This window comes from Patagioenas fasciata, chromosome 3, assembly GCF_037038585.1.
Source record: "Patagioenas fasciata isolate bPatFas1 chromosome 3, bPatFas1.hap1, whole genome shotgun sequence".
Taxonomy (NCBI): Eukaryota; Metazoa; Chordata; class Aves; order Columbiformes; family Columbidae; genus Patagioenas; species Patagioenas fasciata.
In genome coordinates, this window is record NC_092522.1 from 19,939,968 (window position 1) to 20,081,609 (window position 141,642).

The 141,642-nt window shown below is 42.4% G+C and overlaps 1 protein-coding gene, 2 long non-coding RNA genes and 2 pseudogenes across 3 annotated transcripts; 2 read left to right on the forward strand and 3 right to left on the reverse strand.

Annotated features, from left to right (window-relative positions):
* Window positions 1-6,973: 6,973 nt before the first annotated feature.
* On the reverse strand, window positions 6,974-39,080 carry LOC136099552 (CAP-Gly domain-containing linker protein 4-like; annotated as a pseudogene).
* Window positions 39,081-39,517: 437 nt separating this feature from the next.
* On the forward strand, window positions 39,518-41,773 carry LOC139827518 (uncharacterized). The gene is made up of 3 exons (XR_011738167.1): window positions 39,518-39,607; window positions 40,159-40,312; window positions 41,553-41,773. It is a non-coding gene; the product is annotated as an uncharacterized lncRNA (long non-coding RNA).
* Window positions 40,882-43,612, reverse strand: LOC139827517 (uncharacterized). Its single transcript, XR_011738166.1, has 3 exons — window positions 43,530-43,612; window positions 43,032-43,218; window positions 40,882-41,106 (listed from the first exon to the last, which is right to left on the reverse strand). It is a non-coding gene; the product is annotated as an uncharacterized lncRNA (long non-coding RNA).
* A 4,839-nt stretch (window positions 43,613-48,451) lies between these two features.
* LOC136099569 (photoreceptor cilium actin regulator-like) lies at window positions 48,452-59,039 on the forward strand (annotated as a pseudogene).
* Window positions 59,040-68,580: 9,541 nt separating this feature from the next.
* LOC136099674 (TOG array regulator of axonemal microtubules protein 2-like) lies at window positions 68,581-108,398 on the reverse strand. Its single transcript, XM_071807263.1, has 18 exons — window positions 108,359-108,398; window positions 107,692-107,927; window positions 106,009-106,169; window positions 104,697-104,743; window positions 95,885-96,075; window positions 94,797-94,935; window positions 93,702-93,857; window positions 85,344-85,485; window positions 83,621-83,726; window positions 81,610-81,845; window positions 80,278-80,436; window positions 79,102-79,219; window positions 77,889-78,172; window positions 76,444-76,534; window positions 76,225-76,401; window positions 74,817-75,033; window positions 71,244-71,330; window positions 68,581-68,993 (listed from the first exon to the last, which is right to left on the reverse strand). Exons 1-18 carry the CDS (start codon window positions 108,396-108,398, stop codon window positions 68,746-68,748), a joined length of 2,835 nt encoding a protein of 944 aa, XP_071663364.1. The 3' UTR covers window positions 68,581-68,745.
* Between the last annotated feature and the right edge of the window lie 33,244 nt (window positions 108,399-141,642).

The following is a 141,642-nucleotide window of genomic DNA, read 5'->3' on the forward strand; positions in this document are numbered from 1 at the left end:
CGGCTGCTGTTGCATCAACTCATACGCATGGTTGTTGTCATGCCCTTCCTGTGAGCTTTTCTCAGTTGTTCATTCTCTGCTTAAGTGTAAAGCTGCAGCTCACCGAGTGTTTCATGTCTGGGGTTTCCTTGCCAAACCTGTGGTTGCTGTGGAACACCTGGAGGTCTCCGGCAGCTGCCAGAGGTTGTAGTGGGTTTGGGGAGAGCATCCTCCATCCAAACTGAAAAAGGATACAAGAGCACTGAATGGTGACGCGATGGCACGTGCCCAAGTTGTGTCCCAGCTACAGTCCGGTCTTCGAAAGTCCTTGAATGCATAGTGGTGATGGCGGCAGGGCAATACACTGGTCATACCACATTCCTTGAAAGAGAGAGGAGAGGAAGCACAGAAGATGGGTGTAGATGCTATGAGGTGTATTCTGGGTTGGGAGTGGGGAGGGTGTTGTTTGGCTGGGGTTTTTTTGTTTTGTTTCCTTTTTTTTTTTTCCTTTGCTTAAGAACTAAAACGGAGTAAAGCCCTTTAAAATTCCTTCTGGCCTACGAAAGTAGGAATGTCCTTCATCAGGAACTTGTGCATGTCAAGCAGAACCAAGGTGAAGTTTTAAAGGACCATAATCATGAGAGGAACTTTCACCATGCCCTGAAAATGGACAGCCACCCACGTACCTCAGAGGTTTACAAGAGCCTTTGATGTACCCTGTACAAACGACAACATAAAAGCAGAAGACTACATCGTGCCACAACCTGGATGCCAGATACCGTCTGTATTTGCGAGGTTTAGCCCTTGTTCTTTAACAAAAAGTGTATGATACTGGTTTAAAGATAAGCACTGCATTGACTCATTTTGTACACCTCGTGCATGAAAAATATTCCAGTTAAGTGTATTGTCAAAACATAGGTGTAGGAAATAATTCATGTGTAAAGTTGTGAATTAGTAACTTCAACTTAGGGTTGCAAGGAGCTGTTTTAGCATGAATGCTGTCTGAAAAAGGGATGCCTGTTTCCAAGGAAATAGGTGTAACGGAGCACCAGCAAAGGAATGTGGATGTGTTCTTCAGTCTGAGACTCTTCGTTTCAGTGAAGTGACTGAATCTGGCCCTGGATCCAAACATGGAGGTAAGCTCCTGTCCTCATAAGGGAACAAACCAGAATCCATATATGCTGCTCCTAGCCTTTGACACATGCAGACCGACAGCAGAGGGCTAGGTTTGGGCCACCATCCTTCTAAAAAAATAATAAATAAGAAGGGGGAGGTAGTGTGCTATCCTAACCTGCCCTTCTGCCACCTCTGATACACAGAACAAAAAACCTTTTTTAGATGAATGCCAAAGCTGAGTGTGAGGGTCGGGTAATAGGGCTCTGTTCTTGTGTTGGGAAGCTTGAGTCAGGAGCTGCTCCAGATTTCATGTTCATCTGCTAGTAATCCAATGCTGCTGCGTGAGCTTGGTGGGGATCACAAGGGTTACACGCCTCGGCTGCTCTCCTGCTGCGTGCAGGCTGCTTTAGCTTGCATTAAGAGAATATTTGTGATCTGCGAGATTATGAGGCTCGCAGCTCCCATCGTGGAATAGCCACTGGGGAGGGATTCAGTCCAGCGTTGGACTGTGTTCCTGTCACACGGGCCGCTCATTCAAGCTCAATGGGGTAGTTTTCCAGAGTCTCAGGAAGGCTGATTAATTCACCAGGTAAGCACTATCAGAACAGTTTCTTACACTGGTCTGTTACTCACATATAATAGCAATTTTCATTTAAATATTTTAGTTTTCTCATTTTCAAAAGGGCTGAATCTCGTCATCATTGTTTTATTTAGCTCTTCTCTGCATAGGAGCACTCTGAATGTTTGCTGTCCTGCCTTTTGCATGTTACTGAGTGCAGGATCTGACCTGTACACTGATGAATGTTCTTAAATAATACACAAGAAGTTGCAAAGTTAGTGATGTTTGACTAGTGGAAATTATTAATTCTTAGATCTGGGGCAGAAGCTCTGATGTGGCACAAAGGCAGATAGGCTGCCAGGTGATGATGTCAAAAGTAGCATTTCAAAAAGAAGCGTTAAAAGAGCGAGCAGCAAGATATGATTGTAAGTTTGTGGGAGTGAAGGGGGTAAAAGGCCCCTGCCGTGCTAGGCAGTTATTTTATCCCAACTGAAATACTATTAGAAGAATGAGAGTTGCAAACAAAGGAGGAGCTAAACACATTACTGCTTCTTACCTATGGAATACGTGAGGAGATAATTCTGGCCGAGGGAAATGGTGAATTACTGCGGAAATTCTCCAGTCTGTTGAGTATGGTGCATTGAGATAAATCCTGTTCCTGCACTAGCAGGTGGTTTTCAGTAATCTTCCTGCCAGTGTCTCCAGTGTACAATGCTTTGTTGTGGGGTTTTTGTGTTGTTGGCTTCTTTTGAATCCTCCCCATTAACTCTTGGAATTGAGAGGAATTCAGAAATCCAGTTTGCGCATATTGTTAATATGAAAAAAAACCAATTCTGAGCTCTTCCAGAGGAAGCATTCAGGCTGGTAGCCCTGTGTGCTGTCCAAGTACAGTACTCCAGTTTGCAAAAATCATTTTGTAAATATTGATGCTAATCAAATCTTGCCACTCAAAAACAAGGCTTGGAGCATTTGCCTGTCCTCTTTCTTAGAAAACAACTAATGCCATCAATGACAAATGATTTCCATGAATTAATTGCCTGTACTAAAGGCTGCTCTGCTACCTGTGTGCAGCTGCACCACAGAGTTTCCTGGTCGTTCTGCAGTGGCATTGCTTAACTTTAAGCACCTGTCCTGTTGCCAAGGCATTGCCAGGATTTCAGTGACAGTGCAAGATTTTACTGGTATGGCTGGGATGCTGTGAGGAAAGCTTTTCTTAATGGTACCCAGTTCTTCCATCACTCAAGTAACAATTCACACTCAGGCTCAATCCATTACTACAGCATCCCAAAGGGTAAGGCCAACAGACTGCAGTTCAGAGGTTCTAGACTTGGCGTGCGTGTAAAGAGCTGAGTAACTTACTCAACACAGTTGTAAGGAGACTGGCTTACATTCTGTACAAGGAGGTACTTGATAGAATTTATCATTTCTTTTGCAACATCTAGAAGTGTTCAGTGTCCATGTTTCTTGTGTTCCAACTTCTAGCAGTTTCATTCTAGCACATTTTCTATAGCTGTACACCATTAGCAACAGCATTTTGTCCAGTCATAAACCAGGAATTTTGAATTTGTGTCCTGTTCAGTTCTCAGAGCTGCAGGGAACAGAGGGGCTTAGTCACCATGAGCTATCAAGACCAAAGCAGCCCAGCATGTGTTAATGCCAAATTCCCTCACAGTGACGTAGGAGGGAAAAAAAAAAATATCAAGTTATTTTAACCCTCTTACTTGTTTTTGTCTATGACTTTTTAAAAAAAAAATATAATTCATTGAGACAATATAAACAGTTTTAACGAACTTGTTTTTAAGACTTAATCTTTTCCATTGGCAATGATTACGTTCTTGTCTTACGTGTCTTCCTCACTCTGCAGGGGAGCAGCAGGAAGCAGTATGAGCTACAGGATGTAAAGCACGACTGGGAGAATCCTGTGCTGCCACTCTTACTCTGAAAATGGCTGATTTCCACCTGGATTTTAACTGTTTCCTGTAAATGTTAGGTAGGTGTCTGATTCTGTAAGCTGCTGAAGGTAAATGAGGTTGGGATGCCTGTTTGTCTGCCTTTCCACCTCTCCATCTTCCTTTTCGCTGCTGAATCTTGTTTCTCCATCCTGTGCCTGGAAATGGAGGCAAGAAGTTTGGGTGGTTCTGCTTCCTCGAGTGGTGGCAGGAGAGTGGCTTTGCTCTAGCGAGGAAGGAGGTTTTGATACCACGGGTTGAAGGCAGGGGGCTGCGTTAATGTGGCTGAGCCCCTCTCAGTGCTGTGGGTCCCTTGGTGTCCCCCCGTCTGTGCCCAAAGGCCACAGGTTCGGCACCAGAGCAGCCACAGCAGCGCTGGGGGCAGCTGCTCACGCTGCCTGATGTAAGAGGTGTGAAATGGGCTCTGAAGGACTTAACTTTGCGTGTCTGCTCCTGTTACTGAGCCCGTCTGCTGGCTGACAAGAACCTTGAGATAGGAATAACATAAAACAGCCTTTCACTGCAGCAAAGACATCAGCGTTTGTCTGTCCCAAAGCTAAACCCATCACAGGAAAATGTCCGAATTGTCTGCATCTGGCTTCTTTTAGTAACAAAGCTTCATTATAGGAGTGTCTGTCTCATGTACAGCAGTTTATGCAACATTGTTTATAAAGGAAGGGCCTGTGGGCTTCAGGGATACTATAAAGAAAAATACTAATATATGGTCATTGAGTATTTTGTATTGAATAGTGTATTTGTATTGTAAACAAGTGTAGTGAACCACAAGGCATGAAGACAAATAAAATGGCTTTCTCTGTGTTGCGCTGTGTAATGATTGGGTCAACGTCACATCATTTTTGTAATAACCAAGGGATGGCTCTGGAGATCAGTTTTCACTTGGTAAAGCTACAGAAGGACAGAGAAAGGAGTTGTGGTGTTAAACTGAGAGTCACCTTCCTGGTTGGCAGCAGCAAGTTTGACTTGTTTGCATTGCAAATGTCGCATCTCCCAGTTTCTTCCAGAGAAAGGTGCCAAATCACCAAGGTTGGCCTTTACCTGTAGGAGACTGGCCAGTATAAAGAGAACAAAGTATATGGTTGAAGAGAGAATCTAGGTGTTTGCATTCTTTAACACTTATATCCCAAGACAGCATTTTTCTTTGAGTCTGTATGTGGACTTTGAGTAGGTCTAATTACAAGCTGCATTTTAATACAGTGGAGTGTCCTACAGTCCTGTGACAAACATGGGAAGAGGTTGCTCCTGCCCTGAAATGTTCTTTTCCCCTCTCTGTACCACTCCCGTGCTGCAGGTAGCTGCTTTCTCAAGAAATGCTCCTTAAAATGAGGACTGACTTACCTATAAACCGTATTCTCTTGCACTGGCTTGGCCATATGCTCATTCTCCTGCAAGACTGATCTGTGGTTTAGTTAACAAGACTCTTTCCTGAGCAAGTATCTGGCAGGCACTCCTCCTCTTCCTCCGTTTCCCCCCTTCCCTGAGAAGGGAGCTCTCCTTTGCCCTCCCAGGAGCACCTCCAGTCCCTGGGCCCCCACCACATCCTGGTTCAGATCTGGCACTGGCTGGAAACCTGTGCTCTGATGTACCTTTTTTTTCCAGAGTTTTCTGTCTGCAGCAAGGCAGGAGAAAGGATGCAGGTGGGTGCTCTGCTGGGTGGCTTTCATGGACATGGTTTCAGTTTCCACCTGGTGTTGGACAAGGCTTCTGCAAAACTAGAACTCTAAAAGCTGTGACTTAAATACTGGACTTGCCTCCTCTGCAACACTCACAGGTAACAAAGCTAACTTCTCAGAGAAATTAGGTAATGTTTTGAAAATCTGCAGAGCCAATTTTGGATCCTTGTGCCTCAGATCTTCCTAGATAGCAGCACTTCAAAACACAGGCTTCCTGCCCAGAAAACCATTACTGTCAACATCTGGAAAACTATCCCTGAATCCAACAGGATTGAACTCTAGAAATGAGTTCTCCATCCCAGGACACTTCAAGAAAGTGATTGTCCTATTGTCACACCTGTGACCTTTCCAGCCAGTGTCCAACAAATTTTGAAAGATGTCATTGCTGAGAGCACTGAGGAAGTACCTTTTCTGAAACTGGACCCCAGAAATGTGCTGTGGCACAAGGACAAGCCTCGAAGTCTGCACAGGCAGCACAGAATTGCTGGAGACCATCTCTTTATTTATTTATAAAACAGATAATATCTATTTATATGGCTTAAGGCGACTTTGAGGATCATTTGTCTTCTTTTCTAACCAGTCCTGGGCTGTGATTGCACAGACCTCAGGACAGCACCTAATTTCAAACTTCACTGCCAGTTATTTTCAGAATCTTGTTTTATGACACAAAGTGTCCTTCTGCAAGAACTGGAGAAAAGGATTATGGCAACTTACCTTGGATTTAAGGAAGCACAAATCCCTTCACATCACCAACTTGAAGACAGCCATCAGTAATCCCTTCTGGAACGGAGGGCATGATTTATTTCTGTTTCAGGCCACATAAATTTACAGAGCTTCTTGCTTTGGTACAGAAGATTCTCAGCTCTGTACTGATAACAGTCCTGACTTGCTCCTGTAACCTACAGTGCTAACCTACAGGCAGAGCTTTCAGGAGAAGGGTGCAGCAAGCTGAAGCTGAAGGGAGAGCACGCTGCCCCAGAACTCAGGTGGCACCTGTGCCCTCTTGGCTGCCCCTCAGACAGGACTGAATGAAGTCCTGCAGGCTTTGCTACCCGGGCCCCAGAGACTCCCACTTCCAGCTGACCTGGGTACAGCTACAGACCTGCAGAAGGTGCAGCCTGACACCCTTGGAGGAAAAAAGAGTTACCAGTGAATCAGAGCGCTCTTGGATATAACTTATTTCCATGTGGTTCTTCCTCTGTGCAAGATACACAACATAGAAATGGTGTGACTACAACCAACTGCCTGAGCTTGCTGCCTAACCCTCACGTGCCTTCTGTGGAACTCCCACCGCCCGTCAGGAAAAGCAGGTACAGCCATTCCATCGTGTCAGGCAGGAAAAACAGCAGCTCTGATAACAGGTGTTTCATCACAGAAACTGAACTGCCCACCTGGGAGCATGGTGCCGGGACAAACCAGCAAAACATGCACAAATGCTTTGTTTGACAGCTGGCGGTTTGGTACCAAACAGCAAGAAGATATAAAAACTACTGGTTTATATACCACAGTTGTTGTTCCACCCTTTATCTCATTTGCCTAATTTGTACCTAAGAACAGAAGTGAGAGGATGTACATCCTGTAACAACCTAATGGAAATTATTTTTGCCAAACTATTCACCAGGGTTTTATTTTACTAACACCAGCAAGAAACAGATATTGGACAAAGTTCAGTAGATGACTGAACATCTACAGCTTCAAATACAAAGCACTGATTTTTTTTTTTTTACATTCAAAATTTACAGCTTTTTTTATTCAGTTAAAAATTCACATAAGTTAGAATACAATACGCATTATTTTAAATACAGCTCAGGAAAAATAGCTACAGCACTATTTAAAAGAAGGTAACAGCAGCAGAATATTGTCTAAAAATAGGTTATTATGATGTAATTTAAAGTGTCACTTCTTCAAGTAGGTAAGAGCGAGCAGATCATTTAAGAATAAAATTACTGTTCTGGAACACTAAACCATCCTGATAATGTTTACATATGCTGAGCAATTAAAATACAATATATGTTTAAAACATGGACAAAATGTTAGCTGTTTTAAAAAGCTGATACGCAAATAATGTCACATCAAGGTGCGTTAACAATGCTGTACCTAAAACCATCTTTAATTTCTCATAAGACTCTTAAAATAAATTTAGACTGCAAACTGTTCCAAAGGAAACAAAAAAGAAATGTATTGCAAACAAATCAAATCATGGTAATAGCTTACTTGAAAACCCTGCATATAATCCATACCACTGGCAGGAATTACCATGCTGTATTTATACAGTCTTAATATTAATGATGAGGCTATTATGTATAGTTCCACTCTGGGTTTATTTGCATTTAAAAACTGTGATACTCATAGCCTGCAGCACACCAAACAAAAAGTCTTTAAAAATGAGGGAAAGCTCTCCAGGAGAGCGCAAAGTGCATTATTTTAAAGAGTGCTTCTTATATGTAGCTCTTTCTACAAATGCATCCAGCAAAAAGTGCTTTTTACTATAAAGACTGACATGCAGCATTATTTGTGCTTTTTTAAGGGCTTTGTATTTAATTGCTGCTGTACACTAGGATAGCCACAAATACTTCTATTTATCAGCCCTTTTGTGTTCCGGAGAGGAGAACAGGAGGGGCGAGAAGAGGAGGGATCTGAATGATAACATGTAAAAATACTTCACAACTGCTTGAAAAAATTGATCTTTTTTTTTTTGCTTTCTTATTGCTAGCAGCTGACATTGGAACTGACAAAGTGCCTGGTGACCACACTAATGTCACTCATTAACCGCCTCCTCTGTCAAAAGCGGGCAATGTGCAAAGCAGTATCAGTTCGTTACTACACGGAGGAAAATACCACATGAATCACAAAGCAGCTTCAGAGAATGTTGGTGATACTCACATTCTCTAACTGGAACATTATTCGAATAATTCAGCATCTCAATCCCAAGATGCTTTTGCAATAATCTTCCCAGTCAGAAGCTGAAGAGTGGTTTTACTTCTTAATGCGACTGAACTTTGTCTCTATATATATATTTTTATTTATGTTAAAATTTATCTTAGATATACTTATATAGAATTAATAATTTAAAAATAAGTTTGCATTCTAGATGGGGTCTTCTGTGCTTTAAATACTTATTTCCTATTGTATGAGGACATTTTGGCTCAGCAAATATCATCTACAAGTTTTGCCCCATTAATCCCACGATACGTTACTCGGCTGGGTCGAACCAAGACCCCATGGTTCAGCTTACAGGTGAAATAGCGCTTGTCCCCCACAGAACCGTCATTCTTTCCCTTGGCACTTCTGAGTTCGAGCCCCAGCCATATCCCTGGTGCAAAGTCTGTAGGACCAATGTACCTGATTGTCCCCATTTCATTGGAGCTGGTCAGAAGAACCTGAGAGCCTTCGTGCAGCTTCACCGGTCCCTCCATGGTAGCTGTAGTGGTGTTACTCCAGCTGCGCCGCAACACGGAGCTCTTAGATCTAGTTAGGAAAAAAAAGGAGGAGAAGAAAAAAAAACAAAAAAGATATTTCTTTCTATAAAGTATCCAGGCAAATCTATAATTTTGTGAAGTGCAAGGGCAAAAAAACTCAAATTCCATTCTAAAATAATTGGTTTGATCTCATGTTACTAGCAAAACATGTAATAACATCGCCAGGCTAGAGCACACAGCAGTCTGAAATGCTTGGAAAATCGATGTCCTCTCACCTGCTGCCAGGCTGTACAGTATTTACTGCAGGTGATAGTATTGGTAAATTCAGCAGTACAAAACATTGTATTTGGGGCTTCAAAGAGTTTAGCCAAAACTACTTTTAGTGTGCAAGGATCAGTCACAATCACCATGACAAAGTGGAGGCCTTTACAAAGAGCTCCTGAACTTCACCCAGCTGTGTGAGAACACAAGAATTTGGAGCATATGCAGTGAACTGGAAAACAGTTTCAATGCCAACCTGAATCCAAGGACTGTACTCCTGTACACAGAAACAGAGTCTACTACTGGTCCATTTTGGAAGAAAAAAAAAAAGGAACATGTAAAGATCTAAATATTATACACAAAGGTTTTATTTTGAAGAAGACACGGTAAAGCTAACAGCCAGCTCACCCAAACATTTTTAATTCAAAACACTCACCTAACAAAGGAGTTTCTTCTGTTTATCTCCTTTTGTGAAGACGCAGAAGTGGTGCTTAGACTGCGTCTAAAACCTAAGTGGAAAGGTTAAAAAGCAGTGTAGTACATTTTTATAATATCTTTATGAACTCATATTCTTTGTGGGTTTTTTTATATTCCTTCTTCTACATTTGATACACATTCTCTCCTCCAATTTGGAACTTAAGTGATGAAACTTCTCATGAAATTAAGTGCCCGTTACATTTTCAAATGTTCAGAGAGCACAGAAATGAAATTAAACAAATGGGACAAGGGTAATTTGCAGCAGTCTTTTCACAAAAAGCTGAGGTAAGGAAAAATAAAAATACTTCAAGTTTCTCACAGGAGTTTCAGTAACTGCATATAGATCCCTCCCCACACTTCATCAATCTCAGTTTAGATTAAGGAGAGTTTCAATTTATGGTTAACTCTGATTAGAATGCAATACGGTGATAAGGGAAGAGTGGCAACAGTCTTAACTCTGACAATTATTTCTGCCAGTTCAGGGTTAATAACAACGGCAGTACTCCACAGTTCCTTTCACTGGCTACATTCTTAGGAAGGGAGCAGCCAGACTATTGGCTGGCATTTGAGTTCCTTGAAAACCCGTTGTGCTTTTGGAGAAGGGGGCTTTGTGCTGTGGGTTCTGGTTGTAGGACGGTCACCTGCCCAACCCAAGTCACTGCATCTTACGCTCCTACCTGGAAAAGTGTGATTTAGTTTACTCGATGAGGTCTCTGTGAGTGAATCCAAAGAACCTGTTAGTCTGAAAAGCAAGAACATAATGAAGAATTCATTGCAACTCAACTCTGAACTGCTGGAGTCCTTTTTGTCAAAGTTCTCATTCCTTCTCTTCTCCATCCAACTCCAGGAGACACTAAACTTTCAGTTGTAATCAGGCTGCTATGTAAGAGGTGCCTGGAGCAAACTCATTTCTTCGAGTTACTTGCCTTTTATTCAGCAAGAAAGCATGTATAATTTTGAGGCAAGGTCTTTAAGTTTGGTGGAGGATATTCAGGGATAGAAAAGCAAGAACATGTCTGGCAGAATGATGAGATACAAATGCAGGAGGAAAAAGCATGGTATTCCTCAAATGTTCTTCCTGAAACCTCACAAAGAGACTACGAAGTGGTGGATGCTTAGTGCAGTTATCTGGAATGAGAACAGCATTTCCATTCATGTCCAAGGCAACCTCCTTTTATAACCAAATTCAGCTTAATGCATCAGGATTGGGTTATGGAACTAAGATTTAATGAACACAGAATGTATCAGAAATGGAGGCCCTGGATTGAAAATACCTGAACAGGTTGCAAGAGAAATAGGGAGCTGCATTTCTAATCTGCTTTAAAAAAGCTGATCTAAAACCTACTAGTTTTTTAATGGATGCTATAAACTTTCATCAACAGAAGAAAACATTTGTTTCTTCCATTTCTGCTACAAAATGTTTCTCACTGGAAACGTATTAAGAAAGCGTTTGGCGACACAAACATTACAACAGCGTCAGTGCTTACCTCTGCACACGAGATGGTGGTGCAAATATACCATATCTGGGAAGACAACTGAAGTACTGAACGCCTCCAACAGAACCATCGTTCTTCCCGTGAGGCTTGTCCAACTCAATTCCGCACCAGAATCCTACATTTCAAAACAGTAAAACCACAGTATTTCGAACAAAACACCACGGGCTTTTCTTCATCTAGATAGCTGGTGCTGTTGGCATTTATCCACATCAAGGAAAATGGTTTCTAGTTAGAAATTAAGAGTTGTAATATATATATTTATTATTATTATCATCTATGTAACTATGCAAAAACGCATATCATAACCTAAAGAGAATTATCTCTGCATTTTTGTTTGCTTTCAAGAAAATTATTGACATTTGATTTAATGCAGAAAAGGTAAACCCCTTGATATACGTACTAAAGGCAAACAGAATGTTGCTGAATGTAACAGTGGCCATTTGACAAAAAAGGAGACGAGAACAAAGAGCAGCAGTGGTTCAGGTTTTCCTCTCCAATCCTCTGACCACACGGTTTATGCCTCATCTGAGATCATCAACAGTAAAATTAAAGTTTTGATATTAATTCATTCCTTCTCTCCATCTAGCAAGTTTTAATTAACACAAATTGCAAGGCTGGTTGTATGATTTTGGGAGAAGGGTGTAAGAACCAGACCTGGCCAGCAATTCATCTCGTACAGAACACTGAGCAGGCATCAAGATGGTAATAAGCTTGATCATTCATAACCTGTGATAAATGTGAGCTAATTATGTAAAGGTGCTAAATTTCATACTCCATTAGCAGTCCTTATGCTATCCATCCCCAAAAGACTCAAAATTTAATTCAAGTCACTTGGTACTAAGGCACTGGATAAAATGGTAATTGTAATTAGCAGCCCAAGAAACGCAGGGCTGACAGCTTATCAATTAGAAGGGCTCAGAATGTCAGGTGTTGTTCCCTTCCTGTTTTCCAAATGAAATAAAGACCTGCATTGCAGTAAAAAGAAATTAAATTTAGGTAACTTCCAGAGCTTTGATCCACATTAAAATTGAAATACTTAAAAATGCATCTGTTACATTTGCTATAAATTTCTGGTTTTGCAAATGGTGAAGACTTGTGATCTTTCCATCCTCACTTCTTACAATACCATGTTTTTCTAGAAAAAAAAAATAATAATTTCTTAACTTGGAGGGAGAGGGAGGAGACTCACATTGTCCAACAGCTTTCTGATTTTACGCTTATTACAGTAAATTTGGAAAAGCAATCCTTTTCTCATTGTTTACTTTTTAAGTAACAACACGAAGGTAAGAATGATCACATGGAAGTGTAGAATCAGTTAACTGCAATATCTTAAGCAAAGACTTGCCTACAAAGAAACTGGGGAAAGGGGCAAGAATGAAAAAAGTATGTAGTTTGTACCACAATCTCACATTCTGTCATTCTAACTTTTTCTTCTTTTGTTTTAAATATTGATGCCACAAAGTGTCAAGACAGAGTATTGCCGCTCACGTATCAATCAAATGACCCTCATTTAAACTAGGCACTTACACCAATACCAACTGGTTTTGCATTACTCTTGCAAGATTTTAGATAAGGACTTAAAGAACATGGACTTCAGTTGCAAAAAATTAGTATTCATAAATCAGTTTCCATAATTCAGAATAATGCAATTCCATCTGAAAACACCTGCTTTCACTGCAGTGTGGTTTTTAGCAAGGGTAAGGGAGGGAGGAACTGAAAGGGAGAAGGATGAGAGAATGGCAGTTTGGGGCTTTTTGAGATGCTCGTAACTGCTCATCTGTCTGACCTAAACACTTCTTAGTTAAGATTTAAACGTTCACAATTACCCTCTTAAAGATGCTAAAATGATAAGGATGAGACATGTATAAGACATGGTATGAGCACCAGTATTGCAAGAGAGGAGCTGTCTCAAAAAGACTTACTACAATAAGTACGGAGTAAAGGCATGTGTTTTCAATAAACTATATACCACTTCGGAGCCTAAACTGAGGATTTTCAGAAAGCTTTGTAACAATACCTACAATTTCAACATCAAAATATTTCTCCTGATTAAGATAAGTTAGTGGACAAGTAAAAAGTCATATTTAAAACCATTATTTTTCCTGGCAGTTACATTAAGTTAAAAAAAAAAAATCAATTAAATTTAGGAAAAAGGAAGGAAGAACTTTGAAACAACACAGTAAATTTAGATATTTGTTTTGGAGGGAGTGAGGAAAAAGATGGAGTTCTCTTAATGTTCACGTGCTCACATATAGGTTATTCCATATTGATTCTACAACATACGCGAAGACTATTGCAAATACCTGGTGCAAATTTTGTCATCCCACAAAATCTAACAATGCCTGTTCTCTGTCCAACCACCAGCACTCTGTCTCCAACCTGAATTTCTCCTTCATCAAAACGATTTTTTCTTGTAGCAAGAGAACTATACAACCCTGTTCAACAGAAGAACAAGATCTGCAATTAGTGACATTATATCTTTAAAATTTTAAAAATACTTACATAGTGAGCCAAAGGATTAGTAAACAGTATCTATCTTTAATGTAGTGTACCTTTAACCCATGGCAACATACCGCAAATTTTGCTTAGACAAGGAATTGCTTTGCTTCCTCATGAACTGTGGACTACAGCCTTTTCTCTGCAGTTGAAAGGCACAGTGACCAGCTATAAAAACATTTTTTCCTCTTGAATGTGTGCTAAAACCTTTTTTTGAGTTGCCCAACTCAAGTTTATGGTTAAACTACCTCCCAGGTGTCTTTCCTGAACTATCTCAGATTCTGAAACAGCAGAAGTAGTTCTACATAAGTATTCACTACAGCAGTAAACTCCCACCTGTCAAAATACACCTCAGTAAAACAGACCATACCAGCACTAATTTTAGATGAGGCAGAAGAGACTCTAGTCACTGCTTTTTTATTGCTGCTAGTTGCATTTCACTTCTTGGAGTAATTCTGTTTGCCTTCCAAGGAGGTAGTAGAAGAGGAAGAGCTGCTGTACCCAGGAAAACCTAAAAGACAGAAGTGGAAATAGTCCTTCAGAGATCATTTTTGGAAAAGGACAGATGAAGCAGAAGGGAAAGCTTCTGTATGAAGGACGTTATCTGTTCTCTGTGGTGGGCAGAATACAGACTAAAGAGCCAAAACTAGAAGTTGTTAAGCAGCACTTACACAAACACCTGTCAGGAATGAGACAGGTGCACCTCACCCAGCCTCAGGAATACGGTGATAGCTGAGTGCTGGAAGAGGTCTCCAAAAGCCCATTCTTTTTCACTCTGCAAAAGTTCTAAATAGTCCCAAGCAAATTTATTAAAATATGGGAGCCTTACTAATAAGAGATCACACCACCACACTTTCAGCATCCAGCCTATTAAAGATTTGATGAGAAGTAGAAGGAAGGTGATATTATGTGAGTGAATTATTGTCTGGATTAAAGCCTACTATATTCCATTACATACTGTATTAATATTAAAAACTGTACTCTAAAGTAAGAATGGGAAATAAATCACTTTTATCTGCATTTGCAAACCCTGATGTCTAAACTGTCTGATAAGATTTATGTTCAGCTTTCCTCCTTCCTTTTCAAGGCTCTCCCCAGTTCCTCCCTTTCCTACCCTCAGGAAGGCATGCCTAGGCCTCAGTTTCTCAATGTGAAAAATTTAGATAGTATTGGATAAAAGTTACTCCTGGGGAGATCTTGATGGGACACAAGAGGGAAATTTTTCACTATGAGAACAATCAGCCTTTGCAATAATTTCCCCAGGCAAGCAGTGGATTCCCCAACACCAGACACTTCTAAGTTGCCGCTGGACAGGGTGCTGAGCCATCTTTTCTAGACAGTATTTTTGCCAAGAAAGCTGGGACCAGATGACCCTTGTGGTCCCTTCCAACCTGGTAGTCTATGATTCTATGGCTTATAGAGGTTTTCAGCATTCTGAGAGGCTTAATACTTTAGGTTTCACAAAGCAAAAGAGTTAACATGTTCAATTTTTTAATCCTTCAGTTTGGCAAAACAGTAAAGAACTGCAGAACAGTAAATTCAGTGGGTCAAAGCAAAAGCTTAGGTACTTGGAGATATCAATCTAAAGACTGAGATATTGGCTGCAGTTGTCCTACAATGAAGAAAATGCAAATTACTAAATGATTGGTGACTAAACAGGCAACCTTCAAGTCAAAGGTATTATATAAATATTCACCTGCGTTTGTGAACACATACTGCAAGTCCATATTTAAAAGTCAGTCCAGTAATGGATTCACTGGAGGTCAGACCATCACCAAGCACTTTTACATGAGTGTAACAAAAGCTGCTGAAACTAAACCAGCCATTGAGATGCTTCATTTTGTAGGAAATCATGGGGCAGGAGAAGGAAGAACAAAAGGGACTTCAGCAGGTCTTACAATCTACTTCTCTTCATCAGGCAAAACACCTGTTTGTTAGCTCACTCCTGAGAAGCGAGTGTTTGACCTGTTCTTAAAAATCTCCCATCAGGGCGATCTCAGGACTTGTCAGCAATATATTTCACCACATCATTATCTACACTGTTCAAGGGATTTTTTTTCCCCCCTAATATAAAGGCCTAAATTACCACAGTTTTAGCTCAAGATTTCTTACTCTTGTTACACATGTTGTTAATCACACAATCACAATTCCAACAGTCTCTACTCCTAAGTCATGTTTTATATCTCCAGTTACTGTGGTGGCTTCTCTGAATTCTCTCCAGATGACTCGCATCTCTTTGAAATGTGGTATTTAAAGCTAGATCTGTGTCCTAGCTGAGGCCTTACCTGTGCCAAGTGAAGCATCCAGGTCACTTTGCATTACCTCATGGCTGACAGCCCATCGCAGTGTGCTTCCCCTTTTGCAACGGGACAGCATAGATGACTCTCGTTTACCCTGTAATCCTCAGTATCTCCAGGTCCTTTTATGCAGAATTATTACTGGGCATATCATTTCCAGGGTGTATTTATAGAGTTGACTGTTTCAGCCTTGCTCCAGAACTTTGTAGTTGGCCTTACTCCTCTCCATCTTTTTCCCTCCCCACCATCCCCCCAAGAGTTTTTCCAATTTGTCAAGGGTTTCTGGGGAGTTTGTTTAAAAACAAACAAACAAACACCACACAACAGAGTCAGCACAAACTCCAGGAAAACCCCAAGCTGAACTACTTTCTAAGTTGGATTTTTCTAAAGGTTCTGCACCTGCTTTATAGCAGTATCAGCTAAACCACTAAATCACAAAATGAGGCTTCACATCACTTACAGCCTGTGAAGCCTTTGGAGTCCTATTAATTGCAGATATCATATATCCATCAAACACAGACACTATCCTGCCAATTATTTTCATCGCATGACCAGAACCTGAAGACCAAGCCATTAAGTGCCCTCCATGAACAAAATGTTGGAAACCTCTGTCTACACAAGTTTTCTAGCTCACCTCTGAAAAAGTACCTGATTGGACAGTACTTAAATACCTTACACTAGCCTCTTGCCCAAGTCTCTTCCTTACAACTGCTCACTGACAGAGGATATAAAAAGATGCTTTTCTTCAAAGAAGGTATACTGAAATTCACACTTCAAGTTATTCAAAGAAATATTGCTTTTACCAACATTCATAGTATGATTCTAAAGAGAAAACCTCAAAGGAAACCGGATTGTTACAATTCGTTAAAGACAGCCCTGAAAGCGACGTCCCTCTATGTTTTAATTTGGCAAACAACATACTGATGCAATAGAAGTCACTATCCCATTCTGAAACTAGATAATTGCAGAGAATGATTTGTATGTAAAAGGAACTTTTGAAAATGCTAGAGTTTCATTTTTCATATTTGAAGTTCGTTATTATGAGGCTTCCATGATACAATGCCAAGACTGTTAAGTACTGTTAGATGACAACACTTTATAATACAAGTGTGAACATACAGATACAGGAGAGAAAAAAAATTCCAACAGAAGATGTGCACGACTCTTCATTAAAATCTAGGCAGTAACGACACAGGGCAAAAGGTCTCCTCCCCTCAGAAACCCTAGAAGGTAACTCTGCAGATCCTCTGGAAAATCATTCACTAAGAGACACCTTTCAGCTCTAAGGGCTTGTCAACATTCTTGGCCACACATATGGATCAAAGCTGTTATCAAACCAACACAGAACGCCAGCCAAACACCCACACAAATTACTCTTGCTCCTGGGAAAATAAATGTGTACAGCGTGCTTGGGACTTGAATACAGACAGGCAGGGAAACTCTTTCCTATAGATAAAGGACTTTTTCAGAGGTATGGCAGTAATAATACTTCCTCTGGTCTACTCAAAATTTTTCTCAAGATGTTAAAAAAGTTTTAAAAATTTCATTACCGTCTTTTGCAGGTACAGCTTTGCCCCTTTTAGGAGTCATAAAGTTGGTTTCAGAAGCACTGTCTTTTTTTGGCATATTTAATCCTATAAAAAATAATATATACAATTAAATATATACATCCTAACAATGAAAAATAATTTTACAGGTAAGTCATACACAACAAACATTTGACAGATCTGCAGATGAGCGGATGCATGGATAAAACAGATAGAACCGTACAATTTCTTAGACTCTTGATAAATGGGTAAGACAAGACTGCAAAATTGTTCTGATGGATAAGCACAAATGTTTAAACCCCTTAACACATTAAACCAGTGCAAACTATCTTGACCAACAATAAACAAATTATCTGAAAATTATTAATGTTTATATTGAAGGAGCTTTACTTAAATTTTTGAAACATTTATATTTATTATATATGCAACATACACTTTCATAGTACTTAAGGTATACTATTCACTAGGATTAATTTCGCAATTTCTGCATTAAAGATTATGCATAAAAGTTTAGAGATCAAATCTTCAGGCTGTCTACAAATACTGAAGTATGGCAATAGCATCTCTTAGAGCAGAAATGTTGTGATATGCATGTGAACTAGTATTGCCACAAAGTTATAATTTGTGAACAGTCATTTTGCATTTCTGACAGTTTCCTACCCTAACTCAATGAAGAACAAGCTTATCTATGATGAATCCTCTCCCATCATGAAAGAAAAATCGTATCTTTTTTATGTAACTATTTCTCTCAGCTTAATTCAGCTACAGGGAGTGAAGTAGTTCACAAATCTATTATATTTTCAAAAATTGTATAGTTTAGCCATTAAGGCATCAGAGCTAAAAACTAGTGTTTGTGACAGATAACATATTTCTCAATTTGATCACAATAATCCTTTTTCTAAAAACATGAAAAAGACCTATTATCATCAATTTGATGGATTGTTCAAATCCAGTAGAAACAAATCGAATTTGAAAATCATATACAGTATTATATTTTACTTTGTAGATATGATTATAAGCTGAAAAAAGCGTATTATTTTTTCTTGGATCATTGCAAACCAGTGTATCGCAGGGATGAAGTTTAAGAGAAATAAATGTAATATGGAGATGGATGTAAACGCTGCAAAACAAAGTTCTGCCTCTGCAGCCTTATCCTCCCACTCCAGCCTGTGGATCAGCCAGGCACATTAAATGCTAATGGAAATTTCAACACAAGAACATCTTATAAACAGCAGCTTCCAGATGACTGTTAGTGGGTGTAACTCTGCTGGGCAGATGATGCATAACTCACTGATTTTTTACCTAAAGCAAGCATCAAATGTTTAAAATTTACAAAGACACAAACGCACCTTTGTGACAGAAACTGCCCGGAACACGCTGTCTGTGACAAAGGAAACAGTGCTGCTTTCCATTTTAGATTAGTGAGTTACAATCAGTTCACAATAAACTGAATCAACCATTGAAAAATACTAAATAGAAAAGTCAGCTCAGATCCGCTCCTCATTTTTCTGAGAAGCTTTTTATGCAGGATATCCATTCATAAATAGCTTAAATCTTGTGCTAAATGTAAATACACATAATTAGGGCTTGCTTCCCCCTCAATCTATGTAGGGAAGAGTTACACAAGTCATCCAAAATGCTGCCAAAACCCATCTTTTCTACCAGCCTGGCACATTCTCTCTGTGCCCTGCATATCACTGGTAAAGAGCAGAGTGTTTTAGGGTGCTTGAGTAAATTCCATGAGAATGTGTGCATATCTTCCATCCCTTAGCATGTCACCTAAACAGGGTTTGGAAGGGAAAAGAAATGCTAATGTAATATGCTTAATGGCATCATCATGTAACCAGCCAGACATGGGGCCAGGCTATGCATGGTGGGCACTGTACAGAGCAGGAAAGAGCCTGAACTCCAAACACCTGGGAACCTAAACAGGTGAGAAAAGATGCAGCATTCTTCCTTCACAAGAAGAGAATTCAGAAGGATTGAATAATTTGAATAACTACTAAAAGACTAAACCAGAGACTGAGCCTAGAACTCCAATGAGTAGACCAAAGCCTTATTACAAGGACATCTTTCTCTTCTAATTCCCCTCTGGTCTTACTCAGATAAATTAATTAGCAGATAAAATGCAATCCGTTAAATAGTTCCCTGACCATTTTGCCAGAAAATAAACTACATTTCTTCAATTTCTATACATAAAATTGTCATAGATTAGTTTCTAGATTTTCACTGATTTCAGTGAGAAGTTTCAAATGACCCAGGATGATCTTAATAAATGAAATCACATTAAGTTTAGACATTTAACTAATATCACAGTCAATCAAAAATTAACTTTAAAGGCTTGAGAATAAACGTTGAACTTTTTTTTAACAGACTATAAAGTCTAGTCTATAAAGACTAGAACTTCTTATAGTACATCAGACCACTATAATCACTAAGCGACTACACACCATCTCCTTCCAGTGCCGGTTTAAAGGCTAGTGAATGAGAACACATAGCTAATGAATATCAACTTCTCATCCCAAGTGATGAACTAAAAACAAACAAGTATTTGAATATCAAAATTTATAAGATTGGTGGTAATTCTTGAACATTAGTATCCTTCTATCCTGTCTCAACACACAAGTAAATACCCACCAGAGTTCACTTTGGAAGTTATGTGCGTCACGTCTATTTTCTTGGATTTGACCAAAGGTGAAGACCGCGTGGAAGAACTTCGTAAAGAGCTTTTTTTGCGATCGGAAGCTTTGCTTATTTTAGAAAGAGGTGCAAAGATACCTGGAGAGAAAATCGGATGTGCCAAAAAAAAAATCAGGAGTAAAAATAATGTAACAAAACTTTCCAGCTACTATCTCTTACACCATTAAGTTTGGGTTTTGTTCAGCTTGTTATGCTGCTGAAGCACTTGCAGGGTAGGAAGAACTACCTCAAAGGAACAGTGAAACCAAGAGACTTATCAAGAAACTTGAACAGAGTAATTCAGGAAGGCAGTAAAACTATCGATTAGAATCTCCTTTTTGTCCTAATAGTAACATTCAGTCTCCACTGTTACAAAATGCAAGACTTTGTATATCTGTGAAATACCAATTGAAATACCTCAAACTGGAAGTTAGAAAACAGCTACAAGTGTGAGCCTCTTAAATTAAAAGGAAGACAAAACAGGTAAAGAAACATGGGCCATTACTGTTACAACACAAACAAATAGCGTCAACAATACAGATGGGAAAACAAGAAAGACTATTACCTTACACTTTCAAAGAAGTAACAGGAAATTTTGACTAGTTGGTTGTTTGAGTCGTTTTGCAAATAGTTGCAGCTAAAAAACTACACGCAGCTAAAAGAATCAATAAAACAAACAAAGCAAGCACTACAAAGAAGAAAAGAAACACAATCCATTATCTGTATTTATTCTCTCATATCTTCCAATACTTTTTTTAAATTCAGGTTTCAAAATAATTTAAAGAAAAATATTGAAGGTCATACCACGTTTCGGTGCACACTTGAAGTATTGGACTTTTCCAACGCTTCCATTGTTCTTTCCTTCTGGTTCATCCAGCTCCACGCCAGCCCACTGGCCACTGGCAAATTCTGTTGTGCCACAAAATCTTAATGTACCAACCTAAAGCAAAAGCATCAACATAGAATGACTTTGCTAAAAACTTATTGTCCACGAGGACATAGTCTAGACTACAAAGAAGAAAGCAAGTCACCACCAAGCTTTCAACCAGAACAGAGAAACGCAAACATAACAATCTCCCTTGATTATTGACATTCCTATCTTTGGATGCCAGCCACTGCATGTTCCAAAACGCATTAGTTTTTCTGCATATATTTTTGTATCAAACAAATGCAGAGGTTATTGACAGATCTCATAACAGGCAACAATGAGACACCACTACTGTACAATACAGCTCCAAGTCAGTAAGATACAGCAGTATATGTCTAACTAGAAGTTTTACTTCCAGTGCCTTCCACGACAATAGTTCCAGAATCACAACTGGGTGTCTTGCTGAACTGGACATTCCATGGAAATACTAGATTAAAAACTCCATAAATATATATTTGTGTGTATAAATATAAACACATATGTATTCTTATATATATTGCAAAGGTTAAAGGGTAAACTTCAGAGCATACTTAATTTTTTTCTTTGGAAAACATTCAAAAATCTTTTATTCCATCTGTATGATGGAAAAAAATTTAAAAAGGCAGGAAATGTTCTAACATTTTTTGCTGTTGCAATATATACTATATAGACTCTGAACAGATAAGTATATCAAGAATATCAAGACAGACCAGTCCTGCCAGTGGGCCTCAGTCTCCACAAATATGCATTATAAGCTCACACACTTCATCCAAACGGAGGAGGAATAACTAACAGAGGTGCATTTAGCACAGATTTAAATTCATTTTTATATTTGATTTTTAAATTAGTTTTAGTAATAAAAACCTTTGATCTTTCAGTTGCTCAGTTTTCATTTACCTCATGTGACCTTAATACTATTAGTTCACTTTTACCATGACTGCACTGTCCAATCCACCCTCAGATATTACAAAGACAGAAACCCTTTATTTTCTTTACTACAAAAACTTCCAGTTACTCTTTCTTAATGTTCTGTAAAGAAATAAACGTGATCCGGACCCTATTCTTCTTTTACTCTGAAGGTCTCTTTTAAACTTGATTGTTATAGGCAAGTACATCACACTAATCTAGACCTAGATGTTTTCAGGCCCAAGTACAAGCACAGATCAAATTCAGCCAGAGGAAGCCTGGCCAAGCGGCCCAACAGATTCCTCTACTCTCCAGGCACCAGCCAAAGGGCACGTACTGGGCAGAGGAACAAGAGCAGCAGGCATCTGAAACAGGAGATGGAGTTGGCAAAGCTGACGCTCCAATTTTGCACAAGCCCTAGGACTTGTGCAAGCAAGGAGCAAAGGATATCTCGCACAGGAGAAACGGGCCAGGAACAGGAGGAAGTTTTCTCCCAGCTGTTAGTTTCCCTGCACTTGCATTTTCATTGAATGTCGGTTTGATAAGATATAATCTAGCAACAGCAGGAGCCTGTGAAGCTGAAGGGACCTCAAATGACATACACAAACACGTGCTTACACAGCTTCCTACCCTGTAAGACAACTAGAATGACAGGCACAGTAGGAATCGAGAGAGGAATCCATTTTCCCTCTGGCATCTGCTGTGCATGGCTTTCAAGCTTCATTACAGCTGATACGTTAGGAGACTGCAGAAGCAGGAATGAGCACAGGAATCCGTAAATATTGCTCGTAAAAATACTGCCATCCCAGCGCCCTCATCCCCGCTCCTGTATTCCGGAAATGAGAACTGATCCAAGAGGACATCAAGAATCGGGCACCATTTTCATCATCCTGTTCACACTTTTGCTCTACCCTGCATTTGCGAGTATAAAAGGGGAGGGGAAGACAGGGCTGAGATCCACATATTCATTTGGACAAATGGAGAAAGGGAGTGGGAAACAATGTGGGAGTAATGCAGAACCACTCCTCACATACAAAGACAGGAAGAGAGGAAAGCAGAGGTGGAAAAGGAAGACCAAAAAGCACAATCATAGTTTTGGTTCCCTTAAAAAAACTGGAAAGCCCTGCTGGCCTTTGCCAACAGAAAAACAGCCTCCAACAACTTCTTAAAACCACTGTAATAGTATATTCAATTAAAAAAAAAAAAAAAAAGTAACAACCAACCAAACCCAGGAAGCTTTATCTATACACAGTAAGCACATTACAGTACAAACAGTACCATGGGCTTTACTTGGAGAAAAAAAATACAGAAGAGGACTAATTTCTTCCCTTTTGTGCTATAAAGCCTCCATTAACTCGCAATTACATTATCTCCTCTTGCTTTCAGTGTGCAATGACTTTCTGTAAAAGAAACTTCCATGAACTTCTACTGCCTTTAAAGAATAAGCGCCTTCCTGTATGTACTTCAGTTAGAATGCATTCTGCATAGTTACTGATTCCTTTACTTTTCCTTACCCAGTTTCAAGAACACACCAAATGACAATACAGAACGGAAGCTGCTTCGTGCTCTCGGTGTGGTTCACTGTAGAACACTTCAGTTGTGACAATTACAAATCTGAAGTTAGGCTAGAAAACTTATTAAAGCTACTCAAACAAATTTTGCTCACAAATGCCTTCCGTATTTACCAGAAAAATATTTGAAATCTTCAAAAGAGTTCTGGCATTCCTAATTCATTTCAGAGCCCTTGCCATCAGAACAAATAAAAGGTGTGACTACTAACTGCAATATCAATGTTGCATTTTGCAAATACATTTTTTAAAATGTGTCTAGCAAAGTAGCTTCTTAAAAGCTATTCACATTGGAGCTGTACCAGAATTAGCTACATTCTTACACTTGCACAGAATCACGTATTATAACAACGCTGTTGGCACAGCATTGCTTCAAAGATTTTAGCTGCATTGCACCAGTGAAATTGGGTTACTACAGCAGAAGCAGAATCAAAGTTTTCTTTTACTGCCTTCTGGAAACTATCAGGGGTAATTCACAAATGCATACTCAGAACTGAAAGCTGGGTAACACACAAAGTAATCTGTAAATTTTACCATCATTTTGATGTGACACCAAAAATGTTAATAAAATCTGAGCCACATTGATGTACTACAGGAGAACTGTTAAAAAAATGTTTACAGATACAAAATGCAGTCTGTGCCCTTCAAAACAGCTTTTCATAGTAGTGACTGTAACAAATAACTGTTCAGCTTATTACTATCTGTAACTAGATGCTTACTGCCATACAGAGTTCATACCTTCCATAAAGTATTTTACACCCTCAAATTTGAGGTATGTCTCCAAAGGGGTAAATAAATTGACTGTCTAGAAATCGTGAAGGTAGTATCAGGCTGGTTATCATACCTTCTGTCCTGCAATAACAACACGATCTCCCAGTTTCAGGCCAAGCGATAAAAGCATGGCCTTGCCAGTGACGTGATCGTAGTTTGGAATCATGGCTTTTGAAATGTCACATGAGAGAGGCACTGCATCCAGCAATATCTGCTTGATTTCTTTTGCATGTTCTTTGCCTATTACTGGTTCAGTTAGTATTGCTACTGGATCAGGCACCACATCCGCTGGAATCTGCCCTTTGTCATTCTGTAGAAACATAACATAGCATAGGATTTTGTTTTGTGACAAGATAGACCTGGTTAGCAAAACTATAGTAGCTTATGAAGTTCATTAGATATTTGATAATATAAACAGTTATAAAAACATCCACATTTTCACAGAAGGATACCAAAACAGCCTTAGATATACAAACTAGCATTTACAGTGACTTATTTTCAAAAGTGCTAAGTTACCGAAATTTTACTTCAAAGAACATTATTGCTACTCAGAACACATGAAAAGCACACCTGTATGTATACATGTAACTTAACATAGATTTAGAAAAGTAAACAAGAATTCTAGTCTGTAATACCAATACTGTAATGCCAATACTTCCCAAAGAATTTAGTTTTACTCAGTGTATAGCTTATTCCTTGATGAGGCTTATTCCAAGTGTAAGAATTTAATTAATACATATTGCATGCACAGACTATGCAAAGTTGATATCTCATATAAATACTTGAATAAAGCTGTTCAGATTTAGACATAGACTATTGTGTCAGAGATGAATGAAGGAGAGAGTCCTTTGCAAACACTTCCCATTCCCAGCAGGCAGTGACTGTGACTCCCCTGTGTCCCAGGTGAGACTGGCCCTTGGCCAGAGCTGCTGGAGTACCAGCTCACCTGGAGACAACTCGAACTCCAGGCCACAGCCAGACTGCAAGTGCAGTGTTGGGCTGCCAGGCTGCTATGATGGCAAGTTCTGCCCGCAATCTCTTCAGCGAAGGCATTAGTAACAGATCTTCACCTATCTGCCAATTTTCACAGTCTGTGGAAACATAATTATCTTGGTCTTCCAAATTTGTCTCAGCTGAGCCCCTGGATTCAGAAATTACCAGAAACCCAATGAGGGAATGACATAGAGTAAGACTCTGTTTGCTTTGCTCCCTTAAAAAACAGACTGAAAGCTCAACCTTCCCTGAGCCCCTATAAATCTCCCTGTCTCATCCTTAGAAAACTATCATCCTTACTCAGCATTTACACTGCTGTCCTCATATGAGCAAGCTCTACACACTGTCTCTGGTCAGAGCTTTATCATGGGATTGAAGAATCAAATACCTATCATTTTCTAAAAATCTACAGTCATTCCATAAGTAAAAGTTCAGCCCCATTCAAGTCACAGTACCTTAAAACCACGATATAGCCAGGTTAAGGTTGAGCTGGCAGCTTGTTTTGAGTTTTTAGTCATCACATGAGCGATTGTTTCAGTCACACCAGTCCTACAAATCTTTGTGTTACCACAGGGCACGGGACCGAGCACAGGCAAGGCAGCAAAAGTGGGCACCATGGCACCAGACTGGTTTTCTCAAGGGCAGCTTCACCAGCTCAGGCTTGTGCAACTACAAACCAGCACTCCCTGGGACAACAGCCTTTCAAACATACAGCTGCCATGGAATTTGAAACATGTACATGCACTCAATAGTAACGAAACAAAGGAGAAAAACAGCATTTTTAAATTATCTAGATTGAATTATCATGAAGAACTACTGTATGAACAATGATGTTCCAGAAGATTTCATACCATCAGTGATACATAAAATAATGGCTTTTGAATAGCTTTAAAACAACCATGATTTCTCATTTAAAAAAAAAAAAAAAGAAGAAAACGGAGAACTGAAATAATGCCTATGCTAAAAAAAAACAAAACACCAAAAAACAACAACAACAAAAACCCACAACACTAAAAGCCAAGATCTGTGGCTACACACACAGCAGCATTTTATACTATGACTCACGCCAATTATTTGGTTAGTAAGTGAAGCAGTTAATGTTTCTTCATTACCAGTTACTTATGCTAAGACTAAGTCCACTGCTAAGCGATACACTGCGTTTCTGGAAGTCACAGAGTGCACTGCTGTATTTCTGAAAGATCCACCACTGCCGTGACAACCGTTGCAAGACACAAAGGAGTATTAACAAATGAAAGTCCAAGCAACAAACAGAAGAACACCTTGACAGCTATTTGAACTACTGAACTAGACCATGACACAAAGCCAAACTTCAACACAAGAGTATGAGAAAGCATACAAAGTTACAAATAATTTTTCTGAGGCACTATCACTCCATGTAACATACTTTCAGCTAACCAAAACCCCACACAGACTGTTCAGTCTATCCACTTATTCACTTTTTGGTGAATCTACAGCCTAACTCCTTACCCTAAAGGCAGGATTTGCTCCATGTTCCAGCAAGCACTTGACAGCTCCTGTACACAGGTTAAATGCAGCAATATGCAAAGCTGTTCCAAAATCAAAATCACTACAGGTGGCATCCACATCTGCAATTAAACATCACATGTGAGGTATGTAAGTGTTATGTGAACATTTCACTCTACAGATTGTTTGAGAGGACATTAATTTATTACAGTTTATGCTAACATGTATACAGATACCATTAGTTATGTACCAAATGCATATAGGAAGTGATTCTACATAGAATATCAACTTTAACTGCATCTGTTTATTCACACCATGAATCAATCTGGAAGATGAGCATTTCCTTTCATTCATTTTATAATACTGATGACTTAACTGCAAAAATGTTGCTATCAAGATACCCAATCTACTGTGCCAACATTAACAAGTTAGTAAATTTAGGTTTGCATGTAAATTAGTGTTTCAGAAAATATTTCTATTTTATTGTTTCTAGGTATCAAATTTTAAAATGAGAGGCATCTTCATCCAGTTGTTTTCCTTTGTGAGCAGGTAGTGGGGCAAGCAAAAGCTTACTACACCTCTGCTTTACATTGATTTAGTTACTAATGGCCAAGAACAAAGTAAGAGCTAGCAATTTTTATAATTTGTTTTCAAAGAATTGCATTCTGAAAGGTCTTGCACTGATAGTTTGGAAAATAGAGCACTGTATTTGTCTAGAAGATATTTAGCATACTACTTATTTCCATCAATTGTTTCCAATGTATCTTTCAATCTGCTATGAAGTTATTACTGTTCTATAAGATTGAAGTTTTAATGCCTATTTAGTCTTTGGCTCCTCTCCTAAACTATGCAAGAGATGCCAATTTGAGTCAATTATGTATATGACCATTTATTAAAAATGCCAACTGATTTAATACACAACCCAAAAGCCAACAAGTCTTAGACATCATGTTCCAATTTGAAATACTGGTGAGGAACATAAAACTTTCTACCTCAGGGTTGTACAGTCTCCTGGTATTTTCCAGTTACAGTCTCTATCACAAATAGCACTAGCCTTTCTCACAGTGTGATAAAGTATATCCCAACTGTATCAACATCCTTATATAGTTATACTAAATTAATATTTTGAGGGCAAATAAAGCATCAACATATATAGAAGGCAGATAAATACATCTGTGTATATATATGTCAACCTTATACACTAGAAAAGATTGATTCTGAATTTTATAACGATCAAAGGTAAATTTTTAACAGTTTTACAGTTGCACCAGTATGAACACAAACTTAGCTATTTTAAATTTAATTGGCACATGCACAAAAAAGACTGCATTGACATCACAGCTACGTATGCAAATGTACCTTTTACAGATCAAATGTCAAATAACTATTGCCAGTTTAAAACTCAGTAGAAGCTGTGCAGTTGTAAACAACCACTGGAAACTTCCATGTTTGATAAGGCTATCAAAGCATTTTCTGCACACATAGGAGGAACCAGTTTGCAGAGATGCTGATCAGTAACATCAGCTGAGTCAGCAACAGCTGTACATACTCCTATTTTTAAAAGTAACTGATATATAGGTTTATGGGTTTGTTTTTTTCAAATTAGACTACTATGACTTCCTCAGACTTGCAAGCTTCACACTTGGAGTTTGTAAACCCTGTTTTCTTACACCTTTGTTCTATGTCTAAGTTGGCATAGTCCATGTGACAAAAAGAAACACATATATATCAAATGTTATCCAGTAACTATGCCCAAACTATCTATGGAATATTAATATGCAGCAATAGTCTGTCATTAGCAACCCATGCAGGTTACAGTCACTCCATAATGGTACCACACAACATTTCTAATTCTTAAGCTTTTAACAATTTTTCTATTTAAAACCTTTAAAAATCTAAGATCAAATTAGCTCTCTATTCTAACCATCGAGGAGTAAATCTGTATAAAGAATTTAACTGCAGAATGTCATAAAGGACATAGTTTAGCGGTAAATGAAAAGGAAACATCTGTGGTACCAGCTGTTTCACAATGGGTGCCTCAGAGTCAGTACAGCACTGTCTTGAGGAGCTATTTATACATCAACCATTTTTTCTCCAGTTCAGCATGAATCCACCCAAGGCACTTTTGCCTTCTCTGTACATGCTCCCTTCTCTGAAAACTGCCTGATGTAGTATGGAGCTAAGATTATTCTTTCTGTTAATTCAGACCATCCATTGTTTCCATGTCACAGCTAGGGCAAATCATTTTATGCATTTTCTGAGACTTAAAAAAAAAAAAAAAAAAAAAATCATCTGCTGATCCAAGAGTTACCAACAAGCAAAGCATTTAACCAGAGTAGTTTCCTTGGAAATCTGAGCAAATCCCCATCCCTTCTGTAGGCACTGCACAGGAGACGAGAACACCAAATACAAGTGAGGTCTGAAAGAAGAATTAATCTGCTGATGCAAATTATGGAGACCAGACTATTGAAATGTGATGTTGTTTCGTCTTTTGTTACCAACCTGCACATTACCTCCTAAGCACATCACACCAATAACAGCTCTGTTTAACAATTATTTCCATGATGACTCGCAACACGGTAAGCAACCCTTGTGTACTCCAAAAACCTACCACCTTTTCAGAATTTTGAGACAGTCTTTAGCTTCAACTAGTAAAAAAGGGAATTAATCATTTTGCAAAATAGCACAATCAGAAGGATATTCATTGGAACAAAGAAACATTTGTACAATTTTAGTATTAAAATTGCTTACTGGTTTTGATATTTGACAAAAGTAGGAACTAATGGTTCTGGTTCAGAACCATTTCTGTATTTCCATTTGCATTAGTGTAAATAGGACTCCAATTACCAATCCTTTATATTATCATTCTAAAAGTTACCATTTATTTATGCCAAACACTAAAGTCAAACTGTTTCTTACACATGACCTTCTAGATAGCCAAGATGTGGGAAAAATGAGCATGTCAAAGTTGCTTCGGTCACTAGTTTGCCACGTATCATTGCCAAATTCCCACTTCTCCTTTACCCTTCTCCCAGCATTTCAAACATACTCCTCAATGTTTAAGGCATCTTAAAAACCCTAAGAATTCACCAGAATACTTACATCATCGTTTTTCTGCATACATTCTTGTAGTCCTCAACAGCTTAGAATTAACCTGTTTGCTTTCCATTCTATTAGATATTTCTCTATCATCTTTTACAAAGCTCAAGTTTATCAACTTCAAAAAACAGCAATGGAATCAGTGCATTAAACCACAACAAAAAATAATGGTAGGAGAAAATGAACCAATGAAGCTGACTAAAAGAACAAGAAATATTTATATAATATAATGGGTAAACAAACCCCACTCTTAAAGACCACTATCCACCAGCTTAGGCTCAACACAGTAACAAAATACAGACAACTACCTGAAAGAAAAAGGAACAATGCCTACCTTTTGGCTTTGCATTTTTCAAAATAACTCTAATAAGTTCTGGAACATCAAAGTAGGCAGCATAATGCAAGGCATTCATATTTGTCCAGCGGCTGCGTAAACTGCTATCAGCACCCAAATCAATAAGCTGCGTCGCAAATTTTACAGCGGTTTCAACATCACCTACAAAGCAAATTTCATAAAATGTGCATCAGGGATTTATTTAAATGGCATCAAAAATATGCACATGCTTACGTGTAACCATAATGTACATTAAACCCCTAAGGCTCATAGCAGAACACTTACTAGTAGATGTCTTTCTTCTTAAGATTAGGACATAGGAAAGCTTTGCCTTTTATCATGAAGGGCTGAAATGTCTACTATAGTATATAGCAACACTACCTGTTTATCTCTAACGTAAATAACATGTCACCCATCAAAAACAGGGATTTTAGTATCTGATAGAAGAAAAAAAAAATTACACTTCACAATACTGAAGTTTATGTTAACAGACCTGCTGCCCCCAGAAAAGCAAACCTCTGTCAGACCTCACTCAGAAACTTAGTTCAAATTCAGAGAACTGGGTTTCGGTCAACAAAAGAGTAGCACAACATAGAAAAGCTAATCGATGTGTTCAAACAGAATTAAATACACTCTTATTCCAGTACTTACGATCATAATAATGCAAATGAAGTTTATTGTTTTCTTCTGACATGATCAGGGTGAAACAAAAAAAAAAAAAGGAAAGCCAGTCACCTAAATGTTCTGGTTTCACTGACGTAAGAAAACTGTCGATAGCTTAGTTCACAGTTTGCACCTCAGTCTGAAGCAGCCTTTGCTGCATTAAATATATGTTTCTGTTGATAACATTGTTTGCAATACCTATACCACTAACTCAACTTACTCCCAACTGCCACAGCCATAACCACACCACAGTTCTGTATCTTCCTTTCTGATGGCCACTAGAAGGGATAAAACCAATCACTAAAAAAAAATCTACTGCAAGGAAAAATTCAGTAATAGTTGATGGGATTAGCCTTTGTCAGGGTTTTTACATATATAATGATGTTTCTTTACTCACCAATACCATGAGCCCCTGATTTGCAAGTGTAATGCAAAAGAGTCATGTCGGTCAGTCCATCTCTGTCATTCACATTGCAACCCCTTTTAATGATCTGAGAAACAAGTGGAAAACAAACACATTTTAGCTCCAGCATATCACTGACATCAGTATTATTTAGTAAGTTATTTCACATATATGGACTCCTGGATTCATTTCAACAGCTAATAAAAAAGAAGCCTGTCAGAATAGAGTCTAACTGCAGAACTGAGCAACATGCACAAATGTAATAAATAGTATTATGTGGATATCATTAACCTTCATTGTTTACAGAATTTAAAGTTTCTTTATATTATTACTTCTAACATACATTTCACATGCTGAAAAGTTAACTGCTTAACTGAACAATAGGAAAACAACATCATTTATCAAGTCTTTCTGCTTGCTCTTTGGTCTCTCAAAAATTCCTGCCTCCCTCCGCTCCTCCCCCCTACCCCCCCCCCCCCCCCCCCAAAAAGCCCCCAGTTATACTATGGCAGGAAGAATCTTTGCCATACTTCCCACCTGGCTAGAAAAGCCTGCAATCCAGAAGAAAAATAGGAAAGTAGGAAGGAATTACTAGAAACAAGACGTCTTCTCAAAGCAGCCTACTGCAGGTTGCAAAAAGATTTCAGATCCTACCTCATTTTGTGCCTTGGAAACATTGCCTTTAAGGTCAGGCCTCACTGTAAGGTCAGACATTGGAGTTTATGATTGCTGCTAAGCATGAAACTGAAACACCAAGGTGAAGGGTGTCTAAATAACTGCTTTGAGAAGAAACATTGTTTCTATATTCCGTGATTCTGTGATTCTACCACCAATCCATATGCACTGATTTTTCACCCAGCATCTTTCCCTTTTCCAAACGAACGCTGACAACATGTGCAATACAAGGCACTGATCAGTAAGTACTTGTTACATGGCAGAAATTGTATCTGCATTTATGATTAGTTCTGCTTCTCCCTGAACTGTTTGTATTTGTTGTCACCATAATACTTTAACACTGAAAGCATTCAAGGATCTCCATTTATACCTCACCTCATTCCCAATAATATCAATGTTCTGCTGGACCTGTGGAACCCATTGCCTTAAGATAGCAAACAGTTCAGAAACTGATGTTTTGGGGTTGAAAAGTATTTCTTGGCATGCTGCATCATTGGGATCAAAGAAGGAAAACTCTGTTAAAAAAAAAAAAAAAAGGAATCATTATGTACAATCATAAGTTTTAACATGCTTCTAACGTTTCAAACCCAGGGGCAAAGAAGAGCAGAGAGAGTCACTTTACTACAAGTCACAGTGGAAAAATCAGAATATTGAATTAATTTAGAAAACTGTGTTTAGCATCTGGTCTATTTTTTCTTTAATACTAACATTTATCTTGTACTTCTGAAAAAGCTGTGAATCAGCCACCAATACAATGGTACTGCAAGACTGATTTTAAGTTTAGGCAAGGACCAAGAGAGATGTACAATGATTATGCTAATATTCTTCCTTCAAGCTAGCAAAGGACTGCTGGTTCTAATCTGTTGCCTAGCACAGACAAGCCTCTTGATCTCTCAGTGATTATGTGTACATGATTTCTCCATATGCTGCAAAACATGTATTTTCCCCCTTCTTCCATCACAATTTACATAAAGCATACCAAAATATAAACATGTGCACAAATCAGGAAAGCATTCCATGGCCTCCAGTATTTTCAGGTATTTCATGAATCTATCAATCCCAGTTGGTGGCAGCTGCAGGTAACAAACACCTTCAAAAATTAAGCCAAACCAAGAATGGAAAAAAGATGTATTTTTAAGATTTTAAGCCTCACGTTGCTGAAGGCAACCCAAAGTATAGGTGTAAAAAACACCTTATTATTAAAGTATAGTATTTCATGTTACTTACAGGTGTATGTGTGTGCATGTATATACACATACTGTATTTTACATTTGTGGAATTTCTTCAAACTCTGGAAAATTGTATGAAAGAATCTGGATAGCAATGGCTATTAGGAGAGGGAATGGAAGCAGAACCTACTGTCATCAGCAAATTACTGAATCATGGAAAACAATGAACTTCTGGCTCCACTGCAGCTATCAGGGAGTTGCCTTTTAAAAAGGTTTCAAATAAATGTACAATGTCAGCTTGCATCAATCGCAGATAAAAGGCTCTCAGAACAGACATACAGGTTAAGTAAAACAGAGCATCAACCATCTGGGTGTATGACATGATATAAACTACCTCTAGATGAGTCATCATTACCTTCCCTCAAAAAGAGCATATCATACTTCTAGCTTGGATTAACAGATAAAAGCACATATGGTGCTCACTTCCTGGCTGTCTTGAGTTTGCATTGCCTTGATCCAACGAGGATGAAAAAGGACAACTTCACTGATATTTAGCATGAATTTTTACCTGTACCTAGCACACCAAAATAAAAAAAAGCAAACCCCTTATCTCCCAGCACTACACAAAACGTGTTTCTTACCTACATCCCATGCATTGACACAGATCTATTGATGTATTTACTGATATGTAACTTCTGCATAAACCACAGTTGATCTCATTCTGACAGCTATGAAGTAAACAGACAACTAGCCAACAAAATCAACGATCTTCCCCAACATGCGTGATTTTTTAGTCTACCAGGAAGCTTTCTAGCTATGAACCTGAAGTAAATTATATATCAGAAAGCAACTCTTAATAGACTGTTACAACCAGCATGCTAGGGTAAAAACCTGAGAATATATTAAGTATTAATAACAATCATCCTAAGTGCTTAACAGGTGATCAGCTGTAGTGTTTGCAAACCAAGAAATGCTACAGAAAATCTGTTAAAACAATAAGTTCCACAAAAGGACAGTGGCATCTAGAATACTTTAAAACACTGCCTTCTTGACCTGTATCTTTCCCATGCATTGATTACAGTGCTCAACTATATTAAGGAAAAATAAATGCACTTAATGTAACGACCAAGAATCTTTGTCTGTTGTGGTTTAACCTTCTTTACCCAGATTCCATAATATTACTGTTACACAGGTTACAGTAACCTCCTATAAAAAGAAATTTTTTTTATTCAGTAAGTAGGCATAGACTGAGCAGGTCTGATAGCAAGTGATATTGTGGTGGTATTAGGAGACATCACAACACATAATGGCTAAAGAAGGATGAATGGAGAATTTTTCTAAGGGATAAGAAAACAGAATGGAATAAATCACAGCAGTACTTACAGTAGAATAGGAAAGACAAGTTATGAGAACACGGCTGAACCATGTAAAAACACATGTTCATGTACTAAAATATATCCTGCGGAACTGTTAAATTTCCAACCTGTGCTAACTCATCAAATGGGTCTCAAGAACACTGAGTCTGTCAAAGACAGAACATTACATTATGTGTATTTATTTTTCCTGAATACAGTTGATTGTTGTAATCAATGCATGGGAAAAACAGAGGTGGAGACTAATTTTGAAGCTATATAGATGCTATTAACATCTTCTGCAACATTCAAAGACATTAAAATTGTAGCTATCTATGAAGATCCTTACGGTGATATTTAATGTTTTAATTTTTAATTAAATTTTATAATAATTTATACATATTTTAAATTTTATAATAATTTATACATGTGAAGACAATTCAACATTATTTCAAAAGCTGATCACTGATACTTGCTATCGTTATCTGTAAACACTCATTTCACAGTCCTTACCACCACAAACACCTACACTTCCAAGAGAAATATTCCCCTATAGTGTATTGCTTGCACACTGAAACTACGAAAGTCTAACTCTAGAGATTTTAAATGTGATGTAGACGCTTAACTACATTTAAATACTGCAATTTAACATTTAACACAATATCCAGCTCCACATCAAAATGTAAAAAACCTACGAACATCTGACCACACACAGAGAAGAAACAGTATGAAGGAAAAGATAGTATATTTTAAATGTGTGCAATCAAAACAACAGAAAAAGCACAGGTCTTCATATTTAATTTCCTTTAAAAAAGAATAGAGAATTCATTTAACAAGCAGTAAACTTTTTCTGAAAATAAGGAATAAATTAAGAGTTGAGAGTTTTTCTTAAAATTCATTATTCAAATATGTTGTCTGATGATCACATTCATTTTCTCTTAAAAGCACATACCACAGTCTGAAGGCATTGGTGCAGCAGCAACAGAAAAAGTAACAGAAGTTTCAGAATTTGGGAATAAGAACCGTTCTCTTTCAAAGAGGGAATCTCCTTCCAAGGAGGGTTCTGGGAGATCCTCTATGGTCATCTTCTAGAAAGCCACTTTAGGAGGAAAAAAAATAAATAACCTCATTAGAAATACTTTGGAACAGTCCTATCGGAGTAAGATACAATGTGCAATGAGACTAAAATATTTTCTTTTTGCAAACATAAAATAATACTATTGTATTCTTACAAACAAAGGAAGTTGATTAGTAAATTTAGCAGAGTATGGTGTTAAGGATAGCCAGCTTCTAGTTCTGACTTGGTCACTAAACTTGCATGTTATTAATGGAAAACATTATATTTCTCCCCAGTTTACCACTTGAGCAGTCATGAAAATAGTAATGCTATAATTAGCAAGGACACAGTGATGATAAATAGATTGTTACATTTTATAGCTTTATGAAAACGTGAAGCTCAAGTACCCTTCCTCATACTCTGCATGTATATTCCTTTCCTTCACCATGAGGAAGCACAAGCTACCAGCTACCGCCTTCTACTCTTTTAAAGTTCTCACCACTTTAATCTTCCCACACAAAGCTGCAGACAATTCATCACCGAGTGATTCACTCCTGGACTCTCAATTCCATATCAGCTCCTTTCCCAGCTTCTCCCTTCTATGTTTTAAAATAGCACACTTACCACAGTGTTGTAACCTCCACCCTGATGTTGTTTCCAGACAACTTTTCCTGCCTTAGCGCAATCTAGGAGACAGAAGAAAGATTAAATGGCTGTACAAAGTCATACTGACATTTTCCTAACAACCAGGTCAAGTCACATTCTAGTTATGGTTCACTTACTAAGGCCAGATTAGAGCTGGTTACCACTTGCAAGACATCTAGTCAGGCAAATTCAGTAACAAATAATAAAAACATTATTCTTAATAGAAACAGGCGTTATTGTCCTATCAGAGACTATAGCTTACAATTGAAAAACTGGAATTCTGCATCTTGAATTTTCATGGTTAAATACTCAGGGTAAAAGCAATGCTTCTACTAGACAACCTACATTTTTATTCTGGAGATTGCTATATAGCGCTCTCTACTCAGGAATTTGTTTAGCCAGTTCGCTTGACAGAAATAATTCATGGAGCTTTAAGGTATATTTGGTTTTATTATCTTTAACCTATACACATGAGTAAACACACAAAAGAAAAAGTAGTCTGTAGTAGACTTATAAGCAGACTCATTTTGGGGGTTATATCCTACACACAAGCAGCTAAGCGAATAGATTTACTCTAACATTTCCCCAAATAAGTTTATCACACTATTTGGGAATGATTTTAACAGCGGATTACAGATGCTAAACTTCAAGTAAATAAATGAAAGCCTTCTCTTCTTGGACACCATGAACAGTTCACCCTATCCTCAACTTGGAAAAGAGATCCAGATGAAAACTGCTCATTTTTCTCCAACTAGTTTATTTCTTCAGTCTTATGCAACTGTATAAATGCATGTGCTGGCACACCACTAAGATCAAGAAAGAGGCCATTGGGAAGGGCAGGACTATTTCTTCCCACAGCATTATCAAATTGCTTCAGCTTAAGCATTCTTAGATTCAACAAGGCCAAAAGTATTACTAATTATTTCAATTATTATTTTCATCCAGTAAGGAGAAATTAGAGTTTACATTTTGAATGGCTTTATAGTCATCATAAATACGACAGCAACAACTTTCTCATATGAGGGACTAGAAAGTCCCTTAAGCTCCAAGTCACTAAATCTCTTTGGCAGGGCAAGAGAAATACATTTGCTGCCTTCTGGTATTTGTTCAGAGGCTATGGCAAAACAAAACAGAGCAAAGCTTTGTAAAATGCATGAATCCACAACAGTTTTGCACAGGTAGCACATCAGACACTCTCACGAAATGCACAAAGGAACAAGTAATGTGCATGAATGTAGAAGAGATGACAGCTGAACCTGTTAAGTCAGAAAAAGACAGGAAAGCAATTGTAAGCTTTTTAAACAGTGCTGCCAGTGCAACAGTGAGGAAACAAAAGAAACACCATGAAAAGTAGCCAGATCTGATTAAGCCAATGGTAACAGGAAGAGGTGAGATTTGTAAAGTACAATAACAAAAGCTGCAACAACTAGAAATCAACACAGACATTTGAAAATTAATACAAAAAAACTTTGTTTATTGCACACAGAAAAGCAGATTGAACAGAAGAGAATACGTGCATTTGCAAGTATCCAGGGCACCTCTTACTCTAAGGGGCCAGAGGGGAGAATACAACCTGTCATATGAGTGAAAAGAATTCAGCACGCAAGCTACCAAAGCAAAGCAGGCAGGGAAACAAGCCCTGTCATCGGGCTGGTGACATGAAGACCCAAATGCTACAATGCATGTGCCCACCCAACACTGTAAAGAGTGACTTCCCAGGTTCACACCAGTGGCAACACCTCCTGGCCCAAGCATGCACATCCCTCCACCAAAGGATTTTAATTTGGATCCAGAAATAATATTACCATGTCATGACACAGTACTGAACCGTGAAATGTCAAGGCAACATGCTGTGCACCCATGACAACCTCCAGAGCCTGCTAGCTCAGGCACAAGAACATCACAACCAGTTAATGTCACACACGCATACCTAGAAAGGCAAAAGGAAAGTAAAAGGTTGAAAACTATTCCAAAGGAAGGGAAAAAAAACATCATCCTCGAAGTAATGTCTGTTCTGAGCATAAAAAAAACTGCCTGAGGTACTAATAATATCCAAGGTATGTGGACTCCGGTGGGATGTCCTGGTGAAACAGAATGGAAGGTCTTCCAGAAGAGCAGTGATTTCCCTGCATTAGTAGGAGAAGTTTAGACAAACAGCATGAAATGGTTAGAGATACTAAATGAAAGGACAGAAATCTCCTGTTTGCAGTACTGCCAAACTACCACTGAAAGCAGTTTAGCACAGCACAGGGTACCATGCTTACCGTTTGACAGCCATACGTTCTTCTAACTGAACTCAATCTGAAAATGAAAAATATAAATATCATTGGAAAAAATAAAACAGAACTTGAAGAAGTCATCAAATATGCATGCACTTATGCTGGCAAGATTGAAGAGTAACTACAGGATTCCTGACATCCACACATTACAGAGAGCTACCACTGCATATATATATTTAAAAAAAAAATAGTTGTATAATACAGGATCCAACTTGTTCCTGTGCTCCAGATTCTGCAATATGTGTTACAGCACAAAGTTTTCCTGCAAGTGCTATAAATGCTAAAGCACTTCAAGGTATTAAATACAATTGCACTGGGGCTCTGACAGCAGAAGTTGTCATGAACGTGATGTTATTTTTGACAATAAGCACATATAATGGACTACTTATTGTGTACTTATATGCGTTCAAGAACTAAAGCTAAGTTCAGAAAGCAAGACTCCTGCACATACACTATCTGCTGGCTCTATAAAATTTACAGCAGAACGGCAGACACATTACGTGTGTACACGTACACCCCAGATTGGCTCTTCAGCTGGCGTGCGGGGCCTCTTGCAACACGGCGCTTGGTCTGGAGAAGCTGCCAGCTTCACAGAGCTTCAGAGCGGGCCGCGCTGTTTCTGCCCCTCCGAGCTTCCCTCGGTAGCTCCCGCAGCAAACGCCGGTCCGGCCCGGCCACGGGCTGGTTATCAGAGCGAACCCTGGGAGCGGAGGTTCCGGCCGCGGCCGCCGACTCGCGGGCCGGAACACCCGGTGATAACCTCACCGAGCCACCAGGCCACCGCACCGCCAAGCCCCGCTCCCGCCCTGCCCCATGCAACCCGGCCCACCGGGCGGCCCCGGGAGCCGCGCGTGTGCCCGCAGCGGCGGGGGCCAGGGCCGGGCTCGGCCCGCCCGCTGCGGCGGCCCCCGCACCACCACCCTGCCCCCACTCCGCACGGAAGCAGGCCGGGAGAGCACCGGGAGGCCGCCGGCTCCCGTCCCGCTCCCCCGCAGAAGGTGCGGAGCCGCGGTCGCCCCCCCAAGCCCTACCTGCTCCTGGCGGGGAGGGGCGCGGCCAGAACCTCCCGCGCCCGCCCGGAGCTGAGGGAACCGAGCGAGGGCCCATCCTCGCGCCCGCCCCTGCGCGGCCTCCGTCCCGCCCCTCTCCGCTCATTCGCCTATCGGCTGCCAGCACCGCCCTCCTCGCCCCGCCCCTCCCCGCCCACCTGCCTATCGGTTGCCAGGACCGCCCGCCTCGCCCCGCCCCGCCCCGCCGCGGGGACTGTCCCCGTGGTGCCGGCGGGCAGCGCGGGCCGGGTCCGGCGGATGCTCGGCCCGAATCGTGGGTGTTCGGGTAATTCCGGAGCGGCGACAGAACAGCGGGAGGGAAAACTGGAAAAACTAGGATAGGAGTGGTGGCTGGGAGAAGAGGGAGAGCAAAGGGAGACGGCGGCTTCTTAACTGATGGTTTCGGGTGCCCGGTATTCGTGGGTGCTTAACACCGTAACGTGTTCCTGCCCGCACAGCTGCGTGAAAGTGACTGGCCGAAGGTCACACGTAATCGCTGCTAGATTTAAGCACCGAACTCAGAATTTTTCATTTCCCAGTGCATTTCACTAACCAGCTGGAGGAACGAAAGTAGCAGCTTCCAAGAAGGCATTTCAGAGGGTGCTTATCCGTTCCGCTAAACCTAATAAGGATCTAAATCCAAAGATCGGTAATCTCTAAGAAACCCGTGCGGTGGTAAACCCATTTTCTTATGGCTTGAGCCCAGGCTACTTGAGGGGAATTTGACCTGGATAAAAACTCAGACAAGTTTTGCTATGTTTTTATGCTCAATGTGGGTCATAATGAGTAAATACAACTAATTTTTAGAACCAGTTTTTTGTTGCTGTTTTTTTCCAGTGATAATATTAATTGTGGAAGGTAGGCAGGGCAAATAATGGGAAGGACAAGTGGAAATTACCTCAAGTGAAGTACTGGAAAAGTCAAGAGCTGTAAGTGCTCTCAGATCACAGAGACTTGAAAACTGAAGGCAGTGGAACATGGAGCTGTGATGGTAAACATGAGACCAGATGGCTAGAGAAAAGCTGAGAGAATTCTTCCATTTCTTAGAAATGTTTCATACTTAGAAAAGGCAAAGAAAAATTGTAATCCAGGAAAATGCAGGCCCGCAATTTTCACCTCCAGGGTACTTTAGAAAGAGTTTGAAGCACAAAGACATGGATGTCAGCGAGATCAAATGTGAGCTTACTATTGGCAGTTGGTATCTGCTTTTTTCAAGATTCTTGATGTTCTGGGAAAGGGAAATATTTTATGGCTGATGCTGAATAATGGACTGTAGTGAAGTGCCTGAAATGGAAACTATTAGCAATTCTGGAGAATTTCAATTGAATTGCAAGTGCAGAGGGAAACAGTGTTGAGTAAGTTAAATGGAAAGTACTGGACTGGGGGAATTTACCAATGACATCCTGGGATATTATTCTTGGAACTTACCTTTTTCATATTTTCCTTTAGAGATTTTGACAGAAGAAACAGCAAACAGATGAGACAAAAAAAAATTGCTATTAAAAAGCAATGAACTAAGAAGTTTGATGTATGGGATCTTCTTATGGAAGTGACGGGAGAAGAGGAAGATGCAATTGTAGTCAACAGTTACACAATGCAAATCATTACCAATACGATGCAATGGCATAAAAAGCAAACACTTATCTTAGGATGCATAGCTGGAGGCTCATGGCAGGGAAGTATTCATGCCAGCAGGTTCTGCCATACCCTTGGGAACCTGCATGCAGTTCTGACCACCCTTTTTCAGCAGGAGGCAGCTAATCTAGCACGTCCAGAGATTATTTGCTAGCACAGTCAAGGAAAAGAAAAATCTGGTTTAGGAGGTTACCAGAACATGGCTTGTTTAATGCAGCAGAATGAAAGCTGAGGCAGGGTAGGGTTGCTATTTGCCATAAACTATGGAAAATGCTCTGTGAATTCAAAGGTAATGTTGAATGTGAGGATAAAACAGTGTGTGAATACTTTCATGCTAGAAAATGAAAACAAGCACCTAAGAAAGCATCTTGGGTTCTAGAATATCCTTCTGTTTGGAGAATTAAAGGCAAAAAACCCAAACATTTTAGCTTATAGAGTGAATCTTGTGACTTAGTTCTGCAACCGCAAAGGGTACTGGACACCATTGCCTCAGAAAATTCCTGCCTGTCCTGACTTCCACCCCTGGGCCCTGCAATGGAAATTTTTAAAAAATATGTTTAAACCTCATTCTGTACCTTTCACAATATCTTTTTCAGCACCTCCTACGTGCCAGGATATGAGTCTAAATACAAGCCTGTTCAGCCTATCCTGTCTGACTCATTCAGTGCTGCCATGGGCAGCAGAGTTGCTGAGCACCTGGAGAGCTCAGAACAATGGACTGCAGCAGCTCTGGCAACTTCAGAGGGAAGACGTGGAAACAATGCTTGTGAACAATAAGCTTATTTTAACTAAAATATTATTTCACTTCTTGGACATTACTAACCAGTTCCTTCATCTTCACAAGTATGTGTCAGAGCAAAGGGATAATTTAAGTGGCTTTGGAAGACACTGCAGCTTTGAGTAGAGAGAGTGAGGATTAGGGCAGCAGAGAGGTTCTGAAAGGGAGCACACTTATATACTACATTCAATGTGGCTTTGGGACAGCAAGCATGTTCAAAAGACCATGGATACTGCAGGAGCTACCCTCAGAGCTGGACGTGGAACAAGGAAGCTGTGCATCCACCCACAATCAGGATATTTCTCTCCTACAAAAAAGGCCACTGGTTACTGTCAGTTTTTCCAGCCCTGCCCATTATTTCCCAAGGAACATGCCACCCTTCTTCCCTCTGAGCTTTAGCCAGTGCCCTGCTGTGTACATTGCCCTTTCCAGTTTCTGCCAGGTGTGCCAGCTTCTCAGATCACATCAACTGCTTCTGGATCCACAGCAAGAGCCACTCGGTTCCTCTCTCATTAGTGCCCCAGCACTGAAAGATCATCCTCTCTCCAGAGTAAACACCTGCTCTGCACACATGCATCAGGACTCACAGCTGCCACGCTGCATCTGCCTGTGGGTTTGATGTGGTTTCACGCAGCAGTCAGTGCACAGCATGGTTGGAGAAAGCTCTGCGGGAGGAGCCAGGAGGAATGCTGTGATTATCTTTGTTCTCAGGGAAACCCCAAGTGATTTAGGTGAGGGAATCCACTGGGAACTAGAAGAGGCACAGGGCTAAATATCTGTTCCCTTTTCTATAGCATCCTGGGATATTTTTCAGGAATATGAGTCACCTGGACCTCATTTCTAGATCTCAAGTCCACGTACCACCTTCCACTAGAAATGACACTGCCTACCTGTTGAGTTGCCAGTCCCTCACCTTGTAGAAACTCACTTTCCTTGAAATTGCAAGCACAAACCTGCTTCCACTTGTGGGAACTGATCCAACCACTGCCTGGGCTAATGAGACTGTCCCCTTTCAATTTTCTAGATTTGCATAACTCTGGAAATCTGTACTTAAAGCTTTATGCTTTTTCACACAATTCTTACTCCTAACTCTTACCTTTTGGCAGTTGCTGTCTTAACCATTGAAAGCAGCAGTGAATGTATTAGTTACAACAGATAGCAAGCTTTTAAATATCCATGGCATTCTTAGCAAAGAGAAACTATGACCAAGTGACCAGAATACATATTCCAAAAATAATAGACAAATGTAAATATATCTCACAAAACTATTGCTGACCTCAGGTGGCATTAAACTCACAATTTTTCTCTACTCCTTTGGATCATCTTGGGTGTATCAACAGCTCTGAGCAAGCAAACACCCAGAACTCTTTAATTTTTTATATATATTTCTTCTTCTGTTAGTTCCTTTGTAAAGTATTTTTGCTGGAGCACAAAACCGGTTTCCCCTGCCTGTTTTCAACAACTTGTTTCTTCTTGTCCTGCTGCTGTTAAAAAAAAAAAAAAAAAAAGGTTCTGCTTTTGCAAAAGAGGTTTTTGAAAACATTGAGTTCATATTTATTGTGTCATGCAATCAGTCTGAAGCAACCTGCTTAGAAGTTAGACATAAAAGAAGAGAAGGCATAAGTTGAGCCTCAGACAGCCAGTTGTGAAAAGTTTATCCTTGACCCAGAGTCAATATGAATTTTGTCTTTCACTTGCACCATCACCACTAATAAAGGCTCTGTATAGACTCACTGGGTTCATTTAATTATTTGCAACCAGATTTCCTTCAAACCCTGATACTCCTATTCCTTACCATTGTCAACAGGTTTCCACAGGGGAAACACTATGAAGCTTTGTAAGTGTTTCTGTCAGTGGTTACAGAAAAGAGAGAATCTACTCTATCTCCCAGGACAGCATCAGCTCTGCAGGAGAAGCTGAAATAAAAAGCAGCAATTTCTTATTTACTTAGTGATATCTAGGCCAACAATATGAACAGCTCCCTTGTTATATTCAATTTGCTGATATAAAAGAAGAAAAAGCAGGTTTCTTTCAGAGCAAAATAGCTCTTTAAAGTTGCTGTTATCACTCAAGCGCTTCATAATTCCTCAGCGAGCAGAGTGCACTTTCCTCAGAAATCATCCACAAATACAAACCTTAAATTTTTAAGATCCAGTATGAGCATTTATGCACATTTCTCTTTTAAATCTTGCAACTTCTCTGTTGTGGTTTAGCTCAGCAGGCAGCTAAACTTCTCACACAGCTGTTTGCTCACCCCCGACCTCAGGAGATGGGGAAGAGAATTGGAAAAAAAAATAAAAAGGTATACCTTGTGGGTGAAGACAAAGTTTAATAGGACAGAAAGAGAAAATAATAATAGTAACAACAACAATAATAATAATGATAATGATGATGATGATGATGATAATAATAATAATGATGATGATGATGATGCAAGTGATTCACAATGCAATTGCTCACCACCCACCAACTGATACTCAGCCAGTTACTGAGCAGCCAGTCTCCTGGCCAGCTTCCCCCAGAATCTATACTGAGCATGACATCACATGGTATGGAATATCCCTCTGGTCAGCCTGGGTCAGCTGTCCTGGCTGTGTCCCCTCCCAGCTCCTTGTGCACCTGGCACTGCCTGAGAAGCTGAAAAGTCCTTGACTACTGAGTGACAACTAAAACATCAGTGTGTTATCAACATTATTCTCATTCTAAATCCAAAACACAGCACTATACCAGCTACTAGGAAGAAAATCAACTCTATCCCAGCTGAAACCAGGGCACTCTCACAAGCAGTCCCTCATTATTATTTACCTTATTTCCATATTTTTTAAACTTATGTTACTGGTTTTACACTGTCATTTCATACAGTTTTAGTCAACTGACTCTTCCTTCATAAGGCTCTAAAATCCATCCCGTGGTTACAGCATTGGCAACACCTCTGAGGGCTGAGTATCACACATCTTCGCCTAGATTCAGGCCTTTTTCTTGCCTTTTCTAAGGCACTTACAGTGCCACTTTCAGACTAGTCTTTGGTTTTTATAATCTATTGTACCAACTATGTCTGATGGGGTTTAAATATTTAAGTTCTTCCCTTCAGGAGCAGTGCATGACCAGGCAGCCCCATCAAAATGACAATACTGCCAATTTTAACAGTAGGAAGAAAGTATATGAAAGGAAGAGGAAAGGCAATTTATACACAATCCACATGCAAGGAAAAGCCTCCTTTTATCCTTAATTATCTTATATTTGGTGCTTTCATAGGGTCCCTTCCTCAAACACAGTTTTGTGTTCATCTGGTGCACTTGTAAAAATCACTTGAGTTAGCAAGTTTACAGGTAACACCACTTGGGCATCCACTTGAACATGACCAGCTGTTGCCTTTTCAGCCTGTGTTCTGCAAGTGGTAGCATTGTAAACCAAAATACATTACTATAGTAACTGCACTTGGAATGACATCAACATACAGCTATCCTAAATCACAGATTATAGATTCATCTAATCCCCTTACACTCAAAAATATTTCCCTGTCGTTCACTTCATTGATATTCTCTTTTACCACTGTTTTTTACCTAATTTATCCATTTTGTCTTTATTTTTGTTGCATGACCATGAGCCAAAGCATTTTCCTTAGCATTTTCCACGAAGTAGAGGATTTGGTTTTTCTAAAGCACCTCAGACATTCCAAACAATATATAAATACTTAGTAACAGAAGTATTGATGGGGGAAATACAGTTTCATAAGTGGTTGGAAGCAGTTCCTGCGCTGTCACATAAGCTAAAAAATTGGACAGAACATTAAATAATCATGTTGCATATACATGTGAACTGCAATTACAGTTAGGATAACACAGGTGCCTATTAAAAACATGTTTTCCATGACCATGATTCTCTAGTTAATAGTAAATATATAATAAACTTACTACTGTTTTAATATTAATATTTAAAATAATAAAAGACTATATAATAAATAAGCATAAACCAGGATTTTGCATTTTTTAACCATGCATGTATTTCCTGGAAGATATTAACACATGGCCTGACAATAACAAAAAAAAAAAAAAAGTGACATGAATGGATAATCAAAGGAAAAAAGTAAAGAAAAATGACTTCCCAAATACAACAAATAACTCACATGGAGTTAATTGTCAAAATTCCCAGTGCTAACAATGGAACTCTTGGAGCTGCTTTTCAAAGGAATGTCTTATGATATTTTATAGCCAAAGATGTCTCTTAACTTCCACTGTAACCAAAATAGGTGCACTAAGGCTCGCTGCTTGGTCTACTGTGTTTTCCTTGACTTACGAAGGAGGGCTACAGCATCCTGACTGTTTGGATCACTAGGATGAAGCAGCTGCCTAAATCTGCTCCATTTCTCCACTTTGAACATACTAGATATGTGCTTAAAAGGGAATGGAAAAAGAGCTGGGACCATTGTGTAGAAACCACATCACAGTGAGACCCAGAAGCAGCCAGAGAGTGAGCTACATGACTTGCAAGAAGCAGAGCCAAGAAGTAATTACCTGATACCTTCCAGAAAAGCTTTGAAGGAAATTACTATGCCACCATGTATATTAAGTACAATTTCTGTGTTCCAGAAAATTATTTTAGAGAAAGCACGTCGTTTTAAAAATTTTGCTGGGAATCACTGACATGCCCTGTCCCTGGTAAAACACTGTCCTGGTTTTGTTAAAACCAAGTTTCTCTTTTAGTGAATTTGCCTGTCAGCTAAAGCCTTCATATTAGCTGCATTTTCCTGGAGAACCAGATATATGTTTTGGTAAACATAGCAATGGAATGCAAAGTTATTGATAAGCATGGATGGACATCTCGTGAGAGGGGCAACGAGAAACAGGTGACCAAGAAACTGACCAACTGAGTATAACATCCCATTCACGTGAATACTTCATATAAAAGTGGGAGATCAAGAGGATCTCGTCCCTTTTTCCTTATGGCTGACATTAGGAGAGGACCTTGTGGGCCGTCCCTGCAAACTGAGGCCCAGTGACAGACTGAATCCAGCTCCGGTTGGCTGCAGAGTCCAATCCAGGACTTTGGGTGCTGGCTCTGCAGTTGCTGGGACTTTCAAGATTGGTTTTGTGTATTTTGTATTATTTTCTCTATTCTTATTAGTAGCATTAGTAAAACATTTTTAACTTTTCCAACTCTCTTCTCTCTGTCCTTCTTTCCCTCCTGATCGTCTGTCCCTAGTGGGAAGGGGGGAGAGGGGGGGGCTAAAGAGGGAAGAGGAAGGGAGAGGGGGTTAGCAATACATCTACCACGGTTTTATAGTCATCCCACAATCAAAACCCTCAACAAACACAATAATTTTATTGCCCCCATTGAACATAAAAAGAGATTTCAACAACAAGGCTACAGAGAATAACAACTTTCCATGCAGCTATTGCAGTCCAGCACCAAGGAATGAATCATGTAAGCTGTTCGTTAAAGTCTAAGAATGTTTTATAGCCTTGGTAGCATGCAAAGATTTTTAGGATTCAGACATGTTACCCTCAACCATGCAGTTAGAAATCTAGAGAGAAGCTGCAGGTGTCTACCCAGCATTAGATTTGGCCACTGCTGTCTGTGACCTTGTGACACTGAGAAATGGCCACCTTTGGCAGAAAAGCTGTATCTGGAAATTAGAAGACTAATCCACTTAGGCCAGTCTGAGTAATGAAAAGGGAAACTGGCGTGGGGGGGATTGCTATTTTCACCCTCATCCACATACCACCCTTCATAAATCAATACTTGGAAAAGATAAATATCTTCTGCTTCATTCAATTCCTACTTTGGCTTCTTAAATTTCTCTTTCAGAAAGGATTATTCTGTTCTGATCTCAGAAGTGAACCAAACAACAGTTTTGTGGTTTGGTTGGTTGGTTGGTGTTTTTTTTTCAGAAATGGGTCTGTGTTTTTAATTTTTTAGCTTTTTTCTTATAGTTTTAACCCATAAAGTTTTGCAGTTCAGAGAACTAAGCCCTAAGTGATGAAAAGAAATAAAAGTAAGCAAATCACTTTTGTGACTGCAAAGAAAACATTCAGATTTTATCCCAAGACACTCAGAGGAAGGAAAATATGAATTTGGATTTAATTTTTCTTTCATCTAAAATTTTACAGTTTAGATCCATTAGAGGCAAATACCATCTCGACAACATATGCAAAACTTATTCTATAAATACTGTTATCGTGCAGTTCACCTTTTCAGGTTGTGAAACTATCTAGAAGAGGAAAAAAACCACTTTCCAAGAATTATCAACTGAGGGGAAGAAAAAAAATCAAAATCTTGTTTGGAAGTCTTAGAAGGAAGAGTAAACAGCTTGTCACTGGCAAGCAGGGGAAAAAATTGAAGCCCCTCAAGGCAGAAGTCTAACAGGTGTCTCTAACCCCTTGGATTTCGTGTCTTGTACTCTCCCATAGAAGTATACTTGGTCAAGGTCACCTTTCTCTTAGTTCAGGAGTATCATTTATGCACCTGTTCAAATAGTTTCCCTTCAAAAAGGCCTCTAAACTACAGTATCTTCCTTTGAATCTCTGCATTCAGCGTGTGTTATGCTTTTGCAACAAGGGAAATAAAGGAGGGACAGTTACCAAGTCCCTTTGCCTCCCAATATAGTGCAGAAAAAAAACTGCCTTAATAAATACAACACGGGTGCTGACTGGCTGGTGCCTGCTTACCCTAATGAACTTAAACTCTTATTTGTAGTGGACATCTGTCAAGACAGAAGTGAGGCACACAAGTCCTCTTAATCCATTAGCTCTAAATCCAGCAGAGCTTTCACACTTCTTTTTTTGAATTGAAGAAGAAAACCTGAGTGGGAACATAAAATGAGGCAGTGCACAACTCAAGAGAAGATCCTGGGCAGTGAGCACGTGAGATTTTGAGGCAAACAGCAATGAAAACCAACAACAAAACTGGAATTGTGATGGAAAAGCTGTGAGAAGAATGCCAGTCTGCAGTTCAGGATGAAACAGTAAGTTTGAATTTTTGTTGTATTTTTCCTATTTCATTTGGATTTTTAATCAAAGATAAAGCCAAAGACAGAGAAAGGATGGGCTGCACACCCTCTCACAATGAGATTGAGAATACAATTGCAAGAAGTGGTCTTAAGGCTTTCAATAAACCCAAAAGTGTTTTGCGTATTGATCCGGGAGATAAAGGAATCCCACTGCTTGTTAAAGGTTCATCTTGCTACAATATTGATGAATTCCACCAGTATAGGATCCAGGGGAAAGAATACCTGAGAGAAAAGGAGGATGAATTATCGGACCAGGACAACAAAGATGATTTGCAGTTATCTTCCAAGGCCCATTCAGATCCTCAAGTTTCCAGGGAAGACAAGGAAATTGAGAGGACAGCCACAGATGCTGAAGTTGTTATGTCCAAACTGATTGAGTCTCAAAAAAGTATCACTGAGGCCATACAGATCAGAAAGCAAAGCTCCTGTGAATCAGAAGCGTCACCTTTCATTTGGGATGACAAGGATGAAAGCAATGCAAAGCAAATTCCCAAGAAAGGAAAGAAGCAAAAAATCACAAGCTGGCAAAACAAGGTCGATCTAGCAAAAGTAAAGAAAAGTCCATTTCGTCACCGTGCGAGACAGAGAAAAAAGTAGATTTCCCAGAACTGCTTGTTAAGGCTCATCAGAGTGCATACACCTACTTAAATCCCAACCTCTTGAAATATGAAACTATACTTCATATGGCCAACCAGGCTACCCAAACTCAACTCTTCCTACAGCAGATGGTAAGCTTTCTTGTGCTTCGTTTTGATGAAATCAACCAGCTCTTGGAAGAAATTGCCAGTGATGGTGAAAGTCTCCTCAAAGACATAGGTGGGAATCTGGCATGGCCAGCAGAAAAAGGTGATTTGAAGGAGCACCCTGATCTTCTGCAACAACTACTGCAGTACACAGTCAATAAAATGCAGTTAGTGAGTGGGACACTGGCCTCTCTCACGTCTGACGCCCTGCAGGAAACATGCAGCTACCTGCAGTCTGCTGCAAGCAACCTGGAAGGAAAACTGAAAGCAAAGCAAAGCTTTGATGAGCGCCTGCTGAGGATGGTGAGGCTGCTTGAAGCCTCAGCAGTGAGATCCTCTCAGTCCCAGGGTGATGACAGGACTCTCTGCTCTGAGGACAGTGGCATTTGCGTGGACAACGAATCCCTCAAAGACTTCAGTGCTCTCAGCCAGCATGGAGGACAAGCAAGCTGTGATTCCTATGCACAGGGACATCCATCCCAAAAGTATGCCAGAACAGTGCGTGATGGGACAATGTCGCCAGGCACAGCCACATCCCATGACTGTGCACTTGAAAGGCATTTTAAAGATATATTTTACTCATCTGTGCGGAGTAAAGAAGCAACTTCTTGTCAGGGTAGAGTACCAGAAGGCATTTCTACCACGCCCCAATATGCAAACTTGAGAAAAAGTCATTCCTATAACTCCTTCCAGTCTGACTCTATTCAGGAAGATGAACATTTCAAAATATGTGAATCAACAGATTTTCCTTATGATGATGATGAAGATGATGAGGGAAGCACCCTGGGCGAGGATGATGACAACACAAGTTTATCAGATATGGGGAAGGATGCCCTGCCGAGGAGGCCCCTGTCTTCACCTGCAGTCACTGATAACACGCAAAGACAGTCCATCAAGAGGACAGAGAATGCAGAGAGAGAGGAAATTATTCTGAAGATGAAATATGCCATCAGTGAAAAACTCAAGTTTGTCCCAGCTAAATCCAGACATAAAGAATGGACAGAGGATGAGAGTGGAAGAGCGGTTTTAACAACAAGGCCCAGTACAGCAATGGGCAGACAGAAAACCTTCAGGAAACAACGACGGTCCAGGTCAGAGGAGTCCCTCAGAAGCCAGGCAGAGGACCTGACCCTCCTAGAGCTGCAGAGAACTCAGAAAGAGCTCAGCAAAAGGCTTGAAATGTTTTATGAGAAGAAGGATACACATAGCAACCCAGAGCCTTGGAAATCAAGAGCAGCACCCTATTTACAGGATGAACAAGTTACAGCCAGGTCCTCTAGCAAATTGAAGGCCTGCCTCAGAAAATTTGGACTTCCAGTTATTCCACCCACCATTCCTTTCCAGAGAGGCCTGGCACCTTTAAATCCTAAGCATCGTATTTCACCAGTAGAAGACACGGACCCTTCAGACGCCAATGGAGTTTCTTCTAGCTTTCCAAACGCCTTTCCTCCTGCACTAACTGCAGAATTAAGCAAGAAGGACACAAAGGAAGAAGCTGACGAAGACCTTGAGAACCTGCCACCACCACCACCTGAAATGTTAATGGACACGTGTTTCGATTTATCTGAGCCTGAAGAAACTGCAAAAATAGAAGGAAACTCTTCAGAAGATGCCAAAAAGCCTGCCAAAACAGAATTTCATGCTGCTAAGAGAGCACAAGTTTCCCCAAAAATGAAAGCCTCTGTCCAGTCCATTGACTTACTGCCAAGTGAAAACATCAGTGGCCCCAGTGCGATCACTAATAAAGGTCTAAGGAATACAGGAGCAGGGGACGAGAAACTGCAGAGGTACTCTCTGGAGCTGAACCCTACCAGTGTGCACATACCTAGCCAGGAGGAGATACTGGAAACCCAGAGGAAAGAGGCTGCAGGTTTGTACAAGCAAACCCATAAAATCATTCCTCTTCAAAATCCCAGTGGGGTTTCAAAACCACACATCAACAGCTCAGAGAGCAAAGAGCCCAATTCACCTGCGACTTTGGTGCAGTACCAGAAGCAAGGTTCTCCTGATTTGCTCAGGAGAAATGAAAAAGGCTCAGCATTTGCCAGGAGGGTCTCCCCAACGAGAACTCCTCCTCCTCCTTCTCCACCAATGGAGAAACGGCTTTTTAGCCCCCCAACACACCACAGACGCTCTCTGCAGGCTTGTAGCAACCCGCAACCAAGCTCACCCACCACGCAAAGGAAACCGAGTCCCCCCGCAAGTCCCAGGGTGCCCAGCCCACCCTCACAGAAGAAGCTGCCTTCTCCACCACCCCAGCGAAAACCGCTCAGCCCTCCCACGGGACACAAGCAAAGCTCGCCAACACCATACCGGATGCTGGGCTCCCCAGCCTACCGCCGAGATGCAAGTCCCCCACCGTTCTCCACCGCTCCTTCCCCACCAACCTCCCCATCCCGCTCCTACAAGGGGCCAAGACCTGGGCTGGATGCTGGAGATGAGCACCAGCTCTCCTCCTCCAAGAGAGGCAGCAATGTTCATTCGATATTTTGCCCAGCCACCTCTTCCTTATTTGAAGCCAGACCTCCACAGGAACCCACCAAACCCTCTGTGGAAGCGACCAGTCAGCCTGAAGCTTCATCACTTTCCCAAAAGACCAGCCTGCTTTTCCGGCAGCCTGGAGACCGGACCAGAAAGCTATCCCTGAGCGCTGCCAATCCTCAGCCGTTTGTGAGGAGAAGTTTCTCTGACCGCCGACCAGGGGTCCTGTTTCGTCTTCCAGCTGCCGTGACATCTGGCAGTGAACCCGCGCTTAACCACGCAAGGTAAGAAACTTCCCACTCTAGGCCAAGGAAGCGGAAGGGTAGCACTGCATTGGCTTTCTGAGCTCCTGATGAGAATTTAATGTCGTTGAGAGATTTCCCAGAAAAGTGCTCTCTTCATGTGCAGAACAGACAGCTGGGCAAAGATACCATGGCAGTTGCACTAGGTGATTGTTGTAGATCACTTCCAACTGAAATATTCTGTTCTATTTTCTCACCCCAGATTTCAGTCTGCCAGTATGAATACAGGGAGGAGTTAAGCTTCCATGGGTTGCTCAAGCCTTACACTTACATATCTGCTGTGACAGGTACCCCAGGGAAAATTCAGTGTTGGTTTCATGGCACAGAACTTCTCTTATTTGCATGGGGGCTAAAGATAGCCACATTCAATTCTTAAAAGCTCTGAAGTAACCATCAGGTTACACACATCTTTAAATAACCATTAGGAGGTAGGCTTGGACCAAGAGGAAGGGTATCATTCCTAACTTCAGCTTCTAAGCCAGTAAACTGTTCACCTGATATCTCTATTAAAATGTTTCAAATCAGCTGGCAAGAATGACAGATAATGTGAGCTTCTGAGCTTCTCATGTAGGCTTTCAGAACTAGGTGCCAATTTCAAGTCTAATGAGTCCACAGCCCAAGCCCAGTTTTCAAAGTGGAGAAACCTCCCATGGCTACTGAAGATTAATTGCTCTGAAAAAGTCAGTTTAAAGAAATTGAAGCATCAACACACCAGTTCCATGTTTGCAAGCATTGGTGGCCATTTTTAAAAAAATCTGGGCTTACCTTTAAATTCTCTCTACCACTTAAAAAAAAAAAAAACACAAACAAAAACAAACAAACAAAAAAACCCACACAAAACAAAACAAAACAAAAACAAAAACAAAACAACAACTCAGAGCCAGCTAGGAAACAGAAATGGTATTTGGGAATACTCAAAGATCAGTGTAACAGCCCGGAAGTAAAAAGGGTTGTTATTCTAGTTTCTTAGCATCTTAGGATGTTTAAGTCCATTAAGCTCTAAGCTACGCAAGAGGATTAAGACCCTTCTCAGGCAGCCTTTCCTCATGTGAGGAATATTGTTACTCTTGCCAGAGAACAGCTGAAATCATGTGAATCATCCCCATGAGCAGAGATTGCAAGACCAACACTAGCAGGAGACAAAACTGCACTTGTAAGTGCACAAGCACTCCGCACATTGTAAATACTGGGACAGTCCTGGATACTGAATGAGTAAAGGGACAGTCATAGGCACTGAAGTAAGGTGTCCAGGAATTCCCTCCCTAGAGACAGAAAAAGGATCAAGTTTCCCACAGGGACAGTAGAGAAAAGTGCTGAACAAAACATGTGAAGAACACGGAGAAATGCAGACCGGTTTGCATTCCCAGTTCTAATATTGCAATATATTCTGACATTTGAAAGTTTCCTAAAAGTCCTATATGTTGTTGCTGTGTTTTCTGTTGTTGTTGTGTACTATGTGAAGTCAGCTTTGCCTACTCCAGTGCCTGCTAGCAGATATAAATGTTTTCAGAAGAGGCTTTATATCAAACCTTGCAAGACAAAAGCCCTGGCAGTTTTATGGATCAATGTGAAAAACAGTCTTTTATAAATTGTTAGCTAATTTATACTTAAATGGGGTGTATTATCTTTCTATTGTAGTCTGTCAGAGCATAGAGAGTAATATAAAAAAAAACCAAAACAAACCACTGTAAATAAAATCTTCCCTTTCATGAAAAAAATTATATATGCTAGTGTTATGATATACAGCATTTTGGAAGAACGACATATATCCTGAGCCAAATTCAACTTACCATTTATACAAATGGACATCAAAAGTAGTCCTGCTGAGTTAGTCCAAATTTATATCAATATAAGCAAAAGGGAAAATTGGCCCATTAATTGCCACATACAGTGATTTAAAATGCAATACACTACCGTGTGTTTTCTTACATTTAAAATAAGCTGCCTGGAGGAAGCTTTTACAGACCTTACATCAAATGGCCTTATTTGAATATCACAGCAAATACACTGATGGGCAGAGAACTGTTTTAGGAACCAGCATAAGGCAGAAGCTCCAAGAGCTCCTCCCATCACTGCTGCTCATCTCCAGTCACTGGGGACCAGCACGGTTGCCACAGCTGTGAGCGCCACATCCCCATGCACAGATGCCGACCCCTGCTCTTGCAGCAGATGCCATAAGAGACAAACCACCATACCCTGGTCCGTCTTTCTCCTTCAAGTTCATTAAGCATACAAGGCTTCCTCTGCCTTGCCATTCATTCAGCTGACGGAGGGAAATTTCGAAACGTGTCCCCAAACCAGATGTTGTGCTCCTAAACCTCCTCGTTCTGGCCATGTTTGCATCTGGTCTCAAGTTCACAAGCTATTCCCAACCAGCTGTCAGTCTCCTTTCCTTCATTCCTTCCCTTGCTCTACCTCTCCTCTACAAATATAACAATGCCTATTTTTTTGTCTGTGTGGGGGTTTTGTGTGTTATTAGCAGCTCCAAGCACTAGTCACAGGAGGGAGGAGAGGCAGAGGCAAACCTGCAATAGCATCACTCTTTTACAGGTAAAACATTTTGAAAATCAGTGAGTTAGCCAGTTTCTACTATGCTCCCAAACTCAAGGATAGAGTCCTCCAATTTTTCCATGCCCAATTAAAACATCAATTTGCTGAGAAACAGATTGTTTAAGAGAGGAGCTTGTACAAGCAACATGTTTCTCATTAGGCAGCTGAGCATCCTCTCCCACCCACTCAATTTTAGAAGAAACACCAAAAAAGGGGGGTGACTTCCATCTCACTTGCTAACTGGTGTTGCCAGGCATTAAATGTCAGTGCTATACGCAGACTTGCATGTCTCCTGTACACTCGCTGATCCCCTAGAAGGCAAAAAGCATTTCTTTCCCAAGATTGTCTCCTGCCCATCCTGTTCTCTAAGGAGTATCAGGACTTAAGACATCATTAGCCCTAAGGCGGGAGCTAGAGCTTTTGTGTCCAGTCTTAGGGCACTTGATGAGAGTTTCAGGTTTCAGTGCTCAAGTCAGTACAACTGGTTCCCACATGGACAGCCAGTACATGGACAGAATGAGCTGACTTTGCTGGTTTCTAAGCTTGGTCGTTTGACAGCGATCAGCAGCTATTGGCATCTTATCAAGGCATAACATGTACAATCGCTCTGCTCACAGAAATCTTGCTGATCTGTAATAGGATTTCTGTGTGTGCAGTTAAACAAAATAATATTTTATTAAGATTCCTAATCTCCCAAGAGGTAGAACAAAGATAAAAGATTACATGCCTTTAAGATATTGTTCGAGGAGGGCTTGAGGATGGATTGTGTTGACTGAATCAGACCGAAAGCAAGTAGCCCAAGTGAGACCTTCTGCAACTGGGTGATATTTGGGTCTGGATTATTTTCATGACTGGTCACATATCAGAAATCTCTTCCTCAGTTCAAATAATTAAACTCCTAGCAGTCAGAATAGGAACACGACAGCTTGTCTGTAGTTGAAAGCTAATACAGTTTAACAGTTTATATACTTAAAACACAATAATGATTCCCAGATAACTCATGTTGAGCTTAAACCACTTTAATTAGTTACAGCAACACAGGGCACATTTCAGCATGAAGGCCCAAGGCGTGAGACATACATGACTAGCTCCACTGCTATAATAGATCTTGATTCATAAAGTCCCTGTGACCCTAAAGATTGCCAGTGTGACTTCAGGAACATCATTTACACTTTCCGTGTCTCAGTTCTCCTGACTGCAGCATCCCACAGTCATGTTGGCATACTCAGAAATCACTGTAACCTCACTCAACAGATGTGTAACAGAGGTAAGACCTTTCCTCCAGCAGGGTCTGGAACAAGACTTTTTGTGCAAGTCTGTGTCCACCTGCAAGTAAACCCAGATTCATACTGATCCCCGGTTCGACATATGAAACGTTTGCTTCCCAGTAGACTTTTGGGAGTGAACAGTACAGTGCATATACACAGGAGACAGGGAATTACATAGTATTGTGCAGCATCTGTGCTTTGAGGGTTAATGTGGTCTAATCAGTGCTGTTTTAAAAAGTCACAATTCATTAGCCTCTTAACTTAAGCATCTTTCCTTCTGCAGCTTGGAGGAGAGCCCTAGGAAAGCAGGCGACTCTTGGAACAGCCCTTGCGTACCCGAAATCAAAGAGTCCAACAGATCCGCGTCCCACCCCGAGCTCTACATCGTGGGCCAGGGGCTGCAGAGGGACTGACAGCAGAAGCACCTGCAAAGAATCAAAGCCAGAGGCCCCAGGGGGCCTTAACCAAACCTCCAAAGCCTGGCTCCATTGTTTTTTTTAGGAAACAATATGACGGCATCACATGGAAAAACCCAGACTGGTCCCAACAATCTAGTGAAATATCAGTAGAGGGGTAGGCAGCTGCTTCTTCTTTGGATTGCATTTCGTGGCGCAACTCGAAGATTTACACTGAGCAAAAGAAATACTTCGCAGTTGGTCAAGTCTGAGGCAATTTGATTTGATAAAGACAGGACCCAGAGAGAAGTCCTTTGTTTCGCTGTTTGGCTAAAGGAGTTCAAAAACTTTCAGAAATTATCAATATTTGACAATTTATTTATTCAGGAGGCACCAAAGTTTCAGTTATGTAAAAAGTGTCTGTTGTGACATTTCCAGGGGGGAGGTAAAATCCTGAACCAATTGATTTTTCTTGCAAAAACATCAATGGCTTCAGCAAAACCACATCTTTACACTGGGTATTTGTCAACATGCAGAAAGAGAATAAGACCAATACAAGTTAAAACAAAATAACCTCTTTTAAAGGAGTAAAATTAGGGACCTTATTCCCTCAAAAAAGGCTTTGATCTTCTAAATCACCCTTGATCATCATATAATCTCATCACCTCTAGTTTCCAGGGTACAAGGCTTAATCCTGATTAGAGTAGTTTTGTAATAGCCCAATCAAACATTATGAATCCTGAGGCACCTAAGGACATGTATTTTTTTTCTTTTTTTTAAAGAGAAGAGAATGCTAGCATAGAGAACCCTGCTCTCCCTGAAACAGATTTATATTCTTTCTGATTTATGCCGTTTGAGGGGATTTATTGTCATTTCACTGAAGAGTCTAGACAGATGTTTGTTAATAAAAACACAAGTTCTTTACAGTCGATTAATCCCAGGCTTTTACAGTGGAATACAGTTTCAGAATTTACTGGATCTTGCTCACCTCATTTATCATCACAATTAAGATGCAAATTTGAATTAATGTAATTTTAATTACTTTAATTTGATGTGATTTTATATGCAACTTCAGCACAGAATGAGATCCAGGAAAAAAAAAAAAGCCATTTGTGGTCCTATTTTGATAGGAATAGTTTAAATTTTTCTTATGGTTTTCATGATAGTGGCATCTGGGCACTCCGCCTTCACACAGGATTTTTAACCTTTCCTGCCACCTTCATGGTGGGAGAACTGAGACTCATGTTGTGCTGTACAAAGGACCGCTTTGGATACTGAACTCCTGAGGTTTTAGTCTGGTGCCTTAATCACAACGATCCTTCTTCAATTATTTCAGTGCCATCTTCTGACACCTTAATTGTCATATTTAAGGTGAGGTATTGAACAGAAAGAAGCAACTCCCGGTAAGCAGATGCTGTGGATCGTCAGGCCTTTGTGAGCTTGAGGTGGTACAGCAGCCTTACCCAGAGTGTACAGCCAGGAGATGTCAACACATCCACCTTGCAGTCACACAGGCAGATGCACCGTCCCCTGTTGAACTGGGAAATCACTGCGGGTACTGCAAAGATCAACAGCAGGGCAAACTGCAGGCTGGCCTTCCCCCTCATCAGAAGTGTAGCTCCCTCCCAGATACACAGAGATACAAATACATTCACGTGCACTTTGAGTTTGTCTGTTCTGCTGGCAGGAACTACCCAGAATGGAACCAAATCAGGAACATGACAGCAGAAAGTCAGCGCTTTGCATGCCTAAATGTGGCTTTGAAGATGAAAATGTGACAGAGTGGGAGGACAACTTCTGCTCAGCTGCTACAATCATTTTGTCTCTTTATGGTTTCATGCTGAAATGTCCCGGCACCCATGATGGGTGATGAGAGAAAGTATTCATTTATATACCCCAGGCACCAAAATCTGTGGTACAAGAGCTACAGCGGCACATGGAGCAACACTTCAATTCAGCAATCAGGCTGGAAACCTCCTCACACATGTGCCAGCTAGACGTGGAGTCAGCCAAAGCATCTTCCCCCAAAAACCAGGCTCCCCTGAAAACCTGGCACACAAACTGTCATCCGACCACAGCATCTCTCCCAGCTTTGACTAAGCCCATGGTCGTCAGGAGGCTCATTGCAAACACAACCCCACTTGAACACTGCAGCTGCTGAAGGGTTCGGATGCTGCTCTAAGGACGCTGCAGAAAACAGAGAATTATATTCAAGAAACAGAGCTTCTCCAGGAGCGATCTACAACTTTATAATATGAATTTGTGACTACATACAGCTAACAGATTCTCTTCAGTACAGTTAATGTACAGGACTATTGCAAATAAAGTGTTTACCTTCAATTTGTATCGCAAGCATGAGATTAAGAGTAACTATAGTATGGAGGAAATTATAGTTTGGGTGGTCACTTTAAAAAAAAATGTTTATACAGTTTTTTTGGACAACACTTTCATTTTTCATTAATGTAATTTTTCTGGAATACAATTGTTTTATAAGACCATACTCAAATTTAAGATTTATTTTTTACTGATGTAAATAAATCAGAGTTTTTATATGCAAGGTATGAATTGAGCTCTCTTACATTCTGTATGCAAACAGCTTAAATCTTACCCCAATGTTATACTACTGATTTCTTCCTTAGTACGCTAACTAGTGCCCTGTGCTATAAAAAGTCTATTTGCTTCCTCCTCACCACAGTGCAAGCCTGTTTTATGTTTTACTTGTACATCAATTAAGGTTGCATTTCCACTACACAAACGTGCCTTCTTTAGGCTACAAGATCAAGCCTGTACACTGACAGAGCAGAGCAGAGATCAGCTGTGCTTCCACCCTTCCCCTGCCCTGATTTAAGCTTGAGCTACCTGGCAATTTTGTACTCTGTTTAGTAGAGTTCCTGCATGCAACCACGGCTAGTTTGAGCAGAGGGTAGTGGTTTTCCCCTAAGGATTAAAACCAGAGTGCACCTGCTGCAGTGGAGTCTCATTGCAGAGGGGCTGAGCACAGAGTGAAGCAGTATCAGTTTTCCAGCCAGGGCTTCACTGCTGCAAGAACAGTGGCCAACAGCTCTGTGTGGCACTTTATCTGCAGACCTTTAAAAAGCTGGCAGGTGCCCTTGCTTCCAGTGACGCTGCTCACATCTCAGACCTTGCAGGGACTTGTCATTCCATACCCTCAGTATCTGAAGACCACAAGAACATGAAAGCACTACTTATACTCCAGTTACTTCTTTGACAAGAACTACTCCAGATATTAGCAATCTGGTTGACAGCACTACGCAGGTTATCAATAAAACCAGCGTGTCACAGTGTTTGCGTTGCCACACCTCTGAACACCCAAAGCATTTCATAATCATTTATGAAGTTTCGTCATTAAGAGGAATATTCTGAGAAGTTGTTCCCTTTGCTCTATGTAGGAGGGAAAGAAATCTCAGCACAGAGATAGAGTAACCTGTTCTTACTGTCATGTCTCATCAGTAAGGAGCTGCCAACATCTCCTGAAGAGAAATCCTTCTAGATTAGCAGATCATTAATCCATCCACAGCAGATACACTCGGTGCCATCATGACTGCAGTGTGTATAGATGCTTGTTGCAGTTATGAACTTCAAACTCAGATTTTGATCTTCCTGGGCAAGATACTGCAGGTTTCATAATGCTTGCAGTATTGATTAGGGACTCATTTCCATGTTGTCCTCAGACAAATATAAACTCACTACTGTATATTGGATCAACTGAAAGTTTGGAGCAAAGATCCCAACTTTCCATTTCTTGCCCATTTTGGATGAATAATGAAAATGTAAATGTCAAAAAAAAGATGTGCAGATACAGACAGTAGGCACTCAGCTGGACAAGGTGGTCAAGACCCAGGACCACGTTATCCCTCTGATCTCATTTTGGTTCATCTCACATCTGCCTGCCCTGCATATACCCTGTTCCACCACTGCAAGCACAAAATTATCTGCAGCCTTCACCATCCCTAATTGCTCTCCACTTTACTGACATACTGAATTTCAAAATCTGGCCGCTTACCTGTCCTCATCCTTTCTTTAGTAATATTCCACTCTGTGACTGCATTAAGTAATCCTGTGAGGATTTCTGGAGTTAGACTGTATAGAGTACAGCCTTTATCAAGGTTCTTTTAAAGGAGAAAGGGGTTATAAGCCTGTCTTACTCTGTATGAATCCCTCTTGCTTTAATAAAGTTTTCCTTGAGGCATAGATGAATTGATTATATAGCAATTAAGAAGAAACTGAAAGCTTTCAGTGTTAAAGGCTGCTCTTCATTTATTATTACTATTACTAAACCACTGGGTCTTCAGCATATGAATGAATGAAAGCTGAGGCCTAGGGCTGCCAACACAGCAATGTCCTTCACAGTATCACAGTATGTTTGGGATTGGAAGGGACCTCAGAAGATCATCCAGTCCAATCCCCCTGCCGGAGCAGGAACACCCAGATGAGGTCACACAGGAACATGTCCAGGTGGGTTTTGAATGTCTCCAGAGAAGGAGACTCCACAACCTCCCTGGGCAGCCTGTTCCAGTGCTCTGGCACCCTCACTGAGAAGAAGTTTCTCCTCAAATTGAAGTGGAACCTCTTGTGTTCCAGCTCGATCCCATTACCCCTTGTCCTATCATTGTTTGCCACTGAGAAGAGCCTGGCTCCATCCTCACGGCACTCACCTTTTATATACTTATAGACATTAATAAGGTCCCCCCTTAGCCTCCTTTTCTCCAAACTAAAGAGACTCCCCAGGGCAGTGACTGTAAAGCTGGGAACAAAACTTTCCAGGCATTCCAGTAGACACAGAAAGATATATAGCAAGGCTGACATGGCGCTACAGGTAAAACCTAAACCAACAAATTCACTGGCTGCTTGGCTTTTGAGTGTGACTCTAAGAAGTCAGCCTAATGGGGCAATTTGCACCTTGCAGCCTTCCTGCCTCTTGAACCCAATATCAGTGTAAGAGTCTTATATTCAAACTCTAAATTAAACCTGTCGGTATAATACAATTTTTTTTTTTTTTGTTAATATTTTTAATGTTTTCCTCCACTTCGAAGTGTTGTGTCTTTTCTTGTAAATAGAGTTACCATAGACATTGAGGGCACAAGGTAATGCATCTCTCTGGAGTTTTTTAATACTGATGTTTTTTAATCAATAACCTGATATCCAATGCAGATCCTTTCATCCTCATATTTCAGAGAAAACACATGCATATACGTACATGCGTTAATGGCATACCAGTAGGCTTCCATAGCACGCTTTTTCATGTGGATAAACCAGGCAATGGGGAGCATGAGGGCTGCTCGGCTGGCGCTCAGCGCTCTGCAGACAGACACAGGGCTCCTGGTAAGCAGTTACCTAATTCTGAATCTGAGACAAATATAATGTCGATCCACGTATCACATTAACAACAGCTGGTAACAGGATATCTCTAAGGTGCAAAATGAAGAAATAATCTAGAAAGCACCATGGACAGTTGAAATAAAATTACAATGCTACATTCTTCATGTTGAAAACCTCAGGACTTCAGAACTACTTATCCTACCAATAGCCAAGAGTGGGAGAAAGCACGTACTGCACCTCTGAGCTCTGCCAGCCCAGGCGAGGCAACAATTTCCCCATCCAGCCCTGCAGATTTCTCTTGACAGCCAAAGAGCTAGGAAAAGCTTTTCCACAGGGAAATAAAAGAAAAAAAAGCTGCTGGAAACACACAACAAGCGCAGTAGGCATTTAGATGCCCAGTGTATTCCCAACACAACGGCTCAGCAGCCTGTCTGCTCCAGCCACACAGTGAAGTTTGTCGTAACTGCCACAGAGGCTGTTTACAAACCAGCAAAAATAGAAAGGCACTTCTTTAAATAAACAGTGTACTAGTAACTTTAGGAGTCCTTCGATGGGTTTGATTTAGACTCCTTGCAGTGAAAAGGAGACTAGAACTTGTGCGAGCGTCTCTGTTCTTCAGATGATGCTTCCCAGGAGACTGACATGCTCCAGAAGTTCAAGGCAACAGCTCTGGGGCTGAGCATCTCCCACCACCCATTTTGGGATGGCAGGCCAGCCCAGCAAAGAGGTAAGCAGAAAGCTAGCACAGGGCCCAATGGATCCAGTTATCTTGAGGTTTCTATCTCAATTGTTTTTTCCTCCTAAATTTGCATAATACTGAGCCAAGACCTGAGCTATATCTAAATTTAATTTTGTAAGCCAAGCACTTAGCAGTACTCTGAAGCACCATCAGGAGGACCATGCATCATCCACGTTTGTTTATTACCATGTTTGAAGACTAAGAAATGTTTCTGATGTGAAAGAGCAGTGACTTCAAGGAGAGGGAAAAATACTACCCTTCCAACAGCAAGTTTCACTGTCTTTACTACGGTGTTTTAAAAAGATCTGAGAAAATATTAGAGCAGAGAGGGGGGTAAACAGGCAGTCTGTTTCCATGATTTTGTCTCCAAGGAAAACAAAAAAGACATATTCGCTTTGCTGGTAATGGCAACCCTGTAAGCTCACGGACTGTTCTTCCCTCCATCATGCTACCCTGCCTGGGCTTTACTAGGCCAGGATTAGATGATAGCTAAGCAAACACACACAGCCACATAAAATAGATTTTTTTCCTCCAAAAATCCTAATTCATACCTCACACATGCATTTTCTTTTGTAACATCAGAAACTGGCAACCATGCAGAATATGCTGACAGAATGTTATGGTTTGCACTGGGCTGTGAAGTGTTTTTTCCTAAGGCACAGGAATAATGGCAGCTACACGTTAAAATGTAAGTTTAGCAGATTCAAATGATTATGAAACAAAACTGTTAAACAATTTCTTAAGAGGCAGCAATGTCAATGATCACGCAGTTCATCAGGAGTCAGAGCCAAACCTAGAAGCGCTTGTTCCAGCTACACAGGAATTCATTACGCTGGGAAGCACTGGCCCATGGCAATGAGTTGTCACATAGCTCTGGGCTGAACGGCACCCAGGCTGGAGTATAAATAGATTTGTGAAACCCTTCTCACCTGTTGTTGGCCTTATGGTCAGGTCATCCTCTACAAACAAGTTACAAACAACACTACTGCTGTTCTGGGTAAATGCACATATATCTGCCGTCTGAAAAGCAGGGCATGTTTTCCCCATGAAATACGTTTCCTCTTCTTACATATAAAATTGTGATTGAAGGCAGCTATAAGCCAGAAATTACTCGGATTGCAAATGTGCAAAGCTTTGGGATTTGGGCCAAGTATTCTTCAGGTCTGTTGTGAGCAAAGGATATATCTAGTTAGAAAACTTTATTCTATATAGGACCTTTTGGGTACATTGTCTCCCAAACGTGTAAATAAATGATGCCATTGCAATGCCAAATAATGAAAAGTAGCAGCGGATGACACAAAGAAGCCATGGCAAAAGACAAAGAGGAGGAGAGGGCCACTAAGGAAAGGATACAGTGGGACAGATTTATGCATTGTTGGAAATGCACTAAGGAAGATCTTAGGCCAGCTTTTACTGGGACAAGTGCAATCTGTAATTTTGAAAACAAACAAACAAACAAACAAAAACTATAGCTTCCTACAGGCATGAAACATGAACTACTGTCACCCCTGGGCAGGACCAAAAGAGGGGCACGCCGTTACCATTACCGTCAAATGGAGCATTAATGGCAGGATCACAGGGAGGTCCAGCCTGCAGGGCCACCCACCAGCACCACTGGGCTGAGTTAGCTGGAGGGTGGCCGTTCCCTGAGGAAACAGGAGCATGTTTTGTTTTCACTGAGTGATACTGAAAATAAAAAGCTGCCAGAATAATACAGCAATCAAAGCAATAGAGATCCTGGTACTGGCACAATTATGCACATGTGAAAGTCATCTTATTAGAATAGCCAACTTCCCTTCTTGAAATAACACATACTACTACTTGTATGTTTGCACTGACAGAAATGTGTCAACACTGAGCAGTTTTATAGTCTGATCTATTATATACGCTGACAGCATGCACAGACGAGGACTATTGTGAAAAGGAAGTGTCTCTACGTATAGATGTGTGCGTACAGATGTGTGTGCATCTGCAGAGGAAGCCCCAGCAGCAGCAGTTGAATCAGAGGGCATGTGACATTTGAGGCCGTGCCCGAGAGCCGGGGCACAGCTGCAGTGCCGGCCGCAGGGCACCGACGACGTCCCTTCCAGGAGCCAGCAGCAGGGAGTGACAGACCTGCACATCCTGCAGCCTTCACCCCAGTCTCCAAAGGGGGCCGAGGTTGTACGTGCTGCTCTCAAATGCAGCAGAGGTGAAACCTGTTAAACCACCATGAAAATAGCACAGCCTTTATTTATCCAGGGCACAGCTATTAGCACAGAGCATGGCTTTTACAGCTCCTTTACCACTGCCAACTGCATTCAAAGCTGTTGGGGGGCTTTTAAGGAAACACAGGGGCAGTTTGTTGGCCAGAGTTACTGTTTTTTTCAGCTAAAGATATCAAGGCAGAGTGGAGGCTTAATGGTTCGGGTCAACTCTAATTTTAACTAGAGTGGTTTTCTCACCTCTGTCTGTATCAAAGGCAGTATCACAGTATCAGGATTCAGTGTCAGCTGTCAGAGATTTGGTAGCAATGCAACCACTTTTATTCCCATCGTCACTATTTACCAAGGACTAAAATAGCCACCTCAGTGCAAATCCCCTCCCTCTGCTTGAGAGAGGGATTGCAGCACCTGGTTCCCAAGCTCACCTTTAACCTTGGCAAGAGCAAACTCTACCAGAATCACCTTATTATGATCCATGCCCCAGCTGCACCTCAGCAAAAGCAGCTCCCTTCAGGTGCATTCTTTAATTCTTTGGTCCACCTCTCACAGCAGCACCATGAAGCAGAATCAACATTCTTTACAACAGGAGCCTTCAGCCTCTGCACCATGCTTTGGGTCCAGCCTTCCTTCCTTGTCCTCCCAGTTTGCCATTCATTTTTCCATATCCTTCCCAAAGTCTTCTTGGCACTGCCAAGTTCATGCACGTACATTCTGCTGCAGGGGTTTGTGGTTGCACTTCCACAGGCAGATTCAGGGTCCAGCTAACCCATTTGCATGGCACATGCACTCCGAAGAGCGGGTAAGTCATGCCATCAGGTGTGTGCTTTGACTCTCAGTGAGAAGAAAGTGCCCATTTGAGGAAAAGATGAATTTTGCAGGCTGGATTCAGTGTATGTAGCACCAGTCTCTCTGCTCATGCAGCTTCAGAGTTCTAATGCCCCCTTGCACAGGGAGATGGCAAAAGACCACTCCCTACTCTGCAGGGGAATGTAAACTTTCTTCACTCCTTTATGGTAGACACCATATTTACCTTTTCTCCCCTGCCTTCCCTTATGACAACTCTACCTTCATCAAGCAGGAAGAACCATCTGTGACAGCCAGGGTCTGTCCTGGGCCTCTAGAAGGATGTAGGGTAAGAGTAAGCCCATGTACAAAGTTGCCATTCATCTATTTTCCTATCCTAACTTCTATGGTTTAGCAACTGCACTGCACATTAAATGAGTTAAACTGGGCCTGCAAGTGCAGCTTGCAGTTTCCTCTCTGGTGAGACTTCTGTAATAAAATTATAATAAAAATAAGTTTGAGAAGTTAAATATTTAAATTCTTATCAGTGCTGGAAGAAGGTTCAACACTGATTTGCCTTTTGTTTGTGCCATCCAAAAACCTTAGTAGCTTCTTAATGGCTTCTGAGATGTGCCCCTGTGCAAACCTGTGGCAGGAGAGCTCGTCTGAGCTGAATTAACCTTCACCCATTAAACCCTCTGCTTGTCACCAGAGACATTGTCAGCTAGATTTGATCTCACTGTTGTAGGACTGCCCCTCTTACAGGGAAACTGCCTCAGCTGGAGAGTTAAAAAAATAAAACACCTGGACAGAATAGGTACTGGCAGGCAATGCTTTATTCTCACCAGCTGTGAGGAGCAGTATGCATGAAAGCACCACTCAAGGCCAACAGAGAGTTAAGAAACCAGTTACAGGGGTTACATTTCAAACCAACTTTGCAAGTGCTACAGCTAAATGCATGAAAACACGCTCTAGAGACCTCATATCATGTGCACAAAAGCTTTTTTCCCCCCCAAGTGCAGAAGGTTCCCCCCACATTCCCAAAGGCCCAAGCATAGCCAAAGAGAAAGTAAAACTAAAGGACTGTTATTCAGCCCAGCAAAAGCAGCCTGTGCAGGGAGCACTTACGGGGCTCCGGAGGGAGAGACCTGCAGAGGAGGAAAACAGCAAGAATAACTTTTGAGGTAGAGGAAGCAAAACCAGGAGGCCCTCGAGAGATGCCAGTTGCTTAATTAAAACAAAACAAAACAAAAAAGGCAGAAAAGCAACCTGTTGAAATAGATCTCAGGCAGTAGCAAACTGCAGGTGCTTAAGGAAGTGACATAGTTCCAGATCTGCAATTTAAACAAGGGGCAATGGGTACCAACTAGAACACAAGAGGTTCCACTTATATATGAGATCTGCAAGGACTGTGGCTTCCGCTGCAGGATCTCCAGAAACACTGGTGTTTCAGAGCCAGGTCCCTGGCTTAGATCGCATACCAAGACTTCATAGAGATGAGTTCCTGAGTACTCCCTGCTACCAAAAGTTGGGAGTTCAAAAAAAAAAAACAAACAAACAGCAGCACAAAACATTTTAGAAGAGTCTACTAAATAATTTTGCCACTTTAATACTGTACTAAAAAGAGATTCCTTAAGAGGTGCCACAGTGCAACCATTTTATCTGGCAAGTTAGAGTCCTGCATAGCTTCAGACATACCGAACAATGCAGCACATAAACATAAGACCATAAAATTCCTGGAATGGTCAGATCTCCCTGGATTATTCTTTGACCTCCCAGCTTCCTACAAGGTCCTTGTATCTGTCAAGAACCTGTCAAGGCGCTTTTAAACTTCCATGGGCCCAGTGTGTCTCATGCTGTTATTTTCCTGTTTTTTCTTCTCCCCAAAACTTCTATTCTTCTTTCTTTCAAAACCCTGCCAGTATATGGAAGATTATGTGAACACAGATAAGGCTGCTTTGTTTTCATATCTGACTACACAGATGCACCAACATCTGCTGCTTTCAGCCCTTCCACTCTTCTCTCATCACTCCTCCCTCTTGTGCTTCCAAATCTGTGTATGGTGAAGGACTGGCACATCTCCTCCTCACTGTTTCCTGAATCTCAGGTTCAGAAGTGCTTTACTGGTCTGCATAGAAGGCAAATTCTTCACATCTCAAAAGACGGAAAGACATTTAGAAAATCTATATAGTTTTAAAAAAATATACCTTGTCCCACAATGCCTGCACACAGCTTACCTTTGCCCAGGACACCCTCAGCCCACTCACTGCCCAGCCAGCACCCCATGTGCAAGGTGTCACAGCCCCCTGCCACAAACCGCTCTCCTGCCCCTCCCCAGGGGTACCTCAGGGTGCTGGGTGGCAGTCAGATGGCACCCGTCACCTCACCACATCAGTCCATTGCATGTGGTGCACAGGGGACCACAGACAGGACGCATCCCCTGAAACGGGAAGAAAATTTCAGTGCATCTGGTGAGGTTTCTGCTGTCATTGGACTGGGGCTGTGAGCCTGACCTAGACATCTCAGGCCATTGCACCAGCAGCTACCAGAGACTTGTAAAGGGGCTGCCCGGCAGTTCGGCATCCGCTGCATACACTGGCATATACAGTGAGCTGCACATCCTCCCATAACCCCACTGCGTACCTTCTGGGCAAGCAGGTCCTGGCTTCTCATTCTATGCTTCTGAAATCAAACCATCTCTTCCTACAGTTCTAATGCTTCCAAAGCCCATCTCTTACTTTGTAAGTAAAAATATATGTATGTGCACATCTCTTAATTTCTATGTATATAAATATAGTATTTTCCTTTTTACAGTTACAAATTGCATTTACACACAGGTTTTATTTTTTTGGTATCTGTGCAAACTTCTTAGGGAACATGAGGTCAAGACATAAAACTTTAGAAAAATTCTTTTTTAAAATATTTTTTATTTTTAAAGAATTCTTAAATTTTTTTTATTAAGTTTTTTAAGATTTTTAAGTTTTTTTTAAAGTTTTTTTAAGGTTTTTTTTTTTTTTTTTTTTTTTTTTTTTTTTTTTAAACCAACATCAAAATATATTAAGTAAATGTGTAACTATAAACTCTATCAGGTAAATCCTCTTCTTCAAACACACGGAATAAAACGAATGCCACCACCACATCCACCTTTGCCTCCAGCTGTCCCACTCCACACCCCTCCTTCTGTTTCCTGGAGCACATCAAGCCTTCACATTCAGGTTCAAAAGATCCCAGAGGTTTCTTGTCACATACTGAGGCTGGTTGGTGGCATACTTCTTCAGGCTGGGGCCCATCACTTCGTCAAGGCTCTTTGCAAGCTTGGTGAGCACAGCCCTGACACTGCCGCTTCGGACAGGCAGGGCCTTGTTTCCCAAAAGGAACCAGAGCGCAGGCAGGACATAGCGGTGGACGAATTGAGGTTTCCGGGGATAAACAGTGGCCACAAGCACTGCCAGGTGAGAGAGACAAACAGATTAACAGCCGTAATGTAAACAAGTACGTTCCTTGTACCTACAAGTACCTACAAGTTTTGGTTCTTGGAAGGCTTTTCTGGCTAATATCAACAAGCACAAAGGGCCCAATGGTCCAGAAACAGGCAACAGTGGCTGATCATCCACTGAACAGCATAACCAACCTCTGAGGACCTTAATTTCTCCAAATCAGAGGCTTTGTATCCATGATAGACTTATCAAAGTGAATAATACACATTTTGTAAATAATTTCACTATCTGCTTCTGCATTACAAATGCCAAAAATGGCAAATCGCTGTTTATTTCCGTTAAGAAGTTGTCTAAACCAGCTGCTGAAGATTTTGAAATGCAGCTCAGAGAGGTAATTGAAAGATTTCTAACAAAAGGATGATTACTTTTTTTGTGACCTTTGACAAAGAATGACAGAAGTCCCGTGTGGCTGTTCCTTTTGCTTAGTGGCACACAGCAAACAGCAGTATGACACCACACTTCAAAACTTCAGCCCAGAAAAGATGTGTGTTGCTTGACAGTTTTCTTACAAACATCAGTGACTAACTGAGGTCTGTGACAGAAGGGTCCAAACTGAGGTTTTTTCCCCTCATACTTAGTGGCTTCTAATGAACAGCTGTTTCAAACTTCAGAATGTCTTAGATAATTACCCAAACCCCATTGCCATGGCATTTGAGCATCTCACGAGTTTAATGGCAATTGCCCTCACAACATTCCCTAAAATAGGGGAACAGAGAAAAATCTTACACAGGCGCCTGATATTTAACGCATTCTGCACATTCTCTCTGACGTCTGTTCTCAGCTCATTTTCTGAACTGAGCTCTATTAAATACAAACAAAAATTTACTATCAATAAGCTCCTTGCATGGCAGATTTTGCTGAGAGATCAAAATCTGAAATGGTCTGAAGAGAGCTTTGTTATCTTCTGTTCAGTAGAAACGTTATGCAGTAACTATTTATTATTTTGTAGTGGAAGGACCTTCATTTCCTCTATGCTGTTAATCTAGCATCAGTCATCAACATTTAAACGGCTCCTGACAGTACCTAAAACCAACTCTAGTAAGCAGGAAAAGGGTACCTATTTTAAAATAGGAGTTAATTTATGTTTAAATGCTATTAAACACAGTGGTCACTATGGAGCTTCAGAACAAAAAGAGCTGTCTGTTCCCACTGAATCCCAGAGAGAACATCTGCGCTTTCTAAAGTAGTTCCAATTTATGTTCAAATGCTGTATTTGAAAAAGAGATTAAAATAACTGTAAAAGTAAATTTTATGTTTACAGAGATTTACTTTATCCAAATTATCTTTAAAGGCCCTTTTATATTTGTTATGGCTAAACATGCCCTTTTGAGATTCATAATGAAGAAGCAAAGTGTATTAAACCTTGGATTAAAAGATGCTGGCATAACTAGAAGTGGATTTAGTCCTAATTAAAGCAAGGCTATAAATACTCTTCTCTAGTATATATTGAGATTATAATTTTTTCCATTCATTGGCTATTGCTGGACAGAGCAAGCTACTATTATAAATCAATTATCAGCTGTACTTCCAGTGTGTTGCACACTGCTGATACAGTAGACTGTTTGTACATCCTGAAATGAGTCCATATGATATCTGCAATACAGGCAGGGAGCCTCAGTGGGTTGGGCTGAACTGCCTCCTTCTGCCCCTAAATCCTGCCTTGCACAAAGTCCTTGCCTGTAATATGTGTGTTGAGTTTTCACCTACACTGTGACCCCCCAGGCTCTGCAGGACTCCGCCTCAAAAGTTTCCAACAGGACAACAAGAATCCTATGATGACAAAACAAACCGATCCTCAGAAATACCAGTTGCCACAATTTTTTTTCTAAAGGATGTTGGTTCGCTGTAGAACAGGGACCTCTTAGAGACCTCCATGACCTTTACTGTACTGTACTTCAAAGAGAGAAGTCAGCCAGGGTATTTTTAGGCCTTCTCTTTCCTGGAGGCGGGTCCTGAGATGCCTCAGTGAGAGCTCAGCGCTGGAGCCCAAGCGCTGTTCTTCTCTCACACACTGCAAGCCTCTGCAGAGGCCAGGCAAACCCCTGCCAAATACACCAAGTACAAGTATTTTGCAGGAGGAACAAGCTCAGGACCTTCTGGTGTTTGATAAGCGACTGCACTGTCTATTCTGAGGTATTCCCTCTAAATATTCCCTCTGAAGACTTCAAGAAGTGGAGATTAGTTGAAGAAGGCAATACCTGTGAGACGTTCAATGACATCCAGCAGAGCTTTGCCGCTGAGGTAACGCGCTCGGTGGGCAAAGATTTGCAGCAGCAATGTGTTATCTGAAAGAGAAACATGTATTTCTGCTCACTCTTCCGAGGTTATAAGAAAAAAAAAATAGTTAAAAAGGGAAGGAGGGGAAAAGGCAGAGGTAACTGCATTTTGTAAAATGAAGGAAATTTATGCCAGTTTCTGAGTCCTTTACTTCTTTCCTTCAGCTTACTTGGGAGGATTTTAAATTCAAAAAGAAAAGTTCTCATTTCACATTTGTAAATCCAGAGTTAACTGCTGTACAATGAGCTGTGTTAAAGCTTCCACATCAGGGCCCTCAAAATTTAAATCACCTGTAAGCAATGAAAATGTTTTGCATCCTGGAGCTTTGCAGAAGTGACCTCCTCCCTTGTCTAAGGAAAAGGATGAGAAGGCTCAAGAGTCCACGCATCCATTCACACTTTAAGGATAAGCTGGTGTTAAATCTTTAAACTACCTGTTGGGATCTATGGACAACACTCCAAGTTACTCTTACAAGAGATAATTGCTGCTCATTGCCAACACCATCCACTCTCAGGTGCTCTTATACTATCTCTGAAATCAGATCTCGGTAGAGAGACTGAAAAACAACCTGATTTCCCAATACTTGACTGCCATATATATTTTAACATCTCCTGTGCTGCCTGTTTTGGATTTGAGGTCTTGTTTTAATTAATAAACTGCTGCCTGAATTGGTCTGCAAGCCTCCAGTCTCACTGCTTTGATAAGCCAAGCAAAGCTTTTCTTGGAGGTAGAATGTTTGTGGGATGCACTACGATACCTCGCAGTGTCACCGGGAGTGGCACCAATAGGTAGAGTAAGCAACCTGCTTCTTTGTGAACCACTACAGAGTCAAATCCCAAAGGGGTTTTAAGTAGTACTGTGCTATTAAGTGCTCCGTTTTGCCTGAGATATAAAAAAGGTAGTCCCTAACAATCTCCTTGTGAGTGTGCAGTAATGAATCCGTTCTGCTACGCTAATTAAGCTTCTGCTTTGGTAATTACACTCTTCTCATTCATCTTTTCAAACAGACACTTCACTTTTTGTCCCACCCTCTTGCAGTATTGTCAGATGCTGTTTCACATTTGCTCTTCCTCCCCAGGGAGTTACCTTACAGCTGCTGCTTTGAAAAAAGATCTGGAGGTCTTGTGGAAGCACAAAATGTTAATTTGTCATTAATATTGGTATCTACATAGATTTTCAGGGGAACACTTGGGTTTGGGATGGGTGAGGGGGAGCTGCTTGTTTTCTTGTTTTTGTAGGAAGATAAGTATGTTAGCAGTATTCAACTTTCACTTTGAGAGTTTCAAATGCTCGGTACATTTTGAAACATTAAAGCTCAAGTAAATAACAAATTCACCCAGCAGTTACTTTTGCTGCCTTGAGAGACCTAAAGACAGAGGAGCTTTTAATAGCTACTAGAGAAAACAAGGCAACAGGCAGTCTGGTTCTTACTAACCCAGCTTTAATTCCCTGTACTACGTATCAGCTAAACCTGCTGGCCACAGGACAGGCAGCCCCGCAGTTGCTGTATTGAGCAGAGGAATCTGCTTCTCCGCACTCTCATTTTCACTGCGTTCCCCTCTTTGCTATGTTGACAACTACAGGGAAATTCCCCCTCCCCTCTCTCAGAGTGATGGTTCCTCTGGGAACCATCTGGGGCTGCTGGTCTGACTCCATGCCCTGGTGTCAGGCAGTGGCCATCTGAAGGGCATTTCTTTCATGACAGAGAACAGGGCAGGACAGATGTCAGAGGAGACAGCAAGATGTCTTGGTCCCATTGCAGTTGAGCTTGATTTGCTGATTCACCTCCACCTACAAGGTGGCTCCCTTGAGTGGGATTATGGTCCCAGGTCACAGCTAATGAATGTGTGTGGTCTTCAGCTGGGGACATCCAAACCAATGCCAGGGTTAAGGTAAACAAACTATTCAGGCACTATTGGGAAGCAAATTAGTTTGGTTTTAGGTAGAATTTTTGTCTAACAGATGGGGGGGGGTGTTTTATGTTCTTTATTTGTTTGTATGTCATTTGGGGTTTTTTTGTTTCACATCAAGTGATCAAACAATTTTCTAACCAGCTTGCATTTTTGCATGGATCATTAAAGGTGGCAGATGAGGAAGTCTCACCTAAAGCTCAGAATATGAGGCATGTCAACACAGAGCCTCGGTGCAATAGCTGGGCTCTTAGCTATTAAACTCATAGGAGCAATGGGGCAAGAGGTTGTGCTCTCTTACTCTTTGCTAGGAGCATTGAACAATCCTTTAGCGTTCTGGGGTGGTTTTGTCACTTTATAGCATATGGTATGGTTTTGCTCATGCATTTTTCCAGTAGAGCCTTCCTTCCCCCAGTAAAGCCCTAGGGTCTTGAATTTTGAAATATCTGTGATTCAGTTACCTGTTTGAACTTTTACAAATGTCCACAAAAATGAGCAGAACAAAAAATATATATCCCACCTTGTTTGCTTGAGAACCTGTCTCTGAGTAAAGCCACTGTGATAAGAGACAGATGCACCTTGCTCCTGTTCTAGCATCTGCCAGCATGGAAAATTTACAGTGACCTCTCAGAATTGGTGAGAGGGGAATGACGGAAAGCTTCATACAAAACCCTGAAGGGATCTATTTGCCACATCCTCTCTTAGCAGGATTCTGCAACTTTTCCCACACCTTCTCCCACGCACCACAAAAAAATCAGTAAGGGCCAAGAGCAGTAAAGGTCTCACCCTCCTCTCCTGCTTCATGATTAGGAACAACCCAATACTTGGAATACAGAAAGGCAGCAGGTCAGCAGATTCACTGAGTTTGCAAAGCAGCTGATGTGGAGAAGTTGTTAATTTCACTTTAACACCTGCCTCTTCAACACTGAATTTTTCAGGCATATTCACCCAGTGCTGCATTTTCACAGCTGACATAAGTCTGTGTGGCAAGAGAATTTACAGCAGACCTTGGCTATAGCAATCTTGCCCCATGCAGAACAACGTTTGGAATAAGCCATCATTTACAGCTTGATTTATCTTGATTTATACTTGTTTATTCTAAAGAAGTGGGAAAGAAGCCCAGCAAGAGCAAAGAGCCTCCACCACACTTCCCCCTATGTGTTTCAAGGAAAAAGCACATTCCTTTCATCTTGTTTTAGTGGTTGTAAACTTAACAGAGTGCACATATTAGAAATCCAATTCAATAAAAACAAAATGCATGCAGTTTCCCAGGAAAAACAGTCATGACAGATGCTAGTCACTTCCCTCATGCTCTTATAGTGGAAACTTAAAATAATCCCTAGAATGTCATCTCTGTAATAATCAGATCTATGACCCAGGTGATAAGCAGTGTCCATTCAGCTACACATCCCAACATGATACAACCGATTGGAATAAAAAGAATGCAGGCAGGACTTCATACACATCTTGCAGCAGCTGGATGTTCCCACAGACAACAACAGCCATCCACAGACTTAGCACTCACTTGGCTCTGAGATGGAGGAGCCGCAGCTGGGGAGAGTCAGTGTCAGAGGTCAGCCTTACCTAGGTGATCAATGCATGCTTCCAGCACCTTCACAGCTGCAGCATAAATCCCCAAGTGCTTTGAGTTCAGGTTCTCAGTGACTGCTGCTATCAGAGAGGTCAGGACTGGGTATAAGGCATCTCCAAGTATGGGTGTCATCAAAGCCAGTGCCTCCAGCGCCTGCTGGTTCACTTTCTTGTTGCAATCCTGAAGTCTCAGGACAAAAGCGTCAAAAATCTGTTAAGAAAACAAAGGACAGGAAATCTGGATTAAAATGTTCTTGTTTCAAGGAGAGATGTAGAAACAAGCACCCAGAAATGTAAAATATAATGTTTTCTGTTAGGTCAGCACTTACTAGCACAATTTCACTGTTTTCTTATGGGCTACTCACTGTAGTGGTTGCACCTAATGGTGGTTGGAAAGATCTTCATATTTTATTAAGAGGTTTGAGTGCAGACAGGATAGTTCATATGGTGTTTCTCTCTATATTATTTACATTATTATTTACATAAATCATCGCTACAAATCATTAAATTAATCCCATTTTAATAATGCAATATCTTTGGTGCAGAGGTATGAAAACAGGTATTTATGATACCCATTTTTCCATAAAGTTGCCTCAAGTACTGAGGGCAGTATTGATTTTGCCAAAACTGTGGCTGGATGTGATCCAAGTTTTGTTTTTATCTGTCTCAGAACCTGCATCTGGAGGAGTGCAGGGCTCTGATGAACTCTTCAGTACCCAGACCATTTGTCTAGCTAACAGGTAGACTTCTGAAGTTTAATGTGTTGTGTAGTTCTCATTAGAGCAGGTTCAGTCCCTAGACAGCCACATTATCAGGCACCATTTGCTGGAAAAGGGGAAAAAAAACAGCTGCTGGGAGGAAAAGGAAGAGATCTGTCTCTAGCCATTGTCTTCCTCTTTCCAAAGGGAAAAAAGGGCCCACAGGAAGGGTGAGAATGGTCCCAATCAGGAAAGGGATGAGGATAGAAGTAAATAGGCAGAGTTGTGTCTGCAATAGAAGAGAAAGTTTACAGGAGTATCCTTTAATTTTTGGTTTTTTTAATCAATGCATCCTGATACTTCTCCTCCACCCCAACTGATTTCTCTTCTAGGGAATAATTTCCAGCCTTTCAGTGGCTGTATTTCCTTTGTTTTAACCTAACTGGTAGTAAGATACAGCAAAAGCTACAGCAACAGGAAATTCTGTCTCATGAACAGCACCAAGAGACACCTACCAGAGAAATACAGTTGGACTGAAATTGCTTGCCCTGATGCCTGGAGTTGAATGAAATTATTTGGGGTGAGAAGAGACCAGCCTGTCCCAGACAGCTAGTAGGTAACATAAGACGCACTGTTTTAACTTTACTGGTACAGGCTTGGGAAGGGACCTAACAGGAAAGGAGCGATGGAGATGCCCTACCTACCTGGGAAATGTTAGTGGAGATGAGCTGGGGGTTGTTTTTGCAGTGGTCAAGGAGGAGCAGCACTCCCTCCATTCTTGTCTGAAAGTCCTTAGCTGTCAGGAGCTTGCAAAGCTCCTGGCGCTGTTCAGTCTCTTCCTGTGATGGGCGACGGGCTGTCTGACGGACTGTCTGACGGACTGTCTGACGGACTGTCTGATGGACTGTCTGGCGGGCTGTCTGGCAGGCTGTCTGGCGGGCTGTCTGGCGGGCTGTCTGACGGACTGTCTGACGGACTGTCTGAGAGGGTGGCATGGGTACATAAGAGACAGACCTTAAAATGGAAAATAAAAACAAAGTTAGACCTTTTGGTGATAATATCTCCCTTTGGTTAATTGTGAGGAATGCAACTTGAGAAGACTTCCTAATGATGTGATTTCAGCTAGATCTTTATCTGAAAAGCAGCTTTGATCTCATGACAATCATTACAGGAGACAATCTGGACTTAACATTATCACTAGTGCTTACTGAGGAAAACCAAGGCACCAAGGATGGGATGCATCTCATTTATCTTCAGGTGTCTTCCCAGGTACTCATCCAGCTTCCCTATGTGTGGAAAAGTAGGCACTACAAAGTCTAAATGCCTCATCTTATGGCAGGTGTCTGTATTATAAGGAAATTAATTGTCCTGGAGAAGTGCCTCTACAACAGGTATGGGAATCTGGATAAATAGCTCAGATGCATCTGAGCAGATGAATCCTACCCAGACAGATCAAGGGGCATAACTGAAGGGATCCAGAGGATCAGTAACAGAGGCAAAAACTGAAGCCAGCCATCCCGCTACTGCGCTCACATTATTGCTTCCTTAGCAGCTGGATCCACAGCTTGACAAACCCAATGGGAACAATTCTCTTGGATCAGCCTCTCTCTGCCATGAGCACGAGAAGCTCCTAACCCCACTACTGAGGTGTGCGGTGATCTTCCTGCCACTGCTGAGCACAACAGAGCTAAATAAATCCACTCTGTTATCAGAGAAGGGCAGGTACAGGTAGCTCTCTCACCAGCATGGGGAGACAGCAAGGACCAAACTCCTATCTTGAATGCTGACTGAGGCACAAGGGAAAAAAATATGCTGTCCATCAACCAACCAATAATGGGTCTCAATGACATGAATAGCTACAGAGTCCACATTGATATGTCTCTTGACCAGAACTACCAGTACTGTTTTTGAGTCAGAAAGCAATGACTCAGACAGGCCAAACAAAATGCATAGGAAGTGCTATTTTTGGGAATGGCATCTTGGTTCTAGAATGGGACTTCTCATCAAATCACCCATCTCAAAAAGACTCCACTGAGATAATAATACCCTGATTGAAATTACTTGTCCCAAACCAAACAGCAGAGAAATGGCCCTCTCGCAGCCTCCACAACACTGTCCTCGCCACCGCACTGGATTTTCTGAACTAAAACTGGTGGGTGTCTCTTCCTCTCTCTCAATTTTTGTGGAAAACCCTCCAGAGAACTTGTGTTCAGCCTAATGTAGAAGTAGACATTTTTGATCACGAAATATTTGTGGGGCAAGGAAACAATCTCTGGTACCCCTTGTCTCCACCAGAAAGATTTATTTGAGGAAGAGACATGCAAAGCTTGTCATGTGCTTTGTCAGATATAACAGAAGTGCTCAGTACCCTTCATTAGAAGGCAAGTTGTCCTGGGGCATCATCAAGCCATTTTTCTTAGACTCCTTGGCAGAAGGAGGTTTCTTAGACTCCTTGGCAGAAGGAGGTTCCTTAGACTCCTTGGCAGAAGGAGGTTCCTTAGACTCCTTGGCAGAAGGAGATTCCTTAGATTCCTTGGCAGAAGGAGGTTCCTTAGACTCCTTGGCAGAAGGAGGTTCCTTAGACTCCTTGTCAGAAGGAGATTCCTCAGACTCCTTGGCAGAAGGAGGTTCACATTCATGGTCTTCTGTCCCCTACACAAATATATAAAAAAACATGAATCTATAGAAGATAAAAGAGGAAATTATTTGTTTAAAACACAAATTATAACCAGGAAGGATCACTGCTACCAAGAAAGGCTTAGGAAAACATTTCCTAACTTAGAGAGGGAGATGGGCCAGAGATCCAGTGATGTCTACTATTTGTTTTCAATAACATAAGGTAGGTTATAGGTGCTACCATAATGGGCAGCAATACAAAATCCAGAATTCATTAGTCTTGTGCACAAGAATAATGCAAACTGTTAAGGAAACAAACTGGTGGGAAACATTTGGACTTTCTGGAGGGTGGCCCATTGTGTTGGGAGTTAATTTGGTTTACGCTCATTCTCCCTATCCCCGACAAAGGCACATGCCTGTCTAGAATGTAAATGAAAAGGAATGAAAAAAAATAGGGATGATTTTCCATGGGATGCTGAATTCATGAAGCTTCCTCCGGCTTCAGAGAGCATAACAGCAGGGCAGTGTTCCCAGAATACACACAATATGCGTACTAATTATGATTGCCTTGTGCATCTTTTGTATATTTGGAAATTTTTTTGGCACTAATACTTCATCTGTTGCAAAGACTCTATTACCTTCAGAAGCACTATTCTCCCTTCCTTGCTTTATTGGGGGGTGTGGGGAGTAGCATTGGGTTTTTTTAATGCTTGATGGTAGAACCATTTTCTCCTACTTTCCTTTCCTGTTTGTGGCTGATATTCAAAATACACCCACTTTCTTTCTAACTATACTAGTTCATTCACTGTCTGAAGATAAACAGGCTAAGGATCAACAGCTCATTCCCAGGAGCAAAATGATTCAGCAGAAGAAGAATGAGGTAAAGAAAGATTATATATGTTTAATCTCATATTAGCAATCTCAGTACTAGCATAAAGAAGACATTTCTCCTGCCAAGCACTTACCTTCCGCTTAATCATTGCCATAACAGCTTCCAAGTCCCGTGAGGGGGCAGACTTTTTCAAATAACTATCAAATTTTGGATGACTCATCAATAAATTCAGCATCTTCCGTCCATAATATCTAACATAGGAAAAAGAGAAATTAATACAGACTACTACTGTCTTTTCTCCCTGGCCTTGTGAATAAAGGAAGGAAAAGCGTTAATAAACTGATATTTTAAACTCATCATGTGTAATACCTGCATGAGGAGGTATTACCTCTTCAGCAAAGAGATTTACCTCCTCTTACTGCAACTGCACAATGCTACCAGCTGAACACAAGAGGAGAACATAGGGTAACAGGAAAATACAATTTCACTCTGAAACTGAGGGTATGCTTCTGTGGAAGCGGAAGATCCCATGGGACAAGTGAAGACCACCTCCTGCTTGGATGTCATGGCTTATTTGCAGTGTCTTGCTGCCATTGCACAATAATTTACTTCCCCTTAACTGACAGAGAATCTAGGACAGATGACCTCATGCTTACTATTTATTATTCTATACGACATGTATGCACATGGGCAGCTAATTGATCATGTGTTCTTCACATCTATTAATGGGAATATAATTAATAATCAGACTAATGGTTTGGTTTGGTTTTTGGTTAGTTGTTTTGGTTTTGCTACTATGAAACTTCAGCTACTGTGAAGAGGAAATTTGGACGTCATTCAGCCACAGCCAACAACATTATACAATGATTGGGAAGAAAAATTTGTGACTACAATAGGCAATTAAATCTGCAGAAGGGATTTAGAATGATTGAATATATCACTTGAAAACAGCTGGATTTTTTCTAGGACAGTCTTAACCTTCCCAGAAATAGATGTTTGGGACCATTCAGTGACGAACAGTGGCCAATGCTTCAGCTTTACATTGCACACGTAAGGTGAAACAGAATTATTTGACTGCCTAATCTGAGCTCAGCTGATCTGAATAAAGAATCATTCAAGTCACAGGAATTTGTCAATGGCCTCTCTTGCTGGACAACCTCATCTTACTCAGTACAGTCATCTCCCCAGACGTTATCCACACTGTGAAGTAACTTTTTAAATTTTACCTTCCACTCTTTTGTGGTTTTATAATTTATAGCCAGGCATCAAACAGTTTTCAAATTTTAGGAGGTGAAATGAAGATCATCACCTTGTGTCCTGATGACAGTCCAGAGCAAGATTCACCAGCGTGTGCACCAGCACCTCAGTACTGGTAACTATGCCCGAGAGGAGTTTATTGGCTCCAGTTCGCTCCATCGCAGTCAGTAGGTGTTCGGCTGCAGTCTTGCGCACCAGGACATTGCGGTGTCTGCAAACAAGGCAACAAAGACTGGGGTAGGGGGAAAAAGAGGGCCAGAAGCACAGGCCTCGGTCACAGCATGGTCCCTGTCATTGCTAGGGAAAGGACACACAAGTTCTCACTGCCATTTTAGCCACCTGTAGGTGATTTGTCCTCAGATAAACACAAAATTGGCATTGTACAGAGAGGCTACCTGCAAGTAAGAGGAAGGAATTCTACCTCCCTGGACTATTTGATACTTAATTTCTTTCCTGAAATTTAGTCTAGGAAAGAGGGAAATGAAAGACAATTTTTACTGACTCATCAGAGGGCTCCACTACACAAACAGAACTGTAGCAGTCCTGGGGCTTATTCCACCTGTTTATCTCCAAATCTGCAGAGGGAAATTTTTCACAATGAGAACAATCAGTCATTGGAATAATCTCCCCAGGGAAGTGAGTTTCAGCTGGACAGGGTGCTGAGCCACATTGTCTAGACTGCACTTCTGCCAAGTAAGGTTGGACCAGATGGTCCAGGTGGTCCCTTCCAATCTGGTACTCTGTGATTCTATGATTTAAGGCAGCATTTGCTTCAGTTATCCTATGGGAGTCAGCCTGTGAAGGCACCTATAAAGCTGCTCACTATCTCAAGGCTGACTTGCAACATCAATTTGAATAGAAAGTAGAGATCTAAGGACATGACGGTCAGACAGAGCCCACTTAGTAGGAGCTGTGCCTGCTGAGCCGCACCCAGCACGTTCTCCCCAGTGTGCTCCATGTGTTAGCAATTAGCCTCCTTATTTCTCAAGTTAATGGCATAATGATGATGCATGGCTTTTCTCAGTGCCTCTGTGGTTAGCGTTGTGAAATATCAAAAGGCACTCACTGCTAGAATAGCTATTGTCCCTCTTCCTGCAAAGCCACAAGACTATACCACCACGCATTGCAGGAACTTTTGCTTCCCCATCATTCACCACATCTCACCAGCATTGACATATTGTGGGAACAAATAGGCTGCAGGAGGGCAGAAGTAGATGCAAGAGGAAGGGAGAGAGGTTTATGATCAGAGAATCTAATCACCGAGTTCACAGAAGATGCAGGAGACAGGACCCTTCCCTCCCATCAATTCCCTTCTGCCTCCCATCCCTTCCCTCTACCGACACAATTCAAGGTGAAGGATAGCACTAAGAAAAGAATGACGTACTGGACTCCACTAGCCATGAGAGCAGTCATTGCTCGTGCAGGAGTCACACTCCCCGCCATGAGCCCCAGGGCTTCATTGGCTGCTGTCTGAATGAAGTCGTTGGAGTCCCCCATCTTCTGCAGCAAGACCCGAGCAATCTCATCCACCTTGTGGTCCATGTCCTTCTTCATGGTCCTGAAGAGATCTCCAAGAGTGTTGATTGCACAGCAACACACCTTTGAGCGGAGATTGTTCACCTGGGGAAGTCATGAGGGGAAATGTAAGAACCACCCTGTAGAGAAAATCAATTCTCCAGGTGAAAGTCCCATGAAACAACATGACTTCTCACTGTGTCCAGATGGAATATAAGAGCACAGTAAGAGCAGAGGACCACAAGTACAGGAACACACTTACTCTGACGCCAACTTCTTCTCTCTCAGGCCCACTTATACAATTTTAATGAGACTGAAGGCCTAAAAATATTGTTTAATCTAGAACTAAGTGTGCTACTCAACCCATAATGTGCACTGCTTTGATTTTAGACCTTAAAAAAAAATAAAGGCAATGGCTGTTTTTAAACTATAAAGGTACAATTCATAAAGACAAGACAGAGGAAAAGTAGTACTTTCTTCCTGTCCAAAATCGCAGCACTGGCAGTTTGAGCACTCAACGAGGAAACTGAAAATGCAGGCTCAAGTGTACAATCAGGCTAATATGCAGCATGGACTTGAAGTCCATCTACTGCTCTGCCTGGTCAGGAGAACCCCAGCTGTTGAACTCAAGGTACTCAAGCATTTTGGAGGTCACATATAATTACAGCTGCAACCCATGGGGTTTTGCAGCATTCAGGGCTGTTCTTGGGTGACCCTTGCTTCCAAAAGTCTCTCCCATAAGGGTAAGGAAGAAATAACTGAGAGTCACGTGCTTCATTTGAAAAATACTTTGAAGGACAGACCAGTATTTCTTTCTGCCAGAATTAGTTGTGCCTCTTAATAAAAGAAAACCATGTAAGTGCTAGAAGTGCTTGTGAAAGCAAAATCTGGGACTGGAGTGAAACAAAAGCTGAAAGATGTCTCTGTGCATGATCGTAGAAGAGAGAGGAGGAAATTTCCTCAGAAATATAAAAGTGATATAAAAATCAGATGAGCTAAGCTGAAAGGGCTTCTTGCCCTAAGCCAGATCTCACAGGGGTAGAATCTGAGTCCTGCATATCTAAACAGAAGGGTTTAAAGAGTCCAACAACACAAGGAACATTCAAGCTTCCAATGTCATTAAATATTGGAGAGGAGGAGTTGCTTTCATGGAAATAAGCTGTCCTACTGTCTTCTGCAAGCAAAGGAAAATTTAATATATTTGGCAATCATGCAGTAAGAGTACAAGTCTGTGGCCTGAACTGGCTGCTAAGTGCCAAGTTGGAAATACAGCCACAGATGTTATTAATTAGCTTAGGGTGAGACCTCTGTGTTCACTGAGAGATGAGACAGTGAAGCTGTGTGTGACTGCCTTGCTCACCCCACAGCCAGGCTGGTCTAAGCACCCAGTTGCTGCTGTGCAAAATTCCACAGGCACACAGAGTCAGCAGTTTAGTGGAAAGGGCAAATTGCCAAAAAGCAAGCAGAAAGGAAGGAGGAAAAAACATCATCAGGAAACACAGGAAAATAAATACCTGCAGTCACTCACCCAGGTTGCTGAGGAGGAGGAAGAAGTGGGAGGAAGCTGGGAGGCAAAAGCTGCAGTGTTTAATTACAGCTTGGCAGAGACTTGGGCTGTGGCAAATCACCTGCAGTTTCTGTATTTGTATATTGCATGAGAATGACACCTACCTCAAAGAGAAGAGACACAGAAGCCCTGCATGCCTGTAAATACAGCTATATTGTGCAGACAGATCATATAGATAGGTGACATAGCCCTTAGAAAAACAGTGAATAAAATAGTGATGAAGGCAGACACCCACGTAAATGAAGAAGCACGTATCAACTCTATGCTCTCATGTACGAGGTGCATAGGACACAATCGAACATAACATTCTTACCTCTTTGATAACTACCAAGGAAACATCATGAAGTTTAGAAAGAAGGACTTCTGAGTGGGAGACAGCCAGGCGTCTGATGCTGGTGAGTCCCTTCACTTTCTCCTCCCTGAAAGGCAATTACCAAAAAGATCGACTTTTCTCACCACCCAAGAACTTGGCAGCACCCTCTAAAATTACCAGGTTGTCAGCTCAAACAAGCACAGGGAGGTGCTTCTTATACAGCACTTAATTAAATTGTGGACTCGTTGCTACAGGATGCGGTCGTGTTCAAAAGCACACATAAATGCAAAAGGCAAATAGATGGTTTCAGAATGGCTGGGTTAATTTGCAGCTGTTAAACAAGACACCCTTCCTGAAATCACTGGCACACAAAGTCTCTATGTCACTGCTTCCTAGAAGCTGGAAGACTGTGCCATGTTTCTGTTTCTTGCATCCTCCCTGTACCCTGTGTCTGAGAAACAGTCCCGTCTGGCTGTTACTGGGGCGTTTTCCCTCTTCGCCATCCCCATAGGGCAATGCAGGAGGGAGAGCCTTCACTGCCACTCCATAGCTTGAGTTTGCACTCTACAATTTAGTCTTGTTCCCCACAGCCTCGCCCTCCCCTCCCCCAAAAAAGACAGCATGTCATAAAATACTCCATACCTGGGCAAGAATAGACAAAAAGCTGGATTTTCCAGAAAATCCCTACTTAAAATAACACCTACAACAGCAACATGTTATTTAAAAGTAGTAAAAACCCACCTCTTTCAGCATTTTCTTAGTGAAGGACCTGAGCTACATGAAGACATGTTACAGTCACTGGTTCACCAGGGCGGCAGGGCAGGGCTGGGCATCCACCCCCACTGGGGTCCCTGAGTGTAACCCAGACCCTGCAGCAGCTCCCTGCACCTCACAGGGCATCAAACAGGAGTGGGAAAGAGAAAGGAGAGAGGGGCAAAACAAAGTGATATTGCACAAGGAGGTACATCATGGAAGACTTTTCATGGTTATCCCAGTGTGAATGGAGCCTTAGTGCACATATGCTGACTCAGAAATCAAAGGGAAAACCAATATCACCTGAAATTTGCTGAGTCTCCTCCTGTCTGTGTTCAATTTCAGGACACACTGTGATTATCAACAAAAACATCTTTGGCCCATATTAAGCAGTGAAGAAGAAAAAGTTTCATTCTAAAAGTGCAAGATTCCTGAAGGATTTTTTTTTTTCTTTTTACTTGTCTTCTGCCACAAGGCTTTCAGGGGAAATGACAGGCTGAGAAACTCCGTACCACATCTCAGTCCATTTCTCAGAAATAGGAACTCCCCATAGGTGCTTCTGGAACTTAGCTGCGGGAGGACCAGAGATAAATCCTTACTCAGTCCCACCCGGGCCAGTGACCTGAGGCACCCAAATCTGTAAACTCAAGACCACTTCCATCCTGCTTCTGGCTTCAGCCAGCAAATCATCTTGTTGTCAACTTTCTCTCTTCCCTGAAGGTTTCATTTGCAGCTACGTGGAGCAAAAAACCAACCTAGGAAACAGCAGGGACCTGCTGTGGCTCTAAGACTGCTATGGACCAAGGCAAATAAAAGGCTGCTCTCACATCTTTATATTGTGATTACTTTGGAGTGGTTTCAGTAGTTCCCTTGGGACATCTGGGATGTCTGGGCTCAGAGGCACTAGAAAAAAGGTTCTAACTTACCTTTACACTGAGAGGGAGAAAGACTGAACAGGGGGCTTTCTTACCAGTCATCGCTGCTGAGCCATGTGAGAGCATTGAGCAGCACCTGCTGTGCATTAGGGTAGGGTTTGGCTTCCCGGGCGTCCCCGCACTCTGGCTCATCTCTCCCCTTGGAGGAGTCCAGAGCAATGGGCGACAGTGAGTTCACTGTAAGGAGAGTGTCAGACATCAGCATTGCGTACCCCAGGGTGAGGCACCCTGCCACCGAGCAGATGGCAACCCAGTCCCCAGCCAAGATTACATATGCGCGCAAACTGGCATTGATTCAGTGGCTTCCCTGCTGTCTGGTTCATTTTTCCAGCACCCAACCATCTCACATTCATCCCCAGTTGGGCATCAGCTCCTTGTGTGAACCTGAAAATTGCACACACTGAGCCAGCTCCCACATCTGGATGGGTACCACAGCCAGCTTGCAGATTGATAGTGCTGCAGGGCTTACACTCACCAGGAGCCAGTGCTGCTCAGCAGGACTTGCTACCCCAGGAGTAAGCTCCTGAGATGTGCACATACCTCCCTGTATCACCTGCTGTGACCTGAGGCAGTGAGGACAGAGGGACCCTGTAACTTTCTGAGGAAACATCTCCAGCTGTCCCCAGCGAGCACCAAGCCTGAACAACCAAGTCCTGCTGGGCTTGGTCAAATCCACAAGGAGCAAGTGCCAGGGAATAGTGATACATGACCTGCTGAGCCTGACAGCACCTCTGTTCCCATTTATCTCAACTATTCTGGACAGCAGGCAGCTAAGTGCACATACATTTTAGCATACCATTGGGAAAGTAGTAGTTTATGGATTTCACTATTTTCCGAGCATGAGGAATATTTACTATTTCAGAGGTACCCATTGGCTGTATTTTGAAGATGCTGAGGTGAAATTTATTTGTCATCAAATGTATTTGTTTGCAAACTATGCAATGCCTAAGCTTTCTCTTGTGGAAAAAGGCAATTCCTAGTCTTGATAGTTGTGACAAAAAAAAAGCCTTCCAAATGTGAACTGAGAATAAAAATATGTAAATATAGATGCAAATTGTTGGCAAATACAGTTTCTTGATGATAAATATACCAGGTATAAGAACATTCAGATGACAAATGCATTTGTTATGAAACCTATTTATCATCAAAAGCATTGTAGGTCAAAAACTTCATGCATTGCCTGCAAAAGCTCATTTCCTAAAGTGTAGACGTAAACATCTGAGCTGTCTAAAAGTACTGAGTATAAATATTACATAGAATCTAGGCACTACTATGGACTCTGTAGTGTTTTTATGCTACCTTACGTGTTCTATGAAGTATGGAGGAACTGTAAAATCAAAAATATTCAGATGGGTACTAATTTGGATGTTACCAATACTACTATCACTGACATCAGTGACATATGTACATATGCACAAGTATGTGCATATACACAACTATATTCGAGGTGAACGGAGAGCCATGTCAGGCTATGTGGAGAGTCTCTGGCTGTGTGCTGTGAACAAGCCAGGGCTTGATGCGGCTGTGCTGCACGGAAGGATTTCCCTGAGACACCAGAGACAAAAGGACAGTAAACAGAAGCCGGTCTGCCCTCGACCCAGGCTGCAGGAGGGGCGTTGCCGCTGCGCATGAACAGTCTGTGAACAGTGCCCTGCAGCCAATCACCATAGTGGGGGGGGATGAGTGACTGTGAGTGTAACCAATTGTAGCCTGCGCTTGCCGCATGGCCTTTTGGTAGAGAGTATATAAGGCTTGGAAAAACGTGGTCTCGGGGACATTGATATTCAGTGTTGTTTAAGAGTTCATTAAAGAGTACGGATGGTAAATTCACATTGAATTAGACTCCTTACTCTCGCCCGGCCCGCCCGTTCGATCAAAGAGCTTATGCCGGCGTCTGGATTCGTCGAATTTGCTACCGCCACAATTGGTAGCAGAGGATGGTTCGTTAGCAGAGCATAACGCTTCGGATCTACATATGGTAGCAGATGGATGGATCGTTAGCAAAGCATATCTCTCCGGATCGAAATTACTGCAGTGAGCAGCGTTCATAAAAACGGAGCCAAGCCGGGGTGTGGGATAGTGTGCTTAGTCCGGTATCAAAAGACGGGCACCAGTCGAGCTGGCCACTCGCATCCTACGTTAAGACCGCGCTGATAAGATAATGGATATTGAAACAGCCGCGGCACTGCTGACGACTATTCTCTCTAAGAGAGGTATTGAATCGTCACAGGAAAAGCTAATCACATTGATTTTTTTAGCTCAGAAGTGGGGACACTTTGGAGAAGTTCCACTTTTGTTTTCCCCAACAGAATGGAGATCAGTGGGGGACACTATGTGGGACAAAACTATCAGAGGGGAAGAAGAGAAAGAAATTAAATCTGTGAGAGAATTGTGGAAAACCGTATTAGAATCATTAGAAATTATGAAATCGGAACAACGTGCCGCCCTAAGAGCCGCGGAGGCGCTTGTCCCAGAACAAACCTGGACTGATAAAACTTGTCGTCCAAAAGAAAAGAGGGGCCTGTGGGCTACTCTGTGGGGTCTGCCTGCCGTTCGGGGTGGTCGCGGGGTCCCGGCTCAGCCAATACTTTCACAATCCGATCTGCAACGCGGATTAGAAACTGCGCGGCTCGTAAACAAAGAACCGGAAGTTTCCCCCTCCGAGTCTCTGGGGCAATGTCCCAAGAAGGCGGAAGTGCAACTGGTCGACTGTCCGGATGTGGGAGGCCCTGAGTGCCGCCCTCCTCCTACCGCTCCGCCTCTGCCCTGCCCCGAGCCGGACGCCCCCCCCCACTCCGAGAAAAGCGTGGAGGCCGGGCCGGCGCCGTCGCCGGGGCCGGGGCCGCCTCAAACTTTGCCTCCGCAAGCACCCGCGGAAGTTTTTTGTGAGCCTCCTCCTACATCATTGGGCTCACCCCAAGCAGTAGAGCAGTTACTGCAAGTCATTACCAACAAGCTTGAACAACTCAAGAGTGTCAAATGTAGAGAAAAATAAGGAACAAATTGAGTTTCAAAAACCAGCTTGCCCTTCACAAACAATGCAATCAAAAGTACCTATAGATTCTACTGACCAGCCACAGCCCCGACGTGGCAGATGGTCAGGGGTCATCAAAGATGCCATCCTAGAAGGTGATTGGTCTCCAGCAAAATTAGCCCTACCGGTAATTCAAAATATGAACACTCAGACAACGGTATGGGAATCACATGATTGGAAAATTTTGCAGCAAGCAAAACAAACAATCACCAACTATGGTATACGTTCAGCAGCTACCAGACACAAAGAACATCTCCGAACCTGTATCCCAATCAGCAACCAACCGTGAACCAGGCTTCTTTCACCTCAACAAGCCAAGCACCGCAGGAAGCCTCGGAGTTGATGTGGAGACAGCAGTAGATATAACATTGACCAATACTGCAATTCACAGAATACCAACGAATGCTAAAGGACCTTTATTTCGACAAGATAGTCTCATTGGAGGCCTATTGATTGGCCGTTCTTCTGCTAGTATCAAAGGTCTTATAGTAATACCAGGTATAATTGATGCAGATTTCACAGGAACTGTTCAAATCCTGGCCTACACTCTGCATCCGCCAATTTTTATTCCTTCTGGGAGTAGAATAGCTCAGGTAGTAGCACTGGAAAACTGCCTACCAATGCTGCCAGGAGTTCCTCCAGCATCCTCAACACAAAGGCATGATAAAGGATTTGGATCGACAGGTCCTGCAGTTTGCTTCACCTCATCAATGACTCAGCGTCCCATGTTACGTGTGCAACTATTTCAATCTGATTCTACTGTTGTTGTAGAGGTAAATGCAATGCTTGATACTGGAGCTGATGTCTCCATCATTAGTCAATTCAAATGGCCACGAAATTGGAAACTTCAAAAATCAATCTCTTCCACTGTAGCTGGAGTAGGGGGTCAAACTACTCCAAATATAAGTGTTGATCCCATTTCAATTAGTTTCCCTGAAGGTCAATGTGTTACCCTTAGGGTGTATGTAATGGAATTGCCAAGCAGCCTTGAGGCGCTTATCGGCCGTGATGTCTTGGGGCAACTTGGTGCTGTGTTAACTACTTCACCTTTTCCTTAGTGGTCACTGGAAAGCAGTTGCCCAACCCTCCATTGACCTGGTTAACAGATAGCCCAGTTTGGGTTGACCAGTGGCCATTAACAGAAGAGCGACTGCAAAAGGCACGTGAATTAGTAGAAGAGCAATTAGTTGCAGGCCATATCAAGCCTTCTACTAGTCCATGGAATACCCCAATTTTTGTAATACCAAAAAAGAGTGGAAAGTGGCGATTATTACATGACTTGCGAAAGGTAAATGATCAAATGCAAGCCATGGGTGCTTTACAGCCTGGATTACCATCACCTGTAATGTTACCAGAAAATTGGCATATTCTAATTATAGATTTAAAGGATTGTTTCTTTACCATTCCTTTACATGAGCAAGATACACAGCGTTTTGCATTTACACTGCCTTCAGTAAACAAAGCGGAACCAGCTAAAAGGTATGAGTGGGTAGTGCTACCGCAAGGTATGAAAAATTCTCCTACACTGTGCCAAATGTATGTTGCATGGGCACTTCAACCTATTCGTGCATCATGGAAACAAACAATTATTTATCATTATATGGATGATATTCTGTTCTGTCAACAAGCTGAGTTCACAGAAAATTCCATAGTCCAAATTACAATCAAACTCAAAGAAAAGGGGTTGGTCATAGCTCCAGAGAAAGTTCAAAAGTCTGCACCTTGGAAATACCTTGGTTGGTCCATTTGTGATGCACAGATTCGTCCACAAAAAATTGAATTACATACTGATTTACAGACATTAAATGATGTCCAAAAATTATTAGGGGACATACAATGGATTAGAAATTGCGTAGGCATTACTAACAATGATATAGCACCTCTTACGTCACTTCTAAAAGGAGGTGATCCAGCTAAGAAAATAAGCTTAGAGTCCGTGCATCTCAAATGTCTTTCTGATATTATACAAAAAGTACAGACAAATTGGTCTAGCCGAAGACTTTCTGATCGACCAATTTCCCTCCTTATTAGCAATCTAGAACATCCGTGTGCAATCATCTGCCAGTGGCAAAACAAAAACGGGGAATTCCCCATAGATGTTGCTACAGATTCTTCCTTTTGTGCCACTGTCAGATTGAAAACAGAAAATGATTTGCGATTATCAGAGTGGATTTTTCTCAGTGTCCAACCAAAATTCAGTATTCAAACGAGACCAGAAGCAATTGGAGAATTGATTCGAAAAGGAAGATCTCGAATATTAGAAATTAGCGGTCAGGAACCAGATGACATCAGTATTCCGATAAATGGAGCCGATTTAGAATGGTGGCTGAGACATTCGATGCCTATACAGAATGCATTATTAGGATTTATAGGCAAGGTACATTCACGACAACCAAAAGGTAAACTATGGCAATTCCTTAGAACAAATCAGTGGTTAGAGAGAAGCAAAGTAAAAGCAAAACCTGTTGAAGGCCTTACAGTATATACAGATGCAGGAAAACGAAGACACCAGGCAGCATGTGTCTGGCAAGAGAATAGTCAATGGAAACGGCATTTAATTGAAGGTTCAAAAGAGGATTCATTGCAGACTTTAGAGCTCACGGCAGTAATATGGGCCTTAAATAATTGGCTGAAATCTGCTTTAAATGTTGTCACAGATTCTTTGTATGTAGCAGGTGTAATACCCAGAATGGAAAATGCCCTGTTAAGACAATCGAATAATCCTCGATTAGGAAAATTGTTTGTACAATTGAGAGCTATTTTAAATCAAAGAAAAGAACCCTGTTGTGTGATTCACATCCGCAGTCATCAATGGAATCTTGGTCTAGGTGAAGGAAATCAAATTGCAGATAGTTTAGTAAGTTCAGTACAGCACATGCCTCCAACAGATAAATTCCAACAAGCGAGACAAAGTCATGAGAGCTTTCATCAGAATGCCAGAGGTCTCCAAAGACAATTTGATTTAACTTTAAATGAAGCAAGAAGTATTGTACAGGCATGTCCTCAGTGTGGAAGCCAGATGTTAGGTATAGGAATCGGTGTCAATCCTCGAGGTTTAAAAGCCTTAGAATTATGGCAAATGGATGTGACACATGTGCCAGAATTTGGAAGACTTAAATATGTGCATGTCACAATTGATACTTTTTCAAAAATGATATGGGCTACTGCTTTACCAGGAGAAAAAGCACTACATGTATGTAAACATCTTACAGCTTGTTTTGCTGTAATGGGTGTCCCAGAAAAGATTAAGACAGACAATGGCCCTGCCTATGTTAGCCAGAAAGTTAGAACTTTTCTAATGAAATGGGCAGTGAAACACGTCACAGGTATACCTCATTCCCCAACAGGCCAAGGAATCATCGAGAGAGCACATCAAATGATTAAAGGGTATTTGAGCAAACAGAAGCAGGAAGAGTTAGATTGTCAACAGCGTTTAGCAAAGGTGTTGTTTACCTTGAATTATTTATGTCTAACTGGAGATCATGAGGAGCCTCCTGTGATCATTCATCATTATCAGATCAGACTAGGAAGGAAAAACACTTTACCGGAATTCATGGTGAGATATCGTGATCCCACCACTGGATTGTGGAAGGGACCAGTACCTGTTATTTTTAATGGTAGAGGGTATATGTGTCTCTCCACAGATCAAGGTCCATTGTGGGTTCCAAGCCGAGCAGTAAAGCCGGAGTTGAAACAAACTCAACCAAATCAACTCCCTGCAGCAGAACCTTCGGAGGTCACAGAGTGAGGTGTAACCTTTGCATTGATTTAGCTGTGACATGTATGCATACTATAGTTATATAAGTAGATCTTTAAACACCACTACCTCTTGAGTAAGTTTATCAACACCCAGCACATCGTTTGTTATAAGTTGAGTATCTTTAAACCAAAGTTCTTGGAATTTGTTTAATCAATCCATTGCGATATTTAAATGGCAATGGAACACCTCAGGTTTATTGCAAAGTGCACTGTTTACGTTGATTGTTGTTGTTATTTATATGTTATGTATAAGTTGTTTTTTATCACATATCAAAAAAGGATTAGAACACACAGCTAATCAATCCTGGCTTGTCCAAAAAGAAAAAAAAAGGAGGAATTGTGGAGAGTCTCTGGCTGTGTGCTGTGAACAAGCCAGGGCTTGATGCGGCTGTGCTGCACGGAAGGATTTCCCTGAGACACCAGAGACAAAAGGACAGTAAACAGAAGCCGGTCTGCCCTCGACCCAGGCTGCAGGAGGGGCGTTGCCGCTGCGCATGAACAGTCTGTGAACAGTGCCCTGCAGCCAATCACCATAGTGGGGGGGGATGAGTGACTGTGAGTGTAACCAATTGTAGCCTGCGCTTGCCGCATGGCCTTTTGGTAGAGAGTATATAAGGCTTGGAAAAACGTGGTCTCGGGGACATTGATATTCAGTGTTGTTTAAGAGTTCATTAAAGAGTACGGATGGTAAATTCACATTGAATTAGACTCCTTACTCTCGCCCGGCCCGCCCGTTCGATCAAAGAGCTTATGCCGGCGTCTGGATTCGTCGAATTTGCTACCGCCACAAGGCTAGTTCTGATCAGTTTTGAAAACTGGAGTAGCATCACTAGGAAGGAGCATTCAAAATATCATTCTTAGTTCCCTTTTTCCTAACTCTTGGTGCTCAGGATCATAACACAAGGTAGGCCACCCACAAAGGAGAGCTGAGAATCAGTATGCTCACTATCTGCTGCATATTTGCTGCAGGGAGTGAGCAGCCTGGGAGCACCAGTAACCTCTCATGTACGTCTTCTGCTACAGAGAGCCACTGTATTTGGGTGGGCTGACCAAAATACAGTCGGAAATACAGGCACTGCTTGTTCCCAGTTTGCATTGCAGGCAGTGGGATGAGAGATGCTACAAGTCGTTAAGCACTTCTAGATGCAATAGAATGAATGTATCACTTCTCTAATTTCCATGAAGAGGCAGCCCTTGCTGCGATAGTAGAAAAACTGGCTGCAGAGCCAGACAGCAGCACAGGCTAACTGACCATGGTGGTACACATATGTGCATGGTGAGCACACCCTGCCAGACAGTACTGGAGCTCAGTCCTGCAGTTACAGCTGCTTCCCAGCACCAGTGTTATGTTTTGGACTATCAGTACTGGCAAAAGCTATAGCTTAAGGCTTTACCCCTACTTCATGCAGCTCAACTTCCCAGTGGATCTGTAAGCACCAACTGCTCCAGTATCACTGAGCTGGAATGGATCCAAAGGAGGTTTGCTCTCAGTCCTCTGAACAGGCTTTGGACCTGAGATCTTACCTGTGGTTGAGGAGTGAGGCAGTTTGTGCTCCTTGTGCTACGTACTGGTGTGGGGGCTGCAGGGGAGCAGGCTCACCTGAGGAGTTGCGTGGGACGCTGCTGTTCTTGTTGATGACAGGCATGCTGGGCAGTGCGGGCCTGTTGAACCGCTTCCTCAAAGCAGTACCAGTGCTCTCTTTGCCTGTATTGCGCATGCTGGGAGCTGTCCCATTGACAGGTGGTGGGCCAAAGCCTGCAGAGACCAAAAAGGATCTTGTTAAGAGGAAACATCTGAACAGGGTGGACTATCCCTCAACAGGGGGCTTGGAAAGGGCTAGAAGTCTTGCTGGAGCTGGGTAACATCTCTTTGTTATCCCAGACAATGATCACACAATGTGGTGATGCTTTCCGTAAGAAATGAGGAAAACTCAGTGCTGCTTTTCTTTTGCTTTCTTGTTTCAGAGGCTGGATAGGGAAGTTACATTCTAGAGGTTCCCACCTCAGCACTCCTCACTAGTACTTCACAAAATAATAGCAAGAAAAAGAGCAGAGAACCTTGTCTGATGCCCTTGGGCTGAGTGCTGACACTTAAGTTTGCTGCTGCTGTGCTCAAGGTAGTGCGTGCAGCTGTACAATCAGTGTCTGTCAGCTGCAATTAAGTCAGCAATGCTGCTTGCTCATGTGGGTGAAACGCAAGCTCTGGCTAAGGGCTCCAGCACAGCTCTATAGTGTGAGCTCCTCAGCAAGGAGTGGGGTGAGCAGGATAATCTGTCCTATCATGTGAGCAAGATATTTTGTGTTTTAATTAGATACAGTTTGATTTTGTTTCTTCCAGGGGCACCTTGGTTGAAAAGCCTTCTTTTGGACTCACCCATTCACCTTTCCTGGAGGCTACTCTCAATTAGAGAGTCTGAATCCCCAGTGTAGTTTGCAAGACAGAATTATCCAGTCTGAAAGACTTCATAGGAGAAGTGGGGAAAGTGATTTACTGTGACTGACTCAGTATGGGCCGGGAGCAAGACACATCATGCCTCTGTATTTTTCTTTGAAAAGTGGAAATAAGTCCTGTGTAAGCTTCCACTCAGATGCAAGTTTAACAGCCTTCCAGTCCAATTTCATAGACATTTGCAACACTATGTAGTAAGTAGCAAGCAAGCAAACAAAAAGGCTCACAACTATTGCAACCACTTACTTTTGTTGGCTGCATCCCTGGGGTCAGTGTTCAGTGCAGGGAGCTGCAAGGGCTTTTCTGTCTCTTCCTCCCTCTCCCTAAGCACAATCTTCCTCTCTCTCATTTTATTGTAAGCTGACTTGCACAAGACAACGCGGATCTAGTTGCAATGGAAATAAATCATAGCACATGAAAAAAGATGCACAAACCACACACAACACCTCATCAGGAACACAGTGGTAGCGTGTCATCTTCTTTACTGCAGCTCCATATACATCTCAATAGTTTCAGAAGAATTCCTCCTTCCCTCACCTTGGCAGACAATTACAGCTAGTGATATGTAACACTCCATTGCCATAACCTTCTACTGGCCCAAGATGCTGTTTCTCAATCTATGTCAAGAAGACCTGCTTGAACCAAGAGAGTCATAGCAGCGCTCCAAGACAGATTAAGAGCTCACCTTACTGTGAGCAGGTGGTTCAGTTCCTACAGGCTATGGCAGGGGAACAAAACCCATCTGCAATAACCAGCAATGAGAGGTAATTTGCTGTTTCTTAACAGTCATGGCCAGTAATTGCAGTTGCTTCTCACTTCCTTGCTTCTGAATGACTCAGCTGCTCTCTGAGAACCCAGAGTCCAAAAAAGGAGTCATGTGAAAACAAGTTGGAGGAACATTGGTCTTATTGAATAGAAAAACTGTGAATGAGATGGCTGTGAGATACAGCAAGAAAGGTAACTAAGGAAAAGCAAGGTCTTCTATTTTATTCTGCAGCCTTCCTTGCATTCAACATTATAATCTTTGCTTCTGTGCTTCCAAGCATGCACTGTGCACATGTTCACTGATGTGTAACTTGCCCTGCCATTCAGATCTGCTCTAAATCGGCCTCCGCACATAAAGAATGCTTTTTGCCTAACCTTAGCACCGCCTCTCAACCAGTGACTTCTGCACCAGGGAAAATACTCAAGTAATTGCTCTGTAGTTGTCAAATGTATTCCAAATAGAATCTGCTCCGCAAGAGGGGAAGATTATGATTTTCAGTGACATTTTGTGCTAAGCACTGAACAGTCATTGAAAAGGAAGCCTGCTCACCCCTGTCCTTAGCCATTACCTTTTCATTGCTGATCTTGAAGTCATCGACACTCAGAAGGCGAGGCCTCTCACGATGGTTTGTCTCCTTGGCCTGTCTGAGTGGAAGGCTTGGCAATGGGACCACAGGTTCACGCAAACGTCTGGCAGACTTCACATCACGAGCAACGCGATGCTTGATAGGAGGCAAAATGGGTTCCAAAGTCTGGACCTCTGATAAGACAAGGATATAGATCGTGTATGATAACAGTAAGGAAGATAGCACCTTTCCAAACAGATGGCGTACTACCATATTGCACTGGCAGCAGAAATGACATTGCTTTGTTGGCCACCAGACTCAAACCTACTGTGCGATAAAGGCCTCAGCCCTTGGATTCTGGTGAGCAGCTGTGTTTGATAGAGAAGAACAGAGAGATGGAGATTGCTCTTGCCAAAAGGGTTTGTCTCTGTTCCTATCCATTTTGATTTTAGTAAACATCCTCTTTTCCCCAGTTACTAAAGAACTACTGGGTTTTAATAGTGTCCTGGTTTTGTTAAAAAACAAGTTTCTCTTTTAGTGAATTTTTGCCTGTCAGCTAAAGCCTTCATATTAGCTGCATTTTCCTGGAGAACCCGACACATGTTTTGGTTAAACCTAGCAATGGAATGCAAACTTATTGATAAGCACGGATGGACATCTCGCGAGAGGGGCAACGAGAAACTGGTGACCGAGAGACTGACCAACGGTGTATAACATTCCATTCACGTGAATACTTCATATAAAAGTGGGAGATCACGAGGATCTCGGCCCTTTTGCCTTTTTCCCTTTTTTCCTCATGGCTGACATTAGGAGAGGACCTTGCTGGTCGTCCCTGCGAACTGAGGCCTAGTGAGAGACTGAATCCAGCTCCGGTTGGCTACAGAGTCTAATCCAGGACTTTGGGTGCTGGCTCTGCAGTTGCTGAGACTTACAAGATTGGTTTTGTATATTTTGTATTATTTTCTCTATTCTTATTAGTAGCATTAGTAAAACATCTTTAACTTTTCCAACTCTCTTCTCTCTGTCCTTCTTTCCCTCCCGATCGCCTGTCCTGAGTGGGAAGGGGGGAGAGGGAGGGGCAAAAGGGGGAAGTGGGGGGGGGGAGAGGAGGTTAACAATACATCTGCCAGGGTTTGATTGTCACCCCGCAATCCTAACCCTCGACAGATAATTGGCGCCCAACGTGGGGCAAGAGAAAGGGGTAAATTTGGAGATTTTTGGCTTTTCTACTGCTCTGACGTACCTTTCAATTTTCTTGGCACGGTGCCAACTCATAGAGTTGTGATACTCGCGCGTCTGTTTGATTCGGATATTATTTAGTCGTGATGATGATCCTGTGTGGTTTGGCACTGGTTTATTTCATTATACTGCAGCCGCTAATGTATTTTTACTCGTTTTTGCTTTACCTTGAAAAACCTCCAGGAGAGATTAAAGAGCAGAATGGCTCTATATTTGCTAATTGGTCAAGCGAATCTTTAGAAAGGCTGACTAACAATACTTTTGTGATTTCGCTGGGACAGTTTGCAAATGTGTTAGAGAACTTTGAATACCCTTGGAGCTTTGATAGAACTGTGATGGTGTTATCTGGTTTGCTGAATGTGTGTCAGTTTGTGTTACTGTTAAGAGAAATGAGGTTCAATAGGAGGTTTGCGTCTCTTCTTAGTCCTGAGATTTGCAGTGCGTCTTCAGAAGCTTTAGCAAAAAGCACTCCTAGCCGCTCGAGAAAAGGCAAAACAGCCAAAGCTGCTGCTGCAGCCACGGCCCCCCCAACCGCGGCTTCACAGGCTGAAGCTACAGCTCCTACGCAGAGCTCCTCTGCCAAGGTCTCTGCAGATAACGTTACTTCTCCAGCCTCAAAGGCTAACAAGGCAGCCCCCCCGTCTTCACACACTGGGCACTGTTGCTGCTGTAACCACAGCAATCACTGTGACAGTCATTCAGACTCTGAAAATGAATCAAATGATGGTGAACCCATATCAGCATCAGTTGCTGGTTGTAAGAAAGTCACTAGAAAGACTACCCGTGCAGCAGGTGATGGCACAGGGCCAACATCAACCCAAGAGGCATCATCATCAGGACAGGGTGGAGATGAAGTGACCACCACTCGGTCCTTTTCTCCAGGTGAGCTGAGAGATCTGCGAAAAGACTTTAGTCGTCGTGAAGGCGAGAATATTTTAACCTGGCTGCTGCGATGCTGGGACAATGGGGCAGAAACAATTGAATTAGAAGGTGGTGAAGCCAGGCAGCTGGGATCTCTGTCAAAAGATTCCACCATTGATAGGGCAATTTCAAGAGAATCTAATGCCGCTACTCTCTGGACCCGACTCCTGGCAGCTATGAAAGTCAGATTTCCCTACAAGGAAGATTGTATATCCAAGTTAGGGAAATGGAATACTATGGAGAGAGGTATCCAGTTCCTGAGAGAATTAGCTGTGCGAGAGATCATCTATCTAGGACCAAACAGCCAAGAGGGGACAGACCCAGATAGAATCAATTGTACAAAATCTATGTGGCGCAGATTTGTACAAAGTGCACCACCTGCATATGCTAAGTCATTGGCAGGAATGGTCTGGTCAGCTAGAGGTATACAAGAAATTAATGAAGTGATTGAGCAGCTCCGATACTTTGAGGACAGCCTTGCTGGTTCTCTACGGGCTTGTGTCTCCGCTGTGGAGAAACTGTGTGAAAAATCTGATGACCGGTTTGAAAAGCTGTTGCAAGAAATCAAAGAGCTCAGAGAAGACTCGTACCGTTCACGACCTGCACAAACCTATGTTTCAGCTGTTAGGAGAAGGCGTTTCCAATCTCGAGAGAGAGGGCAGAGACAGCCCACAAAAAGAGGTTCACTGTGGTTCTTCCTACATGAGCAGGGAGAAAACATGAATAAGTGGCATGGAAGGCCTACCTCAGAACTTCAAGAACGAGTACGTGAGATAAAAGGAAAAACTCCTAGGAAGGTGGCTGCTCCAGTTTACAAAAGGAGCAGAAGAGATTCTGATGCTCTTGAAGGAACCTCTAATTCACACCCAGAGACTGTGCAAAACAGGAATTAGAGGTGCCCTGCCTCCAACCAGGTGGAGGAAAGGGATAACAGAGTCTATTGGACTGTACAAATATTATGGCCTGGTACAACACAACCCCAGGAGTACAAAGCTTTAGTGGACACTGGTGCTCAGTGCACAATAATTCCTTCTAATTATAAAGGAACGCAATCCATCAATATTGTTGGAGTGACTGGGGGATCCCAGGAACTGACTGTTGTAGAGGCTGAAATGAGCCTAACTGGAAAAAACTGGCAAAAGCATCCCATTGTGACTGGTCCAGATGCTCCATGCATCCTTGGTATAGACTACCTCAGGAGAGGGTATTTTAAGGACCCAAAAGGGTATAGGTGGGCATTTGGTATAGCAGCTGTGGACACTGAGAAAATTGAACAGCTGTCTGATTTGCCTGGTCTTTCAGATGACCCTTCTGTTGTAGGACTGCTGAGGGTTGACGATCAGCAGGTGCCAACTGCTACCACGACGGTGCATCGCCGGCAATATCGCACCAGTCGAGACTCTTTGATTCCTATACAGAAGCTGATCCGTCAATTGGAAAGCCAGGGTGTGATCAGTAAGACTCGCTCACCTTTTAACAGCCCAATCTGGCCAGTGCGTAAGTCTAGTGACGAGTGGAGACTAACTGTAGACTATCGTGGCCTGAATGAAGTTACACCACCACTGAGTGCTGCTGTGCCTGACATGCTAGAACTGCAATTTGAACTGGAGTCAAAGGCAGCCAAGTGGTATGCTACAATTGACATTGCTAATGCATTTTTCTCTATTCCTGTAGCAGCAGAGTGCAGGCCGCAGTTTGCTTTCACCTGGAGGGGCATCCAGTACACATGGAATCGCTTGCCCCAGGGGTGGAAACACAGTCCTACCATCTGCCATGGACTGATCCAGACCACGCTGGAGCAAGGTGAAGCTCCAGAACACTTGCAATATATTGATGACATCATTGTATGGGGCGACACAGCAAAAGAAGTCTTCGAGAAAGGTGAGAGAATAATTCATATTCTTTTGGATGCTGGTTTTGCCATAAAACGAAGTAAGGTCAAGGGACCTGCACGAGAGATCCAGTTTTTAGGAATAAAATGGCAAGATGGCCGTCGTCAGATCCCAATGGATGTGATCAACAAAATTGCAGCAATGTCTCCACCTACTAATAAAAAGGAGACACAGACTTTCTTGGGCGTTGTAGGTTTTTGGAGAATGCATATTCCTGACTACAGCCACATTGTGAGCCCTCTCTATCGAGTGACTCGTAAAAAGAACCAATTTGAGTGGGGCCCTGAACAACGACAAGCCTTTGAACAAATTAAGCGTGAGATAACTCATGCGGTGGCCCTTGGACCAGTCCGAACTGGACTAGATGTTAAAAATGTGCTCTACACCGCAGCCGGAGATAATGGACTTACCTGGAGCCTCTGGCAGAAAGCACCAGGAGAAACCCGAGGTCGACCCTTAGGTTTTTGGAGTCGAGGATACAAAGGATCTGAGGCCAACTATGCTCCAACTGAAAAGGAGATACTGGCAGCATATGAAGGAGTTCGAGCTGCTTCAGAAGTGATCGGCACTGAAGCACAGCTCCTCCTGGCACCTCGACTGCCGGTGCTGAACTGGATGTTCAAAGGGACGGTTCCCTCTCCACATCATGCAACCGAAGTTACATGGAGTAAATGGATTGCACTGATCACGCAACGAGCTCGAATTGGAAGTCCCAACCGTCCAGGGATATTAGAAGTGATTACAGACTGGCCAGAAAGCAAAGATTTTGGGATGTCTCCAGATGAGGAGGAAGTAAAACGTGCTGAAGAAGCACCACCATATAATACGCTTTCAGAGACTGATAAGCAGTATGCACTGTTCACAGATGGATCCTGTCGTCTTGTAGGAAAACATCGAAGGTGGAAAGCTGCTGTGTGGAGTCCCACACGACAAGTTACAGAAGCCACTGAAGGACAAGGTGAATCCAGTCAGTTTGCAGAAGTGAAAGCCATCCAGCTGGCTTTGGACATTGCTGAACGAGAGAAGTGGCCAATACTTTATCTCTATACTGACTCATGGATGGTAGCAAATGCCTTGTGGGGGTGGCTACAGCAATGGAAGAAAAGCAACTGGCAGCGCAGAGGTAAACCCATTTGGGCTGCCACACTGTGGCAAGACATTGCTGCTCGGCTAGAGAGCCTGCCTGTGAAAGTTCGTCATGTAGATGCTCATGTGCCTAAAAGTCGAGCCACTGAGGAACATCTAAACGACCAACAAGCGGATCAAGCTGCTAAGATCAAAGTAGCTGAGGTGGACTTGGACTGGCAACATAAAGGTGAACTTTTCCTAGCTCGGTGGGCCCATGATGCTTCAGGGCATCAAGGTAGAGATGCAACATACAAATGGGCTCGTGATCGAGGGGTGGATTTAACTATGGACACTATTTCACAGGTTATTCATGAATGTGAAACTTGCGCCGAAATCAAACAAGCAAAACGGTTAAAACCTGTATGGTATGGGGGGCGATGGTTAAAGTATAAGTATGGAGAAGCTTGGCAGATTGATTATATTACACTTCCACAAACACGTCAAGGTAAGCGCTATGTACTTACAATGGTGGAAGCAACCACTGGATGGTTGGAAACATATGCCGTACCTCATGCTACAGCCCGAAATACTATCTTGGGCCTTGAGAAGCAAGTCCTCTGGCGGCACGGTACGCCAGAAAGAATTGAATCAGACAATGGTACTCATTTCAAAAACAGTATTATAGACAATTGGGCCAAAGAACATGGTATTGAGTGGGTATATCATATTCCATATCATGCACCAGCCTCTGGGAAAATTGAAAGGTACAATGGTTTGTTAAAAACTACACTAAAGGCACTTGGTGGTGGAACCTTTAAAAACTGGGATTCACATTTAGCAAAAGCTACTTGGTTGGTCAACACTAGGGGATCAACCAATCGAGCCGGGCCTGCACAATCAGAAATTCTACGGACTGTAGAAGGAGATAAAGTCCCTGTAGTACACATGAAAAATATCTTAGGAAAGGCAGTCTGGGTTACTCCTGCCTCAGGCAAAGGCAAACCTATTCGTGGGATTGTTTTTGCCCAGGGACCTGGCAGCACCTGGTGGGTGATGCTTAAGGATGGAGAAGTTCGGTGTGTACCTCAAGGGGATTTGATTTCAGGTGAAAATATGCAATGCTGAACTGTATGATGTGAATTGCCGCACTAACAATGTTTAATAAGTGTCTTTCAGATCAAGACAATGGTGATGAAACTAGAGCTAGCTTCTTCGAGTGGTGCCCGACACCTTCTTCGAAGTTGGTGTCCTTAACCCACAAACAGTGGTCATGAGATGCACTTGTATCATTTTTCCTGCCCTGGGAGACTGTTGTGACAAAATGAACTTAATGAACTTTTCAAAGGATGGTCCACTGATTAATTACTCCTGTGTATATATGTACATATGTATATATATATAGTAGTAGTGATTAATTAGATTGTATTGATAGATTGTATTGATAAGGTTTAAGTATTCAGTGAATGTCATATTATAAGGGGTGGAATGTCCTGGTTTTGTTAAAAAACAAGTTTCTCTTTTAGTGAATTTTTGCCTGTCAGCTAAAGCCTTCATATTAGCTGCATTTTCCTGGAGAACCCGACACATGTTTTGGTTAAACCTAGCAATGGAATGCAAACTTATTGATAAGCACGGATGGACATCTCGCGAGAGGGGCAACGAGAAACTGGTGACCGAGAGACTGACCAACGGTGTATAACATTCCATTCACGTGAATACTTCATATAAAAGTGGGAGATCACGAGGATCTCGGCCCTTTTGCCTTTTTCCCTTTTTTCCTCATGGCTGACATTAGGAGAGGACCTTGCTGGTCGTCCCTGCGAACTGAGGCCTAGTGAGAGACTGAATCCAGCTCCGGTTGGCTACAGAGTCTAATCCAGGACTTTGGGTGCTGGCTCTGCAGTTGCTGAGACTTACAAGATTGGTTTTGTATATTTTGTATTATTTTCTCTATTCTTATTAGTAGCATTAGTAAAACATCTTTAACTTTTCCAACTCTCTTCTCTCTGTCCTTCTTTCCCTCCCGATCGCCTGTCCTGAGTGGGAAGGGGGGAGAGGGAGGGGCAAAAGGGGGAAGTGGGGGGGGGGGAGAGGAGGTTAACAATACATCTGCCAGGGTTTGATTGTCACCCCGCAATCCTAACCCTCGACAAATAGCTATATTTAATAGTCTTTGTAGAGGTAAGAATTAACATTTCCTCCTCTTTGCTGGAATATTTTAGAGGGCATTAAAAGAAAAGCTTAGGATTGCTAGAGTGTTACCAAAAGCAGAATTGTGCTCTTGAAGCCAGAATTCATTTTCCCCAAGGGGTTTCATTCTAAATTGCAGTAGGTCAGCCCACTTTCTGGGCAGACTCACCAAAGGCTGATTTTCTTAATGGGAATAGCACAGTACAGCTCATTCTGAAATACTCTCCAAAAAGAGCTATTAAAACTCGGAGAACTAATCATTCCTTACATGGCTTCACAGATGATAAAATCATGTGATAGCCAAGCAGTAAAAAAGGAATAACTTTCTTAAATCAGGAATTTTTTCCCTGCAGAATGGTCAGGTCAATAACAAAAGAGAGAGAAAGATGGTTTAATGATATATCTCATTTCTAGTCTATAATGTATCCATCAAAAATGTCACATTACTTGCTCAGCAATAGTTCTCCCTAGTTGCACCCAGCATCCTAGCTGCATATCAGCAATAAAGGAATCATTCCTATTGGGAATGCCCATTATTTGTCAGGACTAATACTGAGCTGAGGGACCAGTGGATCTTATTGCTTCTTCTGCATCAGCACAATTGTTTCTCAAATTCCCATCTCTCCTATTGCTACAAACCCACAGACGGCAAAGGGGCAGCAACGGTGTCATTGAGGTTTTCAGGTTAGAAGTACTGGCTGACACAGATGCACCAGACACCAGATTTTGTCTTGCAGAACTCTAATTGCTAGTGACAACGCAAGGCAGGGAGCAGAGGAAAGTCAGTAAGCATCTCCTACCCAGCCTCAGTGTGCAATACTGACATATGCACATAGAGTGGGGGAAGAGATTTGTAATCGTAAACCCAGGATATGTGACTTGGGGTAAATGAGTTGCAACAAGGAAACCTCATTACTCAGCATTGAATTTAGGCTTGTACTTAAAAGGACAGAGAGCTCAGGTCCTGCGTAGGCTGGATCCTTAAGTCTCTTTGTAAAAGGAAAATTCACAAGGACTTGCTATCATACAAGGTTTCACTATTTCTTCCAATGCAAAAATAGGCTCTGCTGATTAATCTACTTCAGATCTGAAAGGGTTCAGTTCAGAAGCTGCTCAAGATAAGGTTTTCTCCTTCAAGTGTTGGAGGAATGAGTGGGCACATTTCTCATTTCATGCAAAATGCCTCATTTTTCTCTAATCTTTGTGACATTAGAGAGCATGCTGGGGGTTAAAAGGTATAAGCATGAGTTAGGGGAACATTTTCTTTTCCTCCTGTGCATTTGCAGGGCCCCAAGGTACTCTTCTAGCTCCTGCCATTCATAACTCCATGCTGGAGTCATTTTCACTGGATCAACAGAGCACATTTCCCAGTGGCTGGTCTCTGAGGAGCCATCTGAGTGCATCAAAGAATGAAAAAGGTTACAGGACAGTTTTCAGCTGAATTTTCACATTGCCATCCATGAGTCACCTATGTTCTTTTTAGGGCAACCATGCCCTGTACCCACCTTGAGATTTAAATGTCTTCTCTTCACTTCTGCTGCCTGATCTTGACCTTAAGAAAATTGAGGACAAAATAATATATGAGGATACAGAAGGAGAGGCAAACTTCCTTAGCAAGATCCATCTGATGAAGGAGAAAATGCAACCCATAAAACCAACAATACACAAAGGTGATTAATTGTCACTAAATTTTCAGCTGCTGGAGTCACACAGAACTGGTCAAGCTCCAGCTGAAACACAGGATTTCAATTTGGGCCTTAACTATCCAATTCTGCTGTCTCTGCTTTCGGAGTTGAGTGGCTCTCACTGTTCATGCATCCTTTCTGAATCAGCAAGAGATGTTAAGCCAGCCATAAGTCTGTATTGAGTGCAGCTACCTTTATAGTGCTGTAGAAGCCTAACATTGCTTGGCCATGCCTTAAACTGATGGCAGTACCTTGTTACACGTGGAAATACAACTGCTGTCTCCTGAGAATAATCTTACACCTCCCTGTTCTTTTTAGAAGAAGGGTTTTTGCAACTCAGCTGGTAGGTAAGTATACTCAGATTGCACTGTAAAAGCTATGCTGAAGCTTTTGAATTGGAACTATATTTCTATGACTCCTTATTTATTGTTATAACTAGGATAAAGCTGACAGCTAGATTTCCTCACGCATATCGAAGCAAACATCTTTCCATCAGTTACAGCCCCATAACTGTTCTCTAGTACTTTCCACCCTTTGATCTTAAAACCATATGCAAATATTAGGCATCTATAGAATTAGACATCTATAAACAGAGATTTATCTGGGCTTCCATTTTACAGTGAAGGCCCAGACACAGAGAAGTTATAATTGATGTTTACAGAAGCAGCATCTGAATTTACAGACAGCTCTACAATAGTCAATATTTGCCCTAACATAACTTTGCAGGTACAGGTATTGGCAAAGATCACACACAAAACCAGATGCTGTATTCAGATCCATGCAATACAGTTCCCAAAGGGTGCCACAAAGATTACAGAGTGAATCAGTATCAGAGTTCAGCAGAGGACTTGCTTTTAAGTTCCTCTTAAGTCCTGCCTCCTCCTGTGCCCCACTACCCAAGATCTTAGAGGTGGCTTTGAGTTGATCTTAGAGTTGGTGAGAGTTGGTTGAGTTGCTTAGAGCCAATCTTAGATGTTGGCTTTGACACAGTGCTGGTCACCAGAGATACAGAAAGTGGTGAAAGTACAGAAGTTTGCATAAATATATTGAAGAACTGACCGTGGAAAACAATCTCACAAGATGAGAAGTGTGAGATGAAAAACATATTGGAGAAGCGCACACTTTGGCTTACCTCATCTCTGGGGCCTCTTCGAAATCCGCATTCTGAGAGCCTGCAGCACTGTCAGGAGTCCCATCAGAAGATGTTGCTGACTCGGGGATCGGGGAAAGCAAAGCCATTCCCCGTGGCTTGTTCCCATTGTCACCACTGCAATACGAATGCAGCAGGGAAGCCTGGAAATAGTAGAACAGTGCTCAGCTGGAGCATCCAGCGTTCCCCGTTGATGCCAGAAGTAGTTTAGCCATGCTCTTAGCTAGGACATACCAGGAAAAAAAAAGTCAAACTGGTGGAGCAACTTGACCTAGGATGGGCGATGTAAAGGGAAGTGATGAGGGAGAGACAATGTCCCCATGCTGTTGCCAGCTCTCTCCTCTCACTCACCTCTCTAGCAGTGGCTGCTTTCCCACCTGGTATCCATCTGCTCGACGTAAGGATGTTCTGCATGCCATTGCTTCTATAAGCCTTTCTGATGGTAAGGGAATGGGCTTAGATCACTAGCCTCTCGTCCCTAAAGCACCTACCAGGCATTGTTGAACTCCAGCCAAGTCCCCACGTAGTCATTCTGCAGGCTGACAAAACCTGCTTTCCTCAAGCCCATCTTTTTTTTTCTGCTTTCTGCCTTTCCCCTACTAGCCCTTTGGCCCAGATTCTACTGTGCTCTCTGGATACTTGGTGCTCTCCAGCTCCCACACAGTTAATTTCAGGCTCACCATCATTTTCTGAAGTTCAGCAGAGCTCCCACCCTGCAGCTCTGTGTCTCTGCCTGCTGAAATTACTTCAGGCTCTCCCTGCCATGGCTAGGAAGGGGATGGAGGGAGTGGAGGCAGACATGCACCCTTCCTTAGTATCCCATCATTCTTGTCACAGATAAAGAGCCAAATCAAGACCTGTTCAAATTCCAGTGAAACCAACAGAGCGAATGTCAGGGATACAGTCGGCCCTGTATCTGCAAGGCTGAAATCAAATACATTAGCCTTTTATTGGTTATCCAGTTTACAAAAATTGTTTTTCATCTGCCTTCTCCTTACCACCACAGCAAACCCAAAACAACTGCAGCTTCTATCCATCCTGAAAAAGTGGATGGAGTCTGGACTCCATTACCCATGGCCAGAGTTGGCAGTTCCCTTCACCTATCCCTGGGCAGAACCATGGGAGATAATGAAGCTGCACGGAAGCCACTGAACTCTAAAAACATTATTAGAGATAACCCTGTAGAAGGACGTGGCTGTATAACTCAAAAACTGAGAGAACCTAGAGCAAAAACCAGCAAACATCTGTTTCTGTCTAAACCAGACAGAGCTGATATAAAAAGCCACAAAGACACTGGTGTGTCTGCAACAGTAACTATTATACCATGTATACAGAAACGTGGATTTTACTAACTGTAGAAGAACATGCTTGACCACGTGAGACACATTTAGTTGCTCTGATTCATTGCTGGTGTGTTCTCAGTCAGAAAACACAGCAGGAGCCACTAGAGAGCACAGAAACTATTCTCCTATTGATACAGACTGAGGACATCAAGTCTGCAGCATGCATGTTGCAGAAACAGCCTGAAGCACAATGTCCAGCTGAGCACTTTCTTGGCTCAGCTGTTTCCCTGGGCTCACCCTGCAGAAAAAGAAGATCTCAGAGCTCTGCCTACTGGAAATAAACTGAAGACCCACTACACATGATTTGGCTTGGTTTCCTTACTTTACATCCTTCACTCTCTGACATCAGCTCCGTGTTATCCTCATCACTGGCATCATAGTCTGTGTCATTTTCCTCATGCTCCTGCTCTCCATCGCTTAACATGCAGGTCTCTGAGGAAATAGGTCTGTTCTGGTTGGGAGACATAGTCTTGGAGGTTTCCAGGAGCTTTGGGGAAGGTGATCCGGAAACTACTGGCTTCAGGGTAACCCCCTCAGGGTCATCACAGTCAGTCAGGCCTGCAAAGCAGAGACACAAAGCATAATAGAAGCAGCACTGCAAACATAAAGCACCTGAAGCTAGATATTTCATTGGACAGATTTATTGGAAACTTCTAAATAGCTGCACAGGGAAACATGCTCATGCTGGCAGCCACTTGAAGCAGGCCAGTGGACAACACTTAGGCACTCCCACAGAGCCACCAGAGGAGCATCCTGGTCCTCTGAGCTCCTGTCGAATAACAGAGAGCCCATGGACCTGTGCATATCCAGAATTATTCACCTGCACATTCACTCTCCTGCTCCTCTCCCTGCCTCACAGTTGTACACCCCTACAGCAACAGGGAAGGTTATTGCAGGGGGCACAACTGTTCCCTGGGAATGTGCACTAGCTTTCTAGGCTGGGAAAAGACCCTTCTTCCCACAGGAGAGCAGGCAGGTTCCCGCCTTACCACTGTATGAGGCTGACAGACCGTCAGACATCCTCCTCATCTTCAGCTTGTCTTTGATCTGGATGGTACCCGGGTCAGCGCTGCTTGCCTCCCTCTCTTGGGGGTCCTGGGTCGAGGCTTGGTGAGAAAGGTGGGGGTGGTCACCTCCTTGCCCAATGCTGAAGTCATGCACATCAGCCTCACTGGCCCAGTCATCCGGGAGAGGATGCCTGATTTATGGCAGTTGGGCCACAATCCCTGTCCTGGCTGGCAGTGGTAGTGATTTGGCTACTGTTGATGAAGGAGAAAGCGTAATGAACTAATGATAGCGAGATGTGATGCCATATGCACCACTGAAGGAGGACAGGATCATCTGCAGCTCTCTGTCAGCCACCTACTCTGATGCAGAGCCAGCACATGAGGACTGACCTCCACGGACCCTTTCTCCCTGATTTTTTATTTTTTTTCATTTGGCTGAGGCGACCATTGCACATTCAACCCCCTTCCATCCTCACCTCCTTCTTCAGTAGTCCAACTGCTGCCACAAAACCGCAAGTTTGAATCAATGCTTCTGCCTCGCAGAGCCTTGTATCTGGGTTTGAATTTGGGAACGCTCCTGTAGTAGACAGCAATTGAGGTGTGGTATTTAGCTTTAAAATAAGAACAGTACAAAAGACTCAAATTCACAACATTTGATATGGAGACAAAAAAAAACCACCAGACACTTTTTTTCACAGAAGATTAACACACTAGTCCTGGCCTCTGGAATGGTCACTGTGATGTGTGCTCTCAACCTACACCCAGCCACACCAGCAGCAATATGGTACAGGCTCCAAAGGAGACAAAGGCCTGAGCTTTAGCCAGGCCAAGAACTTATTTTAGGAAACCCACAAGAAAATAGAATGGCAGAGTGAACAATGATAAGTTGTGGGTGCAAGGAGTCTCATGCAGACCTTTCCCACTGTATGCAATTTGACTTCAAGCCAACCACTTTATTCCATAAATATGACAGCCTGGGTGAGCCTACAGTGAGCTGTCTCTGCTAGACAAGCGTGGCTGTAGGGCAATGATCTTTTACTATTCACTGATCACTGGATAAGCACAAATTTAAGTTTTATACTAATCATTTAGCTCAAGTAAATGCATTTGAAATAGAATTAATCACTAGATTATAAGGTTGTGTAATTTTTAAGATACTGTCTGTCTCACTTTACTTAGTAAGCTAAATTTGCTGAAATCTTAAACTGTATGTTGTAAAGTTCTGCTCATATTCACTGAACTTGTATCTACTTAATGAAAACAAAAGCAGATACAGACAATCATGGACACGTAAGACAAGGCCGGTTTTGTACTTTGCTGAGCGAAAGAGGATTCATTTCAACCAAATAATGCCTTCAAGGCCAGCACAAAGTGGCTATGGACTATAAACATGTCTGCAATTAAACAAAACAAAGGCCTGTCTGAAGACGATGAAAGAATCCAATGAGAAGCAAGAAGACCTCAGATTCAAATAATGCTATTGGACTGAATAATTGCATGAGGGGACATAAGCAGGTTGAGATGCAGAATGGTGAAACTTTTAAATCCTAGGCAAGCAATATAAAGAATTGCATGTGCCCATATAATCCTTTCGCCATAAACACCTATAATCCCTGGCCTGTTTTCCTTTACCCTTTGTGTCTCTTAGACATAAACTGTTGACCTAGTCTGGGGCTAAGTTTGGATCTAGCCACACCTAGACTCCTCTGCAAGAAGGAGTTTAGAAAGCAAGGGGATCCTTTCTGAACCTCATGACTCAACGGGAGGGCCTCCCTCTACCCTTTCACATTTCCTGCCCCCATATGAATCACTCTAAACAACTCTCACCCAATTCTCCTTGATATCTCCTTCACGCAGTAGGTAGCAGAGTACCTTTTGTCGCCTCTTAAGCTGCACTCTAAGTGAGGTAAACACTGCACCGTGGCAAACTGTGGCAGTCACCCACGACAGTAACCTCAAATGATTCCGTTGGTTGGTGCACTTGCATTCCAGCATTGTGACAGCTCAACATTCTACATATTTGCATATGATTTGCTAGTTGTCCATCCATGACTGCAGGATTTCTTTCCTCTCCTTTCAAAGTGTAGACAACCCACAATGGTCTCTAGAGTTTGGCAATGTCTAATAAGTAGATACTTTCTGAAGTTATAATAGTTTGAAAGTCCTTCGTTCCTGTAATTCCCACTCCATTTTGGATTGAGTTTTGATTTGGTTTAGTTTTAGATTTCTCTTCACAACAAAGAAAATACTAGGACACAAACAATTAATCACTAGGTATCATAACTAAAAGAAGGTTTGCACTCTGCATTAGATGTCCCCATTGGCGTATTTGATTATTGTATCTGCAGGACACAAACTGTCCATCCAAATCTTCTCCTTTGTTCTGCTTCACCATTACAGGGCTTTACTCCCTGCTTTCTTTACTGCAGAGACACCCAAAAGCAACAAAAACATAGCCTGCCCCCCAAAATTTCTGATATTGGCTGTTCCTGAAAATTCAAGATTATACACAGCATGTTTCCCTGCCTCATGTCCTGTTCAATGTCTTCCCCATTCCCCAGCCTCTAAGGCTGGCCTCTCACTTGTACAGCATGAAGAATAGCTGCTGCAGTTGCCAGCATCTCCAGGGTCTCATGATCAGCACTTTGAATGCAGCTTTTGTAACACGCTCTTCCTCCCTGAGCTGAGCAGCATTCCTGGGCACTGGCACTGCCGCTGCAGACAAACATCCTCCAGGCAAAAGCTGCAGAAACAGGATTGCAACAAGCCCAACTGAAGGAGTCTCCAGTCTGCTGCAGCCCTTTACCTGCTGTGAAATCATCTTGTGTGGCCATGGTGGGGGGGAGCAATGGATTCTTTGCAGATGAAACTCTACTTGATGTGCTGCTGGTCGGTGGGCCTGATACAGCTGCTGATGGGTTCCCCTGCAGCATCAGGAACCTGGATGGAAAAATAACACTGCTAGTGCAAGTGACAGCCACCGATTCCTGGCATTGCCTTGCCTACAGGGTTCCTGCGTACAAAACAACATTAAGATATATTCAAGCTACATTTTCCACGTTCTGTCAAAATCATAGCCATAAAGTACAAACGCTGGACAAAGACTACTGTAACGTAACTCTACCCCAGCAGCTGCTCTCCCCATGGCTGTATGGGCACGGCAGCAGAGGCAAGTCTCTCACCAGGCCCAGTGCTGTTGGGCCCAGCACAGTGTCTCAGGGTTGTTCCCACTGACCTCAGTGCTGCTGCCACTGCAGCAGGAGCATCGTTTCACACATTTGGTACAAAGAGCTGTAATGTCATGCTGGACTTACCCCAAGAACAACTGGAAAAATGGGGGATAGAATAGTTTGCTCTTTTTTAATACAAATGTACTTGGATTTTAGGGGGTTTACAAGGCTGATGATAGTGGAGACTGGTGTGTAACTCATATCTGTAGCACTTTCCACCAGTCTGCAAGACTCCTTTTCTGCAGAAAGGGGTAGGTAAGATTTTCTGACACATCCATGAGTAATTCTGAGCCACAACTCAAACCACAAGCCAAATACTTCCAAATCTGCCACTCCTTGGGAAAGGAAGAAGAAAAGCAGCTGAAACAACTGCTGTTGTAGCTGAATTGCCTACATTTATAGCGTTGCTGAGGTATCTATCATGCTTGCAGCACCTCAGCAAGCCTGAGGCTACAGCACAACCCATAGTCAGGGCTGCTAGCTATCCAGAAACTACCTGCCATTCTCACATCAGCAAGCACACATCCCAAGGGGCTCGAGGAGTTGTAGGCAGTGTTATAGTGCACAGGGTATATGAGAGTAAAGGAAGTTTATGCTTAGCCCTTCAGGTTAGTGCTACAGCAAAATGTGACATTTTTCAGCCTCAGTCTCTGCAGTCCGTTTCCTTAACAGTTTGGTTGCTTTCACTTCGAAACTCTAGAGATTTCTTTTCACCTTCTGATAGGTACTTCAGTCACCATACAGGGCTTTTGCTTCCTTAAATGGATTAACCCGTTTCTTATGGCCTAAATGAGAGGTAAGAGGGGATTTTGCTGAGTGTACCTTAGGATAAGAGGTCAGGATGATAAACCAGCAGTAAAATTCCTACAAACGTCAGTGAGTATAGAAGGATGCCAATGTGAGCTGCTTTTGAAAATCCACTCATAGGTGCCTCTAAAGGTCTGCAAACAGAACAACTATCACATGCTAGCTAAGTGCAGCCAGAAGGATCAATCACAGAACAGTTCAGTTAAATTATTACAGAAGGAAAAATGCCTCTGCACTAGATGGAAGAAGCAAAGGCAGGTTCCTATTAATGTATTCTGTAAGCTTCAAACAAATAACGAAGAATGCCTGTACAGAGACTTTAGGTACCCTCCTATCAGTCAAACTTATAGTCAGATAAAATGCTATCCTCAAGCAAATTTCAACAGAAATTGTTCATATTGCAGCAAGGCCTTGTACTCCTCCACCTCCTACTCAAGAGATTTAACTCTGCTCAAAAGCTGTCAAAGTGTTCATCTGGAATAAAGCAAGTGATTTCAGAAAGGCTGGAGTCAACTGACACAGTCAGGCCAGTTCTGGCTTTCACCCTTATTTTGTTAGTGTTGATAAATTCACAGAGACAGCTTAAGGTCAAGGAATGAAGGTGCTTAGAGGGTTTTTAGAGGCTAATTCCCATTATTTTAAATGGAAGGCAGGGACGAAATACCTTTAAAAATAGAGATGTAGGTCTATTTGGACTGCGTACTTTAAAACAAGCAATGGAGTTATAATTGTGAGTTGGACTAGGGCATAAAGCAGGGATTAAGGTATATTTTCTTTCATCTCACTGCATAGGATAAATACCTAAGAAACATGCCAGTGGCAATTTTGGCTGATTAAGATCACCTCATAAAAGAAGCTGAGGATGCCACATTTCTGAAGGTATTTCAAATGCCCAAGATAAAGTTGTAAGTACCAGGATGAGTGTATTCTGTAGCTAGGGGAGAAGGCTGCCTCTGCCACTCATTTACCCTGCACCACAAAGCCAGGCTCTCCATGCCTCAGGTCTGTTCCTCTGCCAGGCTGTCCTACCTAAATGCTAACACACTGTAAGTGCAACTAAGAAAGGCATTACTTACAACACCTCTGTGGCCTCCACAGGGTTAATTGCCTAAATTCAGGGCATAGTTCCTAATTCAGACCAGGTACATGATATGGAAAACCCAAAATGTACAGCTATGCAGGGCAACCCCTTTCTCCCTTGCACTGAAACCACTGTAACCGGAATTATCATTAGGCAGAGCAATTTGTCTGCAGCCTGGGGGAAGTGTTGGGTGTGCAGGACTCATCTTCTGCCACTACTGATAGGAGATCGGAAAACAAGCTGGTGCCATTCTCTGTACAGAGGAGAACGGTGGCAGAGGTTCCCTACAAAGCGAAAAAGTGTTTGAAAATGGCTTTCTGGAGAGGAAAAAATGGAATACAACTGCATTTGAACAGCTCCAGGCCCTGTGATGTTACAGTCAACAGTAAATGTGCTCCCTGTCATCCTTCTGCTGGGTTAATCGAAAGGAAATGCATCCTCTGGGATTTTCAGCTTCTTTGGATCATTAGTAACCAGTAAATTCAAACAGAGATTATTTAATGCTACCATTACTTTCTTTCCCACCTAACAAGCTGTTTCTCTGGTAGTTTCCTAGAGCAGTAAACATACAGTAGCATTACGTGAGACATGCTGATACCAACAACCCTGCAGAGTCCATCAGGATTGGAGCCACTGTGGCAGTTGAATCAAATATCTCACCAGCCAGAGAGTTGTTGTTAGGATAAAATTAACTTGGAGTGATGACAGTTGTTTGGGGTTTCAGTGGATTTCAGCTTACAGGGCCCTAATGCATCTTTAACATGAAGTTTTTACATGGAGTAAACAGCCATCGCCCGGTGGCACTGGGCAGCTTCCCCAGACCTGTGGGAGAATTGCGAGTCAGATCCCTGGGCTACTAATTGTATCTCTCACCCTTTTTCTATGTTCTTCGTGTCAAAGCTGCTTAGGTTAGAGGCACAGCTCTCAGGAAGTGCTCCTGTATCTTTCCTCTGCGTGATGGTGCAAGTAGGATTACACATTCAAAATCTCCTTTCACTTACCGTTGAACTTACTGTTTTGAGGAATTTCTGAACCAGCAAACTGCTTTCTCAAATATTTACTAACAATTGTTACTAATTTTGCTTAATTTGTTAGCAATATTAACCAATTGGCACACACCAAAGATGTAATGTTAAAAGCATCACCCACATGATGCTTTTTTTATAAGTTCTGCCCTCAGCTTTCATTCAGAAGATCTTAAAAGTTTAATGCCCCTATTGAAAATTCCTTTAATGGCTGCCTCTCAGCAGAGCGGGCCTGCTCAACCATGAAACAAGAGTTACCACAAGCAGCAGCTTACCCAGGGCAGCAAATCAAGAGTTAGGAATAAGCTGATCTGAATGCCAAACCTCATTAGCTCCTTCAAAAAGCACTTGAGCAATCCCTCATGCCAGCTCTAATGAGCTGTTGTGCTGGACACCACGGTTATTTGAGTACTGTACACAAGTTTGCTCCCACTGAGCACTGCGACGGTCTCTGTTGGAGATGTGGCCTAGGGCGGTCATTCCCCAAAGGTGGGTGATCGATTGCTCTGTGGGCTCCTGTGACTGCATGACACAATGAGACGAGAAAGAGCCAAGTACACTGACACACCTTTGCTTTGAGTGTAACCCAACCTCGACCAAAAGCGTCGAAACATTTCCCCTCCTCACCTAGACATTTTGAAGAAAACCTTCAAAAAGTGAGATCCGGAGCCCATGCAGGGTTTTGCAGAGCATCTCATGCAGAGAGGTCCTCACTGCAGGGGCTAGTGCTAGAAAAAGCATGCAACAATCAGCTGCTGCGTCTCTTCTGAGAGCGGGTCTTCATGGCACATAGGATTTCTGCCGTGGATGAAGGCCCTAGATGCCCAACACTCAAGGATTGGGTACAGAAGCAGTCACAATCAGCACCTTGAACTAGATGCATCCTCATATTAAGTCCAACCAGTGGCCCATGTCTTGAAATGTTAGATCAGCTGTTTCTCAGGTCACGTCTGTTTCTTCTAAAAGCATTTTCCTTAGAAATATTTGGCTCGTCTTCATCAGTGCCTTCCTCTCAGTAGCCTCGGGGAAAGGGATCTCCTGCCTCGTACTCCTGTGTGAAGCCATCTCTCAGGGCTACTAAAATACATTCCCTGGACAGTAGTTTTCTCCTGGTAGGGCCCTGAATAGTGTTCCACACATCTTTCATACAAGCACGGAACAATGCCAAGCATGCTAACTACAGCAGGTTTCCACAAACAGCTGCATAAATCCAAGATAACTGCAAGTGAGCATTCTAAGGGCCCTGCTGGTTTGACTGAAAATGGGTAAATTTTCTTCATGCATTTAGAAACCGTTCTTTTTTTATAACTAGCATGTTCATTATTTGGACTTAGTTTGAGAGCAAGAGATAACACCCCAGGACAGAGTTAATGTTTTTAATTGCTCTGGGCTGAGAGCCAAGGACACTCTGAGCTCTGCCCACAGGTGTGAGGCAGTGAGGAAGGGGGCAGAGATGGGGCAGAGCTTGACTGACATCCACACCGATCAATAAGAGTATTCCATCGCACTAGCATCTTGCCACATATTTAAGAAAAGTCAGGATCTTCCGGGTTGCGGGCTCTTCTGCTCTTTCTCTCTGGTGCTTTCTCTTGCACACGTTGGGTTTTTTCGTACTCTCTTTTTTTTTTTTTTCGGAGCCGGGGGAGTTTTTGGTGCAGGATGTTTAGTTCAGCTTTTTGCCATTTTGCAGAGACCTCTGAGCTTTTCTGCCTTTGTTCCTCTTTCTTCTCTCTCTGTGAACAGGTGCTGTTTCCTAGGAGTGGCTGCTTGGTGTCTTCCTGAGGAATTGCCTTGAGTATCTTTTATTTCTATTATATGTATATATATATATATACACACATTTACTAGTAGTGTGTTACTATTTTGTTATTTTATTAAACTGTGTTTATCTCAACCCAAGTTTCTCTCTTCCCTTTTGATTCTCTCCTCTGTTGGGGGGGAGAGGGAGGGGGTGAGTGAGTGGCTATCACGGTTGAACCATGACAGGGCTCTGTCCTGTTCCTGTGTAATCATCAGGCAGGGAAATTCTCAATGATCTGAAGCAATTTCGTTCAGTTGCAGCATGGGATCTGAGGTCTGTATTGAAATTTTTCATTATGAGTAACAAGCATTGGGAGCATGAGGTGCAGGGCTGACATACTAAAACAAGACCATATCCTGTAACAAGACCAGCTTAATTGTCCGTTTTATTGCTTTTACATCTATTCCACTGAAATCCCAGTACTGTTCTTAGTGCCGTATGAACCTTGAAATACAACAGTTCCCACTGTTACAGTATTCAAGCACCTCTGTCTTGTTCAGGTCCTAAGTCCACCATTCAGGTATCACTGAAATAGTTAAAATCTCCATTCTTCTGACCTACAAGGCATCACCTAACTCCACAGGCATTTAAATCCCTGGAGTGCCCAAGTGTCCACGGGTTGATGCCTGCTAAACACAGGGGCTTTCTTGCATCTGATCTGCTGCTCAGAGCCCCACACCACAGTGACCAGGGGACCCAAAGCAGGACCTTCAGTCAAGGTGGACAAATGTTTATTTTCCAATACCTGCCAGCTGGCAGCATCTACCTTGCATGAGCCCGAGGCCACTAAGAGGCCAAGGAGTAATAGCCTGTCTCTGCAACAAACCGCAGAACTTACAGGGAAGAGGATAAAAAGGAGCTGCCAGAGCTGGACATGCAACGCTGTAGAGTTGGCTGACGAAACTTGCAATGGTTGGGTTTACTAACCTGGGAGAAAACACCATGTTTCCCAACTGCCATCACTTCCAATGTCCGAAAGTGAGCGAAGCCAAGGAACGGCATGACAAGTGGAAGAATGCAGAGGCAGGGCTTGCTCTGCTGACGATTCATTCACTGGCCTGCAGAGAAAAAGAAGGCTCAGAAACATAAATCTTAGGGCCAGAAAACTGTTAGGAGCTTATAAATGTGACCTCTGCAGGACACAGATTTTTAAAATGTCAGCTTTAGTTTCTTACATATCCTCCAACAGAAAATAGCAAATGATGCCTGGAAGCTTTGCAAAGCTCTCAAAGGCCCTGGGATGATGGATATTACGCTAATATGAGCAGTTACTGTTGTCATTATAGCAGTGGTCTCTGCAGCAGAGCCCCAGCTAGCTAATTGTTAGGTGTATTACCAAGAAGAAATAGAATGAAAAAAAAAAGTGAAGCAAAGGCATTGTCTCTGGAGAAAGAAAGAGAGAAGCAGAGGGAGAAAGTAACCAGCAAACACTTTGATAATGAGCAGGGTCCCTATATCTCAATCCTTCAGAGAGTTTGGTTTGTCGTCCCTCTGCTGCTGTGGCAGGCTGACATCTCTGCACCCCAGAAGCAATTTGAGATGTGTCATACTCTGGATCTTCCCTCCTCATCCTCCTCCTACATCTTTCCCAGATCAAATTTTCAGAGGTTTATACTTTAAGTAATAAAGAGCTTTGAAAACAGAAGCTAACCTGGAGGCAAGTTTGTTGATCAGAGTGATATTGCTTTGGGACTAGGCATTTACGTATCAGAGAGCCTGTAAGCTCACTAAGGTTCACTTCTCTCTTTGCTTGGAGTAAAAAGATTCCACTTTTCCCCCACATCCTTTGAAGCAAATCACCAAGGTTAAACTTCGTGAAACACAACAGTTTAAACCATTGGCAAGAGCAGACTCGATTACCATCCTGCACAGATGAACCAGCACCCCAGAAGCCATAAACAGTGACCTAATCTTTAGCAGGGGCTGAGTCAGAAAGTTGATTTGATTTTAACTTTCCTCAATTCTACCTGGAAAATAAAAGTATGAGCCAGGAAGGACAAACAGTGCAGTTTTTGCTTTTTGGCCCCAGTCAGAGCAAGGGGAGTTGGAGCAGGAGCTGAGCGGAGACCTGCCCATTTGCCCACACATACCAGCAAAGGGAGCCCTGGAGCAGCACCTGAGCCCAGGTGGAAGCTCCTGCTCTGCTCCCCATTGCGTGGCAGAGGCCAGGCTGTTGCTCTTCTTATGAAGAGGAGCTTCCCTGTCAACAAACCACCGCATCTGCACTGCAGCTCCCACCTGTCCTCTCCCCTCCTTCCATCTGCCACCCCAAGCATCGCTCTCCTTCCACACTTCCCAGGACTGTGTCTCTTTTAACTGACACCCAAACTCTCTGTCACACAGCAACAGTTTCAAGAATTTTTGAAATAATTTGTTGAAAAGAGAAGGAATAAAGAAAAAATCATCAACTCTTTTTCCCAGAGTTTATTGCTTTCTGGGAAAGATGCTTGCACCAAGCAACCTCTACCAGAGCAGAGTAAAAGCAACCCCTCTGCCTGGCTCCTGCCAGCCCCCCTGGAGCACCACCTTGCTGAGAAACCAATAGCACAGGAGACAGGGCTGTCCACCAACCTCCTTCACAAACACACATGTCCTTCACTTTGGAAATCTTGCTCCACGTTCTTAAGCTTGCAATGCCCTCAGGAGCTGTAAAGCCCTGCTGCGGATTGCCACCCACAAGGGAACGAGGATTTCTTCTGCTCCAGACCCTGTGTTTCCAAAACTGGAAGCAGGGATGGCCATTTGTCAAGCTGGACCCCTTCTCCAGGAGGACAGCAGGCTCCCCCTTCCAGGTGTACAAGCTCAGCAAGCAAACAGTGTCACATACCAGGAATAAACAAGGCTGCATAGCAACCCCTTCTCTGAAGAAATCTTGAGCGTGAGATGCAAGGAATATGTTTTGCCTGCAGGGCTGGCAGGCAGGTCCCTGAGTGCTGCAGCCAAAAGCACCCACGGGACCTCAGCAGCACCCAGAGCTTCAGGCAGGGACACGCTCTGAACCACATTGTGCTCCTGGTCCCTCCCTGCCTACCTACAACCACTGTGTGAGAATCATCCCTAAAGCTTTGCACAGCGTGCGAGCAAACAGCAAAGTCTGCAGCTGCTGGAAACTGATAAAAGGGAGGGGGATGTTTCCAGCCCCCTTGCTGCAGGATTTGATGACATCTCTGCATGGCAAATGGCTCAGCTGGGCAGTGTGAGTTTGAAGCCCCTCTCAGATCGTGTTAAGTCCATACCAGCCCTACAGAAAGCATTGTATTCAGGCAAGATTAGGAAAAGCGGAGAAATTATTCCTTCAGCCTGGCCCTCTCCAATGTGTCATGGCCACATTCACTGCAGTCTCCACTAAAAGCTGCCAAACAGCAATTCTCCACCACCCCCATTACAAATATTTTATGCCTATCCCCTCTGCTGTGGATAATTGTGCAATAGGCAATGCAGAACAGAAATTTAGCTTTGCTGTAGTTATGCTCACTCAGAAGATACTTTCAAATGTAAAAATCATAATATTTTCATAATGTCCATGTTGAGTTTGGATATCGTCCACAACAAGGTTGCTTCTGGCTGTATTTAAAAACCCCATGTATACAAAAAGAGAAGGAAATTTTGTGCAGAAGTACAAGGGCACACCTGAGGTTCTCTGTTAACCATGAGGAGCAGCAGCTCAACCTGTCTTTACAATTATTTGTATGGAAAGTGTCCCCATGAGTGTTATGAGAAAAGGAATTCAGACAGTAAGCAGCGAGTCTCAAGCCAGTGTACCCAACCTGTAAGCCAACAGATAAGTAGGGAAGGATAATTAGCTGTAAAAATGCACAATAATTCAGCTACTACAGGAGAAAAAAACCCACAGAAAACCATCTGCAGGAGTTAACAATCCTTCTCCAACTAGCACAGGCAGCACACACACCCTGTTGCGATTTGAGGAGGTGACTGTCACATCACTTGGTAAAAGCAGCAGCAAAGCCAAAGGGAACTATCTTCTAGTCACTGCCAAGCCACCCTGTTGTTACCAGCACTGTAGGAGTAAAGGATTCCGCCTTACAATGAGTCACCTTAAACCACACCATTCTCTCAGCTTCTCCAAGGCTGAGTAATCACATATATGAGAAAATAACAACCCTATATATATTGTAGAATGGCAGAAAATGAACTGACTGCAGCAAATGGGTCTCCAAATCTGCCATCTCCTGCATGAAACAGGAGAATTCTCCTGAAAGACTTCTTGCTTTTGCTACAAACAAGAGGCAGAGGACTGCCCTCAGACTCCTGCACTGCTTTAGACCTTAGCAGACACAAGAAAAATTCTGCCTCAGCCGTGTTGCAGGCTTCAGGTAAGACTTAATCTGCTCCAGCCTCTGTCTGCAAAGCAAGCATAGCAGAAATGCTGCTTGTTCACCTTTCTCCGTGTTTTCTTTTAAGGCAATAAACCCTTTAAGGGAGGGAATTGTCTCTTCCTAAACATGTGTGCATCATCTAACAGAGCTGGCGCAGCAGTCAGCTAGAGGCGTTACCATAAAATAGTGGTGTGTAGTGGTAGTAAATTCGACGAATCCAGACGCCGGCATAAGCTCTTTGATCGAACGGGCGGGCCGGGCGAGAGTAAGGAGTCTAATTCAATGTGAATTTACCATCCATACTCTTCAATGAACTCTTAAACAACACTGAATATCAATGTCCCCGAGACCACGTTTTTCCAAGCCTTATATACTCTATACCAAAAGGCCATGCGGCAAGTGCAGGCTACAATTGGTTACACTCACAGTCAGTCATCCCCCCCCACTATGGTGATTGGCTGCAGGGCACTGTTCACAGACTGTTCATGGGCAGCGGCAACGCCCCTCCTGCAGCCTGGGTCGAGGGCAGAGCAGCTTCTGTTTACTTTCCTTTTGTCTCTGGTGTCTCAGGGAAATCCTTCCGTGTAGCACAGCCGCATCAAGCCCTGGCTTGTTCACAGCACACAGCCAGAGACTCTCCACAATTCCTCCTTTTTTTTTTTCTTTTTGGACAAGCCAGGATTGATTAGCTGTGTGTTCTAATCCTTCTTTGATATGTGATAAAAAACAACTTATACATAACATATAAATAACAATAACAATCAACATAAACAGTGCACTTTGCAATAAACCTGAGGTATTCCATTGCCATTTAAATATCGCAATGGATTGATTAAACAAATTCCAAGAACTTTGGTTTAAAGATACTCAACTTATAACAAACGATGTGCTGGGTGTTGATAAACTTACTCAAGAGGTAGTGGTGTTTAAAGATCTACTTATATAACTATAGTACGCATACATGTCACAGCTAAATCAATGCAAAGGTTACACCTCACTCTGTGACCTCCGAGGGTTCTGCTGCAGGGAGTTGACTTGGTTGAGTTTGTTTCAACTCCGGCTTTACTGCTCGGCTTGGAACCCACAATGGACCTTGATCTGTGGAGAGACACATATACCCTCTACCATTAAAAATAACAGGTACTGGTCCTTTCCACAATCCAGTGGTGGGATCACGATATCTCACCATGAATTCCGGTAAAGTGTTTTTCCTTCCTAGTCTGATCTGATAATGATGAATGATCACAGGAGGCTCCTCATGGTCTCCAGTTAAACATAAATAATTCAAGGTAAACAACACCTTTGCTAAACGCTGTTGACAATCTAACTCTTCCTGCTTCTGTTTGCTCAAATACCCTTTAATCATTTGATGTGCTCTCTCGATGATTCCTTGGCCTGTTGGGGAATGAGGTATACCTGTAACGTGTTTCACTCCCCATTTCATTAGAAGAGTTCTAACTTTCTGGCTAACATAGGCAGGGCCATTGTCTGTCTTAATCTTTTCTGGGACACCCATTACAGCAAAACAAGCTGTGCGATGTTTACATACATGTAGTGCTTTTTCTCCTGGTAAAGCAGTAGCCCATATCATTTTTGAAAAAGTATCAATTGTGACATGCACATATTTAAGTTTTCCAAATTCTGGCACATGTGTCACATCCATTTGCCATACTTCTAAGGCTTTTAAACCTCGAGGATTGACACCGATTCCTATACCTAACATCTGGCTTCCACACTGAGGACATGCCTGTACAATACTTCTTGCTTCATTTAAAGTTAAATCAAATTGTCTTTGGAGACCTCTGGCATTCTGATGAAAGCTCTCATGACTTTGTCTCGCTTGTTGGAATTTATCTGTTGGAGGCATGTGCTGTACTGAACTTACTAAACTATCTGCAATTTGATTTCCTTCACCTAGACCAAGATTCCATTGATGACTGCGGATGTGAATCACACAACAGGGTTCTTTTCTTTGATTTAAAATAGCTCTCAATTGTACAAACAATTTTCCTAATCGAGGATTATTCAATTGTCTTAACAGAGCATTTTCCATTCTGGGTATTACACCTGCTACATACAAAGAATCTGTGACAACATTTAAAGCAGATTTCAGCCAATTATTTAAGGCCCATATTACTGCTGTGAGCTCTAAAGTCTGCAATGAATCCTCTTTTGAACCTTCAGTTAAATGGTGTTTCCATTGACTATTCTCTTGCCAGACACATGCTGCCTGGTGTCTTCGTTTTCCTGCATCTGTATATACTGTAAGGCCTTCAACAGGTTTTGCTTTTACTTTGCTTCTCTCTAACCACTGATTTGTTCTAAGGAATTGCCATAGTTTACCTTTTGGTTGTCGTGAATGTACCTTGCCTATAAATCCTAATAATGCATTCTGTATAGGCATCGAATGTCTCAGCCACCATTCTAAATTGGCTCCATTTATCGGAATACTGATGTCATCTGGTTCCTGACCGCTAATTTCTAATATTCGAGATCTTCCTTTTCGAATCAATTCTCCAATTGCTTCTGGTCTCGTTTGAATACTGAATTTTGGTTGGACACTGAGAAAAATCCACTCTAATAATCGCAAATCATTTTCTGTTTTCAATCTGACAGTGGCACAAAAGGAAGAATCTGTAGCAACATCTATGGGGAATTCCCCGTTTTTGTTTTGCCACTGGCAGATGATTGCACACGGATGTTCTAGATTGCTAATAAGGAGGGAAATTGGTCGATCAGAAAGTCTTCGGCTAGACCAATTTGTCTGTACTTTTTGTGTAATATCAGAAAGACATTTGAGATGCACGGACTCTAAGCTTATTTTCTTAGCTGGATCACCTCCTTTTAGAAGTGAAGTAAGAGGTGCTATATCATTGTTAGTAATGCCTACGCAATTTCTAATCCATTGTATGTCCCCTAACAATTTTTGGACATCATTTAATGTTTGTAAATCAGTATGTAATTCAATTTTTTGTGGACGAATCTGTGCATCACAAATGGACCAACCAAGGTATTTCCAAGGTGCAGACTTTTGAACTTTCTCTGGAGCTATAACCAACCCCTTTTCTTTGAGTTTGATCGTAATTTGGACTATGGAACTTTCTGTGAACTCAGCTTGTTGACAGAACAGAATATCATCCATATAATGATAAATAATTGTTTGTTTCCATGATGCACGAATAGGTTGAAGTGCCCATGCAACATACATTTGGCACAGTGTAGGAGAATTTTTCATACCTTGCGGTAGCACTACCCACTCATACCTTTTAGCTGGTTCCGCTTTGTTTACTGAAGGCAGTGTAAATGCAAAACGCTGTGTATCTTGCTCATGTAAAGGAATGGTAAAGAAACAATCCTTTAAATCTATAATTAGAATATGCCAATTTTCTGGTAACATTACAGGTGATGGTAATCCAGGTTGTAAAGCACCCATGGCTTGCATTTGATCATTTACCTTTCGCAAGTCATGTAATAATCGCCACTTTCCACTCTTTTTTGGTATTACAAAAATTGGGGTATTCCATGGACTAGTAGAAGGCTTGATATGGCCTGCAACTAATTGCTCTTCTACTAATTCACGTGCCTTTTGCAGTCGCTCTTCTGTTAATGGCCACTGGTCAACCCAAACTGGGCTATCTGTTAACCAGGTCAATGGAGGGTTGGGCAACTGCTTTCCAGTGACCATTAAGGAAAAGGTGAAGTAGTTAACACGGCACCAAGTTGCCCCAAGACGTCACGGCCAATAAGCGCCTCAAGGCTGCTTGGCAATTCCATTATATACACCCTAAGGGTAACACACTGACCTTCAGGGAAACTGATGGAAATGGGATCAACACTTATATTTGGAGTAGTTCGACCCCCTACTCCAGCAACAGTGGAAGAGATTGATTTTTGAAGTTTCCAATTTCGTGGCCATTTGAATTGACTAATGATGGAGACATCAGCTCCAGTATCAAGCATTGCATTTACCTCTACAACAACAGTAGAATCAGACTGAAATAGTTGCACACGTAACATGGGACGCTGAGTCATTGATGAGGTGAAGCAAACTGCAGGACCGGTCAATCCAAATCCTTTATCATGCCTTTGTGTTGAGGATGCTGGAGGAACTCCTGGAAGCATTGGTAGGCAGTTTTCCAGTGCTACTACCTGAGCTATTCTACTCCCAGAAGGAATAAAAATTGGTGGATGCAGAGTGTAGGCCAGAATTTGAACAGTTCCTGTGAAATCTGCATCAATTATACCTGGTATTACTAGAAGACCTTTGATACTAGCAGAAGAACGGCCAATCAATAGGCCTCCAATGTGACTATCTTGTCTAAATAAAGGTCCTTTAGCATTAGTTGGTATTCTATGAATTGCAGTATTGGTCAATGTTATATCTACTGCTGTCTCCACATCAACTCCGAGGCTTCCTGCGGTGCTTGGCTTGTTGAGGTGAAAGAAGCCTGGTTCACAGTTGGGTCGCTGATTGTGATACAGGTTCGGAGATGTTCTTTGTGTCTGGTAGCTGCTGAACGTACACCATAGTTTGTGATTATTTGTTTTGCTTGCTGCAAAATTTTCCAATCATGTGGTTCCCATACCGCTGTCTGAGTGTTCATATTTTGAATTACCGGTAGGGCTAATTTTGCTGGAGACCAATCACCTTCTAGGATGGCATCTTTGATGACCCCTGACCATCTGCCACGTCGGGGCTGCGGCTGGTCAGTAGAATCTATAGGCACCTTTGATTGCATTGTTTGTGAAGGGCAAGCTGGTTTTTGAAACTCAATTTGTTCCTTATTTTTCTCTACATTTGACACTCTTAAGTTAAGTTGTTCAAGCTTGTTGGTAATGACTTGCAGTAACTGCTCTACTGCTTGGGGTGAGCCCAATGATGTAGGAGGAGGCTCACAAAAAACTTCCGCGGGTGCTTGCGGAGGCAAAGTCTGAGGCGGCCCCGGCCCCGGCGGCGGCGCCGGCCCGGCCTCCACGCTTTTCTCGGAGGGAGGGGGGGCGTCCGGCTCGGGGCAGGGCAGAGGCGGAGCGGTAGGAGGAGGGCGGCACTCAGGGCCTCCCACATCCGGACAGTCGACTAGTTGCACTTCCGCCTTCTTGGCACATTGCCCCAGAGACTCGGAGGGGGAAACTTCCGGTTCTTTGTTTACGAGCCGCGCAGTTTCTAATCCGCGTTGCAGATCGGATTGTGAAAGTATTGGCTGAGCCGGGACCCCGCGACCACCCCGAACGGCAGGCAGACCCCACAGAGTAGCCCACAGGACCCTCTTTTCTTTTGGACAAGTTTTATCAGTCCAGGTTTGTTCTTGGACAAGCGCCTCCGCGGCTCTTAGGGCGGCACGTTGTTCCGATTTCATAACTTCTAATGATTCTAATACGGTTTTCCACAATTCTCTCACAGATTTAATTTCTTTCTCTTCTTCCCCTCTGATAGTTTTGTCCCACATAGTGTCCCCCACTGATCTCCATTCCGTTGGGGAAAACAAAAGTGGAACTTCTCCAAAGTGTCCCCACTTCTGAGCTAAAAAAATCAATGTGATTAGCTTTTCCTGTGACGATTCAATACCTCTCTTAGAGAGAATAGTCGTCAGCAGTGCCGCGGCTGTTTCAATATCCATTATCTTATCAGCGCGGTCTTAAGAGCCCAATTCACCTGCGACTTTGGTGCAGTACCAGAAGCAAGGTTCTCCTGATTTGCTCAGGAGAAATGAAAAAGGCTCAGCATTTGCCAGGAGGGTCTCCCCAACGAGAACTCCTCCTCCTCCTTCTCCACCAATGGAGAAACGGCTTTTTAGCCCCCCAACACACCACAGACGCTCTCTGCAGGCTTGTAGCAACCCGCAACCAAGCTCACCCACCACGCAAAGGAAACCGAGTCCCCCCGCAAGTCCCAGGGTGCCCAGCCCACCCTCACAGAAGAAGCTGCCTTCTCCACCACCCCAGCGAAAACCGCTCAGCCCTCCCACGGGACACAAGCAAAGCTCGCCAACACCATACCGGATGCTGGGCTCCCCAGCCTACCGCCGAGATGCAAGTCCCCCACCGTTCTCCACCGCTCCTTCCCCACCAACCTCCCCATCCCGCTCCTACAAGGGGCCAAGACCTGGGCTGGATGCTGGAGATGAGCACCAGCTCTTCTCCTCCAAGAGAGGCAGCAATGTTCATTCGATATTTTGCCCAGCCACCTCTTCCTTATTTGAAGCCAGACCTCCACAGGAACCCACCAAACCTTCTGTGGAAGCGACCAGCCAGCCTGAAGCTTCACCGCTTTCCCAAAAGACCAGTCTGCTTTTCCGGCAGCCTGGAGACCGGACCAGAAAGCTATCCCTGAGCGCTGCCAATCCTCAGCCGTTTGTGAGGAGAAGTTTCTCTGACCGCCGACCAGGGGTCCTGTTTCGTCTTCCAGCTGCCGTGACATCTGGCAGTTAACCCGCGCTTAACCACGCAAGGTAAGAAACTTCCCACTCTAGGCCAAGGAAGCGGAAGGGTAGCACTGCATTGGCTTTCTGAGCTCCTGATGAGAATTTAATGTCGTTGAGAGATTTCCCAGAAAAGTGCTCTCTTCATGTGCAGAACAGACAGCTGGGCAAAGATACCATGGCAGTTGCACTAGGTGATTGTTGTAGATCACTTCCAACTGAAATATTCTGTTCTATTTTCTCACCCCAGATTTCAGTCTGCCAGTATGAATACAGGGAGGAGTTAAGCTTCCATGGGTTGCTCAAGCCTTACACTTACATATCTGCTGTGACAGGTACCCCAGGGAAAATTCAGTGTTGGTTTCATGGCACAGAACTTCTCTTATTTGCATGGGGGCTAAAGATAGCCACATTCAATTCTTAAAAGCTCTGAAGTAACCATCAGGTTACACACATCTTTAAATAACCATTAGGAGGTAGGCTTGGACCAAGAGGAAGGGTATCATTCCTAACTTCAGCTTCTAAGCCAGTAAACTGTTCACCTGATATCTCTATTAAAATGTTTCAAATCAGCTGGCAAGAATGACAGATAATGTGAGCTTCTGAGCTTCTCATGTAGGCTTTCAGAACTAGGTGCCAATTTCAAGTCTAATGAGTCCACAGCCCAAGCCCAGTTTTCAAAGTGGAGAAACCTCCCATGGCTACTGAAGATTAATTGCTCTGAAAAAGTCAGTTTAAAGAAATTGAAGCATCAACACACCAGTTCCATGTTTGCAAGCATTGGTGGCCATTTTTAAAAAAATCTGGGCTTACCTTTAAATTCTCTCTACCACTTAAAAAAAAAAAAAAACACAAACAAAAACAAACAAACAAAAAAACCCACACAAAACAAAACAAAACAAAAACACAAACAAAACAACAACTCAGAACCAGCTAGGAAACAGAAATGGTATTTGGGAATACTCAAAGATCAGTGTAACAGCCCGGAAGTAAAAAGGGTTGTTATTCTAGTTTCTTAGCATCTTAGGATGTTTAAGTCCATTAAGCTCTAAGCTACGCAAGAGGATTAAGACCCTTCTCAGGCAGCCTTTCCTCATGTGAGGAGTATTTTTACTCTTGCCAGAGAACAGCTGAAATCATGTGAATCATCCCCATGAGCAGAGATTGCAAGACCAACACTAGCAGGAGACAAAACTGCACTTGTAAGTGCACAAGCACTCCGCACATTGTGAATACTGGGACAGTCCTGGATACTGAATGAGTAAAGGGACAGTCATAGGCACTGAAGTAAGGTGTCCAGGAATTCCCTCCCTAGAGACAGAAAAAGGATCAAGTTTCCCACAGGGACAGTAGAGGAAAGTGCTGAACAAAACATGTGAAGAACACGGAGAAATGCAGACCGGTTTGCGTTCGCAGTTCTAATATTGCAATATATTCTGACATTTGAAAGTTTCCTAAAAGTCCTATATGTTGTTGCTGTGTTTTCTGTTGTTGTTGTGTACTATGTGAAGTCAGCTTTGCCTACTCCAGTGCCTGCTAGCAGATATAAATGTTTTCAGAAGAGGCTTTATATCAAACCTTGCAAGACAAAAGCCCTGGCAGTTTTATGGATCAATGTGAAAAACAGTCTTTTATAAATTGTTAGCTAATTTATACTTAAATGGGGTGTATTATCTTTCTATTGTAGTCTGTCAGAGCATAGAGAGTAATATAAAAAAAAACCAAAACAAACCACTGTAAATAAAATCTTCCCTTTCATGAAAAAAATTATATATGCTAGTGTTATGATATACAGCATTTTGGAAGAACGACATATATCCTGAGCCAAATTCAACTTACCATTTATACAAATGGACATCAAAAGTAGTCCTGCTGAGTTAGTCCAAATTTATATCAATATAAGCAAAAGGGAAAATTGGCCCATTAATTGCCACATACAGTGATTTAAAATGCAATACACTACCGTGTGTTTTCTTACATTTAAAATAAGCTGCCTGGAGGAAGCTTTTACAGACCTTACATCAAATGGCCTTATTTGAATATCACAGCAAATACACTGATGGGCAGAGAACTGTTTTAGGAACCAGCATAAGGCAGAAGCTCCAAGAGCTCCTCCCATCACTGCTGCTCATCTCCAGTCACTGGGGACCAGCACGGTTGCCACAGCTGTGAGCGCCACATCCCCATGCACAGATGCCGACCCCTGCTCTTGCAGCAGATGCCATAAGAGACAAACCACCATACCCTGGTCCGTCTTTCTCCTTCAAGTTCATTAAGCATACAAGGCTTCCTCTGCCTTGCCATTCATTCAGCTGACGGAGGGAAATTTCGAAACGTGTCCCCAAACCAGATGTTGTGCTCCTAAACCTCCTCGTTCTGGCCATGTTTGCATCTGGTCTCAAGTTCACAAGCTATTCCCAACCAGCTGTCAGTCTCCTTTCCTTCATTCCTTCCCTTGCTCTACCTCTCCTCTACAAATATAACAATGCCTATTTTTTTGTCTGTGTGGGGGTTTTGTGTGTTATTAGCAGCTCCAAGCACTAGTCACAGGAGGGAGGAGAGGCAGAGGCAAACCTGCAATAGCATCACTCTTTTACAGGTAAAACATTTTGAAAATCAGTGAGTTAGCCAGTTTCTACTATGCTCCCAAACTCAAGGATAGAGTCCTCCAATTTTTCCATGCCCAATTAAAACATCAATTTGCTGAGAAACAGATTGTTTAAGAGAGGAGCTTGTACAAGCAACATGTTTCTCATTAGGCAGCTGAGCATCCTCTCCCACCCACTCAATTTTAGAAGAAACACCAAAAAAGGGGGGTGACTTCCATCTCACTTGCTAACTGGTGTTGCCAGGCATTAAATGTCAGTGCTATACGCAGACTTGCATGTCTCCTGTACACTCGCTGATCCCCTAGAAGGCAAAAAGCATTTCTTTCCCAAGATTGTCTCCTGCCCATCCTGTTCTCTAAGGAGTATCAGGACTTAAGACATCATTAGCCCTAAGGCGGGAGCTAGAGCTTTTGTGTCCAGTCTTAGGGTACTTGATGAGAGTTTCAGGTTTCAGTGCTCAAGTCAGTACAACTGGTTCCCACATGGACAGCCAGTACATGGACAGAATGAGCTGACTTTGCTGGTTTCTAAGCTTGGTCGTTTGACAGCGATCAGCAGCTATTGGCATCTTATCAAGGCATAACATGTACAATCGCTCTGCTCACAGAAATCTTGCTGATCTGTAATAGGATTTCTGTGTGTGCAGTTAAACAAAATAATATTTTATTAAGATTCCTAATCTCCCAAGAGGTAGAACAAAGATAAAAGATTACATGCCTTTAAGATATTGTTCGAGGAGGGCTTGAGGATGGATTGTGTTGACTGAATCAGACCGAAAGCAAGTAGCCCAAGTGAGACTTTCTGCAACTGGGTGATATTTGGGTCTGGATTATTTTCATGACTGGTCACATATCAGAAATCTCTTCCTCAGTTCAAATAATTAAACTCCTAGCAGTCAGAATAGGAACACGACAGCTTGTCTGTAGTTGAAAGCTAATACAGTTTAACAGTTTATATACTTAAAACACAATAATGATTCCCAGATAACTCATGTTGAGCTTAAACCACTTTAATTAGTTACAGCAACACAGGGCACATTTCAGCATGAAGGCCCAAGGCGTGAGACATACATGACTAGCTCCACTGCTATAATAGATCTTGATTCATAAAGTCCCTGTGACCCTAAAGATTGCCAGTGTGACTTCAGGAACATCATTTACACTTTCCGTGTCTCAGTTCTCCTGACTGCAGCATCCCACAGTCATGTTGGCATACTCAGAAATCACTGTAACCTCACTCAACAGATGTGTAACAGAGGTAAGACCTTTCCTCCAGCAGGGTCTGGAACAAGACTTTTTGTGCAAGTCTGTGTCCACCTGCAAGTAAACCCAGATTCATACTGATCCCCGGTTCGACATATGAAACGTTTGCTTCCCAGTAGACTTTTGGGAGGGAACAGTACAGTGCATATACACAGGAGACAGGGAATTACATAGTATTGTGCAGCATCTGTGCTTTGAGGGTTAATGTGGTCTAATCAGTGCTGTTTTAAAAAGTCACAATTCATTAGCCTCTTAACTTAAGCATCTTTCCTTCTGCAGCTTGGAGGAGAGCCCTAGGAAAGCAGGCGACTCTTGGAACAGCCCTTGCGTACCCGAAATCAAAGAGTCCAACAGATCCGCGTCCCACCCCGAGCTCTACATCGTGGGCCAGGGGCTGCAGAGGGACTGACAGCAGAAGCACCTGCAAAGAATCAAAGCCAGAGGCCCCAGGGGGCCTTAACCAAACCTCCAAAGCCTGGCTCCATTGTTTTTTTTAGGAAACAATATGACGGCATCACATGGAAAAACCCAGACTGGTCCCAACAATCTAGTGAAATATCAGTAGAGGGGTAGGCAGCTGCTTCTTCTTTGGATTGCATTTCGTGGCGCAACTCGAAGATTTACACTGAGCAAAAGAAATACTTCGCAGTTGGTCAAGTCTGAGGCAATTTGATTTGATAAAGACAGGACCCAGAGAGAAGTCCTTTGTTTCGCTGTTTGGCTAAAGGAGTTCAAAAACTTTCAGAAATTATCAATATTTGACAATTTATTTATTCAGGAGGCACCAAAGTTTCAGTTATGTAAAAAGTGTCTGTTGTGACATTTCCAGGGGGGAGGTAAAATCCTGAACCAATTGATTTTTCTTGCAAAAACATCAATGGCTTCAGCAAAACCACATCTTTACACTGGGTATTTGTCAACATGCAGAAAGAGAATAAGACCAATACAAGTTAAAACAAAATAACCTCTTTTAAAGGAGTAAAATTAGGGACCTTATTCCCTCAAAAAAGGCTTTGATCTTCTAAATCACCCTTGATCATCATATAATCTCATCACCTCTAGTTTCCAGGGTACAAGGCTTAATCCTGATTAGAGTAGTTTTGTAATAGCCCAATCAAACATTATGAATCCTGAGGCACCTAAGGACATGTATTTTTTTTCTTTTTTTTAAAGAGAAGAGAATGCTAGCATAGAGAACCCTGCTCTCCCTGAAACAGATTTATATTCTTTCTGATTTATGCCGTTTGAGGGGATTTATTGTCATTTCACTGAAGAGTCTAGACAGATGTTTGTTAATAAAAACACAAGTTCTTTACAGTCGATTAATCCCAGGCTTTTACAGTGGAATACAGTTTCAGAATTTACTGGATCTTGCTCACCTCATTTATCATCACAATTAAGATGCAAATTTGAATTAATGTAATTTTAATTACTTTAATTTGACGTGGTTTTATATGCAACTTCAGCACAGAATGAGATCCAGGAAAAAAAAAAAAAGCCATTTGTGGTCCTATTTTGATAGGAATAGTTTAAATTTTTCTTATGGTTTTCATGATAGTGGCATCTGGGCACTCCGCCTTCACACAGGATTTTTAACCTTTCCTGCCACCTTCATGGCGGGAGAACTGAGACTCATGTTGTGCTGTACAAAGGACCGCTTTGGATACTGAACTCCTGAGGTTTTAGTCTGGTGCCTTAATCACAACGATCCTTCTTCAATTATTTCAGTGCCATCTTCTGACACCTTAATTGTCATATTTAAGGTGAGGTATTGAACAGAAAGAAGCAACTCCCGGTAAGCAGATGCTGTGGATCGTCAGGCCTTTGTGAGCTTGAGGTGGTACAGCAGCCTTACCCAGAGTGTACAGCCAGGAGATGTCAACACATCCACCTTGCAGTCACACAGGCAGATGCACCGTCCCCTGTTGAACTGGGAAATCACTGCGGGTACTGCAAAGATCAACAGCAGGGCAAACTGCAGGCTGGCCTTCCCCCTCATCAGAAGTGTAGCTCCCTCCCAGATACACAGAGATACAAATACATTCGCGTGCACTTTGAGTTTGTCTGTTCTGCTGGCAGGAACTACCCAGAATGGAACCAAATCAGGAACATGACAGCAGAAAGTCAGCGCTTTGCATGCCTAAATGTGGCTTTGAAGATGAAAATGTGACAGAGTGGGAGGACAACTTCTGCTCAGCTGCTACAATCATTTTATCTCTTTATGGTTTCATGCTGAAATGTCCCGGCACCCATGATGGGTGATGAGAGAAAGTATTCATTTATATACCCCAGGCACCAAAATCTGTGGTACAAGAGCTACAGCGGCACATGGAGCAACACTTCAATTCAGCAATCAGGCTGGAAACCTCCTCACACATGTGCCAGCTAGACGTGGAGTCAGCCAAAGCATCTTCCCCCAAAAACCAGGCTCCCCTGAAAACCTGGCACACAAACTGTCATCCGACCACAGCATCTCTCCCAGCTTTGACTAAGCCCATGGTCGTCAGGAGGCTCATTGCAAACACAACCCCACTTGAACACTGCAGCTGCTGAAGGGTTCGGATGCTGCTCTAAGGACGCTGCAGAAAACAGAGAATTATATTCAAGAAACAGAGCTTCTCCAGGAGCGATCTACAACTTTATAATATGAATTTGTGACTACATACAGCTAACAGATTCTCTTCAGTACAGTTAATGTACAGGACTATTGCAAATAAAGTGTTTACCTTCAATTTGTATCGCAAGCATGAGATTAAGAGTAACTATAGTATGGAGGAAATTATAGTTTGGGTGGTCACTTTAAAAAAAAATGTTTATACAGTTTTTTTGGACAACACTTTCATTTTTCATTAATGTAATTTTTCTAGAATACAATTGTTTTATAAGACCATACTCAAATTTAAGATTTATTTTTTACTGATGTAAATAAATCGGAGTTTTTATATGCAAGGTATGAATTGAGCTCTCTTACATTCTGTATGCAAACGGCTTAAATCTTACCCCAATGTTATACTACTGATTTCTTCCTTAGTACGCTAATTAGTGCCCTGTGCTATAAAAAGTCTATTTGCTTCCTCCTCACCACAGTGCAAGCCTGTTTTATGTTTTACTTGTACATCAATTAAGGTTGCATTTCCACTACACAAACGTGCCTTCTTTAGGCTACAAGATCAAGCCTGTACACTGACAGAGCAGAGCAGAGATCAGCTGTGCTTCCACCCTTCCCGTGCCCTGATTTAAGCTTGAGCTACCTGGCAATTTTGTACTCTGTTTAGTAGAGTTCCTGCATGCAACCACGGCTAGTTTGAGCAGCAGGTAGTGGTTTTCCCCTAAGGATTAAAACCAGAGTGCACCTGCTGCAGTGGAGTCTCATTGCAGAGGGGCTGAGCACAGAGTGAAGCAGTATCAGTTTTCCAGCCAGGGCTTCACTGCTGCAAGAACAGTGGCCAACAGCTCTGTGTGGCACTTTATCTGCAGACCTTTAAAAAGCTGGCAGGTGCCCTTGCTTCCAGTGACGCTGCTCACATCTCAGACCTTGCAGGGACTTGTCATTCCATACCCTCAGTATCTGAAGACCACAAGAACATGAAAGCACTACTTATACTCCAGTTACTTCTTTGACAAGAACTACTCCAGATATTAGCAATCTGGTTGACAGCACTACGCAGGTTATCAATAAAACCAGCGTGTCACAGTGTTTGCGTTGCCACACCTCTGAACACCCAAAGCATTTCATAATCATTTATGAAGTTTCGTCATTAAGAGGAATATTCTGAGAAGTTGTTCCCTTTGCTCTATGTAGGAGGGAAAGAAATCTCAGCACAGAGATAGAGTAACCTGTTCTTACTGTCATGTCTCATCAGTAAGGAGCTGCCAACATCTCCTGAAGAGAAATCCTTCTAGATTAGCAGATCATTAATCCATCCACAGCAGATACACTCGGTGCCATCATGACTGCAGTGTGTATAGATGCTTGTTGCAGTTATGAACTTCAAACTCAGATTTTGATCTTCCTGGGCAAGATACTGCAGGTTTCATAATGCTTGCAGTATTGATTAGGGACTCATTTCCATGTTGTCCTCAGACAAATATAAACTCACTACTGTATATTGGATCAACTGAAAGTTTGGAGCAAAGATCCCAACTTTCCATTTCTTGCCCATTTTGGATGAATAATGAAAATGTAAATGTCAAAAAAAAGATGTGCAGATACAGACAGTAGGCACTCAGCTGGACAAGGTGGTCAAGACCCAGGACCACGTTATCCCTCTGATCTCATTTTGGTTCATCTCACATCTGCCTGCCCTGCATATACCCTGTTCCACCACTGCAAGCACAAAATTATCTGCAGCCTTCACCATCCCTAATTGCTCTCCACTTTACTGACATACTGAATTTCAAAATCTGGCCGCTTACCTGTCCTCATCCTTTCTTTAGTAATATTCCACTCTGTGACTGCATTAAGTAATCCTGTGAGGATTTCTGGAGTTAGACTGTATAGAGTACAGCCTTTATCAAGGTTCTTTTAAAGGAGAAAGGGGTTATAAGCCTGTCTTACTCTGTATGAATCCCTCTTGCTTTAATAAAGTTTTCCTTGAGGCATAGATGAATTGATTATATAGCAATTAAGAAGAAACTGAAAGCTTTCAGTGTTAAAGGCTGCTCTTCATTTATTATTACTATTACTAAACCACTGGGTCTTCAGCATATGAATGAATGAAAGCTGAGGCCTAGGGCTGACAACACAGCAATGTCCTTCACAGTATCACAGTATGTTTGGGATTGGAAGGGACCTCAGAAGATCATCCAGTCCAATCCCCCTGCCGGAGCAGGAACACCCAGATGAGGTCACACAGGAACATGTCCAGGTGGGTTTTGAATGTCTCCAGAGAAGGAGACTCCACAACCTCCCTGGGCAGCCTGTTCCAGTGCTCTGGCACCCTCACTGAGAAGAAGTTTCTCCTCAAATTGAAGTGGAACCTCTTGTGTTCCAGCTCGATCCCATTACCCCTTGTCCTATCATTGTTTGCCACTGAGAAGAGCCTGGCTCCATCCTCACGGCACTCACCTTTTATATACTTATAGACATTAATAAGGTCCCCCCTTAGCCTCCTTTTCTCCAAACTAAAGAGACTCCCCAGGGCAGTGACTGTAAAGCTGGGAACAAAACTTTCCAGGCATTCCAGTAGACACAGAAAGATATATAGCAAGGCTGACATGGCGCTACAGGTAAAACCTAAACCAACAAATTCACTGGCTGCTTGGCTTTTGAGTGTGACTCTAAGAAGTCAGCCTAATGGGGCAATTTGCACCTTGCAGCCTTCCTGCCTCTTGAACCCAATATCAGTGTAAGAGTCTTATATTCAAACTCTAAATTAAACCTGTCGGTATAATACAATTTTTTTTTTTTTTGTTAATATTTTTAATGTTTTCCTCCACTTCGAAGTGTTGTGTCTTTTCTTGTAAATAGAGTTACCATAGACATTGAGGGCACAAGGTAATGCATCTCTCTGGAGTTTTTTAATACTGATGTTTTTTAATCAATAACCTGATATCCAATGCAGATCCTTTCATCCTCATATTTCGGAGAAAACACATGCATATACGTACATGCGTTAATGGCATACCAGTAGGCTTCCATAGCACGCTTTTTCATGTGGATAAACCAGGCAATGGGGAGCATGAGGGCTGCTCGGCTGGCGCTCAGCGCTCTGCAGACAGACACAGGGCTCCTGGTAAGCAGTTACCTAATTCTGAATCTGAGACAAATATAATGTCGATCCACGTATCACATTAACAACAGCTGGTAACAGGATATCTCTAAGGTGCAAAATGAAGAAATAATCTAGAAAGCACCATGGACAGTTGAAATAAAATTACAATGCTACATTCTTCATGTTGAAAACCTCAGGACTTCAGAACTACTTATCCTACCAATAGCCAAGAGTGGGAGAAAGCACGTACTGCACCTCTGAGCTCTGCCAGCCCAGGCGAGGCAACAATTTCCCCATCCAGCCCTGCAGATTTCTCTTGACAGCCAAAGAGCTAGGAAAAGCTTTTCCACAGGGAAATAAAAGAAAAAAAAGCTGCTGGAAACACACAACAAGCGCAGTAGGCATTTAGATGCCCAGTGTATTCCCAACACAACGGCTCAGCAGCCTGTCTGCTCCAGCCACACAGTGAAGTTTGTCGTAACTGCCACAGAGGCTGTTTACAAACCAGCAAAAATAGAAAGGCACTTCTTTAAATAAACAGTGTACTAGTAACTTTAGGAGTCCTTCGATGGGTTTGATTTAGACTCCTTGCAGTGAAAAGGAGACTAGAACTTGTGCGAGCGTCTCTGTTCTTCAGATGATGCTTCCCAGGAGACTGACATGCTCCAGAAGTTCAAGGCAACAGCTCTGGGGCTGAGCATCTCCCACCACCCATTTTGGGATGGCAGGCCAGCCCAGCAAAGAGGTAAGCAGAAAGCTAGCACAGGGCCCAATGGATCCAGTTATCTTGAGGTTTCTATCTCAATTGTTTTTTCCTCCTAAATTTGCATAATACTGAGCCAAGACCTGAGCTATATCTAAATTTAATTTTGTAAGCCAAGCACTTAGCAGTACTCTGAAGCACCATCAGGAGGACCATGCATCATCCACGTTTGTTTATTACCATGTTTGAAGACTAAGAAATGTTTCTGATGTGAAAGAGCAGTGACTTCAAGGAGAGGGAAAAATACTACCCTTCCAACAGCAAGTTTCACTGTCTTTACTACGGTGTTTTAAAAAGATCTGAGAAAATATTAGAGCAGAGAGGGGGGTAAACAGGCAGTCTGTTTCCATGATTTTGTCTCCAAGGAAAACAAAAAAGACATATTCGCTTTGCTGGTAATGGCAACCCTGTAAGCTCACGGACTGTTCTTCCCTCCATCATGCTACCCTGCCTGGGCTTTACTAGGCCAGGATTAGATGATAGCTAAGCAAACACACACAGCCACATAAAATAGATTTTTTTCCTCCAAAAATCCTAATTCATACCTCACACATGCATTTTCTTTTGTAACATCAGAAACTGGCAACCATGCAGAATATGCTGACAGAATGTTATGGTTTGCACTGGGCTGTGAAGTGTTTTTTCCTAAGGCACAGGAATAATGGCAGCTACACGTTAAAATGTAAATTTAGCAGATTCAAATGATTATGAAACAAAACTGTTAAACAATTTCTTAAGAGGCAGCAATGTCAATGATCACGCAGTTCATCAGGAGTCAGAGCCAAACCTAGAAGCGCTTGTTCCAGCTACACAGGAATTCATTACGCTGGGAAGCACTGGCCCATGGCAATGAGTTGTCACATAGCTCTGGGCTGAACGGCACCCAGGCTGGAGTATAAATAGATTTGTGAAACCCTTCTCACCTGTTGTTGGCCTTATGGTCAGGTCATCCTCTACAAACAAGTTACAAACAACACTACTGCTGTTCTGGGTAAATGCACATATATCTGCCGTCTGAAAAGCAGGGCATGTTTTCCCCATGAAATACGTTTCCTCTTCTTACATATAAAATTGTGATTGAAGGCAGCTATAAGCCAGAAATTACTCGGATTGCAAATGTGCAAAGCTTTGGGATTTGGGCCAAGTATTCTTCAGGTCTGTTGTGAGCAAAGGATATATCTAGTTAGAAAACTTTATTCTATATAGGACCTTTTGGGTACATTGTCTCCCAAACGTGTAAATAAATGATGCCATTGCAATGCCAAATAATGAAAAGTAGCAGCGGATGACACAAAGAAGCCATGGCAAAAGACAAAGAGGAGGAGAGGGCCACTAAGGAAAGGATACAGTGGGACAGATTTATGCATTGTTGGAAATGCACTAAGGAAGATCTTAGGCCAGCTTTTACTGGGACAAGTGCAATCTGTAATTTTGAAAACAAACAAACAAACAAACAAAAACTATAGCTTCCTACAGGCATGAAACATGAACTACTGTCACCCCTGGGCAGGACCAAAAGAGGGGCACGCTGTTACCATTACCGTCAAATGGAGCATTAATGGCAGGATCACAGGGAGGTCCAGCCTGCAGGGCCACCCACCAGCACCACTGGGCTGAGTTAGCTGGTGGGTGGCCGTTCCCTGAGGAAACAGGAGCATGTTTTGTTTTCACTGAGTGATACTGAAAATAAAAAACTGCCAGAATAATACAGCAATCAAAGCAATAGAGATCCTGGTACTGGCACAATTATGCACATGTGAAAGTCATCTTATTAGAATAGCCAACTTCCCTTCTTGAAATAACACGTACTACTACTTGTATGTTTGCACTGACAGAAATGTGTCAACACTGAGCAGTTTTATAGTCTGATCTATTATATACGCTGACAGCATGCACAGACGAGGACTATTGTGAAAAGGAAGTGTCTCTACGTATAGATGTGTGCGTACAGATGTGTGTGCATCTGCAGAGGAAGCCCCAGCAGCAGCAGTTGAATCAGAGGGCATGTGACATTTGAGGCCGTGCCCGAGAGCCGGGGCACAGCTGCAGTGCCGGCCGCAGGGCACCGACGACGTCCCTTCCAGGAGCCAGCAGCAGGGAGTGACAGACCTGCACATCCTGCAGCCTTCACCCCAGTCTCCAAAGGGGGCCGAGGTTGTACGTGCTGCTCTCAAATGCAGCAGAGGTGAAACATGTTAAACCACCATGAAAATAGCACAGCCTTTATTTATCCAGGGCACAGCTATTAGCACAGAGCATGGCTTTTACAGCTCCTTTACCTCTGCCAACTGCATTCAAAGCTGTTGGGGGGCTTTTAAGGAAACACAGGGGCAGTTTGTTGGCCAGAGTTACTGTTTTTTTCAGCTAAAGATATCAAGGCAGAGTGGAGGCTTAATGGTTCGGGTCAACTCTAATTTTAACTAGAGTGGTTTTCTCACCTCTGTCTGTATCAAAGGCAGTATCACAGTATCAGGATTCAGTGTCAGCTGTCAGAGATTTGGTAGCAATGCAACCACTTTTATTCCCATCGTCACTATTTACCAAGGACTAAAATAGCCACCTCAGTGCAAATCCCCTCCCTCTGCTTGAGAGAGGGATTGCAGCACCTGGTTCCCAAGCTCACCTTTAACCTTGGCAAGAGCAAACTCTACCAGAATCACCTTATTATGATCCATGCCCCAGCTGCACCTCAGCAAAAGCAGCTCCCTTCAGGTGCATTCTTTAATTCTTTGGTCCACCTCTCACAGCAGCACCATGAAGCAGAATCAACATTCTTTACAACAGGAGCCTTCAGCCTCTGCACCATGCTTTGGGTCCAGCCTTCCTTCCTTGTCCTCCCAGTTTGCCATTCATTTTTCCATATCCTTCCCAAAGTCTTCTTGGCACTGCCAAGTTCATGCACGTACATTCTGCTGCAGGGGTTTGTGGTTGCACTTCCACAGGCAGATTCAGGGTCCAGCTAACCCATTTGCATGGCACATGCACTCCGAAGAGCGGGTAAGTCATGCCATCAGGTGTGTGCTTTGACTCTCGGTGAGAAGAAAGTGCCCATTTGAGGAAAAGATGAATTTTGCAGGCTGGATTCAGTGTATGTAGCACCAGTCTCTCTGCTCATGCAGCTTCAGAGTTCTAATGCCCCCTTGCACAGGGAGATGGCAAAAGACCACTCCCTACTCTGCAGGGGAATGTAAACTTTCTTCACTCCTTTATGGTAGACACCATATTTACCTTTTCTCCCCTGCCTTCCCTTATGACAACTCTACCTTCATCAAGCAGGAAGAACCTTCTGTGACAGCCAGGGTCTGTCCTGGGCCTCTAGAAGGATGTAGGGTAAGAGTAAGCCCATGTACAAAGTTGCCATTCATCTATTTTCCTATCCTAACTTCTGTGGTTTAGCAACTGCACTGCACATTAAATGAGTTAAACTGGGCCTGCAAGTGCAGCTTGCAGTTTCCTCTCTGGTGAGACTTCTGTAATAAAATTATAATAAAAATAAGTTTGAGAAGTTAAATATTTAAATTCTTATCAGTGCTGGAAGAAGGTTCAACACTGATTTGCCTTTTGTTTGTGCCATCCAAAAACCTTAGTAGCTTCTTAATGGCTTCTGAGATGTGCCCCTGTGCAAACCTGTGGCAGGAGAGCTCGTCTGAGCTGAATTAACCTTCACCCATTAAACCCTCTGCTTGTCACCAGAGACATTGTCAGCTAGATTTGATCTCACTGTTGTAGGACTGCCCCTCTTACAGGGAAACTGCCTCAGCTGGAGAGTTAAAAAAATAAAACACCTGGACAGAATAGGTACTGGCAGGCAATGCTTTATTCTCACCAGCTGTGAGGAGCAGTATGCATGAAAGCACCACTCAAGGCCAACAGAGAGTTAAGAAACCAGTTACAGGGGTTACATTTCAAACCAACTTTGCAAGTGCTACAGCTAAATGCATGAAAACACGCTCTAGAGACCTCATATCATGTGCACAGAAGCTTTTTTCCCCCCCAAGTGCAGAAGGTTCCCCCCACATTCCCAAAGGCCCAAGCATAGCCAAAGAGAAAGTAAAACTAAAGGACTGTTATTCAGCCCAGCAAAAGCAGCCTGTGCAGGGAGCACTTACGGGGCTCCGGAGGGAGAGACCTGCAGAGGAGGAAAACAGCAAGAATAACTTTTGAGGTAGAGGAAGCAAAACCAGGAGGCCCTCGAGAGATGCCAGTTGCTTAATTAAA

Bases quoted from the DNA above. Each gene is read 5' to 3' on its own strand.
- LOC136099674 (XM_071807263.1), bottom strand. From the start codon at position 108,398: ATGAGGAGGATGTCTGACGGTCTGTCAGCCTCATACAGTG. The intron at 93,858-94,796 runs GTAAGTGGTTGC...TGGTCTCTGCAG, and splicing joins CAGGGATGCAGCCAACAAAA to GCTTTGGCCCACCACCTGTC. The intron at 76,402-76,443 runs CAGACAGCCCGC...GTCCGTCAGACA, and splicing joins CAGCCCGCCAGACAGCCTGC to GTCCGTCAGACAGTCCGTCA.